Consider the following 142,768-nt stretch of genomic DNA (forward strand, 5'->3'; position numbering starts at 1 on the left):
TGGTGTAGTGGGTAAGAAGAAGAGTTTGGATTTATATCCCCCCTTTCTCTCCTGTATGGAGACACGAAGGGGCTTCTCCTTTCCCTCCCCCCCACAACAAACACCCTGTGAGGTAGGTGGGGCTGAGAGAGCCCTGAAGAACAGTGACTAGCCCAAGGTCACCCAGCTGGCATGTGTTGGGAGTGCACAAGCTAATCTGGTTCATCAGATAAGCCTCCACAGTTCAAAATGGCAGAGTGGGGAATCAAACCTGGTTCTGCAGATTAGAGACTCAAGCACCAGCAGAGACTCAAGCACCTAGCTCACCTGAGCCCACGTGTCAGCCAAGGCAGAGACAGAGGGAGTTGTTGTGTGTTAAACTTAGAAGCGCACACCTGCTAGCTCAGAGAAGGTACCTTCTGCAGCTGGGGGGAGCAGAGTCTTCGCAGGATGAAGCCTAACAGGCCAGAAGAGCCTATATCAAGCAGGTTAGCAGAATATCCCAGCCTGGGCACAACGAAGCTTGAGACTGCTGCAACGCTGCCTCTAACTTGTGGGTTCTGTGCAGAGGTGGGATCCAGCAGGTTCTCACAGGTTCCCGAGAGTAGGTTACTAATTATTTGTGTGTGCCGAGAGGGGGTTACTCATTGGTGATTTTGCCATGTGATTTTTGCCTTAGTTATGTCCCTCCTCTCAGCAGTAGCGCACAGAACTTGAAGCAGTCTAGCAGGAGGTGCACCGGCGTGCGTGGCAGCCTGGCCTGCGTGCATTCGTTTCCCGCCCAAGGACCGGCGCAGTGGCTGCGTCCTTGCCACAGCCCCGCCCAGGAATGCCCCGCCCCAGAATGCCCGGCCACCCCCCGGAATGCCCCGCCCAACCCCATTGGCGCTACGCCACAGTTTGAATCCCACCACCATGGGAACCTGTTACTAAAATTTTTGGATCCCACCACTGGTTCTGTGCATTCTGACCCTCGGACTGGACTTCTGATGCTGGAACCTGACTCTCGGACTGGACTCAGCTCCCTACGGTAACCCGGGCAGCTCAAGCCAGGACAGGACACCCCCAAGGAATACCAGAGGTGTGATGCAAAGGCAAGCAATGGCAAACCACCTCTAACATCTCTGGTGTTGAAAGGCTCATGGAGTGACCATCGGTCAGCTGTGACTTGACAGCCCCCCAAAAAAGTGTTTTCAAGTCACAGAGACTTATGGAGACGCCCTCCCACCCCCGGGTTTCCAAGGCAAGTATATTAAGCAGAGGTGGTTTGCCTTTTCCTCCATTCATAAAATCTTCCTTGTTGGTCTATCCTTCAAGAACTGACCCTGATTAGCTTTTGAAATCTGGGGAGATCGGCCTATACCAGGCTTCTGCAACCTGCGGCTCCGAGCCGCATGCGGCTCTTTCAGCCTTATACTGCAGCTCCACGTGGCCTGGAGGTCGGAGGGTAGAGTGGGCGTGTCCCTCTAGGAAAGGTGAGTGGAGGGGCCAAACTGGAGGCGGCTCCGTATGGAGCCACCCCTCCAGCTCGGTAGATCTGCGGGGCCATGGAAAATGGGTCCAAATGAACATAAGAACATAAGAACAAGCCAGCTGGATCAGACCAGAGTCCATCTAGTCCAGCTCTCTGCTACTCGCAGTGGCCCACCAGGTGCCTTTGGGAGCTCACCTGCAGGATGTGAAAGCAAGGGCCTTCTGCTGCTGCTGCTCCTGAGCACCTGGTCTGTTAAGGCATTTGCAATCTGAGATCAAGGAGGATCAAGATTGGTAGCCATAAATCGACTTCTCCTCCATAAATCTGTCCAAGCCCTTTTTAAAGCTATCCAGGTTAGTGGCCATCACCACCTCCTGTGGCAGCATATTCCAAACACCAATTACATGTTGCGTGAAGAAGTGTTTCCTTTTATTAGTCCTAATTCTTCCCCCCAGCATTTTCAATGGATGCCCCCTGGTTCTATGGGTGGTAAAGGTTGCTGACCCCTGTTCTATATTGTCCCATTCTATATCCCTTCCAATAAACACTCCATCCAATTTTCCCCAGGAATGCTTCTTACCAGGGTCTGATGGAAATTGTGGTTTTCGTGGCCTCCCCAGAAGGCTACGAAAACCACAAGTCCCGTCAACCACAGAAATCCTCTACGTTGAGAACAGCCCCCCCAAAATGGCTTACCAGTCAGTTACCCCCAAGACGACGAAGGCCGTCAGCTGCACAGAGGCAAACACGCTTCAAACGCTGCTAATTTTACATGGTGAACTAATGAGCAATCCAAGAACGCGGGACGGTTGAAAAAAGAGAAAATGGGCACCGTCAGCAGAACAAATTCGATTTTTGAGCATGTTCTTTGCAAGGACTGGAACGTCGTTAATGGGGAAGAAGGGGAAGCATTGATTCTTATACCTTATACCTTTAAAGAGTCTCAAAGGAGCTTACAATTATCTTCCCTTCCTCTCCCCACAACAGACACATTGCAAGGCAGGTGGGGCTGAGAGAGTCCTGGGAGAACTGTGACTAGGACGGGACCTCTTCTTTGGAGATAATCAATCACTTATCAATAGCTGCATATTCTGCATTCCAGCCAGTAGAAGTAAGTCTATATGGCAATGCAGTAGAAGTAAGTCTATATGGCAATGTGGTCTGAGCCAAGTCCGTCTATTCCAATATCCAACAATAAACAGGTCGCGCTACTGTAACCGTTTTCGATAGATTCTTCTTCAGATTATAATAAATTCTTCAGTCTTAATGGGGATCTGTGCAATATTTATATAAATATATTTTCAATAAATTATTTTAAAATACCATTTCATACATTATTTCTTATTAATATTTATACATAAGATCATGGTACTGTAAGAGTCTTGGCTCTGATGTTTTTGCACTTTTCACTAGTTGCACTTTATGTATTGCACTTTATGTGGGCTTAACACAATTGATAAAATAGCGGTTGATGCAGCGCGTTTGTTGTTTGTGGAGTTGTTAACGTTGTATCCATTGAGAAATTTAGAACTGTGACTAGCCCAAGGTCACTCAGCAGGAACGAAGGAGTGCAGAAACACATCTGGTTCACCAGATAAGCCTCCGCCACTCAGGTGGAGGAGCGGGGAATCAAACCTGGTTCTCCATATAATCCACTATGCCGCCACTACGTGTAGTCCGGCACGTGCATATTTTTCAGGTTTGTGCATTCTCACATCAGCCCAGAAGAGTCCCTGGGTGAATGAAGTGCCATCAAATTGCTCCCGACTCCTGGCGACCTGAAGAATCTGTGTCCCCTGAAACATCCCGTTATTAATAACTTTGCTCGGGTCTTGCAAATAATTTTGCACAGGTCTTGCTCAGGCCGTAGCTTCCTTTGTGGAGCCACCCCATCTCCTGCTTGGCTCTCCTCTTTTCCTTCTGCCTCCAACCCTTCCCAGTATTATTGTCTTGTCTTCTCATATTATGACCACAGTGCCCTAGCCTAGTAATGTTAGCTTCTAGGGACAGTTCAGGCTAGATTTGATCTAGAACCCACTTGTTTGGGGTTTTTTTTTAGCAATCCGCAATAGCCTCCTCCAAATTCGTCGCCACTCTGCGCTGCTCAACAGCCAATTATTTAAACGACAAGCGAACAAGCCAGTTATGAATACTGCTTTAAAAACCTTGCTATTTGGGGTTCGAGTCTGTGAAGAAGAAGAAGAAGAAGAAGAAGAAGAAGAAGAAGAAGAAGAAGAAGAAGAAGAAGAAGAAGAAGAAGAAGAAGAAGAAGAAGAAGAAGCAGCAGCAGAAGCAGCAGCAGCAGCAGCAGTAGTAGTAGTAGTTTGGATTTATATCCCCCTTTCTCCTGCAGGAGACTCAAAGGGACTTACAATCTCCTTGCCCTTCCTCCCTCACAACAAACACCCTGTGAGGTAGGTGGAGCTGAGAGAGCTCCGAAGAACTGTGACTAGCCCAAGGTCACCCAGCTGGCGTGTGTGGGAGTGCACAAGCTAATCTGGTTCACCAGATAAGCCTCCACAACTCAAGCGGCAGAGCAGGGAATCAAACCTGGTTCCCCCAGAAGAAGAAGACGATGAAGAGGAGGAGGAGGAGGAGGAGTTTGGATTTATATCCCACCTTTCTCTCCTCTAAGGAGACTCAAGGTGGCTTACAAGCTCCTTTCCTTTCCTCTCTCCACAACAGACACCTTGTGAGGTCAGTGGGGCTGAGAGAGTTCTGAGAGAATTGTGACTAGCCCAAGGTAACCTTGTAGGAATGCAGAAACATATCTGGTTCACCAGATAAGCCTGCACCACTCAGATGGAGGAGTGGGGAATTGAACCCGGTTCTCCAGATTAGAAGCCCCCTGCTCTTAACCACTACACCACGCTGGAGGGGACCAAGCAGCAGCGGTACACAATGAATTGGCAACAGGAGGGGGTTCTTGGTTTCTCTCCAGCCCTTTCCGCAAAGACCCGTTAAAACATTTTGGGGCAGGAAATAAATCGTTTCCTCTGCGGAGTTCTGCGCTGTTCTTTCCCCCCCCCCCCAAAATGTTTTGCAGCCTCAAGGTCACCCAGCCGGAATGTAGGAGTGCGGAAACACATCTGGTTCACCAGATAAGCCTCTGCCACTCAAGTGGAGGATTGGGGAATCAACCCTGGTTCTTCAGATTAGAATCCACTAGCTCTTAACCACTACACCACGATGAGGTTATCACACGCATGCACGTTTTCTCACAGACGTATGGGAATCCCAGTTCTCCCCTCCCCTTGCCTCGTTTTGTTTCTTGATACAAGCACCCGTGACCTCGGGGGAGGTCGATTTCGCCTACAACGCAGATGCAGGAAGGATCCCAAAGGGGGGAGGAAAGTGAAACTCCCAAGCTCCTCAACCGTTGTCCAGCTCAGATGACAGAAAGCCAAAGGCATCCAAAGCTCACCTTGCTAGGGACTACGGCTGTCGAAAATGGCATTGTCACAAACTGACGAAGGTCCTTGCGCTGCGGGACATATTTTTTAAAACGGCACAGCCAATTTCCAGGCACGATGTGCTGCTTCTTAAACTTACAATTGATTATACATACATTCAGGGAGACTGAAAGTCCACTGCCAGGTGTATTTGAAATTTCATTTCTAAATTTATTTAGGGATTTATACAATGAGAAAATTTAATTTCATTGGATAATTCCAATTTTTTCCCCTCCCAGATTTTAAATGTTTTGAAGATCCTAGGCGTTTGTGCAATTAGTATAGAAGACGGACTTACCAATCCTTATCTGTTGCACAACAGATGAATTCGGAGAGATTTCCCCCCTCTTTTTGGAGAAGAGTTTTGGATTTATATCCCCCTTTCTCTCCTGCAGGAGACTTGATTTCGAATACCTTTAATGGCATATAAATAGTTTCACATTAACATTGCAAGATAATAACAGCCTTTACAACTTCTGACGAGTTAAAATAACACCATTTAAAATTTTTGCCACCACTTCCAACAGCTCGTAGTTGAGGCTGTTTAAAAGATATATAACCTTCTGTTTATCTGTAATGCCTTCACTTCCATGCAGGAAGGGGATTATGTGCTTCTTCCTACCTATCTCATAAAAAGGACACTGTAGGAGACTCAAAGGGGCTGACAATCTCCTTGCCCTTCCCCCCTCACAACAAACACCCTGTGAGGTGGGTGGGGCTGAGAGAGCTCCCAGAAGCTGTGACTAGCCCAAGGTCACCCAGCTGGCGTGTGTGGGAGTGCACAGGCTAATCTGAATTCCCCAGATAAGCCTCCACAGCTCAAGCGGCAGAGCGGGGAATCAAACCTGGTTCCTCCCGATCAGTATGCACCTGCTCTTAACCTCCGATGCCACTGCTGCTCTTTTAACACGAAATCTCTTGCATTAAATGGAGACCGTGTATTACCGGTAATCATTATTATATTTTTTTCCCTCCCTTTTTGTTGAATTTTCAGAAAACAACTCTTGATTCGGATTTATACATCTATTGTTGAATGTGTGTTTTTAAAAACGTGCTCTCACTGGCCACTGAGGAAGGCTAGAAGGTCCAAAACGCGTATTAAAGTGTCGGTGGGCATTGCGACGCCCACGGGCACCACGTCCTCAATCCAAATAGCACCCCCACCCACTACATGTCTACATTTCAAGCTTTTAACAAATACATTAGGGAGAGTCAGATTTTTAATGTCACAAGCAGTCTGAGTCCTAGCCAATAGTCACTGAGCAACCTATGGCACTGAATTCCGTAACTTAACCACGGTAAGGAAGAACTACAATGGCTGTTGTGGGTTTGCCGGGCTGTGTGGCCGTGGTCTGGTAGTTTTTGTTCCTTATGTTTCACCTGCATCTATGGCTGGCATCTGCAGAGGCCGTTCATGGCGAGGCCCCTTCCGCACATGCAGAATAACGCACTTTCAATCCACTTCCACAATTGTTTGCAACTGGATTTTGCTATTTCGCGTAGTAAAATCCAGCTGCAAAGTGCACCGAAAGTGGATTGAAAGTGCATTATTCTGCATGTGCGGAAGGGGCCCCTGAGATGTGCGGAAGGGGCCCCTGAGAGCAGCAGTGGCAAGGGAGGTTAAGAGCTCGTGTATCTAATCTGGAGGAACCGGGTTTGATTCCCAGCTCTGCCGCCTGAGCTGTGGAGGCTTCTCTGGGGAATTCAGATTAGCCTGTACACTCCCACACACGCCAGCTGGGTGTTTGTTGTGAGGGGGGAAGGGCAAGGAGATTGTCAGCCCCTTTGAGTCTCCTGCAGGAGAGAAAGGGGGGATATAAATCCAAACTCTTCTTCTTCTCTTGCCATGACGTGCCTCTGAAGATGCCAGCCATCGATGCGGGGGGAAAGTTAAAAGCAAAAACAACCAGACCACAGCCACACAGCCCAGAAAACCAACAACAGCCATTGTAGTTCTTCCTTACCGTGGTTAAGTTACGGAATTCAGTGCCACAGGTTGCTCAGTGACCATTGGCTAGGGGTCAGACTGCTTGTGACATTAAAAATCTGATTCTCCCCAATGTATTTGTTAAAAGCTTGAAATGTTTCTGGTGGTATGAATATTTCATGTATGTGCTATGAGTTCAGGTCATGCTTCAAAATAAGAGGAATGAGGAGAATGTCTTTATCTGGGTTTCGTGCTCCAGAGATGGAAGATGGACCCATCGTTTCTTTCTTGTTCCAATTTTGTTCAAATAATCTTATAAAAATCTTCAATTTAAACTAAACAGGTTGAAAACATTGGATCATTTTACATGATAAATAGGTGTCAAACTCACGGGCCTCCAGATGTTATGGACTACAGTTCCCATCATCCCCTGGCAACATGCTGGCAGGGGATGATGGGAACTGTAGTCCATAACATCTGTCCATAACATCTGTAGGGCCGCGAGTTTGACACCTAGTAGCGCCTGCGCTCAGCTTCATGTCTGTACAGGAAAATCATCCAATTGCTCAGCAGGGCCATAATGGACAAAAATGTCCTTTCCCCCTCTGAATTTCCAAACATTCCAAAAACTCACCTTCCAGGTGAATTCTGCAATTGAATGAAACAAGCAGCCCATTCCCCATTGCAACTCCGACAGAGACCGAACAGATCGCGGACGTTGACATTAGCAGCCAAGATCCTACTGTTTCTGCAGCCACTTTACTCCAACAAAAATTAGAATCAACTTCCCACCCTTCCTCATTAATATCTAACACCCACTTAAAGGATCAAAAGGAAATACGGTGGTGCAATTAATTTCTATTTCTTTTTTGCATTTGCTGTTTTAATTACTACCTTCGCTGATTTTCAAACCTCTCTTGGCGTTAGCCGGTAGCGAAGATGTAAATTGATTTGGCTACTTATCCAGTAGAGTTAGAAAGCCACGGCTTTCTGTTTGTAGCCTGCAGTTCTTAAACTACCAGGTATTTGGTTAGCTTCCCTAGAAACCCCCTCTACAGCTGCTGGGTGGAGGTAGGGGAGTAGAGGTTATTTTAATGTTATTTTTATTGTCGTTTTGTTATATTTTATTTATGCTGTTTTGTAGTGGTTTTTATTTTAATGTTTTATTGTAATGTTATTTTATTGTTTATTATATTTATTTTTATTGTTGTTCTGTGATTATTATTATTATTATTATTATTATTATTATTATTATTATGATTATTAAAACATTGTTATTATTGTGTAATATGTGACAATATCAATAACAATATCAATTAATAATAATAATAATAATAATAATAATAATAATAATAATAATAATAATAATAATACACATAATAATAATAATAATAATAATAATAATAATAATAATAATAATAATAATTCGATTTGGTAAACTGCACTACCCCCAAAGGGCTCAGGGCGGTGCACAACAAACAACAATATAATAAAACAAATCGAATAACCCCAGTTAAAATACAAAGCCTTAAAACTATAAAACTACGGCAGCAGTAGTAGCCTTCAATAAATAATTGATTAATAATAGAAGATGTCTGGCACCCAACCCCAGTGTTCAAACCCTGGGAAGGGAGGGGATTGGCAGATGGTCCAATAGATAGCCAGTGTGCAGGACAACATGAGGGGCGGGCTCAGCGGCAGGCCCCATCATTTTATTTATGATGTTTTGTAGTGTTGTTTTTAGTGTTGTTTTGTCATATTTCATTCATGATGTTTTGTAGTGGTTTTTATTTTTAATGTTATTTTTATGTTTTCTCACAATACTAGAACATATTTTTATGTTTTCTCACAATACTAGAACATATTTTTATGTTTTCTCACAATACTAGAACCAGGGGGCATTCATTGAAAATGCTGGGGGGAAGAATTAAGACTAATAAAAAGGAAGCAGCACTTTCTTCACTTAAACGTGTGATTGGTGTTTGGAATATGCCGCCACAGGGAGGTGGTGATGGCCACTAACCTGGATAGCTTTAAACGGGCTTGGGACAGATTTATGGAGGAGAAGCTCGATCTATGGCTACTCAGTCTTGATCCTCCTTGATCTGAATTGCAAATGCCTTAGCAGACCAGGTGCTCAGGTGACAGCAGCAGCAGCAGAAGGCCATTGCTTTCATCCTGCATGTGAGCTCCCAAAGGCACCTGGTGGGCCACTGCGAGTAGCAGAGTGCTGGACTAGATGGACTCTAATAAAGGAAACACTTCTTCACGCAACGTGTGATTGGTGTTTGGAATATGCTGCCACAGGAGGTGGTGATGGCCACAAGTCTTTATAGCTTTAAAAGGGGCTTGGACAGATTTATGGAGGAGAAGTCGATTTATGGCTACCAAACTTGATCCTCTTTGATCTGTGATTGCAAATGCCTTAACAGACCAGGTGATCGGAGCAACAGCATGAAGGCCATTAAGGCTCACATCCTACATGTGAGCTCCCAAAGGCACCTGGTGGGCCACTGCGAGTAGCAGAGAGCTGGACTAGATGGACTTTGGTCTGATCCAGCTGGCTTGTTCTTATGTTCTTATGTTCTTATGGACTCTGGTCTGATCCAGCAGGCTAGTTCTTATGTTCTTATGCTATTCTTATGGTTGTTTTAATTGTTATATTTTATTTATGGTGTTTTGTTGTGGTTTTTACTTTTAATGTTATTTTAATGTTATTTTTATGGTCGTTTTAATTGTCATATTTTATTGATGATGTTTTGTTGTGGTTTTGTATTGTTTTTAAGCTGCCTAGTGAAACGGGCACGAGGCAGGGCGCAATTTTTTATAAATAAATAATAAAACAAAATAAAAAACACAAAATAAATTCGATTCTTGTTGTACAAAAGGTGCTTAAACTGGCTTTTACATCCTCTTGGTCCTTGATCTGTGACAGCAGACCCCGCACAGTTTAACCACAGTACGGTTATCCCTTCCACACTGTGACTTCCCCCATTGCAGTTTTGAGCCCCTCGGCAGAGTGTGTGGTTAAAATCCAAAAATAAAATAAATAAAATATATTGCGGGTGGGCATAAGAAATTACATGGGATTGGGGATTCTAAAGCCACAAACGTACACAAAGTCCAAAGCAGATCTAAAAGGAGAAAGTTCAGAGCCTCAGAAATGCATACAATATATGTATGGTGTTGTATAAGGAGGAACCGGGTTTGATTCCCAGCTCTGCCGCCTGAGCTGTGGAGGCTTATCTGAGGAATTAGGATTAGCCTGTGCACTCCCACACACGCCAGCTGGGTGACCTTGGGCTAGTCACAGCTTCTCGGAGCTCTCTCAGCCCCACCTACCTCACAGGGTGTTTGTTGTGAGGGGGGAAGGGCAAGGAGGTTGTAAGCTCCTTTGAGTCTCCTGCAGGAGAGAAAGGGGGGGATATAAAGCCAAACTCTTCTTCTTCTTCTATAACATCAACATATTTTATCTTTTAATATCATAAATATACACAATTTCTTTCTAACAGTTCAAAATAAAAGAAAAAGGAAAGAATTCAGACTTCTTCTCTGGTGTGTGAACAGAAAATAAACATTTACTTTTCCTGATCACGTACAGGCACTATGCCCCTAACCCCCGTGATGTGAAAGAGATCTGCATTTAATAGTATCCTTGTCAAGTATTATATACATTCTCCCAGTAACCCTGACACAGCACAGGAAGGGAAAGGAGCTTGTAAGCCACCTGAGAGCCAGCGTGATGTGGTTAACAGCGGGTAGATTCTAATCTAATTCCACATTTCTCCAACTGAGTGGCAGAGGCTTATCTGGTGAACCAGATGTGTTTCCACACTCCTATATTCCCAGGGGTGGAGCGGAGGTGGGACTCGAGGGCAATACACATCGCCATGCCCTGCTTAATGCCTCCATAGCCTCTGTACCGTGACAAATGGGGTGTCAAGACTTCTCTGTCCCATTGGTGCTACACCACTGTATATTCTCACTGGATGACCTTGGGCTAATCACAGTTCTCTCAGAACTCTCTCAGTTCCACCTGCCTCACAAGATGTCTGTTGTGGGGAGAGGAAGGGAGTTTGTAAGCCACCTTGAGTCTCCTTACAGGAGAGAAGGTGGCAATCAGACTCTTTCTAAACAAAGGCTGGTTCGGCTCTGAAATCTGCTCTACTATACACGGTAGCTTCCTACTTCAGCTGTTGGATGTCTCCACTGGGCCAGATCTAGGGTCCAACCAGCTCTTACAAGCTGCTCACAAGACACTTCCAGTAAGAGGGAGTGAAGGGAACACCTCCCCTCATTTTGGATCTGGTATTTGTATTTAGGGGTAGACTGCACCTGAACTTGGAAGTTCCACATATAGGCTTACCCTCTTCCATGAATTTGCCGACTGGTTTCTAAAGCTACTGAAGGCCTCAACCACACATTATGAGATATGGAACAATAGAATTAGAAGGGGTCATAGAGGTCATCTAGTTCAATCATAGAATTGGCTCCATAGAGGCCATCTAGTCCAACCCCTGCTCAATGCAGTAGCACCCCTAAAGCATCCCAGACAAATGTGAGTTCATTTAAAGGCCACCAGTTAGATCTATGATCAGAGCTGATAGATACAACCTTTAAAAAAAACCAAGCAATTTCGTGTGTGGCGGGGGAGAGATATTCAGATCGGGGCTACTGAAATCCTTTCCCCGTCCCATGCTTTCCTAATAGAACCTAATTGTTTTTTAATATTTTATAAGAGGGTGGTATGCTGCCCCAAGTCCGAAAGGGGAGGGACGGGATATTACGTTTAATAAATAAACCTCACCCAGCTGTTATTAGCCCCAATGGAGGAAAGAATGGGTACAAATATGGGTAGGGTTGAACTGTAATTGTAGATCCCCCAGCCCCGCCTGGAGGTTGGCAACACTGGGAGCTCCGAAGGCTTTCACGGCTGGAATCACTGGGGCTGCTAGGTTTCCGGCTGTATGGTTTGCATTTAAGAACATTCTCTCTCCTGACGTTTCGCCTGCATCTGTGGCTGGCATATATACCAACAGGTATATATATACTCCACTTGCTTTCCTACCATCAGATCCTCTGAAGAGGCCAGCCACAGATGTAGGCGAAACGTCAGGAGAGAATGCTGCTAGAACAGGGCCACACAGCGCCCCACTGGGAACTCCCTTTCATCTGGCCATGCCTGGGAATCGAACATGGCAATTTATACCCATATTCCAACCCCTGGTTTTCCATAATTGAAGAAAAAATGGCCTCTATTGGACTGTCAGTGGATTCACTTTGCCCCTTGTCCTATTCAGAAGCTTATAGGAAATTAAAAGGTCAACTATTGGATAGAGAGTTCTCTACCCTAATAACTGCAGCCAAGAAATGGTGCTCCCCCTGTATTTTTCTCTCCCACATTTCTCCAACTGAGCGGCAGAGGCTTATCTGGTGAACCAGATGTGTTTCCACACTCCTATATTCCCAGGGGTGGAGCGAGGGGGACTGCGCCCGGGGCACACATGCGCCATGCCCCTGCCACGCCCCCTCCATACACTCCATACACTTGGCACAATACCTGTATTGCTTAATAAACCCTGCTCAAAGGAGAGCCATAATGCTCGCCCAGGTTTAATGTTATGCCTTCTGCCTTGTTACATGGCAGATTCAATAAGCAAGAAAAGGCTAAAAGATTGTGCCCATGTACCCATGGCTCAGTTGGACCTCTGGCCCACCACTATTACATACTACAAATTAACTATGGCCCTCCATGGACTACAATTCCCATCAGCCCCTGCCAGCATGGCCAAGTGGTAGGGCACATGGGAATTGTAGTCTATGAACATCCGGAGGGCCATAGTTTGAAGACCCCAATTCCCATCAGCCCCTGCCAGCATGGCCAAGTGGTAGGGCTCATGGGAATTGTAGTCTATGAACATCTGGAGGGCCATGGTTTGAAGACCCCTGTTTACACTGTCTCAGATTCAAGGAAATCAGATCCAAGTACGTGAATCTTACTCCATTTACCCGTCTCTCGATTTAATTAGATTAGGCTACTTGTTGGACAACCCTGATCCTTCCCTCGGTATGATAGTGGCAGACTTTCTCCTGGAAATTACTAAACGCCAGTAGATTTCCTTCGGCCTGTATTGTATATGCTTTTTAATCTGTTTTTTTATTACTGTTGTACTGTTGAAAATTTATACCCAATAAGCAGAGGCTCTCTCTCGCCCCTTTCATCTGCGCACGCTCAGGGGTTCCTTCTGCACATGCACAATAATGCACTTTCAATCCACTTTGAACGCACTTTGCAGCTGGATTTCACCGTGCGGAAGAGCAAAACCCCTTTGCAAACAATGGTAAAAGTGGATTGAAAGCGCATCATTCCGCATGTGCGGAAGGGGCCTCGGCAGGCACCCTAATCCGGTTCCGATATAGATTCCGCCCTGCCGGGATTACCAAACCCCTCCAGCCGACCCTGCCTCGCACACAAGCCCCGAGGCGCAGCTCTCGCTCGGGGTTAATCCCTTTCGCCGGAAAGGCGCTTACAAAAGGGAAAAAAAATCAAATTAAAAAAGAAAAGAAAAGACTTCAAAAGAAGGCGCGTGGCGGCCGAGCCTTTGATCTCCCCCCTCCGCGCGCGCGCGCGCACGCGAACGCCCGGCCTGAACTTGTCGCACATCTGGAGAGCCGGCGGGAGATGCAATGCAGATGTGAGCCCGGGCGCGCGCCCTCCTGCTCCTTTGCAAAGCGGGGCGCCTCTCTCACTCTCTCTTTTTTTGCATGCACGCGTGCACGTGTGAAGGGGGGGGTCCGTGGGTTTTCCACGCGCAGACCCCCCCTCCCCACACACACATACACACCCGTTGCTCGGTGCTGCGCGGCGGCGGGGAGGGGAAGTGCAAAGCTGCGGTTGCTTTCGGAAGTCAATGGCTGGGGCCGGGGGGCGCGTGCGCAGTGGAGACCCTGCCAGCTAGAGCTGCTTCTTTTTTTTTCAACCTTGCTTCCCCCCCCCCCCTCCCCTCCTTCCTCCCTCCAACGGTGTCGATTCTGGAGCTTTAAAAAAAGCGGCGAGGAAGAGGAGGGAGGGGGAAGGCAGGCACGGATGCGCTCCTGCCGGCGGGGAGGCGGCGGGGGCCTCGCATGCACAAAACGTGAGTTAACCCCCCCCCCCTTTTATTTTTCTTTTCTTTTTGAAAAAAAAAAAAAAACCCCAAGCATTTGCAACTCTGTTTGCAAACGTGTTGGTGGGTGGGGGCGATCGGGCGCGGGAGGGGGGATAGGCACACCCGGGGGGGGGGGTCGGCGCGGGAAAGGGGATTTCCTGGAGGGGGGGAGGAAGGGAGGGGAAGAAGAGTCAACCTTGCAAGCCCCCCCTCCCTTCTCCCTTCCCCAGATCTTCTTCTTCCTGTCTGTCTCCTGCCTCCTTGCTTTGCAAAAAAAAAAAAAAAAACCCGACTCTGTTCCTTTCCGTGTTGGGGGGCGGGGGTGCAGAGGAGTGAATGGAAGGGGCTGGGGGGGGATCTCTCTTTGTGACGCCCCCCCCCTCCCCCGGCTTTGCAAATCTGGGCTTCCCCCGGCGGAGAGTTGGGAGCCTCTCCGCATGCATCAAGTGTGGAGCGACGAGGGTCGGGTTGCGATGGGGGGGGGGGGGGTCCGGGCGAGGGAGGGAAGGAGGGGCAGGGTCCGGAGCAAGGGGGGGGGATGCCGAAAGGGTGGGGGGCTTCCTTGGCATTGCCAGCCGAGCCTCCTGCGGGGAGGGGGGGTTGCATCTTGAATCGAAGCCATGTGCAAAGAGGCTGTGCGCGCGGTCGCTTGCAGTGAGCCCCGGAGATTGGGGGGGGGGGGGAATCTAACATTGGATCGCCTTGCGCGACTTGCACAGCCAAGATCTGGGGGGGGGGCGAAGCCTGGAGGCGCAACACCCGCCCCCCCCCCCCGGTCCTCCTTGACCCGGGGATTCTCCGGGCGGGTCGGGTGGCTTGACAATCCCGCACGAGTCCCCCAAAGCGAACAATATTTCAATTGCAAATTTTAAAAAATCCCCCCCCCCCTCCAAGGAGGGCGCACCCATATGCTCAGCTGCAGCGCTTTTCTGGGTGGCTCAGCAAACCGTTCGATGCATGCATTGCTTTTTTCCTTGCATTGCTGCAAAGCGGAGAATCTTCCCTTCCGAAAAGGGGGGGGGAGGGGAGACGTGGAGGGGCTTCCCCGAGCCACGGTCTAATGTCGGGGTTTCCCTTCCCCAGGATTTCAGGGATCCCCCACCCCTTGCTCCCTTTCCAAGGGCGGTCACCTCTGCCGGATGGAGGGAATCCCTCGTTTTTTATTAGCATGGCTGCTGTCAACAGATGCAACAAGAGGGCTGCATTTCCAAGCACAAATTAGGGGAGGGGGGAATTGGGGGATTTCCCTCCCCTTCCCCCAGCTTGGTGCTTCCTCGCCTGCACTGGAGCGCCTCTTCCTGCATTGCCTTGAAAACCCAGCGTGGTTGTGAGCATTTGTGCTCCAGCGCAGCAGCAGGTAGCCCGTGCGGAAAGCGGCTGGTGGAATCTGGGGCGTTTCTTTTCCACCTAAGTGGTCTTGGGGGGGATCCCCGTTGCAGCTGCTGGCACCAGATCGGGAACCCCCCTGGCCAAGATCACCAGTTGATCTGACCGGAGGCATAGGTTGGGGCAGCGTGTGGACCTGACGTGCCTTAATGTTTTTGAGAGGCAGGGTTTGGTTTCGCAACGGGCCTGCGAGGTAGGCCGTCATCGCTCGCCAGAGGCAGATTTTTTAGGGATCCCAAGGCCGTGCCTTCCGTAAGGCTTGGTGCGAAGGAAATTCTTGCAGAGTGACTAGAAGCATCTATGCCCTGGTCCTAAAACTGCCCCGTTGACTGGCAGCACGCATTTTATTGATTTGTCTTATTAGTTTTGGACGGCGCCCTTTCCTGACGGCTCAGGGCAACTTCCAGCAAATCCAATAAAGACATAACATGCAATAGTACGTAATTAATAAATCTGGAACCGAGTGGCAGCAGTATAACTGCTGTAACCCCAAAACAGGAGGGGAAAGAAGAGTTGCGTGGGGGGAGAGGGGCGGAGAGGCCAGGCTAATGGAAGCGGCCTTGCGTTGGATCAGACCGTCAGTCCATCAGGTTGAGAATTGCCTGCTCAGACTGGCAGCCGCTCTGCAGGATCTCAGCAGAGGAATTTTCCGTCACCTACTGCCTGGTCCTTTTAAGTGGTGATGCCGGGGGTTGAACCCAGCACTGTCGGCACGCCAAGTGGAGGCTCTTCCACCGAGCTGCCATCTACTCCCTGGTAGGATCAGTAATCCAGTCGAATTGGGCGCCTTGAAATTCTGCGCTTCAGTTTGTCTTCCTCAATGGATTTGGGGGAAGATCTCGAGTTCGGACTTTGTGGTCCTTAAACCCCAGAAACGTCCGAGTGTCAAATGGTGTCTGTTTCTCACCCATGTTTACACACCCTTGTTGGCTGGCTGGCTGGCTGGCTGCGATTTGTAAACACGACACTGTGTATTGGGAGCGTAATATACTCCCTTAAAAGCCAGTCTGTAAACATAGATTAAAATAAACTCTAGACGGCCTGGATCTCTCACGTGGGATTTGTTTCCTAAGCAAGCGGCAAACTTTTTGCCGTCTTAAGAACATAAGAACTAGCCTGCTGGATCAGACCAGAGTCCATCTAGTCCAGCACTCTGCTACTCGCAGTGGCCCACCAGGTGCCTTTGGGAGCTCACCTGCAGGATGTGAAAGCAATGGCCTTCTGCTGCTGCCGCTGCTCCCGAGCACCTGGTCTGCTAAGGCATTTGCAATTTGAGAATCAAGGAGGATCAAGATTGGTAGCCAGAGATCGACTTCTCCTCCATAAATCTGTCCAAGCCCCTTTTAAAGCTATCCAGGTTAGTGGCCATCACCACCTCCTGTGGCAGCATATTCCAAACACCAATCACAAGTTGCGTGAAGAAGTGCTTCCTTTTATTAGTCCTAATTCTTCCCCCCAGCATTTTCAATGGATGCCCCCTGGTTCTAGTATTGTGAGAAAGAGAGAAAAACTTCTCTCTGTCAACATTTTCTTTCCCTGTATGAATACAGAGGCTGGATGTGTAGGGTCTCCAGAGTCCTCTGTTTTGCCCTTCTTCCTTGGCAAGAAGAAGAGTTTGGATTTATACCCCCCCCCCCTTTCTCTCTTGTAAGGAGACTCAAAGGGGCTTACGAACTCCTTCCCCCTCCGCTCGCAACCCTCTGAGGTAGGTGGAGCTGAGAGAGCTCCGAAGAACTGTGACTAGCCCAAGGTCACCCAGCTGGCGTGTGTGGGAGTGCACAGGCTAATCTGGTTCACCAGATAAGCCTCCACAGCTCAAGTGGCAGAGCAGGGAATCAAACCTGGTTCTCCAGATTAGAATGCACCTGCTCTTAACCACTACACCATGTTGGCTGTCATGAGCATCCAGTGTGCCAGGCCTCAGAAGGAAGGGTTGCCAACTCTGGGTTGGAAATTCCTGGAGCTTTGGAGAGAGGATGGGCTTGTGGGGAGAGGGATCCGTGTGGAGTAAAATGCTGTAGAGTCAACCCTCCAAAGTAATGATTTTCCCCAGGGGAGCTCCTCTCCGTCATCTGGAGATCAGTTGTAATGCCCGGACATCTCCAGGCTGTGCCAGGAGGGTGGCAAGCGTGCAGTTGCCCCTCGGTTGAGCACCCTCTTTTAAAAACATTTTTAACGAAACTTTTTCAAGCGTTGGGGGCAGGACTGGGTTGATTCGCATCTTGGTCTGACTAGTAAACAGAAGCGAGAACAGGGCTGTTGTGGAATTGCCGGATTAAACTGTTCAGTCATTGAGAAAGGGGTATGGAAATGAAATGGTTGGGGTTTCCCTCCCATGAAGAAGAGTTTGGATTTATATCCCCCCTTTCTCTCCTGTAAGGAGACTCAGAGGGGCTGACAATCTCCTTGCCCTTCCCCCCTCACAACAAACACCCTGTGAGGTAGGCGGGGCTGAGAGAGCTCCGGAAAGCTGTGACTAGCCCAAGGTCACCCAGCTGGCGTGTGTTGGAGTGCACAAGCTAATCTGGTTCACCAGATAAGCCTCCACAGCTCAAGTGGCAGAGCAGGGAACCAGACCCGGTTCCTCCAGATTAGAGTTCACCTCTCAACCACCACACCACGCTGACGCCTTACTCTGGGCCTTCGTCCTGTTCCCGGTAGCGTTGCCAACCATCGGATGGGCCCGAACATCTTATTCATTCAATTGCCAAAGATCTGCAGCTAGCGGCTTAACCGGTTGAATGGCAGCCTGCATTCCACAAATTCTTTCAAGAAAGGTCAGGGCACCCAATGTAACATGAGCTCATGTCTGTATTTTTTTTGTTTGTTTCCAACTCATGTTTAAATGCAACCTCTGCTCGTGTGCTTAATCACAAGCGCACAATTGCCAATACGATGTTTGACTAAATATGACTCCGATATAGAAAAAGGTCACACAAGACTCTTGTATCCCACAATAAGGTACTTGGCTAGTCAACCCCGGGTTGTGGATCTATGTGGATGCCGCCAGAAGCGTACCAGAGGTAAATGGCGCCCTGCGACAAATTGTCTTCAGGACGCCCCCCACAGGCTCTGCCCCTGCCCTGCCCCATACCACCCTAGCTCCGCCCTCTGATGCCCCAGGCTCCACCCCCACTGAGGGTGGTTGGAGGCAGCAGGAAGTCCTGCTGCCTCGTCATTTTTGCAGTGCCTCGGATGGGGTCAAGGCACGGGAAAATGATGAGACAGCAGGACTTCCTGGTCACATGGGGGGCTGATTTTGCACCCCCCACGTGTCTGGAAGAGTGGCGCCCGGGGACAAGGGGTACCCCTTGTCCCTAGACAGATACGCCACTGGATGCCGCAAGGGTAGGCGCTTAGCGCCCAGCTTCCGAGAAAAGGGTAACGACACACAGATCGGTAGCTTCCGGCCTGCCGGAATCATGATCGGATCAGCGACGTGGTTCCAGAGGTGGGATCCAGCAGGTTCTCACAGGTTCCCGAGAGTAGGTTACTCATTATTTGTGTGTGCCGAGAGGGGGTTACTAAGGGGGGATTTTGCCCCGTGATTTTTGCCTTAGTTGCGCCCCTCCTCTCAGCAGTAGCGCGCAGAACTTGAAGCAGTCTAGCAGGAGGTGCACCGGCGTGCGTGGCAGCCTGCGCCTGCGTGCATTCGTTTCCCACCCAAGGACTGGCGCAGCGGCTGCGTCCTTGCCACAGCCCCGCCCAGGAACGCCCTACCCCCGGAATGCCCGGCCACGCCCCCTTCGTGCCCCACCATCCACCATGGGAACCTGTTACTAAAATTTTTGGATCCCACCACTGCGCGTTACCCTTTTCTCGGAAGCTGGGTGCTAAGCGCCTACCCTTGCGGCATCCACATAGATCCACAACCCATGCTGGCGTTGCACTGGTACATTCATGTGGCATGTCCGTCGGCTGGCTTTGAGCAAGATGTTGGATATGTGCGATCGCCCAGGGGCGAAGGCCTCGCCTGCCGACGTCCCGTAAAAATCAGGCCTTGTAAGAACATAAGAACTAGCCTGCTGGATCAGACCAGAGTCCATCTAGTCCAGCACTCTGCTACTCGCAGTGGCCCACCAGGTTGGACTACCGTAATATCCGCTATGATGGCCCGGCGCCTGAAGATGCAACCCCTCCAAAGAATCTGAAAAGCTAGAGCAGCCGTGTACGCACACGAGTAGGCCCATGATACTGCTTTGCACTGAATCGGAAAAGTCAGCGTGGTGTAGTGGTTAAGAGCGGGTGCGCTCTAACCTGGAGAACTGGGTTTGATTCCCTGGTCCGGTGGGTGGCCTTGGGGTAGTCACAGTTCTTCGGAGCTCTCTCAGCCCCACCCACCTCACCGGGTGTTTGTTGTGGGGGGATGGTAAGCCCCTTCAGGAGAGAAAGGGGGGGGATATAAATCCAAACTCCTCTTCTTCCTTCTCTTCTCAGCTGATTCTTTTTATTGGAGGCGCCAGGAATCGAACCTGGAGCCTCCTGCATGCCAAACAGATTCTGCACCGCTGAGCCACAGACCCATCAGGTAGCTTCGGGAGTCTGGTGGGCGGTTGGTTGGCTGAGAACGGGTAGCCTCTAGCTTCTAGCACGGACTGAAAACCCAAAATAGATCTCCTTGTCTCTGGGTGCTCCGGCTTACGTGAACTCTGCTGACCAGACGGTCTATTTGCGGAGTTTCCCCCTTTGAAATGTTGATGGCCGTAAAATGGCCCCCCTGCGTTGCTATACCAACGGTGATCTTGGCATTCACTGGTTCTCTAGCAAGGCCGCAGCCTGGCCAGGGCAATAAACTGGACACGTTATTGCAACGGCACATGTTATTGGCGGTGCTGGGTTTCCCAGGCTGCGTGGCCGTGGTCTGGTCGTTTTTGCTTCTTCCTTTCTGCCAGCACCTGTGGCTGTCATTTTCAGAGATCTGTCCCAGTAAGATGCGCTTCTCTCTGTGTCAACGGTGTGGAGTGATGGTGTGACGAGGGGATATATTTTGTCTACGTAGCCGTTGTGTGTGTATGTTTTGGGAGCAGCAGTGGCGTAGGAGCAGCAGCGGCGTAGGAGGTTAAGAGCTCGTGTATCTAACCTGGAGGAACCGGGTTTGATTCCCCGCTCTGCCGCCTGAGCTGTGGAGGCTGATCTGGGGAATTCAGGTTAGCCTGTGCACTCCCACACACGCCAGCTGGGTGACCTTGGGCTAGTCACAGCTTCTCGGAGCTCTCTCAGCCCCACCCACCTCACAGGGTGTTTGTTGTGAGGGGGGAAGGGCAAGGAGATTGTCAGCCCCTATGAGTCTCCTACAGGAGAGAAAGGGGGGATATAAATCCAAACTCCTCCTCCTCCTCCTCCTCCTCTTCTTCTTCTTCTTCTTCTTCTTCTTCTTCTTCTTCTTCTTCTTCTTCTTCTTCTTCTTCTTCTTCTTCTATGTATGGGCGAGGGGCGTTTGCATGTGTCCAGATATTTGCAAGTTGCATTTGTCACTACGGGCTTTTGGGGGCCGGGGGGGCGGGGTTGCAAAGGTCTAAAGGATTTTTTAAAATGCTTCTTGGCCTCTGAAAATTGTGCCCCTTTTACGAGGGAGTATCAGCTAGCAAGGAGGTGGGTTGTCTGTTTAGGCTGGGGTTTTTTTTTCTTCTAGGCGGCTTCCAAAAAAGTCATAAAAAAGCCAGCGAGAGGGATTTCCCTCGCCACTAACAGATGCCTTGGTTGCACGTCCAATTTTTTTTAAGCCATTAACAAAAGAAAAGAATTGGACAATAGCCAGAGATGTCTCCTTGCAACAAGAGTTTGCGGCTCACGAGATTCCTCGCTCTTTTATTTCAAGGTGGTTAGAACCTCCAGGTGCAGGAGCAGCGCGCTTCGAGATGCCGGACTCTTGCCCGAGGCGTCTGTTTCCCATGCAGCCTTATCGCATTAACGTGGTTGTCTGTTTTAATTAACGAAATACGTCGAGCGTGCTAAATCGTACTGACTTAACTGGATTGGGGAAAAAAAGGATTTCCCAGAAATCCGCTGTCACTGGTACGGTCTGATCTTTGCCTAGTACATTCGGTGGTTTGGAGGATGCATGGGGTGGCAGTGGTTTAGCAAACCCCCAAATCTCTCCCCCCCCCCCCACATTAGCTCTTATCTGAAGCAGCTTCTTATCAGTGCAACCGGGACATCCAAATAGGGGTACGTCCGTGGAATCGAACACAGTGCAAGGTTGCTTTTCATCCCTACTCCGCAGGGCCTGCAAGACTTGGCCGTTCCACCAAGCCTTTCCCAACTAGCTAGCCGGATTGATCAAATATATTAACACATCCTTCGGTCTCCGGGGGGGGGGGAGGGGGGCGGGGGATGTCAACTCAATGCATGGCAGCTGTGAAAAAGGCAAACTCTATGCTGGGGATCATTAGGAAAGGAATTGATAATAAAACTGCAAAGATTGTCATGCCCTTATATAAAGCCGTGGTGCGACCGCACTTGGAGTACTGTGCTCAGTTCTGGTCGCCACATCTCAAAAAGGATATTGAGGAGATAGAAAAAGTGCAGAGAAGGGCAACGAGGATGATTGAGGGACTGGAGCACCTTCCCTATGAGGAGAGGCTGCAGCGTTTGGGACTCTTTAGTTTGGAGAGGAGACGTCTGAGGGGGAATATGATTGAAGTCTATAAAATTATGCATGGGGTAGAAAATGTCGACAGAGAGAAATTTTTCTCTCTTTCTCACAGTACTAGAACCAGGGGGCATTCATTGAAAATGCTGGGGGGAAGAATTAGGACTAATAAAACAAATCCCAACTGTTCCAGGGCAATTCTGGGGCCCCTCCCGCACATGCAGAATAATGCACTTTCAATCCGCTTTCAGTGCACTTTGCAGCTGTGCGGAATAGCAAAATCCACTTGCAAACAGTTGTGAAAGTGGATTGAAAATGCGTTATTCTGCATGTGCAGATAGGGCCTGGATCTTGCTTTTCCAATTGTAGTGGTGTCTCTCTTGCTCACACACTGCAAGATCTTCAGATCTTCCTTTGTAATAATATCCCCCCCTGCCCTGCAGTTTGTGTTCTTTTGCCTGTAATAGAGATAATCTCCCGGTTGATAATAACAATATATCTTTGCTAAGTGCTAGTTGTTAACCTGCCTTTAGGGTCTTTGTTGTTTCAACTTCAAAGGGCGTGTTGTCGGTTTGAGCTCTTTATCTCCCCCTTCGCAGCTCCGTCCGTCTGTCCTGTTGGCTCCTTATTTATTTATTTCTATTTTTATCCAACCCCTTTCCCAGCCGGCCGAGGCTTGGGGTAGTTAACAAACAGAGAACGTAAATAAAATAGAACGATTTGGTATGTTGGTGCTATTTCAGGCTTTTGGGAGTTGTTCGCTGTTTTATTTCGACAACCGTTCTAAGCTGGCGAGGGCAGCATGAAAGTTGAATAAAATAAATATATGAGATCAGTCTGCTAAAGAGCAGTTGGCCTACTGGGTTTCTTAGCTGATCAGGAATGTGAACAGAGGTTTGCTCTGCCCTCTAACCACTGCACAGTGCTGCCTGTTGCATGTGTTTGTCCTTGCACGGTGAAGTCCTGAATCATGTAGTGTCGGGAGAGGCCGTGGCTCAGTGCAACAGTGTCTGCTTTGGGATTCAGGAGGATCCAGGTCCGATCCGTAACATTTCCAGCTAAAAGGGTCAGGTTGGAGTTGGCGGGAAAGACCTCTGCGGATACACCTGGAACATGGCTGCCGGCCTGAGTAGACAGTACTGACTTTGACGGACTGAGGGGATCTGGGAGCCTTAGTAGACCACAAACTGAACATGAGTCAGCAGTGTGATGCGGCGGCCAAGAAAGCCAATGCGATTCTGGACTGTATCAATAGGAGTATAGTGTCAAGATGGAGGGATGTAATTGAACCTCTCTATTCTGCATTGGTTAGACCTCACCTGGAATATTGTGTGCAGTTCTGGGCACCACAATTCAAGAAGGGTATTGACAAGCTGGAATGGGTCCAGAGGAGGGCAACCAAAATGGTAGAAGGTCTGGAATCCATGCCCTACGGGAAGAAACTTAGGGAGCTGGGGATGTTTAGTTTGGTGAAGAGGAGGTGAAGAGGTGACATGATAGCCATGTTTAGATATTTGAATGGATGTCATGTTGGTGAGGGAGCAAGCTTGTTTTCTGCTGCTCCAGAGAGACTAGGACCAGGAGTCATGGGTTCAAGGTGTAGGAAAAGAGATTCCACCTAAACATCAGGAAAAACTTTCTGACCGTCAGGGCTGTTCGACAGTGGAATGCACTGCCTCGGAGTGTGGTGGAGTCTCCTTCTTTGGAGGTTTTTAAAGAGAGGCTGGATTGTCTGACTCCATATGTCCCAAATAGGCCTCTGCGTTCTGCGGAGGCGAATTTTATGACAGTCCCCGGCCCCTCAATGATGCAGCTAGCCTCTCCCCGGGCCAGGGCTTTTACGGCCCTGGCCCCTGCCTGGTGGAACAGTCTCTGATCTGGAGGAACCGGGTTTGATTCCCAGCTCTGCCGCCTGAGCTGTGGAGGCTTATCTGGGGAATTCAGCCTGTGCACTCCCACACACGCCAGCTGGGTGACCTTGGGCTAGTCACAGCTTCTCGGAGCTCTCTCAGCCCCACCTACCTCACAGGGTGTTTGTTGTGAGGGGGGAAGGGAAAGGAGATTGTCAGCCCCTTTGAGTCTCCTACAGGAGAGAAAGGGGGGATATACATCCACACTCTTCTTCCTCTTCTTCTCCCTCCATCTGTTAGGACTCTGCGGGACCTTGGGGAGTTCCACAGAGCCTGTAAAACCGAGTTGTTCCACCGGGCCTTTTTGGAGGCTGGCCATGGATTTGCCACCCCTCGTGATGCCCCCCCCCCCTTTGATTCTGTCTATGTTGTTCTCGACCCTCTGCAGAGTCCCCTCCCAAGTCTGGGATCGGATGCCGCCAATAATTGTTATGTGTTGCTGCTACTGTATTTTAAACAGCTTTAATGTTTATATATTTATTTATTATTGTATTTTATATGTTGCCTCTTGGCCTTTGTTCACGGCTCAGAGCCCTCCGGGGATTGGACGGTATAAGAAAAGTAATAATAATAATAAATAGTGGCCATCTGACAGGAGTACTTTGATTGTGTGTTCCTGCATGGCATGGGGTGGGGCCTGATGACCTTTGGGAGTCTCTTCCAACTCTATGATTCTGGATCGCTGCAGAATGCTCCGGGAGCACAGTCACGTGGAGACAGTCATCCACGTCTTCTCACCTGGGAATTCCCACATTGCATGCACAAGTTCTTGCAACCGTCTTTCGGATAATTTCCTATCCGGCCTTTTCAGAATCCTAGCTGGAAAACACAGCAACTGAGGGCATTTCTTAAAGGACTTCTGCTTTCCTGGTCCTTTTGTGCGCAGTATTTTTTTGCAATGAATTCATGGGCTCTTTTCATTTGAGTGTTGATGTCTTCTGCGATGCATCCTCTGTTGGAGGAAAGTGCGTGTTTTTCCTTGCACTAAAACCACGGTATTTTGCTGCTAGGACAACTTACGTCTGATCACGTCCCACCCCAGAATGCTGTTTTTGCATTAGCATCTATTGGTCAATAAGAACATAAGAACATGACAGAGTTCCGCAGGGCCTGTAAGACGGAGCTGTTCCGCCGGGCCTTTGGAGGTACCAGCCGTTGATGGTGCCCCCCCCCCTCCCATGGCCGTACATCTGCGCCTCTCATCTTGGGATTTGCTGCTCTTCCCTCCCATAAGAGGGTTTGAAATTGGGATTGCGGATGCCATCTTATACATTAATTTATCTATTATAGTCAGTTTCTATTTTACCGCTGCTTTTAAAAGTTTTAGTTGTTTTTAACTGTACCTGATGGTCATTATGTTGTGCACCGCCCAGAGCCCCTAGGGGATGGGGCGGTCTAGAAGTCTGAAAATAAATAAAATAAATAAATAAGAACTAGCCTGCTGGATCAGACCAGAGTCCATCTAGTCTAGGTCTCTGCTACTCACAGTGGCCCACCAGGTGCCTTTGGGAGCTCACGTGCAGGAGGTGAAAGCAATGGCCTTCTGCGGCTGCTGCTCCCGATCACCTGGACTGTTAAGGCATTTGCAATCTGAGATCAAGGAGGATCAAGATTGGTAGCCATAGATCGACTTCTCCTCCATCAATCTGTCCAAGCCCTTTTTAAACCTATCCAGGTTAGTGGCCATCACCATCTCCTGTGGCAGCATATTCCAAACCCCAATCACACGTTGTGTGAAGAAGTGTTTCCTTTTATCAGTCCTAATTCTTCCCCCCAGCATTTTCAATGGATGCCCCCTGGTTCTAGTATTGTGAGACAGAGAGAAACATTTCTCTCTGTCAACATTTTCTACCCCATGCATGATTTTATCGACTTCAATCATATCCCCCCTCAGACGTCTCCTCTCCAAACTAAAGAGTCCCAAACGCTGCAACCTCTCCTCATAAGGAAGGTGCTCCAATCCTTCAATCATCCTCGTTGCCCTTCTCTGCACTTTTTCTATCTCTTCGATATCCTTTTTGAGATGTGGCGACCAGAACTGAACACAGGACTCCAAGTGCAGTCGCACCACTGCTTTATATAAGGGCATGACAATCCTTGCAGTTTTATTATCAACAGTTTTATTATCAACAATGTCTGTAACATCAGCAGAGACTGTGACTAGGGGTGGAGGAGCTCGTTAATTGGTCAGCGAAACAGTAACGTAGAGCTGGAAGGGACCTCGAGGGTCAACTAGTCCAACCCCCTGTACAATGCAGTAAATTCACAACCATCTGCCGCCCCGCCCCAGGGACCCCTTCTCTATGTCCAAAGGCAAAAAATGTCCAGGATGCCCGGCCAGTATGGCCTGGAAAGGAAAACACTGACTGGCGGAAATCCTCTATAAGGGCACACTTGCTACCTCCGGCATGCCTGCTAAATAGTGGGACAATTTGATCAGCACGGAGGGCCGTTTTTGTACCCGACCCAAGGAATTCCCCTTAGCGCTTGGAACTGCCTGAGCGTTTTCCTTCCAATATATTGGCACCATTCTTTTCTCTCCTTCCTTCCCCCCGACATTTCCACGGGTAGATCTGGATTGAAGTCCAGTAGCACTTCAAAAACCAGCAAGATTTGCAACGTGCATGCTTGTGAGAATCAAATCTCCCTTTCTCAAACACCCCTTCGAGAGCTTTTAACTCTCAAAAGCTTTAACTCTCAAGAGCTTTAACTCTTAAAAGGAGCAGCAGTGGCGTAGGAGGTTAAGAGCTCGTGTATCTAATCTGGAGGAACCGGGTTTGATTCCCAGCTCTGCCGCCTGAGCTGTGGAGGCTTATCTGGGGAATTCAGATTAGCCTGTACACTCCCACATACGCCAGCTGGGTGACCTTGGGCTAGTCACAGGTTCTCGGAGCTCTCTCAGCCCCACCTACCTCACAGGGTGTTTGTTGTGAGGGGGGAAGGGCAAGGAGATTGTCAGCCCCTTTGAGTTTCCTGCAGGAGAGAAAGGGGGGATATAAATCCAAACTCCTCCTCCTCCTCCTCCTCCTCCTCCTCTTCTTCTTCTTCTTCTTCTTATTATTATTATTCTTATTATTATTATCATCATCATCATCATCATCTCAAAATTCTTGGTCTCCAAGGGGCAGCTGGACTTGAATCTGGCTCTTCAATTGCTGACCAACATGGATACTCTCTGAAACTATTTTCGCAAGTAGGCCTATTTTATGCACTCAGGCCAAAAAGGTCCAACTCGTATTGGCCCTGTGTCATGTCGTCAAGCATCTCTGAATAGGAATGTAAAGAAGTACAGATACACCCAGTTACTCACTGTAACAACAACATGTTGTCAATGCACAAGTTCTGCGGCTTCCGCATGGCCATTGCTGGGGGAAGAACTTCTATCTGTCCTGTTTTGTGAAATTTCTCCGAGGGACCCAACCGTGCAATCTTCCAGGGAACATCTCGATTCGAGCCCAGTGGCACCCTTAGAGATCAACAAGATTTTTGGGGTGTGAGCTTTGGAGAATTCAATTCCCTTTATTGGCTTGGTCTCTCGAAAGATCATACCGTGAAAATCTTGTTGGTCGGGGGGGGGGGGGGGGGGGTACTGGGTTCGAATCTTGCTGTTTCATTGCAGACCAACACGGCTGCCCTGGGAAACCATATCAGGGACTTTTGTAATCCGCACAGTTTTTCATTACTGGTCTAGCAACACTTCAAATATGGGTTTTAGGACCATGTGAGAAGAAGAGAAGAAGAGTTTGGATTTATATCCCCCCTTTCTCTCCTGCAGGAGACTCAAAGGGGCTTACAATCTCCTTGCCCTTCCCCCCTCACAACAAACACCCTGTGAGGTAGGTGGGGCTGAGAGAGCTCCCAGAAGCTGTGACTAGCCCAAGGTCACCCAGCTGGCGTGTGTGGGAGTGTACAGGCTAATCTGAATTCCCCAGATAAGGCTCCACAGCTCAGGCGGCAGAGCTGGGAATCAAACCCGGTTCCTCCAGATTAGATACACGAGCTCTTAACCTCCTACGCCACTGCTGCTCCTTGTGGCTGCTCAGTCGGTTAAGAGGTGGGTGCATTGAGAAAGGCGTCAGACATGCTTTAAAATTAAAATTCAGCTGCCCACCATATTGGCAATTATAGTACTGCTTAGAAAGAAATATATTTATCCGGTGCTCCCTGCAGGGGTAATATACACATTCCCCTGTTCCCGAGATTTTATTCATTTTTTAAAAAATTAATGTTTAAAAGTGTAGAAGAAGCTTACTTTTGTCTGGCTGGGTGTTCCCAGAGTGTTTTGTTCACAGAGGCGAAAGAGCTCACCTGGGGGTAGCGATTGATGCTTTTAATATCAGCTAGAAATGTAACGTAGCTACCACCTCCCTCTGCCTTTCTAGGAACTGTCTGCTGGGTTTTAAATTGATTTTGTTCCGGTAAGATCTCACTGGCCAGGGCCTGCCGTGCGGTCCGGCGCTCTTCCAGGCCTGCCAAAAATAAAAGCTTTGAAAAGGAGAAGTTGCCGGTGGCCTCATGAGGGGAAACTCCAAACCAGGGTTAGGCTGCAGAAAATAAGAGATCCACAGAAATCGGGTCGAGTCTACTACGCTAGGGATACTCGAGAGCCAGCATGGTGTAGCACTTAGGCCCCTTCCGCACGTGCAGAATAGCGCACTTTCAATCCACTTCCACAATTGAAAGTTGCTTTTTTGTATATTTGAGGAGTTTAGTTTATTAGATTTGTATACCGCCCTACCCCCGAAGGGCTCAGGGTGGTGAACAACAGCTGCAGGATAACATCAACAATAATCATAACATTCAATAATAACCAACAAAGCATAACATCAATAAACAGGAAGTGAATAACATGGCATGAACAAATAAATAACATAGTATTTTAACCCAACATTCTAGCTATAAAACATACAGCTTTCCGACATTGGATTTATAATAGTACAGCATCCACATAATACATCACTACATCCCATAACATCGCATATAACCAACAATAGTCATAAAATAACATCACCAATTATAAACAATAATACTCATATAATGACATTCCTAGCAGCCTAAGATCAATAAAAAGAAGACGGCAACTTACATCTCAATAGCAGTGGCATAGGAGGTTAAGAGCTCATGTATCTAATCTGGAGGAACCGGGTTTGATTCCCAGCTCTGCCACCTGAGCTGTGGAGGCTTATCTGGGGAATTCAGATTAGCCTGTACACTCCCACACACGCCAGCTGGGTGACCTTGGGCTAGTCACAGCTTCTCGGGGAGCTCTCAATCAGTTACCCATCACCAGGGGTGTTTTTTTTTGTTGTGAGGGGGGAAGGGCAAGGAGATTGTCAGCCCCTTTGAGTCTCCTGCAGGAGAGAAAGGGGGGATATAAATCCAAACTCTTCTTCTTCTTCTTCTTCTTCTTCTTCTACCCTCCCATAGAATCACGTAAGACCCAAGAACTAACCTACACTCTCTACTACAGCTATGTTAGCACAAAACCTAGCTTAGCAACAGTCTACTGTAGTACAAAACCTAATTTAACAACAATCTAACTACTATAGCGTACCACTAAACTAAGTCTCCATCTAAGCCAGTGGTGGCAAACCTATGGCACTCCAGATGTTCATGAACTACGATTCCCATCAGCCCCTGCCAGCATGGCCAATTGGTCATGCTGGCAGGGGACTAGTGACTGGACCATTATCGTCGTGAACATCTTGGGATAGGATTCGCTCCTACATGGATCTAAGCTAAACTAACAAACTCCACCTAACGCTAGCTGAATAAACAATAGCCTAACAACACTACCTTGATAATTCTACCAGGATAACAACAGGAGCCATAATATCCAGAGTGGTGAAGTAGTTAGGGTAACTCACGTCTGGTAGAAAATGCGCACATCTGTTTATGTTACTAAGGACCAAGTGGCATAGTGTTTTTACAACTGATAGTTGAGGCAGATGAAATTGGAAGTCCTTATGATAAATGTGCATGTTTAGATCAGTAATCCCAGTAACTCTTTTTTTTTTTGCTGTCAGGGTGTTTTTAAGTGCGAGGTGTGCATATTTTCTTTGCGCTGAAACATTTCTATTCACATCTAAAAACACTTGGACAACTAAAGAAAAGAGTTACGGACAGTGGTGGGATTCAGCCGGTTCGCACCGCTTCGGCAGAACCGGTTGTTATAACGGTGCTTGTAAACAACCAGTTGTTAAATGTATTGTCGAAGGCTTTCACGGCTGGGATCACTGGGGTGCTGTGTGGTTTCCGGGCTGTATGGCGGTGTTCTACCGTGTTTCCCCGAATATAAGACAGTGTATTATATTAATTTTTGCTCCCAAAGATGTGCTATGTCTTATTTTCAGGGGATGTCTTATTTTTCCTGTGTTCTGTTCGTCAGGCATGCTTCCAAACAAAAACTTTGCTATGTCTTACTTTTGGGGGATGCCTTATATTTCGCACTTCAGCAAAACCTCTACTATGTCTTATTTTTCGGGGATGTCTTATATTAGGGGAAACAGGGTAGCAGCATTCTCTAGACACAGCACCCCAACCAGTTGTTAAATTATTTGAATCCCACCACTGGTTACAGAGATTGCAAATCTAGATTTGCAAAATGGACCTGCGTTGCTATTTAGTGGAACCAAAATATATGGATTTTTGTTTGGAAGGGGCAGTTTGGATCAGGGGAAAAATGATGTAAAAGGAAGGATTAAATTTTTTAAAAATAATTATTTATTGTATAGTTTGAAGTTTCATTACATTTATACATTATATACATTTTTGTTAACATATTCCAAAGCATAACTTTCCCCCCTTTTTTCCTCCCCCCCCCCCCCCACCAGTTTTCTATCCTGTTTATTTAAGTAAGCAGCAGTAAGTTCATTCTTTGTACTCTCTTCTGGAAGGATTTAATCTTTCATTGGCACTGCAACCTTGATCTGTATCCTTGCTTTGTCCCATACATCTGGTTTTTGCAAATATTTTTGCGCATCAGGGGGGTCATAAGAACATAAGAACGAGCCAGCTGGATCAGACCAGAGTCCATCTAGTCCAGCTCTCTGCTACTCGCAGTGGCCCACCAGGTGCCTTTGGGAGCTCACCTGCAGGATGGGAAAGCAGTGGCCTGCTGCTGCTGCTGCTGCTGCTGCTCCCGAGCACCTGGTCTGCTGAGGCATTTGCAATCTCAGATCAAGGTTCATTTAGTATTTCTGCATTGCCTTAAATAATACAACTTTTGGTGGTTGAGATGCCACTTTGTTAAGCAGCAGAAACCTTCAGAAACCTAGGCTCATTCCGCAGATACAGAATAATGCACTTTCAAACTGCTTTCAGTGCTCTTTGAAGCTGTGCAGAATGGCAAAATCCACTTGCAAACAGTTGTGAAAGTGGTTTGAAAACGCATTCTTTTGCGTGTGCGGAAGGGGCCCTTGAGAGATGTTTTGGGTGAGGCTTCTCTCAGCTGATCCTGATGCAGGAGCGTACCACCCACGGGGACCTGTGCGAGCAAATGTCCCCGGGCAGTCCACATTTAATCATGTGCTGGGACCCGTTCGATTTAACCAAAGGGGGAAAAATTTAATGAAGAAACCTGGAAGGGGTTCCAGCTGTCGGCCTGGAAACATTTTTTGGCATCCTGTGTAGGTAGATCTTCCTTGACAAGATTAGAAAGGAGGAGGGAAGCATTCCGGCTGAGAATGTGATTTTTGGGATGTGGTTCCGAGCTCTGCATATACTCCTCGGAAATATAGGTGCTGTGCCGAGATCGAGTTTGAGAATCCTGCAGGTTTGAGAAATCGGGGTCTTGAGAAGTAGGAAAGGAAAGCAGAAGTTGGACTTGCTGACGGGGACGCAGCGAGGTTTCAGGGTACGTGGGCGGCTGCCTTTTATCGATGTTATTGTCTCGCTCGGCTGTGTTAGTCACATCCCTTTCGAGCAGAGCTGCAGATAATGGAAGGAAGATGGTTTTGTTTTGAAAAGTGTGTATATTAATAAAGTACTGGAGGCCAATGAACACAATAATGAAAATAATAATAAGAAGAGTTTGGATCTATACCCCACCTTTCTCTCCTGCAAGGAGACTCAAGGCGGCTTACAAGCTCCTTTCCCTTCTTCTCCCCACAACAGACACCTTGTGAGGCGGGTGGGGCTGAGAGAGTTCAGAGAGAACTGTGACTAGCCCAAGGTCACCCAGCAGGAACGTAGGAGTGCGGAAACACAACTGGCTCACCAGATAAGCCTCTGCCACTCAGGTGGACAAGTGGGGAATCAAACCCGGTTCTCCAGATGAGAATCCACCTGCTCTTAACCACTACACCACAAGATTTTTTTTTTAAGAGCCTGCCGAAGTTGACGTAAGTTTAATGTTTGTGACCGAAGGGGTTGGTTCGCTGTCAAAACGGACGGTATTGCATTTGCTTGTTCCAGTATGTTGCACAAAAAATGAACCTTCTTTGATGGCCCTTTTCACTGCCGCACCAAATATCAGAAGCTCCTTTTTTATGTTTCGTGTTTCACATAAGAAAAGAAATAGGGTTCGCATTTGAGGAAATACTGTCAATAGCCAGTAAACATAGGCCCCTTCCACACACGCAAAATAATGCGTTTTCAAACCACTTTCACAACTTGGGTGCTGTGTGGCTTCCGGGCTGTATGGCCGTGTTCTAGCAGCATTCTCTCCTGACGTTTCGCCTGCATCTGTGGCTGGCATCTTCAGAGGATCTGATGGTAGGAATGGAAAGCAAGTGGAGTATATATACTGTGAGGTCAAAAGGTGAGGCCATCTGAATAGAAGTAGCCTGGCATGTGAGTCACAAAGAAGTCTGTAGCATGTGAGTAACAATGAAGATAGCAAGGTCAATAGGTGAATGCATCTGAATAGAATGCCTCTGAATGCCAGCCACAGATGCAGGCGAAAGGTCAGGAGAGAATGCTGCTAGAACACGGCCATACAGCCCGGAAGCCACACAGCACCCAAGTGATTCCGGCCGTGAAAGCCTTCGACAATACACTTTCACAACTGTTTGCAAGTGGATTTTGCTATTCCGCACAGCTTCAAAGAGCACTGAAAGCAGTTTGAAAGTGCATTATTCTGCATGTGTGGAATGAGCCTTATACTCTGTCTCAGATTAAAATGTCGGTACCGTCAGTTGAGGTGCTCGATGGCTAAAATGGTATGCTTCCGCATTAGAATATACTCTCAAACGAATATGAGAATTGTTCCTTTTTGTGAGCTGCCTTTGTCAAAACCATTATTTTGTGCATTATTGAGCATGGTACTTTGACACAAGAGCATTTATAGTTCATTGAACAACTACCATCAAACTTTCAGACAGATAGAAAGGCAGGCGCTAGGACCCAGGCAGAGCATTCTGCAAGAAAGAAGGTCCGGCATGTCGAGTTCTGTGGCGGAGGAATAAGCAATCTACTAACATCTTTTTGTGAGACAAGCATAGCTTGTTAAAACACCCACAACAGAAAACAGTTAAATCTACAAACTCCTAGAAGATTCTGGAATCCAGTCCTTTAGGCTGATTCCGCATGGGCCAAAAACAGCGGTGTGAAAATGGTGTAAAAAGGTTTAAAACGGTGTAAAAGGGTTTATACTGTTTTCACACTGTTTTCACACCGCTGGTTTTGGCCCATGCGGAATCAGCCTTATAAGAGCAAATGCAGTGATCCAAGAGTAGTTCTGACTGCCTGTAGCGTTGGCAGTTCTGGGTTAAAAAAATTCCGGAGATTTCCCCCAGAATCCAATGCAATGCTCCAACCACTACACCAACCTGTCTCACAAAAGAATAATTCCACGCAGATCTTTGAATTTGCTACAATATGGAATTTAAACCTAGCTTGATTGATTCCCCCTTGCTGCATCAGAAGTTTCAGAGAGCCAGCGTGGTGTAAAGCGACGGACTAAGATCTGGAAAACCCAGGTTCAAGGCATCGCTGTGGTGTGGAAACTGACTTGGGTCCATCTCACTCCTAGGTCTGACCCTGGCTAGTATTTGGATGGGGTATCTCTGGAGAATACCGGGCAAACGGCCTTTGAAAACTCTATGGGGTTGCCATAAGTCACCCGTGACTTGGGGGGGGGGGGGGGGTTTACAATAAAATAACATCAGATATTTTGGTTCAAGTATTTGTTGCTGTTGAAAAATAAAATTAATAAGGGTTTTTTTTAATAAAAAAAACCTTGTTTACTAGCTGCTAACCAAGATCAACGTGGTAAATCTGATTACATTCTATTTGCAGCATTGGATAATTTTCCGGAAAAGTTCCCTATTCTAATTTTTTCCAGGAATCTCATGTGGCTGGCCATTAAAAAGAGGCCTCGGCGCGTACCCCAGGGAAATCTCGGTTTCGTGGAACGTAGCCGTGCAGCGAAATCCATTAATTATTTTTGACCGATCGATGGAGCGGCATCCCATTTCGGGAATGTATTTCACGGAAAAATCCAAAGAGGTGTTATATTTATCCAAAGAGGTGTTATATTTATAGCACGCTCCTTTCGGGGTTGGGTTTTCACTGATTGCTTGCAAATTACAGCGTGGGTTCGTTGATACTGAACAACTTGTTGGCGATATTTTCGACCTCTGGGAGAACTCAGCCTTTACGTAATTCAACCTTCATTATGCTAACTTTAAAACAAAAGAAAGGGAATTGTTTGGGGCTGTGAAGTGGGAGGGAAAGCAGAAAGGTTTTTTTTGGGGCGGGGGGGACCCATTGAAGAGTTTTGAAAAATTCCAACAGGGAAATTAGAATTAGTTCTGGGAAATGAAACCCCTATGAAATATTTTCTCTTTTAGGCCCCTTCCGCTCATGAAAAATAATGTGTTTTCAAACCACTTTCACAACTGTTTGCAAGTGGATTTTGCTATTCCGCACAGCTTCAAAGAGCACTGAAAGCAGTTTGAAAGTGCATTATTCTGCATGTGCGGAATGAGTCTTAGAATGAGGCAAATCGTCTTAAAGCAAGGGTTTTCATGCTCAAGAAATATTGTGCGGAACAGTCCAAGGATTTTTGCAATGGAAAAATAGGGACCCTTTAGGGAGCACTAAACAAAACCTCCCATGAAATACTTTTTTTTTTTGAGTGAGAAAACCCTAATCTTGTCCTATAAGATGTTTCACTCATCCTAGACGTCTTGCTTAAAATCTTGTCTGAGGGCTTTGGTGAACTCTGAGAGGGGGGGCTGCAAACCCTTTTATACTATAGATCAGTGGTGGTGAACCTTTGGCACTCCAGATGTTATGGACTACAATTCCCATCAGCCCCTGCCAGCATGGCCAATTGGCCTTGCTGGCAGAGGCTTAAGGCTGATAGTCCATAATCCCTCTAAGGTATAAAGGTCCTCCTACTATACTAGAACTAAAGATGGCAATTTTTTTCAATGTTTGTTTACTTGTAAATAATTTGGGTAATAATAGACTTTAGTGTGTGTTATGATAATACCATGTTAAAGAGTCCAGTGTTTTCAGTGTTACGATTTACCTTGATAGCACAACATTACCTCCTGTGACTCCATGGGAAAGTTCTTGTCCAAATAATATACTTTTTAAATTAACTAAATAATTTGCTTTCTACCTTCTCCATTTATGTTTGTCTGAGAGGTAGGCTCTCAGATATCAGAAATTAAAGATGCTATGGTAGCATAAAGTGCATAGACTTACCACCGTTTCTTAAACATTTAGTATTTATTTATCTAAAACATTTTAATGCCGCATTTACCCCCGATCAGGCTCCACAAGGCAGCGAACATTAAAACCTTTAAACCATCAGATATATCATCTTGAGTGTTCTTTCAGCTTTTCTTACAGGAAATGAAGATTTCCACAGATATGCCAAATAGAACAACTTTTATATGCCAAGTTATAAACAATGTCTGTTGTCTGACCAGTCAGAGAAATGATCAGATTTTGTGTTGTCTGACCAGTCAGAGAAATTCAGGATTGATCAGAAAAGAAGTATTTGGGTTTTCTCTGCGGCACAGGATTTCTGGAGATGGGCCACATTTTGGTCTGCGCGACTTCTAGCCTTTGGGACTCTTGCATGTGGTTATTGCTGACCATGTCTCATTGTAGCTCTGGAATCTTCACACACACAAGCCTTTATTGGCATACAAAACAGGACAATATTTTAAAGCAAAACAAGTTTAAGAAATACAGTTAAAATCACTAATTTCCAGTATAAAATTTGCAACGAAAGTTTCACAAAAGAGCACATCAAGAGCTGTTGTTCAGGAGGTGGGTATCTTATAACACTCTTGCCACTGAGAACATTGCACGAAAATGGAATTCATGTATTTCATGCATATCTTATTGTATTTAGGGCACATACAAACAGAGAATGGTCAAGTGTTTTCAACCGTAATCGAGATCACATGAACAAAACTCTTTTTAGAACATTCCATTATTCTTGAATCTTCCCTCCAGCAGAGCCGATGGCACCACATTACATGTTGCAGTAGCCAAGGCTCTGCTTCTGGGTGGGATTAATCAACGAGCGCAGATATGCTGCCATAACTCTGCCTTTCGCATGGGATGTAATGTGGCAGAAGTCGGAGAACAGGTTGTCTTGGCTGCAAGAGTCAAATTATGAAAATCAAGAACCTATTCTTAACTAGTCTGAAGGCTTCCACCTTTGTGAGCATAAGGAGTGATTCCAAAGGGAAACCGATAGCTTCAACCTTTCTAAAGATCAAAGTATACCATTCTGAAATAAAGTGATCTGATAGCTCTGGAATCTTGTATTTCTCCTTTTTCTTCCTAGAGAGGTTTCTGCTATTGACGTCTATATGATGGTGGATGGTGAAATCCCATCTGAGATAAGAATGAACTGGACAGAAATGAGACAGTGAAATCCTGCCCATTGCTGGGCGTAGTTAAACCGTTGGGTAGGGGCTGTGGCTCAGTGCCAGGGCATCTGTTTGACATACAGAAGGCCCCACGTTCGATGCCCGGCGTCTCCAGTTAAAACGAGTGGGCAATACATGAGAGGAAATATCTATGGCTGAGCTCCTGGAGAACAGCTTCCACTGTGAGTGGACAATCAGAGGCGTGGGGGGGGGGGGGAATGACACCCAGGGCAACACCTGCTCCGGACGCCCCCTGCACCCTGATTCTCCACACACCCCATGTGACCAGCTGGCATGTGCCCGGGGACACATAGCCTTACATGCCCCCGTGAGCGCTCCGCCCCATGGACAATCCTGCCCTTGATGGCCTGATTTACTATAGGGCACCTTTATGTGCTCATATGCACGTATAACTGCTTGAATGGGACTTTAATAAGGCTCCGACTTTGGTCGAGGACAGCTGGACATCTTTTGGGCCAGGGATCTCCAGCAAGTTGTTGTGAAACAGGCATTATTTTGTTTGGGGAGCGTATTGGGTGAGGCTGTCCCACAGATATGGAGGTCCCAGACCATTTAGGGCTTTAAAAGTTAATACTGAAACCTTAAAAACATAAGAACTAGCCTGCTGGATCAGAACTGAATCCATCTAGTCCAGCCCTCTGCTACTCGCAGTGGCCCACCAGGTGCCTTGAACCTAATTATTATAATTATTATTTATTAGATTTAATGAACCTCCCACCCCCGAAGGGCTCTGGGCGGTGTACAACAAAACAACTAGAACAATAATACACAATAAATAATAAATTGATTAAATTAATTAAAGCTAAAATGCATAATTCTGGACGTTTATGATGTTAGGACAGTGATTCCTAACCTGGGGTGCGCCAGAGCGTTTGGGAGTGCGCAAAAAATATATATTACGTAATCTGTTCAGCAATACGGGGGTGCAATTTTTGGGAAATGGGTTGCCAAGGGGTATGCAGGTGAAAAAAGGTTGGGAAATGCTGAGTTAGGGCCTTGTATGGGATTGGGGGCAATTCGGAACACCTGTTTAGGAACAGAGGGGAACCAAATCCCCTTTCAGGACAAGAGCGTTCTCAGGCTTTGGTTGCGCAATGCAAAATCTGAACCAGAGTAGAGGGAAATTTCATATTTTGGTTGTGCATTGCAAAATCTGAACCAGAACAGAGAGAAATTTCGCATATAGATTCCCTCCCCTTTTTCACCTAAGGCACTGCGTTGCTCCAGAAACTGCACTTTCTCTGTTTTGCATGCTTGCTAAAGAGATGCAGAGGAGTTGTAATGCTGGGAGTTAACAGCTCATCGGGTAGTACAGCTATTTACCTGCTCATCCGTCACCAAGTAAGAAACAACTCTGGGTAAACAAGGAGGAGTGTAAATGGGAAGATTACAAGAATTTCCTCCCCCCCCCCCTTTTCATTTTTTAGATTCTTACCTTCCTCCAAATCAGGGTGGTGTAATCTTTCCCCTTATCTTTACAATACCTCTGCAAGATAGTTTAGACAGAGATAGAGTGGGTGCAGCTGGCCCAAGATCAGCTTCATGGTGGAGCGGAGATTCGAACCCGCGTCTCTAATCCCAGCCTGGTATTCTAACCGCTGCATCACCTTTTTCCAAGTATGTGTCTGAGCGTCTCTGGGCAAGCGTGACAGCTGTCGAGAACTGTTTTGTGGGTTAGCAGTTTCATTTGCGAAGTATAGCTCTAGATCCGTGGTGGCGAACCTTTGGCACTCCAGATGTTATGGACTACAATTCCCATCAGCCCCTTCCAGCATGGCCATGCTGGCAGGGGCGATAGAGTAATCCCATAACATCTGGAGTGCCAAGATCTCACCACTGCAGGCTCAACCAGGGGTGTCCAACTCTGGCGCTTCAGATGCTCATGGACTGCAATTCCCATCAGCCCCTGCTGGCACGCCATGCCAGCAGGGGCTGATGGGAATTGTAGTCCATGAACGTCTGAAGTGCCAGAGTTGGACACCCCTGGTCTAAACCTACCCAAGGCCTGCTGTAATCCTAATTCTTTAACCCACCCCTGGGGCATTCTTTTGGTCCTCTCTGCTCGTCTCCAATCTGTGTTTTGATTTAAAAAGGGGAAAAAATCTAGCTGCTGTCTAGGATCTTGGCCTGCATTCCCTCTTTTCCCATGTTCGCTATGTTTTTTTTTGTCTCTTTCTGACTAATCTACCTTGCAGGTTGGCTGTGAAGATAAAAAAGCTGCAGGGTTACTCTGCCCTGCTTCGAAGAAGAGCAGGATAAAAGTTGAGAGAACGACCCCCCCCCCCCAAAAAAAAAAGAAAGCAACCCTTCTCAATCTCTGGCAGTTTTGCAAATCCCTTTCCACCCACAATTTGATCAATCTAGCGCTCATTTTTGCTTTCTAGCAAGCGTTTGTGCAAAGGGTTGATACGGTTTATGTTCCTGCTGTTAAATCTAACATTTTCTCCTGCGCTGCATCTTTTAGGATGCCAAACGGAGAAAACGCCATTTCTGGAGCTGCGCGCCGCTTTAGGCGAAGCTGGGCGGGGAGAACCCTCATGGGAAAATTCTCAGTCCTCAGGTGTTTCCCAATACCTGTTGCCAAAAAACCTTTCAAAAACAAAGAGGCCAAGGGCTGGAAAAGGTGACCTTTTGTGTATCTCTGTGGAACGGAGTCCTTGCCACTTTCCCCGCGGGGCTGCCCGCGTCAGATATTTTATTTATTTGTTTGTTGGTTCCATTTGTGGCCCACCCTGCACTGAAGTCCCAAGGCGGCGTCCATAACAGGGGTCAGTGCTATCAGTCACAGACCAGGAAAGGGATTTGGGCGTCTTAGTGGATAGTTCCATGGGAATGTCAACTCAATGCATGGCAGCTGTGAAAAAGGCAAACTCTATGCTGGGGATAATTAGGAAAGGAGTTGATAATAAAACTGCAAGGATTGTCATGCCCTTATATAAAAGCATTGAATGCGACTGCACTTGGAGTCCCTGTGTTCAGTTCTGGTAGCCACATCTCAAAAGGATATCAAAGAGATAGAAAAGTGCAGAGAGCAACGGGGATGATTGAGGGACTGAAGCACCTTCCCTATGAGGAGAGGCTGCAGCGTTTGGGGCTCTTTAGTTTGGAGAGGAGACGTCTGAGGGGGGAGATGATTGAAATCTATAAAATTATGCCTGGGGTAGAAAATGTTGACAGAGAGACATTTTTCTCTCTTTCTCACAATACTAGAACCAGGGGGCATCCATTGAAAATGCTGGGGGCAAGAATTAGGACTAATAAAAGGAAACACTTCTTCACGCAACGTGTGATCGGTGTTTGGAAAATGCTGCCACAGGAGGTGGTGATGGCCACTAACCTGGATAGCTTTAAACGGGGCTTGGATAGATTTATGGAGGAGAAGTCGCTCTATGGCTCCCAATCTTGATCCTCCTTGATCTCAGATTGCAAATGCCTTCGCAGACCAGGTGCTCAGGAGCAGCAGCAGCAGCAGAAGGCCCTTGCTTTCACCTCCTGCCTGTGAGCTCCCAAAGGCACCTGGTGGGCCACTGCGAGTAGCAGAGTGCTGGACTAGATGGACTCTGGTCTGATCCAGCTGGCTTGTTCTTATGTTCTTATGTAGGACTCCTCGTGGACTATGGCTACCCCGCCACCCTGCTCCCCTAGTCTGGGCTGGGGCTACACCTGATAGCCTGGGGGGCAAAGCTGGGTCAGTTCTAACCCCCCACCCCCGGCTAATCTGCTTAGGTCTCTGTTGCACAAGCCACGTTGGCCCCCTCGTTCAGAATCAAATCCTGGATGAGGACTGGTCTTGTTCAGGGCCGACCTAGCACTCAAAAGCAGGACGAGTGCCTCTCTGTGGGCGGGGAGCAGAGCAGGAGGACGCCCCGTCACATAACACCCCTCGTTCGTAAGCACTGGGGTGGCCCCAGCCTCCCTGCCCTTCCCTTCACCCTGGCACATCCCCCCAGGTGACCCTGCCCCCGATTGATCTTCTAGGAGCAGCAGTGGCGTAGGAGGTTAAGAGCTCGTGTATCTAATCTGGAGGAACCGGGTTTGATTCCCAGCTCTGCCGCCTGAGCTGTGGAGGCTTATCTGGGGAATTCAGTTTAGCCTGTACACTCCCACACACGCCAGCTGGGTGACCTTGGGCTAGTCACAGCTTCTGGGAGCTCTCTCAGCCCCACCCACCTCACAGGGTGTTTGTTGTGAGGGGGGAAGGGCAAGGAGATTGTCAGCCCCTTTGAGTCTCCTTATAGGAGAGAAAGTGGGGATATAAATCCAAACTCCTCCTCCTCCTCCTCCTCCTCCTCCTCCTCCTCCTCCTCTTCTTCTTCTTCTTCTTCTTCTTCTTCTTCTTCTTCTTCTTCTTCTTCTTCTTCTAGGTCAGTGGTGGCGAACCTATGGCATGGGTGCCAGAGGTGGCACTCAGAGCCCTTTCTGTGGGCACACGTGCACAGAGTTCATCATGGGGGGGCGGAAAATCACCCCCCCCACACACAAACACACATCTAGGCTGGCCTGGGCACGATCCTTTACCTGGGAGTAAGTTCGGTTGCTGGCAATGGGGCTTGCTTCTGAGTAAACCCTCCTAGGGTCGTGATTCACCCATTCGAAGCGTCGCACGGTTGCTTCACCAAGCTTACTCCCGAGTAACGCGCGCCTCCGAGCCAACCGTTTTTCCTAAACTAAAACCTCAGTATTCATGTTAAATTGCCCTGTTGGCACTTTGCGATAAATAAGTGGGTTTTGGGTTGCAGTTTGGGCACTCGGTCTCGAAAAGGTTCGCCACCACTGTTCTAGGTCCTCTACTTTGCCCTTGGGAGTGGGCCCTTCGCCTTTCACTCGGAGGGCGGGCGACGGAAAGACCCTGTGAATGGGCTCTCACTCCAAATTGGGGCCTTCTGACCTCCAGAGTGAGAGAAGGCTGGTACAAAACGCCGAAAATTAAGTCTCGGGTTCCAGCGTCTGCTTTTTGAAGGATCTTTAGCAGCTCTCCCTAAGGGATATACAATGAGCCCTATTTTTAGAGATCTACATAATTCATATCGCATGCCGAATTTAGATTTCTTTTTTGGCATGTCGAGCATCTTGGCACGGGGGATCGACCGTCGCTCCCTCCTTCTCCCCCCCCCCGCCCCGCCCTTCCAAAGGACAAGCCCTTTGGCTCAGATTTTCTCCGCCTTTACAAGTCCCCGGGATTGAACGCGGAGGAACGTTTTTTTTAAAAGCGAGCCGGAATGAAACGCGGTCCATTTTGTCCCGGAGAAAACGCTGATTAAATAGCTATTGACTCTTTAAGCCGTCTTTTAGCAAGCTCTTAACCCGTGATTAATAGACGCTTATCTGACTGGGCATTGTGAGTCCCCTATCAAATATGTTATTTGGGCATCAGTGTTTGTCTGATTGAAATCTTCAGGATGAAGGAGGATTACCGGGGTTGCTTTCCCGGGAGGGGGAGGATAAATAACTTCAGAGACGAGTCTAGAATCGAAGCATTGACTCTGCAGCTTATGTTTCTTTAGCAGCTCTTTAGGTCAGCGGTTTGGTGGGAAGGGAAAGAAATGGAGAGTGTGTGTCCGGGCAAGGTAGAGAAATTCCCAGAAGCTAATTCCTCGTGTGACGTGTCTTCGTTTTTTATGCACGTGCTATTTACCCGGCGGCTGTTTGCTTTGCTGTGGGCTTTCCCTGCGGCTTTTTTGTTTACACGGTTGGATTCCACACGGCACACATGTAACGTCTTCAGGACATTATCTATAGCGTTTTGGGGAACAACGTCTCACAGGTCTCATCCCCAAAACCACTCAGACCCGCCATGTTTCTCCCAACCTGGGTTTTACAAAAATTGCTAAACCAGTGATCTTTTTGCAAAATCCCGAGCAAACACAACGGGCAGGAGACACTTCGTTTCCCTTCCTCCCAGCCTTCCACTTCCGCTTCAACCGCCGTCCGCCATTTTAGTTTGCCGGTTTGTACAGTTTGCCAAGCGTGCTGCAGGCCGATTCTCTGTGCACCTGCCAGTTCACAAGTCCCCCAAACACGGTCTCTCCCTGTAGCAGCAAGTATGACTGGCATTCGTTCGTAGATTGACAGCAATACATTCATTATTGCACTGTCATTGCAGGAAACTCTTTCTTTCTCTCTCTATTTATTTTGCGTGCTGAACACGTGAAGCTATGTACGTGCAGCTAATTGTATTGCCGGACCATCAGCATGACTGCGAGGTTTAATTTCTGTGCGCCTTCGCAGCTCCGTGTGTGTTGTACAAATTTTTTTTTAACTTGAGAAGCGTTTTCACGCTAAGGCGTGAAAACATAAGAACAAGCCAGCTGGATCAGACCAGAGTCCATCTAGTCCAGCTCTCTGCTACTCGCAGTGGCCCACCAGGTGCCTTTGGGAGCTCACATGCAGGAGGTGAAAGCAATGGCCTTAAGAACATAAGAACATAAGAACAAGCCAGCTGGATCAGACCAGAGTCCATCTAGTCCAGCTCTCTGCTACTCGCAGTGGCCCACCAGGTGCCTTTGGGAGTTCACATGTAGGATGTGAAAGCAATGGCCTTCTGCGGCTGTTGCTCCCTTGAGCGCACCTGGACTGTTAAGGCCTTCTGCGGCTGTTGCTCCCGAGCACCTGGACTGTTAAGGCATTTGCAATCTCAGATCAAAGAGGATCAAGATTGGTAGCCATAGATCGACTTCTCCTCCATAAATCTGTCCAAGCCCTTTTTAAAGCTATCCAGGTTAGTGGCCATCCCCACCTCCTGTGGCATCATATTCCAAACACCAATCACACGTTGCGTGAAGAAGTGTTTCCTTTTATTAGTCCTAATTCTTCCCCCTAGCATTTTCAATGAATGCCCCCTGGTTCTAGTATTGTGAGAAAGAGAGAAAAAATTCTTTCTGTCGACATTTTCTACCCCATGCATAATTTTATAGACTTCAATCCCTATCCCCTCAGGCGTCCTCCCTCTCCCAAGCGCAAAGAGTCCCAAACGCTGCAGCCTCTCCTCATAAGGAAGGTGCTCCAGTCCCTCAATCATCCTCGTTGCCCTTCTCTGCACTTTTTCTATCTCTTCAATATCCTTTTTGAGATGTGGCGACCAGAACTGAACACAGTACTCCAAGTGCGGTCGCACCACTGCTTTCAAGACAACCCGGATTGTTTTCATGGGCTCAGGTCGCTTCCTGAACATGTACACGGTACACACGCGAACGGAAAAAAGGGAAACAGGTTTGTTTATAATGACTGCGACACCTTATAAATACGCTGTGGGGGATCCACCAGGGGTTCTCCTCTTCCAAAGTATCCCTAGCCAACCCGAGCCGCCATTTTGCCTGCCCACGGCTTTCTTGTTCTTTCTATGAAACCTCCATTTGGGGACACTGCCTGTCACCTTTGTGTGTGTGTGTGTGTAGGCATGCTCTCTATGTCCAGCAAAAGACCGTGGGAAATTGATATGAAATTGCAGAGGCGGGGCTACCAGGGGGCCGGGGGTGCGCCATGCACCAAGCACACGGTTTTGGGTCACGTGGGGGGCGCAAAATTCCCCCTCTCCCTTCCCCAGCCTCCCCCCCCCCCCCCCGCGGCGCCCCCCCTTCCCACACTTACCTTAGTTCTTTTCCTAGAACTTTTTCAGGTTGGAAAAAAAGGCCTGTTCACAGTACAGGCTAAAAACGGCCTGAGGAACTACAGTTCCCAGGAGACCTTGGGGCTCACGAGGTCTCCTGGGAAGTATAGTTCCCATCAGACCGTTTTTAAAAATGGGACCAGTGGTACCCTGGAACTTTCCGTTCCTCTTCCTCACTGGTTTCCATTTGTACGACAACAATTCTAGTTTTGATGGGTCTTTACAGGCCGTCTAGAGAACAACTTAATTTGAAATCGTTCACATTAAAAAAAAGTTTTAAAATGTCTGCTTATGCATGCATTCCTGTGCCAGTCTTTTTATACCTCCCCCCCCCACACACACACACACACACACTTCTCTGGACTAGCAACGTGAGCTGTGGTGGAAAATAGCATCACCAGTTGGGTCATTCCTAACTTTAAAAGAAGCGAACGCTATAAAAGAAGCCGAAATGTCTTCGTCTCTTTGCCCCCCCCCCCCTCCTTTTATGGACTGTGCACATTTCGGAGTTCTGCCCATAATAGTCACGCTTTGCCCAGCTTCTTCTGAGTCCCTGCTCTTATACAAACATGGATGAATTCAGCAGAATTGACTGGCATCAACCTTGTGAACTTGGCATCGTTGGGTGAAGGTCAGGGCCTGCGCTGTGTTTTCTATCAAGTACCAGAACTTCAAAAACTGTCCAGTAAAAAGTACATTGCCTTGAGAAATGGTTAAGAAGAAGAAGAAGAAGAGTTTGGATTTATATCCCCCCTTTCTCTCCTGCAGGAGACTCAAAGGGGCTGACAATCTCCTTGCCCTTCCCCCCTCACAACAAACACCCTGGGAGGTAGGTGGGGCTGAGAGAGCTCCGAGAAGCTGTGACTAGCCCAAGGTCACCCAGCTGGCGTGTGTGGGAGTGTACAAGCTAATCTGAATTCCCCAGATAAGCCTCCACAGCTCAGGCGGCAGAGCTGGGAATCAAACCCGGTTCCTCCAGATCAGAGTGCACCTGCTCTTAACCTCCTACGCCGCTGCTGCTCCTGAAGCAGGCGGATTCTAATCTGGAGAACCGGGTTCGATTCCCCACTCCTCCACCCGAGCGGCTGAGGCTTATCTGGTGAACCGGATGTGTTTCCGCACTCCTGGCTTGCTTGATCGTGCCCTCCTCGCAGGGGTGTTGTGAACATAAACCCGAGGATGGCAGAAGGCCCCCCTCCCCGCTCTCCAGGGAGGAAGGGCAGGCTCAACACGGATGCCGTGCAGCGTCTCTTTCCTTGTCGTTGTGGCCTCTGGGGGGGCCCACCCCCTGCCCTCTTTTCTCTTCTCAACCGCTTCCTCCCTTTCTTATCCTGCCTCTAGGAAGCTTCACGAGAAGAAAGGGTTTTCTTGTTGGGGGTTTTCCCAAAAAAGGGCTTTGGCGTTGCGTTCGACTGTGCCACTTCCTTCGCCACACCCCTTTCCTGTTAAGTAAGAAGAAGTTACCTTCCCCTCTCCCTTTTTCCTCCACCCGTCGAGGCTGTGCCGTCGCCCTTTCGAAGGCCTTCGTGCCCTGTAAGTACGGGCGTCCGTCCATCGGCAGGCACCTCCGGGATGGCTAGATGGACACCTGCCGGTCACGGAACAGGTAACCCCCTCACTTGGCATTTTGGGTACTCGAGGCATGCCGATGCCCGTTGGAGACAGTGGCTCTGTGGTTCTGGGCCAGGAACCCCGACGGCACGATGCCACTTCCTCACGGAAACCTCGCAAACTGAACCCAGGGGTCCCAGCCCATAATAGTGAACCTCCTCCCCGTGTTCGCTGCTCAGGAGCAGCAGTGGCGTAGGAGGTTAAGAGCTCGTGTGTCTAATCTGGAGGGAACGGGTTTGATTCCCAGCTCTGCCGCCTGAGCTGTGGAGGCTTATCTGGGGGATTCAGATTAGCCTGTGCACTCCCACACACGGCAGCTGGGTGACCTTGGGCTAGTCACAGCTTCTCGGAGCTCTCTCAGCCCCAGCTACCTCACAGGGTGTTTGTTGTGAGGGGGGAAGGGCAAGGAGATTGTCAGCCCCTTTGAGTCTCCTGCAGGAGAGAAAGGAGGGATATAAATCCAAACTCTTCTTCTTCTTCAAACTCTTCAGGGCACGTTGATAGTTAAAAAGACAAGGTGGGAATAACAGCCATTAGAACAGCGGGTCCCGTTGCCCACACAGAGGGGAAGGCCGGCACCAGCAGAGGAACCCAGAGGGCAAATTGGGGTCCCGTTTGCCTAATTCTGAAAAGGCCACAAAACAATAGCCCGTCGCTCAGTGTAGTTAAACTTTTGCTAATGCTCGGCGCAGAAAACCTCAACGCTTAACTCCTTTCGCCGAGGTTCTGAAGTTTTGGCTGTTGTGGGTTTCCTGGGCTGTTGGCACCGTGATCTGGCCGGGCCATTTCTTAACGTTTCACCTCCGTCGACGGCTGGCATCTTCAGAGGTGGGTCACGGCCAGACGTGTTTCTGTCCGTGGCACAGTGAGTGAGTCTCGTTTTGGGGAGGGGGAAAATAGGCTGGAGTTACTTGCAGAGGGGTCCTAAAAATACCCCAGCTGGTTGAGAAGGAGATGCCAGGGTGGGGGTCTGCGAATCTCTGCTTTCAGGCGTTTCCGAGGAAATCTCGTTGGTCGCTGGCCCTATCTTTCTCCCTCGGGTGGGAGGATATCATTCTCTGTTTCTCTATTTTGTCCTCACAACAGCCCTGCAAGGTAGGTAAGGCTGGGACTGCTTCCAGGCCACAAGTTGGGCAAGATTCGAGCCTGGGTCTCCCTGGCACCAGTGTGACCCTTCCACTGCAGATCATTTCTTAGAAGGTCTCTGGATGAGGAGGGAAGTTGCCCTCCGGTCGTTTAGAAATGTGCGATTTTCCTGCCATCGTTGCTTCTTCCGGTTGGCAAGGCAGACATTTTTCTCCGGGTGAGCAGATCTGCGTCACCTGGGGATCAGCTGTTGGTGGCTGGAGATCTCCAGCCATCCCCTGGAGGTTGGAAACCCCCCGAGAAAGGGTTGAGTCTGCCTCTGAATTTGTGCGCAGCTCCCAGGAACGGAGAAAGCCGTACACCTCTGCTGTCCCCTTTGGTGCCCTGCAGGAAGGACTTGTGCGGAGGGGGGCGGAGGGCATTGTTTGTGGCCGCAAGACAGGCAGACAGAGCCGGCAGCCAGCATGTCACGGGGTCAAATGCAGCTGCTGCTTACTGAGTCAAGCCCTCCATCAGTTAAAACCGGTATTGCCTACTCTGACCGGCAGTCGCTCTATGGAGTATTAGGCAGCTGTCTTATACTTTACCTCGTCCTTGTGTCTTTTAATGGGAGATGCCAGAGATTGAAGCGGGGGCCCTCTGGAGAGCTGTGCCCCCCCCCCCGGCAGATGAGTGGGCGTCTTTAGGAAAGGAAGGCAGCAGTTCAACTCCTGCACCTAACTGGATTGAAGAAGAAGAAGAAGAAGAGGAGGAGGAGGAGGAGGAGGAGTTTGGATTTATATCCCCCCTTTCTCTCCTGCAGGAGACTCAAAGGGGCTTACAATCTCTTTGCCCTTCCCCTCTCACAACAAACACCCTGTGAGGTGGGTGGGGCTGAGAGAGCTCAGAAGAGCTGTGACTAGCCCAAGGTCACCCAGCTGGCGTGTGTGGGAGTGCACAGGCTAATCTGAATTCCCCAGGTAAGCCTCCACAGCTCAGGCGGCAGAGCTGGGAATCAAACCCGGTTCCTCCAGATTAGATACACGAGCTCTTAACCTCCTACGCCACTGCTGCTCCTCTACGCCACTGCTGCTCCTTGAGTCCCTTCTTCCATCCGTGAAATTTTGCCCAGCACTGCATATGGTCATCGATCCTTTAGCAGACTTCTTATAAGGGAAAGTGTGTGTTTTATTTGTTTATTTCCTTCGTCTGTGCCCTATCTTTCTCCCTCAGGCGGGAGAATATCATTCTCCATTTCTCTATTTTGTCCTCACAACAGCCCTGCAAGGTAGGTAAGGATATTTTGTCCTCTCAGCAGCCCTGCAAGGTAGGTAAGGCTGGGACTGCTTCCAGGCCACAAGTGGGCAAGATTTGAACCTGGGTCTCCCTGGCACCAGCGTGACGCTCTTAATTGCTACACACCGGCTGTTCTGGCTTCCATGAGGAACCCCAAGTTAAAACGCCTGGACTGTGGAGAGATTTCATCAGACCTTCCCGCGATTGTCAGCTGTCAACTTCATCTGCTATTGCTACTGCCTGTTTGCAAAGTCAGGGCAGCTTAACTGTGCTTGAAGCATCTGTCTTATCTCCTGCAGCTTTTTAAAAAGTAGGGAGTGGTGGTTTTGAGCCGTTGTTTGTGGCTCAGTGGTAGAGCTTCTGGGTTGGCCTTCAGAAGGCTCCAGGGTCTATCCCTGGCATGTCCAGTTAAAAGGATCGGGCAGTCAGTGATCGGAAAACCCTCAGTTTGCAACCCCGGAGAGCCCCTGCCAATCTGAGTGGGCAATATTGACCTTGAGGACCCCAGGATCTGATTTAGTGTGATGCAGCTTGAGGACTCCAGGATCTGATTTAGTGTGATGCAGCTTGAGGACCCCAGGATCTGATTTAGTGTGATGCAGCTTGAGGACCCCAGGATCTGATTTAGTGTGATGCAGCTTCATGTGTTCACGTGTGTATTCTGAATGCAGAAAGTCCCGCTTTCACTCTCTGACAGCTCCAGTTTTAAAAGAAACAGGCAGCATATGTTGCAGTTGGAAATCTATATAAAATAGTGCCTACGGCAAGCGACCCTGTGCATAGCATTGATGAAGGAGGAGTAGGAGGAATTTGGATTTATAACTCTCCCCCCCTTTCTCTCCTGTAAGGAGACTCAAAGGGGCTTACAAGTTCCTTTCCCTTCCCAAAACACCCTGTGAGGTAGGTGGGGCCGAGAGAGCTCCGAAGAACTGTGACTATCCCAAGGTCACCCAGCTGGCATGTGTTGGAGTGCACGGGCTAATCTAGTTCACCAGATAAGCCTCCACAGCTCAAGCGGCAGAGCGGGGAATCAAATCCGGTTCTTCAGATTAGAGCGCACATGCTCTTAACCACTACACCATACTGGCATGGTGCTTCCCTTGGGTACCTAGATCCAGGGGCCGGTCCCCGTACTGGCCAGTCATGCACCTTGTTTCTGGCCAAGGGTGGCAGGAGCCTCTCCCTGGATTTTAGGTTGGCACAGCCGGTGTCTGAATGGAGCGAGCAAAGCGCATAGATGGCACGGCTGGACAGGCAGGCAGGCAAAGATGACACCCCCCGTTCAAGTAGCGCCCAGGGCACGTGTCAGAGCTGCCATACTTTAGATACGCCACTAAGATGATGTCGCCTGACCTGGATGGCCCTGGCTAGTCTGTTGTCAAGAAATCTCAGAAGCTAAACGAAGTCCGCCCTGTTTAGTAGTTGGATAGGAGACCACCAAGGAAGACCACCTGTCGTGGCTCAGACGGGTCTTGAGGACAGAGGGGATTTCTCAAAGGAAGAAAGGCCCCATGGAGCCAGTTCTGAACCAGCTGATGGCAGATCGCCATGCAGCAAAGTACAGCCGGAGCTGGCCATTTCTCTCTTTCTCACAATACTAGAACCAGGGGGCATCCATTGAAAATGCTGGGGGGAAGAATTAGGACTAATACAAGGAAACACTTCTTCACACAACGTGCGATCGGTGTTTGGAATATGCTGCCACAGGAGGTGGTGATGGCCACTAACCTGGATAGCTTTAAAAGGGGCTTGGACAGATTGATGGAGGAGAAGTCGATCTATGGCTACCAATCTTGATCCTCCTTGATCTGAGATTGCAAATGCCTTAGCAGACCAGGTGCTCAGGAGCAGCAGCAGCAGCAGAAGGCCATTGCTTTCACATCCTGCAGGTGAGCTCCCAAAGGCACCTGGTGGGCCACTGCGAGTAGCAGAGTGCTGGACTAGATGGACTCTGGTCTGATCCAGCAGGCAAATTCTTATGTTCTTATGTTCTTATGAAGTTATGCCCCCACCCCAGCCTTAAGTTTGCAGGCAGATGCTTCCAGTCTTCCAAAATTCCCCAAACCAGGGATGTCCAACTTTGACCTTCCAGATGTTTGTGGACTGTGATTCCCATCAACCCCTGCCAGCATGTTCTTTTGGTTCAGTTGGCCATGCTGGCAGGGGCTGACGGGAATTGTAGTCCATGAACAGGGCCAGAGTTGGACACCCCTGCGCTACGCCTTTAGAGCAACGCCGAAAGCCGCCGTGAACAGAGCCGCAAGCGAGGAGACCCATGCGCGCCTCCTGGCCCAGAGTTGGCCGCCTGCAGATGGAATTGTTGCTGGACTGTGGGAGCTATAAAGGAGCAGCAGTGGCATAGGAGGTTAAGAGCTCGTGTATCTAATCTGGAGGAACTGGGTTTGATTCCCAGCTCTGCTGCCTGAGCTGTGGAGGCTTATCTGGGGAATTCAGATTAGCCTGCGCACTCCCACACACGCCAGCTTGGGCTAGTCACAGCTTCTCGGAGCTCTCTCAGCCCCTCCCACCCACCTTCCCCTCTTTTCTCTCCTGTAGGAGACTCAAAGGGGCTTACAAACTCCTTTCCTCTCCCCTCCCCCCCCCCCAAACAAACACCCTGTGAGGTAGATGGGGCTGAGAGAGCTCAGAAGAATTGTGACTAGCTCAAGGTCACCCAGCTGGCATGTGTTGGAGTGCACAGGCTAATCTGGTTCCCCAGATAAGCCTCCACAGCTCAGGCGGCAGAGCAGGGAATCAAACCCGGTTCCTCCAGATTAGAGTACACCTGCTGTTAACCTCCTACGCCACTGCTGCTCCTTTATAGCTCCCACAGTCCAGCAACAATCCAACAAGCAACAAAAGCACTCCTGACAGGTGGCCACCCAGCCTCTCTTTAAAAACCTCCAAAGAAGGAGACTCCACCACACTCCTAACCTCATAGATTAATGGCCTGACTTGTTATGAGGCACCTTTGCCTGTGTCCCCGTGCACAGAGTCTGCATTTTCAAGGTGACTTTGTCTCATGCCCATCTCTTCTTCCAGAAGATGAAGTTAAGGTTAAGTATGATTGCTGTTTGAATAACAGCCGTGTCGTGAGCCGCCTCGAGCCCTTCGGGGGTGAGGCGGCTTATAAGTCAAATAATAAATAAATCAATAATAAAAGTCACTTCCAGCAGACGACCTCGGCAAGTATGTTATACGTTTTTTTCCACAGTTTAGAGTCATTTGGTACAAAGAGACTGTAGCTTGGTTTGTACACACAGTAGAGTGCAGTGGCAGAATGTTGACCTCAGAAGAATAGACCCCACCACTTGAAGAAGACGACTTTGGATTTATACTCTGCTTTTGCTTCCTCCCTCCACACCTTGTGAGGTAGGTGGGGTTGAGAGAGGTCTGAATAAACCGTGACGTCCCAAGGTCACCCAGCAGGAATGTAGGAGTGCGGAAACAAATCCGGGTTCACTAGATAACCCTCTGCCACTCAGGTGGCAGAGTGGGGAATCAAACCCAGTTCTCCAGATTAGAATCCACCTGATCTTAACCACTATACCACTCTGGCTCTCCTGTTTTGGTGGCCCATGCACAGCTTACAGGGAACGTTGATAGCAATAGATCATTCTGATGCTGTAGTGCTGTAGTGTAGTGCTATAGCAATAATAGCTTTAAAAAGGGGCTTGGACAGATTGATGGAGGAGAAGTCGTTCTATGGCTCCCAATCTGGATCCTCCTTGATCTGAGATTGCAAATGCCTGAGCAGACCAGGTGCTCGGGAGCAGCAGCAGCAGCAGGAGGCCATTGCTTTGACATCCTGCAGGTGAGCTCCCCAAGGCACCTGGTGGGCCACTGCGAGTAGCAGAGTGCTGGACTAGATGGACTCTGGACTGATCCAGCAGGCTCGTTCTTATATTGGTTCGCCAGATAAGAGTCTGCCACTCGTATGGAGGAGTGGGGAATCAAATCCGGTTCTCTAGATTAGAGTCCTTCTGCTCTTAATCACTACACCCAGCTGGGACTACCAGAGGTAGATTCTACCTTTGAGCCTCCCTCTTCAGTCATAAGCGACGCGGCCCTTTCTACCAACTCTGGACTTTGCAGCCTCATATCCAGGAATGCAGATTCTCGGGCAGACGTTGCCAAAAGCATCCGATGCCCATTCCTGTTGAGTTGAAGGATACATTCGTCCAGAGTTGGGGATACCATTTCACAAGGGGGCCTCCCATCTTTCGTGTTTCAGACCAAGTGTGCTTCAAGTACGCTGCGCTTATTATCATAATTGAGTGGGAATGGAGTCAAAATACACATTTCTTGTGGCCCTTGAAAGACGTAACAGTGTTGACTTCTGAGATCATCGTGCTTTGTTAAAGTTTTGCTTTTTGTACCTCTCAGCTGCACTTCAATGACGGGACTGATCCATTGGCTGGTAGGGGGAGTTTTGCTTAACCTTGCCTCTCCCACATTTAAGAACATAAGAACTAGCCTGTTGGATCAGACCAGAGTCCATCTAGTCCAGCACTCTGCTACTCGCAGTGGCCCACCAGGTGCCTTTGGGAGCTCACCTGCAGGATGTGAAGGCAATGGCCTTCTGCTGTTGCTGCTCCCGAGCACCTGGTCTGCTAAGGCATTTGCAATCTCAGATCAAGGAGGATCAAGATTGGCAGCCATAGATCGACTTCTCCTCCATAAATCTGTCCAAGCCCTTTTTAAAGCTATCCAGGTGAGTGGCCATCACCACCTCCTGTGGCAGCAGATTCCAAACACCAATCACACGTTGCGTGAAGAAGTGTTTCCTTTTATTAGTCCTAATTCTTCCCCCCAGCATTTTCAATGTATGCCCCCTGGTTCTAGTATTGTGAGAAAGAGAGAAAAATTTCTCTCTGTCAACATTTTCTACCCCATGCATAATTTTATAGACTTCAATCGTATCCCCCCTCAGACGTCTCCTCTCCAAACTAAAGAGTCCCAAACGCTGCAGCCTCTCCTCATAAGGAAGGTGCTCCAGTCCCTCAATCATCCTCGTTGCCCTTCTCTGCACTTTTTCTATCTCTTTGATATCCTTTTTGAGATGTGGCAACCAGAACTGAACACAGTACTCCAAGTGCGGTCGCACCACGGCTTTATATAAGGGCATGACAATCCTTGCAGTTTTATTCTCAACTCCTTTCCTAATGATCCCCAGCATAGAGTTTGCCTTTTTCACAGCTGCCATGCATTGAGTGGACATTCCCATGGAACTATCCACTAAGACGCCCAAATCCCTTTCCTTTGACAAGTGGAGTTGTAGTACCCCTTGAAAAAAAGATCCACAACCCCCGAAACAATCAAGATCAGTGAGTGCTAGCAAGCGTAAACGCTGCCCTTCCCCAACTTTCTCATATTTCTTCTTTCGAAGAAGAGGGAAAATCTTATGAACCATTTTGAAACAACAAAGTAATTGTTAGTGAATTAAAAATTCTAAATACAGTGTTTTATGTGTGCCTTATGATTCTTGATTTTCATTTTCTATATTCTATTCCTGATCTTTTTCTGTATGTTGATATTTTATATCAATGAGAAAATAATTAAAAATATATATTTTGAAAAGAAAGACTTAACAGTATTTTATTCCGATAGTTATGTGGACTTTTATTCTAGTAGTTATCAGAGCGTGGTGTAGTGGCTAAGAGCAGGTGGGTTTTAATCTGGAGAACCGGGTTTGATTCCCCACTCCTGAGTGGCAGGGGCTTATCTGGTGAACCAGATGTGTTTCTGCACTCCTACATTCCTGCTGGGTGACCTTGGGGGAGTCACAGTTCTCTCGGAACTCTCTCAGCCCCACCTTCCTCACGAGGTGTCTGTTGTGGGGAGAGGAGGGGAAAGGAGCTTGTAAGCCACCTTGGGTTTCCTTGCAGGAGAGAAGGGTGGGGTATAAATCCAAACTCTTCTTCTTTAAACCGCTTCGCCTGTTCTTAAGATCTCCAATTTAGTCCGTGCACTCTATGCACTGCGGGCCAAATGGCAAATGTACCCGAATCAGGTATAAAAGGTAGATTCAAGTCCAGTCACAACAGAAGAGACCAAAAAGATTTTGAAGGTGTAAGTTTTTGAGAGTAGGATAATTCCCTTCATCAGATGCAAATCAGAATGGAGAATTCTGAGCCTTTATATCCCAGTCTGAAGGTGGAAGGCGACAACCTTGCAAAGAAAGGTGTCAAAATGTGAAGGTACGTTCAGATTGCAATGGGCATTGTACCTTTACACCCCGAGTCCTTTCTTTGCAACACCCCTCAAACGTTCAGAATGGGATATAAAGGTTCAGAGAGCTCCTCATAACTGAGGAAGAGAACTTCGACTCTCAGAAGCTCATACCCCTGAAATCTGGTTGGTGTCTGAGATGCCGCTGGGCTTGAATCTAGTTCTTCTCCAAACCGACACAACTACCTCCTTGAAACTTAAACCGGTAGGCACTGCTGACCCATGTATGCTGGTAACATTACGCCAAAGCAGATGTTTGCTAAAGCAGACTCACCCTCATCTTTTCCCTATTTCCTCCCTCCGCCCGCCCACCCCCCAAAAGTTGAGAACCACGTGGTGCGGAGGCCACGAAATGTGGCGTGTGATACGTCCGCTTTAACCAAAATGAAATTCCAGGGGGAGAACTGGAGCCAGCCGTGATCTCGCGTTGGGACGATATGCAGAGTTTGACCTGCGCTTGTTACCAGCAGTGACGTGGATCGCTGTCAGTGGTTTGTGTGGCACAGATCCCTTTTCTTTTCGAAGAGGAAACTGGAAAGCACGTGACTGAAGCAGATCACTATCTTGTATCGGTAGCGTTGTTACGAGCCGTAGAGAAATAATAAGATGTTCTTAAGTGGCGCTTGGGTTGATGTTTGATTTGTGGCTTGATCTAGAGATCGGGTTCCCTCGGCCAGCCCAACTTCTTCAGACTAAGGAACTAACAGTGCAATGCTAAGGAGAATTAAACCGATTCATTTCAGTGGGCGTAAACTGGAGTCACTCCTCGCAGGGTTGCACTTAAAATCTTTCTCTTCCTTTTTGCTGTCTCGCGGCAGCGTCGGGCATATTTCTGCGAGCCCAGTTTAGACCTCACGCGAAATGCGATCACCTGCCAGGTGCCCTCCGACCCACCCCGGTATGCAGAGGATCCGGCCGCACAGCGTCTGAACGAGGCCGCTGTGTTCTGTGCGGTGTAGGGTTAAGGAGGTTTCTCAGAACAAAGCACAGAGTCCCTTAAAAAAAAAAACACAAAAGGTCCTATTTTGTCATCTTGGGAAATTTCCGCATTTTCGGGTTGTTCCTCTTCAACGTTAGCACATACCGCCGTCTTCCTCTTTTTAAAGGGCGTATTGAGACAACCGCTGATGTTTTCAGCTACCCAAAGTGAACTTCCTGATTTGCTCTGCGCGCTTGGGCTGTCCAGTTTCATGAGCCAAACCTGCATTATCTGCAACTCACCAACCTGGAGTTAGCTCAGTTAGCAATGGCCCACTCCCCAAATTTCCTGCCTTCGATGCATTTAGATGTTTACATCCTGGTTTTTTCGCTAATGCAGCTGATAAGAAGAAGAGGAGGAGGAGGAGGAGTTTCGATTTATATCCCCCCTTTCTCTCCTGCAGGAGGCTCAAAGGGGCTTACAATCTCCTTGCTTTTCCCCCCTCACAACAAACACCCTGTGAGGTAGGTGGGGCTGAGAGAGCTCCGAGAAGCTGTGACTAGCCCAAGGTCACCCAGCTGGCGTGTGTGGGAGTGTACAGGCTAATCTGAATTCCCCAGATAAGCCTCCACAGCTCAGGCGGCAGAGCTGGGAATCAAACCCGGTTCCTCCAGATTAGATACACGAGCTCTTAACCTCCTACGCCACTGCTGCTCTCCCCTCCTCTGTTTTATCCTGCCCACAATGACCCTACGAGGTAGGACATTTCTGTCTCCTGCCTGGTATTGCCAGACCAATGAGACCATCTTCCACTTGGCAAGGCTTCTGGCTCTACTGAGTTTGGCATGGCCAGTCGTACGTTGCACAGCTTTTGATTATTATTGGGGGGGAACCCAAAGAGTTGTGGTCACAGTGAGAGCTTTGTGGTGGTAGGGACCTTCACGGATGATGTACATTACACATTTTTGTGTATCCTTCTCGTCTTCTAAGGATCTTCAGCGAGGCTTAGTGTTATCGTGGCAAAATTCTTGTGAGATAGGTTAAGAGTTCTTTGGGAGGGGAAACACATTTTTTTGTTAGCAAAGCATCAATGCCACAAGGACCGCCGAAAAGCATTCAGACAGTTTAAACTCAATAGGTGTTTTCTTTAATGCATCATCTGTCAAATCCCTTTAGCGTTCTTTTTCTCACCAATCTGTCTCTCTTCTGGATCTACACCACAAGTGTTAATTCTGCGTCCCCTTTTCTCTTTCCGCACTCCAAAGGTTTCTCTGCACATCTCTGCTTATCTGCCCTCTTTTATTCTTTCAGACTCGTGTGTTTTTCTTCCGTCTCTCCCCCTCTGCCAGCCAACATCTAGCTAGACTTTGATTTTAAAAAACCCACCTGGCATGCCCTTGGACTGTTCAGTAATGAGACTCTGCCTTCAGATGATACCTTTATTATGAATCAGCATTCAGCGCTTTTTGTTATATCCCACCACGTGAGTCAGCAGTGTGATACAGCAGCCAAGAAAGCCAATGCAATTCTGGGACGCATCAATAAGAGTAAAGTGTCTAGATCGTATGTTACCTCACAACCCTGTGAGGTAAGCAAGACAGAGCGTGTGTGTTTGGCCCCAGGCCGCACGGCGAGCTTTACCTCCAGGCCACGCGGAGCCGCAGTATAAGGCTGAAAGAGCCGCATGCGGCTCCGGAGCTGCAGGTGCCGACCCCTGGCGTAGAATATCAGACTGTCATGTGGAACACACATGCTCAGATCCCCCCACTGTTGGTAAAGCCCTCCGGGAGTTGGGTGATCTATCAAGTGAAAGAAAGAAAGAAAGAGAGAAAGAAAGAAAGAGAGAGAAAGAAAGAAAGAAAGAAAGAAAGAAAGAAAGAAAGAAAGAAAGAAAGAAAGAAAGAATGAGAGTGAGCAAGAAAAAGAAAGAAAGAAAGTGAGCGAGAAAGAAAGAAAGAAAGAAAGAATGAGAGTGAGCGAGAAAAAGAAAGAAAGAAAGTGAGCGAGAGAAAAAGAAAGAAAGAAAGAAAGAAAGAAAGAAAGAAAGAAAGAAAGAAAGAAAGAAAGAAAGAAAGAAAGAAAGAAAGAAAGAAAGAAAGAAAGAAAGAATGAGAGTGAGCAAGAGAAAGCAAGTAGCAAACCAAAGCAAAGCTAGGCAGCAAATGCTAGCCTCACTGGATGACCTGGCTCAGACCGAAACATCATCACACCCTGTCCTTGCTTAACCTCCACAGTGGGTTGTTGTGAAACTAGCATGGAGGAGAAGAAATCATGTGAGCTGCTTTGGGTTCTAATTAAGAAGCATAGGTAGGTAGGTAGGTAGGTAGGTAGGTAGGTAGGTAGGTAGGTAGGTAGGTAGGTAGGTAGGTAGGTAGGTAGGTAGGTAGGTAGGTAGGTAGGTCAAAAAAGGGAAGGGCTTTGGCTCAATTGGTAAAGCATCTGGTTTGCAAGCAGAGGGTGGCATCTCCAGTTGAAAAGAACTAGGCAGTAGGCAATGCCAAAGACCTACATTACCTATGATCCAGGAGAGCAACTGCCAGTCAGAGCAGACAATACCGACTTTGATGTCCTGACTCAGCCTAAGGCCGCTTCCTGTGTTCCTGTGGCTTTTGGGCTCAGCCAGCCTGTGATCCCCCTCTTCCACACTGGCTTGCTTAAAGGACAATACCAGCACGGGGCCTTCTTTTGGGGGGGTTACTGTGTGGGGTGGGGTTGCTTTACTGGAGATCCCGGAAGCAGCGTTTCTGCAGATGCTGGGGCTGTGCTTTTGCTATTGCTGGGGCTGGGAGAGTCTCGGATTTCATCTTGCTCGTGGCAGGAGGTCCTTTTCCTGGCTCTCAGTGGCCATAATTGGAAATGCCGTCTTCGGCGCACAGATCGCAAGATCGTCTTTGCATCTGCAGCTTACTTGGCAATTGCGGGTGCTCTTTATTCCCCACGACTGTCCCAAGGAGGTTGTTCCTGGGCTGCGCAGCCGGCTTCCCCTCGAAAATCCCTGACTGAAGTGTAATTGCCTGCATCTGCTGCTTCTGGTGTGGTCTTCATTCCTGGATGTAGAACAGGCTCAGTTTAGTGCTTTCTGTTTGTGAAGAGGGAAAGGTGGCTGCCGTCTCTGCTGGACGCACCTGGGTTTCTTTGGCGCCCCCGTTGCGAAATTAACAGGGCCGGGGAGGAAATCGTGGCAGGATTGCTTAACGGGAATTTGAGCTAAGCCGTTCGCGCTGGGGTTGGCTGGAACGGACCTTTTATTTCTTCCTCGTGTACAAGTCCACCCCTGACATTTTTTGTTTGTTTACTTATTTTTATTCTAGAAGAAAAAGAAGAGTTTGGATTTATATCCCCCCTTTCTCCCTTGTAAGGAGGCTCAAAGGTGTTTACGATCTCCTTGCCCTTCCTCCCCCGCAACAAACACACTATGAGGTGGGGGCGGGGCGACTGAGAGAGCTCTGAAGAACTGTGACTAGCCCAAGGTCACTCAGCTGGCACGTGTTAGAATGCACAAACTAATCTGGTTCCCCAGATAAGCCACAACTCAAGTGGCAGAGCAGGGAATCAAACTGATCTGGTGGAACCGGGTTTGGTGCACACTGATCTGGAGGAACCGGGTTTGATTCCTAGCTCTGCCGCTTGAGTTGGGGAGGCTTATCTGGGGAATTCAGACTAGCCTGTACACTCCCACACACACCAGCTGGGTGACCTTGGGCTAGTCACAGCTTCTTGGAGCTCTCTCAGCCCTACCCACCTCACAGGGTGTTTCTTGGGGGTGGGGAGGGAAAGGAGATTGTAAGCCCCTTTTGAGTCTCCTACAGGAGAGAAGGGGGGGATATAAATCCAAAAACAAACAAACCCGGTTCACCAGATTAGAGTGCACCTGCCTTTAACCACTACACCACATTGGCTCTTTTCCTTTTTTAATACCCTGCCTTTCTTCCCAGTGGTGACTTACATTGTTCTCTTCTCCTTGTTTTATTCTCGCAACCACCCTGTGAGGTGGGCTTAGGCTGAGAGTACGTGATTGACCTGAGGTCACCCACAAATTTCCCCAGGCAGAGTGGGATTCAAACCCAGTTCTTCCAGATCCTCGCTCAACTCTGTAACTATCTTCCCTAGCCCTTCCTGGGTGGACATTAGGGTGGAGTTCATAGTTCCCCAGTTTTTAACCGCAGCAGCCCTATAAGTTATGTTAAGCTAATAAAGAGCCAGGGAGTTTGTTTTGTCAAGCAGAGTTCTGAATTTGGGAGCAGCAGTGGCGTAGGAGGTTAAGAGCTTGTGTATCTAATCTGGAGGAACCGGGTTTGATTCCCCGCTCTGCCGCCTGAGCTGTGGAGGCTTATCTGGGGAATTCAGATTAGCCTGTACACCCCCACACACGCCAGCTGGGTGACCTTGGGCTAGTCACAGCTTCTCGGAGCTCTCTCAGCCCCACCTACCTCACAGGGTGTTTGTTGTGAGAGGGGAAGGGCAAGGAGATTGTGAGCCCCTTTGAGTCTCCTGCAGGAGAGAAAGGGGGATATAAATCCAAACTCCTCCTCCTCCTCCTCCTCCTCCTCTTCTTCATCTTCATCTTCTTCTTCATCTTCTTCTTCTTCTTCTTCTTCTTCTTCTTCTTCTTCTTCTTCTTCTTCTTCTTCTTCTTCTTCTTCTTCTTCTTCTTCTTCTTCTTCTTCTAAGCCAACACCTTGACTGCTCATACAAATCTGCTTTATGCTGAATCATTTTTAGAGTGAGTCAATCAATCAGTGTGTTTATTCAGTCTGCAACCCAGTATAAAAAGTTAGCCAAACAATAAATATGTGGCTTTGCCAAGAGGTGACATGATAGCCCTGTTTAGATATTTGAAGGAATGTCATGTTGGTGAGGGAGCAAGCTTGCTTTCTGCTGCTCCAGAGACTAGAGCCAGGAGTCATGGGTTCAAGGGGAAGGAAAAGAGATTCCTCCTAAACATCAGGAAAAATTTCCTGACTGTCAGGGCTGTTGGACAGTGGAGTGCACTACCTCGGAGTGTGGCGGAGTCTCCTTCTTTGCAGGTTTTTGAAGAGAGGCTGGATGGCCATCTGTCGGGAGTGCTTGGATTGTGTGCTCCTGCATGGCAGAGGATGGGACTGGATGGCCTTTGTGGTCTCTTCCAGCTTTATGATTCTACAACACTGCAAAAGTATAATGAATAAGGTTTGTTAAAAAAATGTGCAAAAATATACCATTGTAGAAGCCATGCCGAAGATAATAACACAAAATAACTATCCTAGAACAGTGATGGCGAACCTTTTCGAGACCGAGTGCCCAAACTGCAACCCAAAGCCCACTTATTTATTGCAAAGTGCCAACACTGCAATTTAAGCTGAATACTGAGGTTTTCATTTAGGAAAAACGATTAGCTCCGAGGCACACGTTACTCGGGAGTAAGCTTGGTGGTAGTCGGTGGCTTTGCTTTGAAGCAACCGTGCAATGCTTTGAAGCAACCGTGCAACGCTTCAAATGAATCATGACCCTAGGAGGGTTTACTCAGAAGCAAGCCCCCCCACATGACAAACTCTGTGCATGCGTGCCCACAGAGAGGGCTCTGAGTGCCACCTCTGGCACCCGTGCCATAGGTTCGCCACCACTATCCTAGAACATTTATTCTGACTTTAGTTCTCTGGCCCGGATGTTACCTGCTCAGGCCGAAGGCACAGTGTCCAGATAGAGATCCGGAATCCAAGAAGCAGGTAACCTAGTGCACAAGACCTAACCCTCAGCCAAAAAGGTGGCCAGTCAAAAGGCCCAAAGGGTCCAAACTAGCATGAACGGCCTTGCTTGATACCAGACTGCCCGCAGCTGTCCTGATCCGGTTTAGCCGGTCAGGTGTGTTTCTAAGACAGGTGACCACGTACTTCTTACCACCGACATGCATTTTCAGTTGAGCAATTCACCCGTATGGCCAGGTCCTTTGCGCTAATCAGATGGAATGCGATTTCGAAACGTTCTCTGGGTAGAGGGTTACCTGCTCCCACCGCTGGGCTGCCGGCAGGGGATGGGAAGGTACGGTTGGGAGGTCCAGGTTGGGACATTCCTGGAGATTCCCAATTTAGCCTAGGGAGGTTGGGGACCTCAGGGAAGTACAAAGCCATAGAGACCACCCTCCAAAACATCCATTTAATCCAGGGGAACTTAGTCTGGAGATAAGCTGTTATTCCAGGGCAGGGGTCTTCAACCTGCATCCTGTTCCAGGGGATGCCCAGATCCCACCTGGAGGCTGATAAGAACATAAGAACATAAGAATTTGCCTGCTGGATCAGACCAGAGTCCATCTAGTCCAGCACTCTGCTACTCGCAGTGGCCCACCAGGTGCCTTTGGGAGCTCACGTGCAGGAGGTGAAAGCAATGGCCTTCTGCTGCTGCTGCTCCTGAGCACCTGGTCTGCTAAGGCATTTGCAACCTCAGATCAAGGAGGATCAAGATTGGTAGCCAGAGATCGACGTCTCCTCCATAAATCTGTCCAAGCCCTTTTTAAAGCTATCCAGGTGAGTGGCCATCCCCACCTCCTGTGGCAGCATCTTCCAAACACCAATCACCCGTTGCGTGAAGAAGTGTTTCCTTTTATTAGTTCTAATTCTTCCCCCCAGCATTCTCAATGGATGCCCCCTGGTTCTAGTGTTGTGAGAAAGAGAGAAAAATTTCTCTCTGTCAACAAAATTTCTCTCTGGTAGTCCCACTTGGCCACACCCACTTTCTAAAAACGTTAGGTGGGCAACAGGGAACGTGTTGGCACTTCTGGTCTCAAGAGTCTCAGCTTTTGTTCTTAAAGGCAGAGCAAGTTGTTAGCTCCAACAGCGTTGCCAAGCCCGGCTTGAGAAATTCCTGGGGATTTGAGAAGGATGGGATTTGGGGAGGGGGGGGGCTTCAATGGGGTACGATGCCATATGAGCCCCCCCCTCCAAAGCAGCCCCTTTTTTCCCCAAAGAAACTGATCTTTAAGTCACTTGGCTCCACCCAGACAGCTTCCCAGTGACTATAATCAACTTTTTCTCCCACTTTTCCTCCAAGGAGTGGCAAAATCTTGACCCTCCTTGATCTGAGATTGCAAATGCCTCAGCAGACCAGGTGCTCGGCAGCAGCGGCAGCAGCAGAAGGCCGTTGCTTTCACATCCTGCACGTGAGCTCTCAAAGGCACCTGGTGGGCCACTGCGAGTAGCAGAGTGCTGGACTAGATGGACTCCGGTCTGATCCAGCAGGCTCATTCTTATGTTCTTAAAAGCTGCTCTCCTCTCCTTATAGCCTCACAACAAGTCTGCAAGGTAGGGTAGATTGAGTTTGATTGGGCCAAGACTCACTCTGGTGGATTTTGTACATGTTTAACAAGTTGCAGTCATTAGAAAGAACCCCGTTTTCCTTTTTCCTGTTCACACGTGTTCCCTTCACCCATTCAGGCAGAAGTTGGAGCCCATGGAAAAAATCCAGGCTGCTTTCGCACCTTCACATGGAGACTCTTATTTCTCTCTTTTTAAAATTTCCTACAATACATGCGTAGCTGCGCGGGCATGCAGAAACGAACCCCTGCAGCCACGCCAATCATCCCACAATATGATCGGCTGCACCTGCGTAGCTGCGCAGGTGCAACAGAGAAGAAAAGAAAAAGGGACTCCCTGCAACAGACGGGCGATAATGAGCATATTACTGTGGATCGATCATACTCGGCATCGCAGGGAGAAAACGTTCTTGGGGGACTTTGTACCCTTTTTGGGCGCTTAGAGAATCTGCACATAACCCACTGGGCAACCTGCGCAGAATGGCGGGCAGGCGGGCGGATTCTCCCTGACAGTGGACAGCGTGGAAACTAAAGCGAACGGATGGAAGTGAGGGGAAATAAAGTGTCTCCTACCTGCCGTGTTTGCACGGCAGCACCTCCAACCCGGGACTGTCCAGAAGGGACCGCATTACCCCATACGTCCCTACTTGGCCTCTGCGTTCAGCAGAGGCCAATCTAATGGTGGTCCCCGGCCCCTCAATGATGCGGCTGGCCTCCACACGGGCCAGGACTTTTACAGCCCTGGCCCCGGCCTGGTAGAACACCCTTCCTCCTACTGTCCGGGCCCTGCAGGACCTTGGTGAGTTCCGCAGGGCCTGTAAGACCCGTGTTGATTTCCAATCAGACGCTTTGGAAGTATCCAGTCCGCTGGATGCTTCAGGTGCCCCACTGCTCTTTGCCCTGGCACCCTTACATCAGAGCCCCTCATATTGAGGGGCCTACCGTCCCCCCCCCCCTTTTGGGGGGTAGGTTTTAATTGGGGTTTGGACGCCTCTTGTTTATTTGTTAACTGTTAGCCGCTGTTTATATGAATTTTAAGATGTTTTATTGATGGAGCCTATGTATTGTATTTATAGGATTTGCTCCTGTTAATGTTTTGAACTATGTTGTTCACCGCCCGGAGCCCTTCGGGGATCGGGCGGTATAGAAATTGAAGTAATAAAATAAAAAATAAGGGTCGCTGCATTAGTGATTTTGGAAAATCCCGGATTGAGGGGACTAAAATAGATCAAACTCATTTTTAGAATGGGACCTATGCGAAGTGTCCCCCCTCCCCCCCAGTTTATTTAATGTCCTTCACCTGTCATATTTGGCCTGTGCAGAATCCACCTTTGTTTTCTATACCACCCTGTGTCCCCTTCATACCGAGCTGTTCCACCGGTGAAGCTCTCGGTGGAGGCCGGCCGATGAGATTTAGCTGCCCCAAGTTAAGGAGCCCCTCCGCCTCTCTTACCATCCCTGATAATGGCGTGATCCTTTTGCCATCTTGGACGTCGTTCCCCTCCCAGCCTTAGGCCCAGGTGCCAGTATTATGAGTATTATGGGTCTTAACAGGTTGTTTTAGGATTTGATGTGCTGCTTCAGTTTTTTAATGGGGGTTTTAACTGTAAGAACATAAGAACAAGCCAGCTGGATCAGACCAGAGTCCATCTAGTCCAGCTCTCTGCTACTCGCAGTGGCCCACCAGGTGCCATTGGGAGCTCACGTGCAGGATGTGAAAGCAATGGCCTTCTGCTGCTGCTGCTGCTCCCAAGAACCTGGTCTGCTAAGGCATTTGCAATCTCAGATCAAGGAGGATCAAGATTGGCAGCCAGAGATCGACTTCTCCTCCATCAATCTGTCCAAGCCCCTTTTAAAGCTATCCAGGTGAGTGGCCATCATCACCTCCTGTGGCAGCCTATTCCAAACACCAATCACACGTTGTGTGAATAAGTGTTTCCTTTTATTAGTCCTAATTCTTCCCCCCAGCATTTTCAATGGATGCCCCCTGGTTCTAGTATTGTGAGAAAGAGAGAAAAAATTGCTCTCTGTCAACATTTTCTACCCCATGCATAATTTTATAGGCTTCAATCCTATCCCCCCTCAGCCGCCTCCTCTCCAAACTAAAGAGCCCCAAACGCTGCAGCCTCTCCTCATAAGGAAGGTGCTCCAGTCCCTCAATCATCCTCGTTGCCCTTCTCTGCACTTTTTCTATCTGATATTCTTTTTGAGATGTGGCGACCAGAACTGAACACAGGACTCCAAGTGCGGTCGCACCACTGCTTTATATAAGGGGATGACAATCCTTGCAGTTTTATTCTCAATTCCTTTCCTAATTATTAGAAGATCAGAACTGTATTTTAACTGTTGTAATTTATATTTGCTGTAAACCTCCCAGAGCCCTCCGGGGATTAGGCAATCTAAGAAATCTAAACAATAAATACTTTCTACCAGCAAATAATGCCATTCCTGCTTTCTTCCTTTCATTCTTTTCGGCCCGATAACGGCAGCAGGTTTTGCTAATCATAATTCCTGCTGTGGTTTTTTTATATCACCGGAATTGCGGCGTTAGACGTTAAACAATTCTTTACTATTGTGCCTCCGCCTGCATGCAGTTAGGAGGAAAGATATCAGATTAAGTAAAACGATTTCAGTCATTTGCAAAGTGCTCTGAAGGGCGGGACAAGACGTTGAAAGGGGCGCGAAGCTGCCGCTGAAAAGGGAATCCCCGCATCTCTGTTCTTTCACCTGCTGGTGATTGCCGGAGAATGGGGCGGTCCAATGTAATTCTCCGTGTCTGGCTGCAGATGGGGGACTCTTGTCTTTGAATGCAATTATTTGCCCCTTGGTTAGAGGTTCCCACGGTGGCTGACAAACTTTAAGGCCATCGGTTGAACCAGGAAAACTTAATTCCAGGAACATTAAACTGCAAAACATTCCTAAAATCTCATTGCAGGAGAATTCTGTAAAATAGGAAGTTACAGGTGAAAACTTAAAAGGGAATTGGGGTGGGTGGGGTGGGGGCATAACTAAAAGAAATGTGATAAATACCTAGAACAGGGCAGAACATATCCCGGGTGCTGGGCAGTGGTGGGATCCAAAAATTTTAGTAACAGGTTCCCTCGCCAGCCCCCCCTCAGCAAAGGGGGCAGAGGCGTACGTAGGCAAACTTGAGCCCTGGGCAAAACCTGAGTTGGATGCCCCCCCCATGGGCAGCCACCCCACCACGACCCCAAAAATTTTTTTTGCACCAAGTCATTTCTAAATCATCATCACATTATCGAAAATGCCCCAACTCACAAATCTGAACACAGCAATGGTGAAACACACAGGTTCTTTGATAGAGACTGGTGAGATAAAAGGTACGAAAGGCTGAGAATCAATGAATTGCAGTACCTGGAAGGGACTAACCCAGTTCAGGGAGTTACATTATCAGTCGCAATTGCTATATGGGACCTTCACGTTCAAAGGCAGGATGCCTCTCGGGGAGGCGAGGAAAAGCAGACCCAATTAGTAACCCCCTCTCAGCACACACAAATAATTAGTAACCCCCTCTCGGGAACTGGTGAGAACCTGGTGGATCCCACCTCTGGTGCTGGGTAACCACAGCATGTAGAAATTTCATTGTGGTCCTCAAATTTTCTACCGGTGATTGTTATGGTGTCTCTTGGGCCCCTTCCGCACATGCAGAATAAAGCACTTTCAATCCACTTTCAATGCACTTTGCAGCTGGATTTTACTGTGCAGAATAGCAAAATCCACTTGCAAACAATTGTGGAAGTGGATTGAAAGTGCGTTATTCTGCATGTGCGGAAGGGGCCTTGATATTCCTTGGCTGAAAGCATGGAGTTCGTTCATTTTGTATCCAAGTAGATTCTGTTGTATTGGCATAAAATAAACAGGCATGAGGTTTGTGTCATATTTATGTAATTTTTAATTGCTACCGTTTGGTAGCAATGGATGGATTCGTTTCAGATCCATCTGGTTCCAAGTGCTTTCTGCCGTATGCAGTTAGACGAAACTGCTTGTAAAGCAGTAATGAAATGATGAGAGATTGAGGCCAAGAAGTTAAATTAGGCTTCGAAGTCAGGTTTTGGTTTTGGAGGTGACTACCAGGAGTACATCCCCAAGTTGACATATATACAGCAAAAAATTAGTCATGCCATTAATAACAACTGCAAAAGCGGTTGAAGTTAGGTTTTGTGGTCACAGGCTGTAGAAAATGTGGTCACAAAACTAAAACCCTGAAAGCTGAAGAAGGAATCAAACTGAATTTTTTGAGTCTGACTCCCAGATCCAAAGAAAACTTGTCAAAGGCTTGAAACAGGAAACATATCCAATCGAAAGGTAAATGGAAACGTCTTCTCTTGGCACAGGAAACTTAATAGATTTGGTCCCAGTTGAATACCTTGTCTGTTAGATTTTTAACTTAATCTTTCTCCGGATTACTTTGGTGGCTGTTCGTGGTTGTCCCACCTCCAGCCCTGCGAGGAAGGCCAGGCTGAATGAATGGGAGGCCCAAAGTCAACCAGTAGGTTTCCTGACAATATATACCATATATACTCGTGTATAAGCCGAGGCACTTAATTTTACTACCAAAACCTGGGGAAACTTATTGACTCCCGTATAAGCCGAGGGTGGGAAGCCGGGAGGCAGAGGGAGCTCCTTATTTGGGCAGTGACTCTCCCTGATGTCACTGCCCAAATAAGGAACTGCCTCCCGGCTGAGTTTGAGAAAGCCCAGCCAGGCAGAGGGAGCTCCTTATTTGGGCAGTAACATCGGGGTTCCCCCTTCACCCTCGGACGAGGGCAGCAACAAGCCGCTTGTGCAGCTGCAGGGAGGTCGTCCTGGGCCACGCCCCCAGCCTCGGCAGAGGCCTGAAGAGCCGGCTGGTAAGCAGTGACTCGTGTAGAAGCCGAGGGGAGATTTTTCAGCCTTAAAACAGGGCTTATACCCGAGTATATACGGTAACCACTAAACATTCCCTTCTCACTGGACACAGTGTGTAACACACTTCTCTCTGTGATACACCTCTGAAGATGCCAGCCACAGATGCAGGTGAAACGTTAGGAACAAGATCCACCAGACCACGGCCACACAGCCCGGAAAGCCCACCACAACCAGTTGAATCTGGCCGTGAAAGCCTTCGACAATATATTATGGAATAAATTCCCCAGGGAGGCACGCCCGGCCCCCTTACCTTCCATCTTTAGGAGGCAGCAAACGACAGTTTCATTTAGGTCTGTGTTTGAGTAAAGAAGTCCTGCATTGCAATTTTAAATTTTGTTCTATGTATATTTCTATAACCTATTTTATGCATTCTCTTTTATTGTTAGCTGCCTTCAGCTCGATAGGGAAGAAAAGCAGCTAATACCGTGTTTCCCCGAATATAAGACAGTGTCTTATATTAATTTTTGCTCCCAAAGATGCGCTATGTCTTATTTTCAGGGGATGTCTTATTTTTCTGTGTTCTGTTCGTCGGGCATGCTTCCAAACAAAAACTTTGCTACGTCTTACTTTTGGGGGATGCCTTATATTTCGCACTTCAGCAAAACCTCTACTACGTCTTATTTTCCGGGGATGTCTTATATTCGGGGAAACAGGGTAAATGTTTTAAATATTGATGATGATAGTAATAAAAATGTCGCCATGCTTTCTCTCTGCAAAGGTGCCATCCCATAAGCCGCAGAGGCCCTAGGAAGGGCAGGTGTCAGCGAGACGTGTGGCCAAACCTTGGCCAGAAAAGACAGCCACGGTGGGCCAGGTGGGAAGAACAGATCTGTCCATGCCGACCGTTTATGAAGTGGGGAAGCAGGTGAGCGCTAAGCAGAGGCGTAGCTCCAAGGGGATAGTGGGGTGCACAACGCACCGGGCGCGTGCCCCTGTGGGGTTGTAGCGAGGGCATTCCAGGGGCGTAGCAGGGGCGTTCCAGGGCGGGACAGGGGCAGAAGGCGCTCCCCCCCTTGCTACGCCTCTGGCGCTAAGCCCTACAGGGGCCTTTTTGCCGGGATCACCCAGACGAGCAGGGAGCAGCAGTGGCACAGTGGTTAAGAGCAGGTGTACTCTGATCTGGAGGAACCGGGTTTGATTCCCTGCTCTGCCGCTTGAGCTGTGGAGGCTTATCTGGGGAACTAGATTAGCCTGTGCCCTCTCACACATGCCAGCTGGGTGACCTTGGGCTAGTCACAGTTCTTCTGAGCTCTCTCGTAGGGTGTTTGTTGTGACGGGGGAAGGGAAAGGAGATTGTAAGCCCCCTTGAGTCTCCTTACAGGAGAGAAAGGGGGGGATATAAATCCAAACTCTTCTTCTTCAGAAGAAGGAAGGAGATACGGATTCAGCCTTCGGTTATAAGTTGGGTGCTTGTGGTACTGGAGCATTGAATGAAATTTGATGCTGCACATGGTCAGGAATAAAACCAGCCATGAGATGGGATCTGAAGGGGACCACCTGCAAATCCTCATAATCTATTGCTTAGGTGTCAAACTCATGGCCCTCCAGATGTTATGGACTGCAGTTCCCGTCATCCCCTGCCAGCATGATGGAATGGGAACTGTAGTCCATAACATCTGGAGTGCCGCGAGTTTGACACCTGTGATCTATTGCATAGGTGTCAAACTCGGGCCATCCAGGTGTTCAAGGACAACGATTCCCATCAGCCCATGCCAGCAGGCCCAATTGGCCATGCTAGCAGGGGCTGCTGGGAATTGTAGTCCATGAACACCTGGAGGGCCTGAGTTGGACACCTATGATTTATTGGCTGAAAGAGTTTTAGGGAAGATTAAAGATTCTGGATCCTCGTATCTAGAAGAAAGGATAACAAATGCTTAGTTTTGCAGTTCTCAGAACTGAGTGTGTCTGCAGAGACCACGTGCCTCTTCTTCAAAGCAAAAGTGTTATAAAAATAAACATATAGAGTTGTAAAAAAGACCTTAGTCCCATTTTTCCTTTGTATCCCGTCTTCCTTTGCAGTACCCAGATCCAGAGTATCCGGAGAGACCCCTTCCAATGTCCCGGCATGAGACTACTCCGACAGCACTGCAACGGGCCGGCCCCAACCAACGCCCCACCCCCTGCTGTTTCTGCTGGTGCTGCTGCTGCAGCTGCTCGTGGTATGGGAAGAGGGGGTCCAAATCGTGGGTTAGGGGGTGGGCAGTGGTCAATATTTGTAGTTGGGTGTTCAGATGCAAGAGGAAACGTCAGGTGGAACTCATGTTCACACAACGTCTGCTGCAAGTTTGTTTTTGTTTCTGGGGTTGGGCAATATTTGATCCAGGGTGCACCTAAGGGTGGCACTGCTGCATCTTCAAACGGGGGTCTCTCCTAGGGGTCGGCCACATTTTCACCCTGGAAACCAAAACGCCTCGTCCCTCTGTGGAGATGTTTGTGTGCTGGCAAACCTACTTGGTGGGAGGGAGAAAGACAAGGTCATTAGTTGGATGGACACCTGCCAGAACTTTGTCACGGAGGTTCAGGGGATCACGGAGGTCCTGGAGATCACGCATGAAGCTCCCTTAAGCTGAATCGGACCCTTGGTTTATCAGAGTCAGTATTGTCTACTCCAGGGGTCTGCAACCTGCAGCTCTCCAGATGTTCATGGACTACAATTCCCATCAGCCCCTGCCAGCATGGCCAATCCATCACACATGGATTTGTAGTCCATGAACATCTGGAGAGCCGCAGGTTGCAGACCTCTGGTCTACTCAGATTGGTGGCAGCTCTCCAGAGTCCCAGTTGGAGGGTCTTTTACCTCAACTACTGACCAATCTGGAGGCACTGGGGATTGAACCTGTGGCTTTCTGTATGCCAAACAGAGGTTCTTCCACTGAGCCTGAGAAGCCATGCCCACTGCTTCTTTCCTATCCTGCCGGCGACTCAGGGGCCGCTCGTGTTACCCAAAATGCTGGGGTCTGTCCAGTGGTGGGACAGTAATGCTTCAACCACCGGTTTGCCCTCCCCACCCCTCCCCTGGGGCGCTGGGATTCTAGCCGGTTCGCCAAACTACACCATTAGCTACCGGTTCTGCTGAACCAGTGTGAACTGGCTGAATCCCACCTCTGGGTCTGTCCTTTTTAAAGTGGGGGAACTAGCGAAGGGCAGACTTGGCTTTATGAGAGGTTGGGCAAGCACGGGAACTTGGTTGCCAAAGTTGACCGAGAGTTGCTTTTGCAAGAAATCTGCAAGAGAATGAAGTAAAATCAACTATTTTATCAAAATGAAAATAATAAAAACACAAGCACACAATAACCAAAGCAGCAGAGCACACACGCAGTCCTAGGACGTATTTAGAGTTGAGTGCATAGGTTTGGGAAAATAAAGGCATTTGGGGATTAAATTACCTGTTCCTGAAGAAGGGGCCCAGAAAAGCGAGTCTAGGGTCTGTCTGGACTCCAAGGAAGCAGAAGAAGATCAAGAGTTTGGATTTATACCCAATCTTTCTCTCCTGTAAGGAGACTCAAGGTGGCTTACAAGCTCCTTTCCCTTCCTCTCCCCACAATAGACACCTTGTGAGGTAGTTGGGGCTGAGAGAGTTCAGAGAGAACTGTGACTAGCCCAAGGTCACCCAGCAGGAATGTAAGAGTGCGGAAACACACCTGGTTCACCAGATAAGCCTCAGCCACTCCGGAGTGGGGAATCAAACCCGCTTCTCCAGATTAGACCACTGTTCTTAACCACTACACTACATTGGCTCGCAGAGTAGAAAGCAGAGGCATACAGCAGCAACTGAACCAAAGACAGGCTCAGAAGTAGCGGGCACTGAGGGTTGCTCGAGGGGCTAATTTATAGGAAAGGTTGGGCCCTGAGGGCATGCTAATGGATCTGAGAGTCGGAGACAAAGGGCAAGGCTGGCTTTCTGAAGAAAGGACAAAGAGAAATATTCACTTAGGTGTTGTCTAATAGGCCAGGTGCTTGATGGGCCAAGGTAGGAGCGGCGGAATTAAATCGGTGTTTTAGGGGGTGGAGTTGATGAAATAACAACTTCAATTCAAAAAGCCAATCGGGGGCTGCGGTCTTAGGAGAGGTTAGTCCGGAAGCTGAAAATGAGATTAATATTTTAAGGCAAATAGGAGCAGCAGTGGCGTAGCGGTTAAGAGCAGGTGCGCTCTAATCTGGAGGAACCGGGTTTGATTCCCTGCTCTGCCACTTGAGCTGTGGAGGCTTATCTGGGGAACCAGATTAGCCTGTGCACTCCAACACATGCCAGCTGAGTGACCTTGGGCTAGTCACAGTTCTTCGGAGCTCTCTCAGCCCTACCCACCTGACAGGGTGTTTGTTGTTAGTGGGGGAAGGGCAAGGAGATTGTCAGCCCCTTTGAGTCCCCTTACAAGAAAGAAAGGGGGGATATAAATCCAAACTACTTCTCCTGCTCCTCTTCTTCGTCTTCTCTCACAAGGGAAGCTGTCGGTCACGGTTCAGTCCGGGAAAATGTTCCTGCTTTCTTGGCTGTTCAGTTTTCAGTTGTGCCCTGCTTGGTTTGTAGCTGGAGGCTAATTTCACAAAGCAAGCAGAAACACCGTCTTGAGCAGATGGCCTGGTTGTTGGGGCTTCAAATGTGGCAGAGATCTCTGGAAGCCCCATGTGTTTAGCTCTGTTTGGCTTGGTTTGAGGCTTTAAAAAAAAATTGGATGTTGCCTGTTGGGCAATTTCCTCACAATCTGTGCTAGAAAACACTGCCGTTTCTTAGCAGAAGCTGAAAGCCGTTATTTCCCCACTCCCAGTCTGCGTTTCGCTTCGTTTCCCTTACCGGCTCTCTCTCTTTTTTAAAAAAAACCTCCTTTGAGCAAAGCATGGTTGCCTTTTACAGATCCTGTTAACACAGTGGTTCTCATCCTTCCTAATGCCGCGGCCCTTTAATACAGTTCCTCATGTTGTGGTGACCCCCAACCCTAGCGTTTATCCGTTTTACAGAGGGAGAACCAGTGGTGGGATCCAAAAATTTTAGTAACAGGTTCCCATGGTGGTGGGATTCAAACTGTGGCATAGCGCCAATGGGGTTGGGCGGGGCACGACGGGGGTGTGGCTGGGCATTCCGGGGGTGGGGCATTCCTGGGCGGGGCTGTGGCAAGGACGCAGCCGCTGCGCCGGTCCTTGGGCGGGAAACGAACGTGCACAGGCTGCCACGCACGCCGGTGCACCTCCTGCTAGACTGCTTCAAGTTCTGTGCGCTACTGCTGAGAGGAGGGGCGTAACTAAGGCAAAAATCACGTGGCAAAATCACCAATTAGTAACCCCCTCTCGGCGCACACAAATAATTAGTAACCTACTCTCGGGAACCTGTGAGAACCTGCTGGATCCCACCTCTGGGGAGAACACTGATGCAGAGAGTCTTAGGCGACCCCCGTGAAAGGGTCGTTCGACCCCCAAAGCGGCTGCGATCCGCAGGTTGAGAACCGCTGTGTTGACACCTTGCATGTCCCGAATAGAAGGAGGGTATGATTTTTATGGCCCTGTGCTCAACAGCAAATGGCCACACAAAAACAGGAAGCTTGTCACTCATTGGGAGAGGACACGGCTTGCATGCAGAAGTTTCCTGATTTGCTCGTGGCCTGTCCAGTTGTAAAACTTTCTAGGGTTGTGGCAAATGCTGAAATGTCTCTTTGGGTAGACCGTAATGGGGCGGGGGGGGGGGGGGCATGGCTCAGTAATAGAGTATCTGCTTGCCATGCACAAGGTTCCAGATTCAGGGCAGCTAAAAGGACCAGGAAGTACATAGAATCATAGAGTCAGAAGAGACCCCAAGGGCCATCAAGTCCAACCCTTTGCAATGCAGGAACACACATGGCGTAGGAGCAGCAGTGGTGTAGGAGGTTAAGAGCTCGTGTATCTAATCTGGAGGAACCGGGTTTGATTCCCAGCTCTGCCGCCTGAGCTGTGGAGGCTTATCTGGGGAATTCAGATTAGCCTGTACACTCCCATGCACGCCAGCTGGGTGACCTTGGGCTAGTCACAGCTTCTCGGAGCTCTCTCAGCCCCACCTACCTCACAGGGTGTTTGTTGCGAGGGGGGAAGGGCAAGGAGATTGTCAGCCCCTTTGAGTCTCCTGCAGGAGAGAAAGGGGGGATATAAATCCAAACCTTCTTCTTCTTCACATTCAAAGCGCTCCTGACAGATGGCCATCCAGCCTCTCTTTAAAAACCTCCAAAGGAGGAGACTCCACCACATTCTGAGGTAGTGCATTCCACTGTCCTGACCGCCAGGAAGTTCTTCCTAACATTTAGGTGGAATCTCTTTTCCTGCACCTTGAATTCATTATCCCTGGTCCTAGTCTCTGGAGCAGCAGAAAACAAGCTTGCTCCCTCACCAACATGGCATCCAAATAATTACACATGGCTATAATTGTCACCCCTTTAACCTTCCCTTCACCAAACTAAACATCCCCAGCTCCCTAAGTCTCTCCTTGTAGGGCATGGTTTCCAGACCTTTTACCATTTTGGTTGCCCTCCTCTGGACCCGTTCCAGCTTGCCAATAGCCTTCTTGAATTGCGGTACCCAGAACTGTACACAATATTCCAGGTGAGGTCTAACCAATGCAGAATAGAGAGGTACAATTACATCCCTCAATCTAGACACTGTATGCCTATTGATACAGCCCAGAATCGCACTGGCTTTTTTGGCTGCCGCATCACACTGCTGGCTCATTTTGTGATCTACTAAGATCCCCGGATCCCTTTCGCCTGTAGTGTTGTCGAGCCAGGTGTCACGTGATGGGAAAGATCTTTGCCTGAGTCCGAGGATATAACACGGGGCAGACTCAGTGTAGGGGCGGGATTCGTGCAAAGTCCCGTCCCCCCGCCCCCGAAACAGGTTTTTTACTGTCTCTAACCTGGGTTTATTGGCCCATACGGGCCTTTGTTTTGGAATTTGGACTGAAGAGAGTGCCGGGTGGATGCGAGCTCAGCTCCATCCCAGCATGTGCTAAAAGAAAAACATGTTCGTCTCTAAGGTGCCGGAAGACTCCTGTTTGTTTCTGCTGCGACAGCTTGTCTGAATTTGTTTTCTCGTCTGGATTAAAATGTGCAATGTAATGTAGGCATGCCTGAAGGAAATGTATTCCTGTTGCCAAGACAAACACCTGTTATTTGGGATTTGAGAGGCAGATTTAACTGAGGATTACCTTCCTGTCCCTGTTCAGATTCCCGTTTTCTGTAAATTTGGATCTAAGCCAAGTTGGGGGAGATGCCACGGGGCACCCCTCTTTTGTAGGAAAAAGGTAGAGAAGAGGGACTATTGGTAGGCCCGGCTGTTTTCCAAGAGCTCTTTGCCAAGATTCCTTCTTTCCCACACAGCACAGGAGCGTCTCTTCCTTTGCGTCTGGTCGCTGCCGGAGCCAAGATAGTAGCAAAGGGTTCTCCCACAATCCTATTTCCTTAATTTCCCAGGGTTTTTATTTCCTTGCTGATTCAACTACCACATGTCAGCTTAATTTTGAGAGAACAGCGACCTCTACTGGTCAGTCTCGGTAAAGGTTGGCATTTCTTTTGCCTCGTTTGAGAAGTTCCAAAATGTGTAATGATCTTTCCAAAAAACAAAAATCAGGGAACATATAGCGTGCAGGCTTTTGAATTCCACTGAACTCTTCATCCACGTGGATGTTTAATAAGAAAAAAAGGCTGAGGGAAAACCCAAGGAGAAGACAGAAGGGCTTGCCAGGGTGGTGTGGTGGTAAAGAGCGGCGGACTCTGATCTGGAGAACCGAGTTCGATTCCCCACTCCTCCACACGAGCGGCGGGCTCTGATCTGGTGGACTGGATTTGTTTCCCTGCTCCTACACATGAAGCCTGCTGGGTGGCCTTGGGCCAATCTCAGTCCTCTCAGAACTCTCTCAGCCCCACCTACCTCACAAGGTGTCTGTTGTGGGGAGAGGACAGAAAAGAGTTGGTGAGCTGCCTTGATTCTCTCTACAGAAGGCAAAGGAGAGGTGTAAATCCAAATTATTCTTCTTCAGAAAAAGAAGTAAAAATGGGATCAGGCTGCTAAATTCTTTCTCCCTCCTTCTGTTTTTCAGCTCAGAATTTTCCCCCTTGCCAATATTACACACACACACACACACACAAATGTGGATTTGCAAGCCAGAACCTGATAAAAAGTGTCTAAGAACATAAGAACAGGCCAGATGGATCAGACCAAAGTCCATCTAGTCCAGCTCTCTGCTACTCGCAGTGGCCCACCAGGTGCCATTGGGAGCTCACATGCAGGATGGGAAAGCAATGGCCTTCTGCTGCTGCTGCTGCTGCTCCCGAGCACCTGGACTGTTAAGGCATTTGCAATCTCAGATCAAAGAGGATCAAGATTGGTAGCCAGAGATCGACTTCTCCTCCATAAATCGGTCCAAGCCCCTTTTAAAGCTATCCAGGTTAGTGGCCATCACCACCTCCTGTGGCAGCATATTCTTCACGTTGCATGAAGAAGTGTTTCCTTTTATTAGTCCTAATTCTTCCCCCCAGCATTTTCAATGGATGCCCTCTGGTTCTAGTATTGTGAGAAAGAGAGAAAAATGTCTCTCTGTCAACATTTTCTCTGTCAACATTGTCTACTTTTGCCCTGCCAACCTTCAAAGGTGTACCATCTTTCCTGAATATCTTGTCAGGCAGCTGTAAACACGATGCTGAAAAGCCCGCCCGCTCCTCGTCCTTGACCAGAGCTTGCTGAGTCCAGCTCGTTTACCTTCCCTCTCATATTTGCTTTCCAGGAACGAAGATCGTGAACGAGCATGGCGGGCATCCCGAGAGACCAAACTGGAGACCATCCCGAACTGTGAAGCTTGGTGAGTTCCATCTTTGGCAGCGCTGGGAGCCACAGTTTTGCGTTTGGGCCTCCTTCCTGTGTGAGCGGGTCCTTCCTCTGGTGGGCTTTGTCCTGAAGTCCAGCCTCAAGCCTCCCGATGCCCCCACCAAGTGTCTTTAAAAAGTGGGTGAAGCTAAGTAGGGATCTTGCCCAGCAGGGTTTCTAATTGACCGTGACATTACAGTCATCATGGACAAGAGAGTGAGCATCATCGGCATAGCACAGTGATGGCAAACCTTTTCGAGATCGAGTGCCCAAATTGCAACCCAAAACCCACTTATTTATTGCAAAGTGCCAACATGGCAAGTTAACCTGAATACTGAGGTTTTCGTTTAGAAAAAACAGTTGGCTCTGAGACGTGCATTACTCGGAAGTAAGATTGGAGGTAGTCGGTGGCTTTGCTTTGAAGCAACCGTGCAACTCTTCCAATGGGTGAATCATGACCCTAGGAAGGTTTACTCAAAAGCAAGCCCCATTGCCAGCAACTGAGCTTACTGCCAGGTAAAGGATCATGCTTTAGTTCTTCACATGAATTATCAGTGGGGTTTAACAGCGCTGAACAGGGTTACCTACACTGCTTCCCCAAAACTAGGTCTTAGGTTTAATGCTAATAATTGAGCCCAGCGGCCCAGGCCAGCCTAGATGGGGGGGGGGGTGGATTCTGTTTGCGCGTGCCCACAGAGAGGGCTCTGAGTGCCACCTCTGGCACCTGTGCCATAGGTTCGCCACCACTGGCATAGCAGTACCCGCTGACAGCAGGGTCATTGAAAAAGAACACGAGAAGGTCACTAGATACCGCGATTTGAAAATCAAGCTTCAGCGTCTATGGCACAAACCATCTGAGGTCGTCCCAGTGGTAATTGGCACGCTGGGTGCCATCCCAAAAACACTAGGGCAGCACTTGAAACATCTTCGAATTGACAAAATTAACATCTGTCAAATTCAGAAGGCAGCCCTGCTGGGATCCGCACGAATACTACGCCGATACATTACAACTTCCTAGGCCTCTGGGTGAGGCTCGAATTGTAATGAAGGCCAACAACCAGCTAAAGACCTGGCAGCTGTGAAATCTGCAATAATAATAATAATGTCAAATTCAGAAGGCAGCCCTGCTGGGATCCGCACGAATACTACGCCGATACATTACAACTTCCTAGGCCTCTGGATGAGGCTCGAATTGTAATGAAGGCCAACAACCAGCTAAAGATCTGGCAGCTGTGATGTTAAACAAAATGAAATAATAATGATTTTGGAATACGTCAACAAATCCTAGAATGTAGCCCTTTTTAAATTCGGCCAGGAGTTTCAGGGCTGTTTGGGGTGTACCTATCTTAAATAGGCCCAATTATGCGAAACTCATTGCATCAAAACCAACTAATTCATTTCTTCCGAGCATGGAATGTACATTTATTTTAATTAATTAATTAATTAATTATGATTGAAATTGGCTTAGAAGTAGTGTTCTCCCAGAAATGTTACGAATTGAAGATCTGCTCATTCTTCACATTTTATTCTGGGTATGCATCCAATGAGTCATTGTTATCTTTCCGATGGTGTAACATAAGAACATAAGAACAAGCCTGCTGGATCAGACCAGAGTCCATCTAGTCCAGCTCTCTGCTACTCGCAGTGGCCCACCAGGTGCCTTTGGGAGCTGACATGCAGGGTGTGAAAGCAATGGCCTTCTGCTGCTGCTGCTCCTGAGCACCTGGTCTGCTAAGGCATTTGCAATCTGAGATCAAGGAGGATCAAGATTGGTAGCCAAAGATCGACTTCTCCTCCATAAATCTGTCCAAGGCCTATTCCAAACACCAATCACACGTTGCGTGAAAAAATGTTTCCTTTTGTTAGTCCTAATTCTTCCCCCCAGCATTTTCAGTGTATGCCCCTTGGTTCTAGTATTGTGAGAAAGAGAGAAAAAATTACCTCTGTCAATATTTTCTACCCCATGCATAATTTTATTTTCTACCCCATGCATAACAGTAAGAGTGTCGCTGAAATGGTGAAAGTAAATCCCCAAATCGACATTATTCAGTCATATACCGCTGACAATCCGAGTCTGTGGCAGTAGAGAGCCAACGTAGTGTAGTGGTTAAGGTTGGTGCACTCTAATCTGGAGAACCGAGTTTGATTCTCTGCTCTGCCACTTGAGCTGGTGTAGGCTTATCTGGTGAACCAGAGTAGCTTGTGCACTCCAACACCTGCCAGCTGGGTGACCATGGGCTAGTCACAGTTCTTCAGAGCTCTCTCGGCGCAACCCACGTCACAGGATGTTTGTTGTTAAGGGGGGGAAGGAAAGAAGTTTGTAAGTCCCTTTGAGTCTCCTTACAGGAGAGAAAGGGAGGATATAAATCCAACTCTTCTTTTTCTTCTAGTTTTTGGTCAGCTATATTTCCTGATGAGAAATAGCAGATTGTCGAACCCAAGCTCTGTATGGGAGACCAGTCTCATTTGGCGGTCTTAATATTTACTTTTCCTACCCTAAATTTTGGGCATAAAGCGTAAGAGCCCCAACCAGGCAGCTTAGAGCAGGGAAAAACTGATGGCGTCTCCCTCACCTAACTTTGCCGTCTTCCCCCTTTTGTGTCTCTTACGGTTCCCTCCATGTGGGTTTATCTCCGCTGGGTGGGGGGTCCCCGTTTCCAGCACCAAACCGACCACTGATGAGATCAAGGGCTGGGCCCAGTCGTTCGACAAGTTGATGAAGAACCCGGCCGGCAGGAACGTGTTCCGGGAATTCTTACGGACTGAGTACAGCGAAGAGAACATGCTGTTTTGGTTAGCCTGCGAGGAGCTCAAAAGCGAATGTAACAAGCAGTCCATCGAGGAGAAAGCGCGGGTGATATACGAGGATTACATCTCCATTCTCTCGCCGAAGGAGGTATGTTTACGTGTTTATTTCACCTTTATGGGCACAAGTCGAATCACGCGCCTCAGAAGCAGAAGGGAAAAGATTCGTGTTAGATATATTGGACTTCAAAATAACGTGAATAGTTTTAAAAGTTCATAAAACAATGTCCGGATTGGGACATGTGATCGTTCTTCGCTTTATCACTGACGCTAGAGACTTAGGTGCAGCTGAAGTGATGCTCAGACATCAAAAAGTTTGACCCTGCTTAATTCTTTCTCAGAGCAGTTATCGGTGACGGTAGAAACTTGGCTACAGCTAAAGTGATATCTGGATTCTGGTCAGACATCAGAAACGGGAGAAGTTTGACTCTGCTTAAGTTTTTCTCAGGGCAGTTATCGATCTTACTACCCTGTTTCCCCTAATATAAGACATCCCCGAAAAATAAGACATAGTAGAGGTTTTGCTGAAGTGTGAAATATAAGGCATCCCCCGAAAGTAAGACATAGCACAGTTTTTGTTTGGAAGCATGCCTGATGAACAGAACACAGAACAATAAGACATCTCCTGAAAATAAGACATAGCGCATCTTTGGGAGCAAAAATTAATATAAGACATTGTCTTATTTTCGGGGAAACACGGTAGCAGCAAAGCCCATTGTGGGGGAAATGTAATGGGCCCTAGCAATGGGGGGGGGGGCGGGCAATCATTTCCCCCTGCAATAAGCTTTACGGGTCATCACACCCCCTGAATGAAAAGCCCATGATAGATGCTTCAAGGATATTGACAAGCAGGGATGGGTCCAGAGGAGGGCAACCAAAATGGTAAAAGATCTGGAATCCATGTCCTACAAGGAGAAACTTAGGGAGCTGGGGATGTTTAGTCTGGAGAAGAGAAGGTTAAGAGGTGACATGATAGCCATGTTTAGATATTTGAAGGGATGTCACGTTGAATAGGGAGCAATCTTGTGTTCTGCTTCTCCAGATACTAGAACAAGGAGTAATGGACTCAAGGTAGAGACTCCACCTAAATATTAAAATATACAGTAAGGGCTGTTCGACAGTGGAATAGGCTGCCTCGGAGAGTGGTGGAGTCTCCTTCTTTGGAGGTTTTTAAAGAGAGGCTGGATGGCCATCTGGCAGGAGTGCTTTGATTGTATATTCCTGCATTGCAGGGCGTTGGACTTGATGGCCCTTCTGGTCTCTCCCAACTCTATGATTGCGAGTTGGAACAAATTTATCACCGGCAACAAACAGGCCTCCACCATGTTGTATTAGCTCAGGGGTCTTCAAACTATGGCCCTCCAGATGTTCATGGACTACAGTTCCCATCAGCCCCTGCCAGCATGGCCAAGTGGTAGGGCTCATGGGAATTGTAGTCTATGAATATCTGGAGGGCCATAGTTTGAAGGCCCCTGTATTAGCTGAAGCTTCCAGGATGTCTTCAAGGGCCGCCCCACCTACATCATATTACAGCAGTCCAGCCTGGAGGTTGTGAATTCAAGAAAGTGGGTCTTCTCCCTGAGATTCAGCACCTCCCCAACCCTAATTGCTTGTGTGTCTGTGTGTTTGTCGCCTCATCCAGGTCAGCCTGGACTCCCGCGTGCGCGAAGGCATCAACCGCAAGATGCAGGAGCCGTCCCCGCACACGTTTGACGACGCGCAGCTACAGATCTACACCCTCATGCACAGAGACTCCTACCCTCGTTTTCTGAACTCAGCCATATACAAATCGTTAGCCCAGAGCGTCTCACGGTCGTCTTCGGAGTCCTAAGCCCCTCACCTTTCCCAGTAGTTCTAGACATCATGGGACAGCTATCCTTCTACACAGGACGGGGGCGATTGAGAAAAAGGACCTCGCCCACGTGGCCTCCCGCCACGGAACAAACTAAGAGGGCGCCCCGAGTCCCATGACCCACCTGAGTTTTTTTAACTTCTGCCTACTTGTCCGGCCACGGGAAAGCTCACGCCGTGTGGGCACACCCCACCTTGGCCCACAGAAAGGTGGGCCACGGCTCCTGCTGTCATGTGAACGATAAACTCAGGCCTCTGCTTTTACTACTGAATCCATGCTGGCCCGTGCCGAAGAAGAAGAGGACAGAAGGTTGTGGAGGACGGAGAGGGACGAGAGGGCGGGGTAGGGGGGCGGGAGGCCAAGGTCCCAATCCTCGAATGGCGTTCTGTTTCTTTACTCTGTTGTTCCTTTGCTGTGCAAAAATGCCGGTTGCGTGGTAAGCCCAAAGAAAAGACCGCCGACGGGTCAGGTGGCAACTTGAGTCGAATCACTTTGCGTGTCGTATCGGAAGGGGCTGAATTGCACAGAACTCTTTGTGGCAATACTTCGTGTCCGTCTAAGACAGTGACGGCGAACCTTTTCGAGGCCGAGTGCCCAAACTGCAACCCAAAACCCACTTATTTATCGCAAAGTGCCAACACGGCAGTTTAACCTGAATACTGAGGTTTTGGTTTAGAAAAAACGGTTGGCGCCGAGGCGTGCGTTACTCGGGAGTAAGCTTGGTGGTAGTCGGTGGCTTTGCTTTGAAGCAATCATGCAACTCTTCCAACGGGTGAATCACGACCCTAGGAGGGTTTACTCAGAAGCAAGCCCCTTTGCCAGCAACCGAGCTTACTCCCAGGTAAAGGATCGCGCTTTAGTTCTTTGCATGAAAATCAGTGGGGTTTAACTGCGCTTAACAGGGTTACCTACACTGCTTCCCCAAAACTGGGTCTTAGGTTTAATGCTAATAATCAAGCCCAGCGGCCCAGGCCAGCCTAGATGTGGGGGGGGGATTTCCCCCCCCCCACATGATGAACTCTGTGAGTGCCCACAGAGAGGGCTCTGAGTGCCACCTCTGGCACCCGTGCCATAGGTTCGCCATCACTGGTCTAAGACTTCTGTGCAGCTCACAGCCTTGCTCTTCCGCCCAGGGTCGTTGGTTCCATAAAGGGGGCAGGCCGCAGAAGACCGCCACATTTCATCCCTACATGATAGAAACAAGGGGGGAGGGGACCGGCACCTCCTAAGAGATGCTGTGCTGATTGGGTCGCTGATGCAGAGTTCCGCCTCTCCAAAGAACCAATAGCGGTAGACCAAGCGAGAAACAACCCCGAACTTCCTGATATTTGTGGGACTTGCCGGGGCATTTCATATTTGGGCACGTTTGTCGATCCAGGGAAAGAGACGGGATCGGGATGTGAACCGCCAGCCGTTGAGAGTTCATGAGCTTTTTGCAGGCCAGGCCAACCCCCTGTTGAATTTCCTCTCAGCTCATCAATAAGGTGGGCCCACCCCGAGTTGTCGCCCATAAGCATAAGCATTTTATTGTCATTGTGCACGCACAACAAAATTCACAGCAGCATTCCTCGATGCACGCAATTTCAGACTCATACCCCACCCTCACTTTCCCCTTCCTCCGCCCATCCCTACACAGCCCCAAACACATCAACACGAAGCCGCGGAGCTCAGCATCGCCACAGCTCTACAGTAGAAGCTGTCTCTAAGCCTCTTGGTCCTAGTTTTGATAGACCTGTGTCGTCTGCCGGATGGTAATAGTTCAAAAAGAGAGTGTGCTGGATGAGACGGGTCTCTCAGAATATTTTGGGCTTTCTTTAGGCTTCGGGAATTATAGAGTTCTTCCAAGGAGGGGAGAGGGCAGCCGATAATCCTCTGTGCAGTAGTGATCACCCTTTGGAGCGCCTTCCTATCTGCCACTGTGCAACTGGAGAACCATACACAGGTGCAGTAGGTTAAGACACACACACATGCACACCTTTCTTCCCAAATTCTCCTCCTGCAGCAGTTGGAGGGGAGGGGAAAAGGTTACTCCTCCTCAGGTGATTACTAGACCATAGAGCTCTACCAGGAGAAAGTTCTCAGCACAAAGTTCTTGGGAGAGTAGAGTTCACGAGGACTTCCGATTCCTCGGAAACCTGGAATGGCTGGTAAGAGGTGGTTATTGGAGAGACCCACCCCGGAAACCCCTTTCGATATGTCGGAAAATTCACGCGAACAGCAAATTCACGCTCAGCCGTAAAGGGCATTCCTCCCCATCTGGAGTTTTGCTAGGATGGGGTTCCTGATGCATTCCTTACGAGCAGCAGTGGCGTAGGAGGTTAAGAGCTCGTGTATCTAATCTGGAGGAACCGGGTTTGATTCCCAGCTCTGCCGCCTGAGCTGTGGAGGCTTATCTGGGGAACCAGATTAGCTTGTGCACTCCCACATATGCCAGCTGGGTGACCTTGGGCTAGTCACAGCTTCTCGGAGCTCTCTCAGCCCCACCCACCTCACAGGGTGTTTGTTGTGAGGGGGGAAGGGCAAGGAGATTGTAAGCCCCTTTGAGTCTCCTGCAGGAGAGAAAGGGGGGATATAAATCCAAACTCTTCTTCTTCTTCTGTATTTCTAGCAGAATCTCACCTAGCACCTACACCAGTGGCATATCTGCAATGGGGACAGGGGGGATCAAATGACCCCGGGCGCAATGGCGGGGGGGGCAAAGCTGCCCCCCTTCCTCCTCCCCTGCGCAGGTCCGGCTCAGGAGACCCGGGGAGGTGCCTAAAGACAGTCGGCCTGCTCTGTTTTTAGACGTCCGAGGGCCTGGGGAGGGCAGAAGGTGGCCTGCAGGGAGGCCAGGGGGCAGGCAGCTCTGATGGTTGCCATGGCAGCAGGTCGGCCCAGGAGCCGGCCTGCTGCTGTGGTGCCCATCCGAGCCGCCCCCATGCCCCGAGCGCGGGGACGAGGAGGGGAACCCGGAGGAGGCATTGCCCCCAGGCGCCATTTCCCCCTGATGCGCTTCTGGCATACACAGATCCATGCCACACAGCTGCGTGGCTTTGTGGTGTTGTGGAAGACTCCTGAACTCTCATACTGGTAAACCACCTCACAGGGTGTTGGTTGTGAGGGGGGAAGGGCAAGGAGATTGTAAGCCCCTTTGAGTCTCCTAACAGGAGAGAAAGGTGGAATATAAATCCAAACTCCTCCTCTTCTTCTTCTTCTAAACTGGAGCGGAGGGCTGAGATTGGGCTTTGGATGAGATCGGGGTGTTTTTTTTCTACAGATGGGAGGAATCAAAAACGAGGGCAAGAATACAAGAAATGAAACAAGAACCGGGTAGGCCAAATCCCCAAATTACTTGCCACAACACAAGGAAGCGTAACAAATAGATGTACTGTTTTAACTATCGCGCTTTGACTTGTTCTCTCAATGGACTATGAATGAGCAGAAACGGACTGTGTAATAGAAGTATTTCATGGACATTCGATATGACTTCTGTTCATTGATTGCTGACTAGTATATGAGTGATAGTCAATACAGTACATCTATTTGTCACGCTTCCTTGTGTTGTGGCAAGTAATTTGGGGATTCGGCCTATCTGGTTCTTGTTTCATTTCTACAGATGGGAGACCTGGGACGGGCGTCCGCAGTGTTTTCCGCCAGACCTGTTTTGAGAGCGTAGCTGGGGAAATGGAGACCCGATCCTCGTAGCAATAGGATCACTCCGCTGGGCTTTCCAGCTTGATTTAACCATGCCGCTGGGAGAGGCCAAAACATTCGCCTGCAGGACTCCGTGCTTGCACAGAGGCGTACGTAACTGCTTTGAGCAGGTAGCAGCCGCTTGATGCCATGGTGATGGGAAGTCCCGCGTGTGGCCGCTTTTACCTCTCCTGGAATCATGATTAAATCACACCCTGGAGCAACAATTGGAGTCCATCAGCAGTGCCTCGGGAGGGAGGGTTTCTTTCCCCGGAGAGCTTGACGTTCCAGTGTTGTTTTCCCCGTGGTACCTTCAAAGCAAAGGTGTGGAAGAACCGACTTTCCAGGGGACGGAGGCCCTGCCCCGCCCGGAAAGCGCCCAGCCGCCTACCTCTCGCTCTGCTCGCAACGTGATCGGAATCACGTTCTCACCCGAATCCGGGCCGAGGGGTCCCCCCGAGAACTGCTCCGGGCTCAAATCCACGGCTGTTTTGTGCGTCCTGTTTCCATCCAAGATCTGGCAACGTTACTTTTCTTTTTCTCCCTTCCTAATATTGAAGGCTTCTCTGTGGGTTTTATTGGTGGCACTGAGGTCGTGGCGAGCGTTGGGCACGGCTTGCGAGGAGCGGTTTTGTCTTCTGCTCGGAACCAAAGGAAAGTCCCCAAACGGCAATCTGTTTAGGCACTGTTTCTTGCAAAACGTGTCTGTGTATACACACACACACCGAAAGCTGTTCTGTTTGTGATGTTTAGGTCCGCCCTGGAACACGTAGGCCCAGACGGGTATTCGGTTCCACAAGCAAATCCAATATACGCACTCCTGTACCTCTCTTCTAGAAGAGAGCTTAGTTGTGCAACTGGTAAATTACAGATTCTCCATTTCACGTCTTTCTTCTTATTCCTTCTTCCTGTGAACTTTCAGAGAACGCCCCCCAAGTTCTGTCATTTTTCAGACAAAACCAGAGGATGTGTGTCCACACAAGCAGATTTCAGCGAGAAGAGGTTTTGACCTGTGGAACTTTCTTCCACCAGAAGTAATAAAAGCTAATTGCATAATTAAGGTGTCTTTTTGAAGCAGCAAACCTGCGGGAGGTGAGAATAGCGCACGTCTGGAAGCGAAGGAAGTCGTTCATGGTAGAGATACAAAGCTTATGTATTCTGTGAGGATCCGAATTCCTGTTACGCTCATTTGATCTGCGTGTGCTATCAAGGACAGCCCTCACAACAAACCTGTGACGTAGGTCATTCTAATATATAAACAGAGAAATCAGACTGCTTCTAAAGCTGTGTTGGAAAAGGAATTGCAACCCCGGCCCACTCAGAGGCTATCCTTCTGGTTTTTCTGTACAGTTGTGAAACAGAAGCACACGTACACTCTGCCTCAGAAAAAGGATGTTAGTAGATGGTATATTCCTCCGCCACAGAACTAAAAAAATCAGACCTTCTTTGGCTCCCCCTGGGGCAGCAGTGGCGTAGTGGTTAAGAGCAGGTGCACTCTAATCTGGAGGAACCGGGTTTGATTCCCCACTCTGCTGCCTGAGCTGTGGAGGTTTATCTGGGGAATTCAGATCAGCCTGTGCACTCCCAACATTGGGTGACCTTGGGCTAGTTACAGATCTTCGGAGTTCTCTCAGCCCCACCTACCTCACAGGGTGTTTGTTGTGAGGGGGGGAGAAGAGAAAGGAGTTTGTAAGCCCCTTTGAGTCTCCTATAGGAGAGAAAGGGGGGATATAAATCCAACTCTCCTTCGTAGTGCCTACCTAGTCTTGTACCCCCCCCCCCAGCCGTTTGAAAACAGCTGTTCAATGAACTACAAATGCTTTGGGATCAAAGTACCATGTCCAGTAACATACAAAATAATGGTTTTGACAAAGGCAATGCGTAAAAACGAACAACTCTCATATTTCTGCTGGACTATTCTAATGCGAAAGCATACAATTTTCTCTATAGGAGCAGCAGTGGCATAGGAGGTTAAGAGCTCATGTATCTAATCTGGAGGAACCGGGTTTGATTCCCCGCTCTGCCGCCTGAGCTGTGGAGGCTTATCTGGGGAATTCAGATTAGCCTGTACACTCCCACACACGCCAGCTGGGGGACCTTGGGCTAGTCACAGCTTCTCGGAGCTCTCTCAGCCCCACCTACTTCACAGGGTGTTTGTTGTGAGGGGGGAAGGGCAAGGAGATTGTAAGCCCCTTTGAGTCTCCTACAGGAGAGAATGGGGGAATATAAATCCAAACTCTTCTTCTTCTTCTTCTTCTTCTTCTTCTTCTTCTTCTTCTTCTTCTTCTTCTTCTTCTTCTTCTTCTTCTTCTTCTTCTTCTTCTTCTTCTATACCTCAACTGACCATACTAACATCTCTGTCTGGGGCAGAGTACAGTAATTCATGTCTAACATTGGCATGCACCTTGGAGCTCATTTGTTCTCAGCGACCATGACCTGTGTGTAGGGTTGCCAACTCTAACTTGATTAATTCCTGGAGATGCACAAGTGGGGCCTGGGAACCGTTCAGCAAGGATGTGAGCTCACTCCCAGCGAGGTCACATCCTGGTCAAAAATCAGTTTTCCCCAACTCCTTTCCGTGAGGCCACGTCCATCAAAATGTAATCCCTCAACCTTAATTTACTTCCGCGACCACCAGCTTAGTGTAGTGGTTAAGAGCAGGTGGCACTCTAATCTGGAGAACCGGGTTTGATTCCCCGCTCTGCCACTTGAGCTGTGGAGGCTTATCTGGTGAATCAGATTAGCCTGTGCACTCCCACACACGCCAGCTAGGTGACCTTGGGCTAGTCACAGCTTTTGTTCTTTGCATAAAAATCAGTGGGATTTAACAGCGCTGATCAGGGTCACCTACACTGCTTCCCCAAAACTAGGTCTTAGGTTTAATGCTAATAATCGAGCCCAGCTGCCCAGGCCAGCCTAGATGTGTGTGTGTGGGGGACACTCTGTTTGCGCGTGCCCACAGAGAGGGCTCTGAGTGCCATCTCTGGCAACCGTGCCATAAGTTCGCCACCACTGGTCTATGTGAACAGGACTCCAAAATCAGGCAAACGAAGGAGGGCCAGTTTAGCTTTACATCAGCTAAAAAGCAAGCTAACAACTGAGCAAACAAAAAATGTTTTCCTCTGGCTGTCTGGCTGTGCAAACCTCCAGGCGAGCCAAGATTGCATTGGAACGGCGCCCCAGCTTCGCACATATTTCTACCCGTCGCCATGTGATTTGCAGTGACTGGATGCCTCCCAGTTTGAGGAATTTTAACTCTGCCATAATACCAAGCCTTCCAGTTTGAGCTCCAGTAACGTAGGCTGAAACTCATCTGTAGCTACTGGACTCTGAAGGTTTATCAGTAGCCGTCTGCTGTCACAATGCAAATCCACAAACGTTTGCTTCTGTTATGGCAGGAAGCTAGACATCACAGGAGAGGGAGTTGGGGATATTCCGCACATGCAGAATAATACAGTTTCAATCCACTTTCGACGCACTTTGAGGCTGGATTTTACTGTGCGGAAGAGCAAAATCCACTTTAAAACAATTGTGAAAGTGGATCGGATGTGCATTATTCTGAATGTACGGAAGGGGCCTTCGTTCCCCATCACTGGAAGTGGTTGTGGCTCAGTGATAAGAGCATCCACTTGGCCTGCTGCAGGCAATCCGTCCGCACGTGCAGAATAATGCACTTTCAATCCACCTTGAAGCCGGATTTTACTGTGTGGAAGAGCACAATCCACTTGCAAACAATTGTGAAAGCGATTTGAAGGTGCATTATTCTGCATGTGCGGAAGGGGCCTAAAAGGATCCGGTACGCTGACTTTGATGGACTGGGGGTCTACTTCACGGCAAGACGGCTTTGTGTGTCCTCTGGCGCATTTAAACTGATAGGCAACCAAACAGCTCCCTGCATTGCTGGGGACCCACTTGTGGGGGGGGGGAGGGGGGGATCTGCACATCAATCCTCTAGTCTTTGGTGAGTGTCTTTCCAATTGCCCTTTTTTTATTTTTTGGCAGAGCGGGCGCTTGTGTGTTTTGTTTTGTTTTTTGCTGACGGGCCAGGAAAAAGATCATGGGATCGGGCTGGATAGCTCAACAAAAATATCTACTCTGCAGCAGTGGTGAACGATGCAGATTTCTTGCTAGGGATTTTTCTTCTAAGACGACAACAGTGTCCCTAGTCAAGATGTTCCTACATTAATCTGACTGCTTAGGACAGTGACGGCGAACCTTTTCGAGACCGAGTGCCCAAATTGCAACCCAAAACCCACTTACTTATCGCAAAGCGCCAACACGGCCATTTAACCTGAATACTGAGGTTTTCGTTTAGACAAAACAATTGGCTCCAAGGCGTTCATTACTCACGAGTAAGCTTGGTGGTTGTGCTGGCTTTGCTTTGAAGCAACCATGCAACTCTTCCAACGGGTGAATCATGACCCTAAGAGGGTTTACTCAGAAGTAAGCCCCATTGCCAGCAACTGAGCTTACTACCAAGTAAAGGATCGCGCTTTAGTTCTTCGCATGAAAATCAGTGGGGTTTAACACTGCTTAACAGGGTTACCTACACTGCTTCCCCAAACCTAGGTTTTAGGTTTAATGCTAATAATCAAGCCCAGAGGCCCAGGCCAGCCTAGATGTGTGGGGGTGGGAGGGCTACTCTGTTTGCACGTGCCCACAGAAAGGGCTCTGAGTGCCACCTCTGGCACCTGTGCCATAGGTTCGCCACCACTGGCTTAGTAGAACCTACATGTGCTAGGGTAGTGTATCCCTGAATAGCAAAGGCTGGGGGGGACGGGGAGAAAGTCTAGGAAATAGTTAGACTCAAATCCAGTAGCACTTTAGGTGCTAAAATATCTGATGATTCTCAATTATACCGGAGAATTTTCGTTGGAGTGTACAGTGCTTCTGGACTTGAACCCAGGTCTTCTGCAAACCAGCACGGCTCTAGAAACTACCCTCTGAAACTGCCTGTGTGTAAGCCAAAGGCCTTTGGCTAGAGAGTGGTAACAATGGAGTTATGGAGCAGCAGTCTGATACATTAGGGGAGTTGCTTGGTTCTCTCAGGGTCTCGTATACTAAATCTGGAAGTAGCTTTGGGTATGGCGTACAGAGGAGCAGATGCAGAGAGACGCCCGTTTTTGCAGAGGGTTGAATCTTGAAGTCCACCCATCTCTGCAGCTAAGAGGGCCAGCATTGTATCGTGGTTAAGAGCAGGTGCACTCTAATCTGGAGAACCGGGTTTGATTCCCCGCTCTACCACTTGAGCGGTGGAGGTTTATCTGGGGAACCAGATTAGCTTGTGTGCTCCAAGATATGCCAACTGGGTGACCTTGGGCTAGTCACAGTTCTTCGGAGCTTTCTCAGCCTCACCTGTTCTCACAGGGTGTTGTTTTTTTGGGGTGGGGGAAGGAGATTGTAAGCCCCTTTGAGTCTCCTTACAGGAGAGAAAGGGGAAATATAAATCCAAACTACTACTACTACTCTTCTAACACACAGGTGTCAAACTCGCCGCCCTCCAGAAGTTATGGACTACAGTTCCCACCATCCCCTGCCAGCACTGGCAGGGGATGATGGGAACTGTAGTCCATAACATCTGGAGGGCCACGAGTTTGACACCTATGTTCTAACAGGAGAGCTGGAGGGTTCAGCACCAGTTGGTTCTGTTTCACCTCTTGTTAAAACAGAGCTTTCCTGGAACATGGATTTTTTTTCAGAAGCTGTTCAAAAGAGCAAAATTAAAAACGATATTTAAAAGAGTCAGGCGCTGCTGTTCTACTGTAGTTCATTTCCTGAGATCTTTCTTTGTTTGGGGGGCGTACCCAGTGGCGGGATTCAGCCGGTTCGCACCACTTCGGCAGGACCGGTTGTTAAAATGGTGCTTGTAAACAACCAGTTGTTAGATGATTTGAATCCCACCACTGGAACCGGTTATTAAATTATTTGAATCCCACCACTGGGTGTATCCACCCCCACCCCCTGAAAAAAACAGCCTTTGTAACCCCAACACTAGCTTCCAGTAAGTGAAGGGATGACATAGTAATGGGGGCAATTAATTAGCTGAAAGTATCTTGTTCAGATGAAGCGGCTGCAGCTGGAATGGAATTGCTTCAGACTGGGAAATAAATAAGGTGTGGGTTATTTTGCAAACCACGAAAGGCCGGCTTTGCAAATAGGTTGCAGAGCTGTCTGTTGCGTTGGCCATATTTAGCCAGTTTTCAAACTGTCACGGGCATTGGTGGGATCCAAAAAGTTTAGTAACAGGTTCCCATGGTGGTGGGATTCAAACTGTGGCGTAGCGCCAATGGGGCTGGGCGGGGCACGACGGGGGCGTGGCCAGGCATTCCAGGGGCGGGGCATTCCTGGTTGGGCTGTGGCAAAGACGCAGCCGCTGCGCCGGTCCTGGGGCGGGAAACGAATGCACGCAGGCGCAGGCTGCCACGCACGCCGGTGCACCTCCTGCTAGGCTGCTTCAAGTTCTGCGCGCTACTGCTGAGAGGAGGGGCGTAACTAAGGCAAAAGTCACGTGGCAAAATCACCCATTAGTCACCCCCTCTCGGCACACACAAATAATTAGTAACTGACTCTTGGGAACCTGTGAGAACCTGCTGGATCCCACCTCTGGTCACAGGCATAAAGCAGTTGTGGAGTCCAGGCACGAAACATGCACGGCGGAGGCCCAAAACATTTTCGGATTGTGATGTCAACGCCTTTCCCTACAGCTGACCCACCGGCGATCCTGCCCCCCACCCCATCTACAGTTTTTTTTAAAAAAAAGTCTCACCCAAAGTAGGGGTAAACATGGATTCTTTTTTTCTGGCCAGACTCTGAAAAGAAAGGGGAAGAACCATTTCTTGCGTCTTTATTTTTAGTGATGTTTGTCACTCCAGCTACAGGGAGGGGAGGGAGAGAGAAATGCTTCAGTAAATTTATAACCCAAAGCTGACAACTCAGAGGCACAGAGTTTTCTCACTGGGCAGATAGACTAGAAGAGCAGGAGGAGGAGTTTGGATTTATAGCCACCCTTTCTCTCCTGAAAGGAGACTCAAAGGGGCTTACCATCTCCTTTCCCTTCTTTCCCTGTGAGGTGGGTGGGGCTGAGAGAGTCCTGAGAGAACTGTGACTAGTCCAAGGTCACCCAATTGATGTGTGTTGGAGTGCACAAGCTAATTTGGTTCACCAGGTAAGCCTCCACAGCTCAAGTGGCAGAGCGGGGAATCAAACTCGGTTGTTCAGATTAGAGTGCACCAATCTTAACCACTACACCACGCTAGAAAGGAGCTATAAACTCAGCCCTGTGTCTCAGACAAAAGTTGATCTCTAGTTTTCAAACATTGCACAGGGAGTGGCCACAGCTCAGAAGGTCTCCGGTTCTATCCCCTGGCCCCGCTGTTATCACATATTGTGCCTGTGTGTACAAAGTGCTGTCACCAACTTACGGAGACCCCCAGGAAGGGGTCTTTCAAGGCAAGTAAAAAGCAGAGGTGGTTTGCCATTACCTGCCTCTGCAAAGTTTCCCCCGAGATGCAGGCATACTGGATGGGTAATTTCTGGGTGTGAATAAGATCTAGCGGGACAGGTGGACTGTAAATTGGATATGAGCAGTTAGTGTGATGCAGCAGCAAAATAGGCTAATGCGATCTTGGGTGTCTCGACGGGCATAACATCCAAATCACAACAAGTCATAGTCCTGTTGTCGGTCAAGCCGCACCTGGAGTCCTTGTGTGCAGTTCTGGAGGCCTCGTTTCAAAAAGGATGCAGAGAGAATGGAGCGGGTGCAGAGGAGAGCAACGAGGATGATCACGGCCCTGAAGGCCAAGCCCTATAAAGAGAAACTGAGGGAATTGGGAATGTGGACTCCGGATAAGAGGAGGGTGTGTGGGGGAGGGGGGGGACACGATTGCTCTTTGGCTCCTTCCGCACACGCAGAATAATGCACTTTCAATCCGCTTTCAATGCACTTTGCAGCTGGATTTTACTGGGCAGAATTGCAAAATCCACTTGCAAACAATTGTGGGATTGAAAATGCACCATTCGCAGAAGGAGCCTTTGAGTGTTTAAAGAGCTTACAAGGGGGCGGGGATCTCTTCCTGTTGGGAGCAGAGGACAGGACTCACAGTGATGGGTATCAATTACAGGAAGGTAGAAGAAGAAGAAGAGTTTGGATTTATATTCCCCCCTTTCTCTCCTGCAGGAGACTCAAAGGGGCTGACAATCTCCTTGCCCTTCCCCCCTCACAACAAACACCCTGTGAGGTAGGTGGGGCTGAGAGAGCTCCGAGAAGCTGTGACTAGCCCAAGGTCACCCAGCTGCCGTGTGTGGGAGTGCACAGGCTAATCTGAATTCCCCAGAGAAGCCTCCACAGCTCAGGCGGCAGAGCTGGGAATCAAACCCGGTTCCTCCAGATTAGATACACGAGCTCTTAACCTCCTATGCCACTGCTGCTGGTATTTGGACAAAATATTTCACAGTAGGAATAGTTCAGCAGTGGAATCGGCCGTCCAGGGAGGTGGTGAGCCCTCCTTGCTAGCCATCTTCAAGCAGCTGCTGGGACTTAGCCATTTTTTAAATATGAAAACCTGTGTTCTGTTTTCAGTTCTTCCTTTAGCTTCCGCATGCTGCGGTGTGAAGGTTTGGATTTATATCCCCCCTTTTCTCTCCTGCAGGAGACTCAAAGGGGCTTACAAACCCCTTTCCTTTCCCTCCTCACAACAAACACCCTGTGAGGTAGGTGGAGCCGAGAGAGCTCAGAAGAACTGTGACTAGCCCAAGGTCACCCAGCTGGCGTGTGTGGGAGTGAACAGGCTAATCTGGTTCACCAGATAAGCCTCCACAGCTCAGGCAGCAGAGCTGGGAATCAAACCCGGTTCCTCTACATTAGAGTACACCTGGTCTTAACCACTATGCCACTGCTGCTCTTTTTTTTTTAATGGCACACTGTTTTTCAGCCTTCTTTTGGAAAACATCCCAAGATTAGTGCTATAGCGCTATAGCATCACAGCAACCCAATGCATCCAAATGAGGACGATATAGCAATTCATTGCTGTATCATCACCACCCAGTGCATTTGGCTTGTTCTGGTGCTATAGTGCTATCATGCTACAGCGCTAACCATAGAATATGGATGAGGGGGAGCCCCGAAAGAACATGCTGTGAAAAAAGGCGGGAAAAGCATAGAGTTGGAATGGCCAGAATGCTCTAGAGACGGCCTATGAATGGACTGAAATCAGATGCATGAAATGCCTGTCCCTGGATAGCATCAATGGTGGGATCCAAAAATTTTAGTAACAGGTTCCCATGGTGGTGGGATTCAAACTGTGGCGTAGCGCCAATGGGGCTGGGTGGGGCACGATGGGGGCGTGGCCAGGCATTCCAGGGGCGTGGCATTCCGGGGAGGGGCTGTGGCAAGGACGCAGCCGCTGCGCCGGTCCTTGGGCGGGAAACGAATGCACGCAGGCGCAGGCTGCAACGCACGCCGGTGCACCTGCTAGACTGCTTCAAGTTCTGCGCGCTGCTGCTGAGAGGAGGGGCGTCACTAAGGCAAAAATCACGTGGCAAAATCACCCATTAGTAACCCCTCTCAGCACACACAAATAATTAGTAACCTACTCTCGGGAACCTGTGAGAACCTGCTGGATCCCACTTCTGGATAGAATCCAGTTTAGAAGGGTAAACTGGTGGGGGTCTTCAGGAATGCCTTCAGAGCTCCTGCCAGCTAGTCAGGGTTGGCAATGCTGTTTCCGGCTGCAATGTCAGCAGCTCCTGGGGCTCCTTATCCGTGCAGCACAGAACTTTTCACCTGAGAGCCAGTGGGGTGTAGTGGTTAAGAGCAAGAGGATTCTTAACTGGAGAACCGGGTTTGATTTCCCCACTCTTCCACCTGAGTGGTGAAGGCTTATCTGGTACATCGGATGTGTTTCCGCACTCCTGCATTCCTGCTGGGCGACCTTGGGCTAGTCACAGTTCTCTCAGGACTCTCTGAGCCCCACCTGCCTCACAAGGTGTCTGTTGTGGGGAGAGGAAGGGAAAGGAGCTTGTAAACTACCTTGAGTCTCCTTACAGGACAGAAAGGCGGGATATAAACCCAAACTCCCCGTCCTCTTCTCCTCCTCCTCCAGGATGGATTCTCTTCTTTGAGAAGTGGCGTAGTGGTTAAGAGCAGATGCATTCTAATCTGGAGGAACCAGGTTTGATTCCCCGCTCTGCTGCTAGAGCTGTGGAGGCTTATCTAAGAATATAAGAACAAGCCAGCTGGATCAGACCAGAGTCCATCTAGTCCAGCTCTCTGCTACTCGCAGTGGCTCACCAGCTGCCTTTGGGAGCTCACCTGCAGGATGTGAAAGCAATGGCCTTCTGCGGCTGTTGCTCCCGAGTACCTGGACTGTTAAGGCATTTGCAATCTCAGATCAAAGAGGATCAAGATTGGTAGCCATAAATCAACTTCTCCTCCATAAATCTGTCCAAGCCCCTTTTAAAGTTATCCAAGTTAGCGGCCATCACCTGGGGAATTCAGATTAGCCTGTGCACTCCCACACACGCCAGCTGGGTGACCTTGGGCTAGTCACAGCTTTTCCGAGCTCTCTCAGCCCCACCCACCTCACAGGGTGTTTGTTGTGAGGGGGGAAGGGCAAGGAGGTTGTCAGCCCCTTTGAGTCTCCTACAGGAGAGATAGCGGGGATATAAATCCCAACTCTTTTTTGATACCACACCAATGCATCTCCAACTAACAGATGTGTCTGACTCTGGCTAGATGTCTGAAGCCTCGGTAATTCTTATGTGGTTTCCTATTTACCCCCTCCAGTCAAAGAGGAACCGTAGTTCTGTGGAAACAACACAGTGGAAGTGTGCGTCTATTGCGTTCCTTGCAGCACGATATTTCCTGTCTGGGGTGGGGAAAAACGAATAAGCCGGTTTCCATCAGTTGCGTTAAGATGCACCGTCGGGCACCGGAAACATCTCTGCCTTCAGACGGAGGGTAGAAATGTTCAAGCGAACCTTCAGTACCCTTTCAGAATTCAACAGAGAGGCAGCCAGGCAATTAAAGAGCCATGAACTGGGGGCCCCGACCTTTTTGAGTCTGTGGGCACCTTTTGGCAGAGGCGTAGCTGGGTCATACTGCGCCCGGTGCGCATTCTGCGTTTTCCACCACACACCCCCTCCCCCACGGCGCACCCCCTCCCCCACACTTACCTTAGTTCAACCTGAAATTGCAGGCCGGAAAAGTGGCCTGTTCACTTGAGGCTGAAAACGGGCCTGGTAGGAACTACACTTCCCAGAAGACCTTGGGGCTGGCAAGGGAAGTTCCCACCAGGCCGTTTTCAGCCTCAAGTGAACAGGCCGCTTTTCCAGCCTACACTTTCAGGCTGAACTAAGGTAAGTGTGTGTGGGGGGGTGCCGATTTTCCGACCCCCCCCCCAAGGCGTGCGGCCGGTGTTGTGCACACCCACCCCACCCCCTGGTAGCTCTGCCTCTGCCTTTTTGGATTCTGAAACAGGATGGTGGGGACAACCACGCGGTTTCCGCAGGATGCAGAGCCGGCCACAAAATGTCGGCGAGCGAGGTTGCGCACAGCCTTCGTATGAACTCTCCGAAGTTTCAGGCAGAAGGTTTGATTGACAGGATGCCATTTGATCTTCCCGCCTACTTCCTGAAAAATGCTCGGCGGATGCCAGGTGGGTATTGACGGTCACCACTGCGCCCCTGGGCACCACGTTGGGGATCCCAGGTATATTTGGTGGACTGCTTCTAGTCATAGACTGGGAAAAGAGGCTCTCATGGAAAAGCTATTTCTACAACTGGATAATGAATGGTGTTCCAGATGTGCCTTGTAGAAGGCCAGCCCTCATTCCCCCCCCCACCCCCGGTCCCTTCTCCCTTGACAGAAGAAGAAGAAGAAGAAGAAGAAGAAGAAGAAGAAGAAGAAGAAGAAGAAGAAGAAGAAGAAGAAGAAGAAGAAGAAGAAGAAGAAGAAGAAGAAGAAGAGGAGGAGGAGGAGGAGGAGGAGGAGGAGGAGGAGGAGGACGAGGAGTTTGGATTTATATCCCCCCTTTCTCTCCTGCAGGAGACTCAAAGGGGCTGACAATCTCCTTGCCCTTCCCCCCTCACAACAAACACCCTGTGAGGTGGGTGGGGCTGAGAGAGCTCCCAGAAGCTGTGACTAGCCCAAGGTCACCCAGCTGGCGTGTGTGGGAGTGCACAGGCTAATCTGAATTCCCCAGAGAAGCCTCCACAGCTCAGGCGGCAGAGCGGGGAATCAAACCCGGTTCCTCCAGATTAGATACACGAGCTCTTAACCTCCTACGCCACTGCTGCTCCCTGCAAATCCCTTTCTGTGTCACTGATAGCCCAGCCCAAGGGAAGTATTTACACTATACGTCTAAACTGGCTTGCAACTGGTCACCCAGGCGGATTTATGAACTGCATCTTGCAGGCAAAGGCGCCTTGAGGTCTAGCTAAAGGTTCATTTGATTTTTTGTGTGTGCATTTTTAAGGGTTTTGTCCCCGTTTTTGGCCTGTAGGAGGGGGGAGTGGCAAGCAGGGGGAGGGGAGGGAAAGCAGCATTGACAGCCGCGTTGTTCGCCTAAATTCGACATGGATTGGGGGGGATTTAAAGGGAGAGCTCCGTTTAAATCTACCCCCCCCCCCAATTCACACCGAATTTAGGCAAATAAAACAATGCTGTTTTTCAGTGTTGTTTAAAGGGAGCCCATGAAGCTTCCACTCCCCCCCCCCCCTTCAAAAGGAGTAGCAGGAAGCTGCAGGCGCCAGGTAGGGTATATACCAGTGGTGGCGAACCTTTGGCACTCCAGATGTTATGGACTACAATTCCCAATTGGCCATGCTGGCAGGGGCTGATGGGAATTGTAGTCCATTTCGTCTGGAGTGCCAAAGGTTCGCCACCATGGCGCCTAGTGATTCCAGCCGTGAAAGCCTTCGACAATTAATTCATTTATGACTTTTGCAACTCGATATGAATCTGCCGTGCAGTATCCGCCTTTGATGAACCTTTTTTTTAAAAAAAGAAGGAGCGACAGAAACGAGGAAAGTTGCGAGACTTGATGCCCGGTCCCTTTTTTTTTTTCTTTAAAAAAATGTTTAATACTGTTCCAAACTCTTGACAATACCAATTAAGATGAGAAACTATGAAGGCAGTCCAGTCGTGAGCTTTCCAGGTGTCGCCGACCCAACGTCCGTCCCCGGCCGCCGCTTTCTGCCGGGCGCTCGAATGGGCAGCCGGGTCACCCTCCCTTGGTCCATGAAAAGATCGCAAAACAAACTCGGTGATGAGAACGGTACAAAAGTTGCCAGCGGTGTCGAGGAATGCACATCGGAGATCGGGCCCGGGATTGGCTGTCGCTGGTCTCGTCGGAGACATCTCAGCAGAACTGCAAGAGGTTGGTGAGGAAAGACGTAGAATCACAGATTTGGAGGAGACCCCAAAGGCCATCAAGTCCAACCCCCTGCAGTGCAGGAACACACAGTCAAAGCATTCCCGACATATGTTCATCCAGCCTCTGTTTAAAAACCTCCAAAGGAGGAGACTCCACCACTCTCTGGGGCAGTGAATTAAGAACATAAGAACTAGCCTGCTGGATCAGACCAGAGTCCATCTAGTCCAGCACTCTGCTACTCGCAGTGGCCCACCAGGTGCCTTTGGGAGCTCACGTGCAGGATGTGAAAGCAAGGGCCTTCTGCTGCTGCTGCTGCTCCCGAGCATCTGGTCTGCTAAGGCATTTGCAATCTGAGATCAAGGAGGATCAAGATTGGGAGCCATAGATCGACTTCTCCTCCATAAATCTGTCCAAGCCCCTTTTTAAAGCTATCCAGGTTAGTGGCCATCACCACCTCCTGTGGCAGCATATTCCAAACACCAATCACACGTTGCATGAAGAAGTGTTTCCTTTTATTAGTCCTAATTCTTCCCCCCAGCATTTTCAATGAATGCCCCCTGGTTCTAGTATTGTGAGAGAGAGAGAGAAATTTCTCTCTGTCAACATTTTCTACCCCATGCATCATTTTATAGGCTTCAATCCTATCCCCCCTCAGACGCCTCCTCTCCAAACTAAAGAGTCCCAAACGCTGCAGCCTCTCCTCATAAGGAAGGTGCTCCAATCCTTCCACTGTCAAACAGCCCTGACAGTCAGGAAGTTTTTCCTGATGTTTAAGTGGAATCTCTTTTCCTGCACCTTGAACCCATGACTCCTGGTCCTAGACTCTGAGGCAGCAGAAAACAAGCTTGCTCCCTCACCAACATGACATCCCTTCAAATATCTAAACAGGGCTATTATGCCTACCACCTTTTGCTTCTCCAAACTAAACATCCCCAGCTTCCTAAGCCTCTCTTTGTAGGGCATGGACTCCAGACCTTTTACCATTTTAGTTGCCCTCCTCTGGACCCGTTCCAGCTTGGGTTTAGAGAAACAAGGCACAGGAAACCTAGATTTCCAGAAGGTAACTGGGCAAAGACCCTAAGAAGTAGAGGTCTTTCAAACCATTCAATTTGCGAATCCATGTTTTATTCTCACAATACTAGAACCAGGGGGCATTCATTGAAAATGCTGGGGGGAAGAATTAGGACTAATAAAAGGAAACACTTCTTCACGCAACTTGTGATTAGTGTTTGGAATATGCTGCCACAGGAGGTGGTGATGGCCACTCACCTGGATAGCTTTAAAAAGGGCTTGGACAGATTTATGGAGGAGAAGTCGAATTATGGCTACCAATCTTGATCCTCTTTGATCTGAGACTGCAAATGCCTTAACAGTCCAGGTGCTCGGGAGCAGCAGCAGCAGAAGGCCATTGCTTTCACCTCCTGCCTGTGAGCTCCCAAAGGCACCTGGTGGGCCACTGCGAGTAGCAGAGAGCTGGACTAGATGGACTCTGGTCTGATCCAGCTGGCTTGTTCTTATGTTCTTATGTTCTTATTCCATGGGGATTTGGGGAGAGGTAGAATCTTTGAAGCCAAAGAGGAACGGGCCGGGCCAGGGGTGGGGACTGTGAAATCAGAAACTCACAACAGTGCTGGACTTCATGGCCAGGGTTACACTTATCACTCTGTAATCCAATTATTCATTCATTGAAAAATTCTGCCCTTCAGGTTTTTCATGGTTGCTTGCAACAAATACGGCAAAATAAATAACTATCATCTATCATCAGCAATATCTAATTCTCAACATGGGGGGATACCTAAATCCAGAGATTGGGGCAGTATCTCAGACAAATGTTTAGTATTTATATTGGCGATGGGGGGGGGGGGGTTGTCAGCCCTTTGGGGTTGGGGCTGCCTCAGCCCGCAGCTTAAGCCTTTCCCCTCCCACAAAATGTCCCCTGAAAATGTCCTTCCCAAACAGCATTGTTCCCTGCAACAAAAAGAGAGAAGGGATCGCAAGTCTTAATTCATGCAGCGAGAATGGTAGGTGGGAAAATATGTTTTTGGGCAAAGGGAGCTGTCTGCCACACAAAAATGTGTCACCAGGCCTTAGAACGAAACGCAAGGTGCTTCCCTTACCTTCCAGCGGTTTCCGCACTCGTTGCACACAACAAAAGTGGTCATTGGCTCATCCGAACTGCGGGTTTGTACCTGCGTGAAAGAAACAACCAATGGCAACTGAGAATGAGTACAGCCACCTGGACTACCACGTAGCAATCTGTCTGTATATTGTCGAAGGCTTTCACGGCTGGAATCACTGGGGTGCTGTGTGGTTTCCGGGCTGTATAGCCGTGTTCTAGCAGCATTCTCTCCTGATGTTTCGCCTGCATCTGTGGCTGGCATCTTTAGAGGATCTGCGTCTGAATAGAGTAGCCTGGCATGTGAGTCACAGAGAAGTCTGTAACACTGGCAGCCAAATTCTGTTCATTTTCATGGTTTCTTCCTTCAAGAGTCAAAACAGTGACTGATCAGCTCCACACAAACACAGGACAACTATAGACTATAGCACTCAAAGGGAACAAAGACCAGGATACTTCTATTCAGATCCATTCACCTATTGACCTTGCTAGCTTCATTGTTACTCCCATGCTACAGACTTCTCTGTGACTCACATGCCAGGCTACTCTATTCAGATGGCCTCACCTTTTCACCTCACAGTACATATACTCCACTTGCTTTTCTTTCCTACTATCAGATCCTCTGAAGATGCCAGCCACAGATGCAGGCAAAACGTCAGGAGAGAATGCTGCTAGAACACGGCCATGCAGCCCGGAAACTACACAGCACCCCAATCTGTCTGTGTTCCGGATTAAAAATACCCGAACCCAACATTTACTGATTCTTTTGTATCGGTGCTCAAGCGTCCACATCAAACATTAGGGAATGGCCACCCATTCCAAGAAAGTCCTGCCCTCCAAGAAAGTCCTGCCCAGTGGTGGGATCCAAAAATTTTAATAACAGGTTCCGATGGTGGTGGGATTCAAACAGTGGCGCTGCCGCACACACGCCCCTCCAGTCCCTATTGGGCAGGGAGGTTGCTTTTGTAACCCCTTCTTGGCACTCAGAAAAAAATTAGTAACCACTTCTAGAGAAGGGGTGAGAACTGGTTGGATCCCACCTCTGGGCATGGTAGAAAATAGGGTTGCCATTCTCCAGGTGGTCGTGGCACTGGAAAAATTCCCAATGGTCTCTCAGTAATACAGAGATATGTGGACGGGTTCAATGAAGCTGAGAAGCTTTTATTGCAATAATAGTGGGACCATGTGCTGTAAATCAGCCAAAAACAAAGGTCCAAAATATACATTTCCATAAGCAATATTTATACAGTTTTCCAAGCAAGCAGCTAACTTTGCAAATACGCAATTGGTTACATTTTGCCACCACCCAATTGTCTGCTAGAGATTGATCTGGTGCCAGCATTGACCACCGCCCGGGCCAACAGCAGGGTGGAACCCCTTACCTCTTATAGAGTAAAGGGTCTCTCTTCAGCTAGTTATCAGTGGACCCAGGCATGACTCAGCAGACCTGGCAAAGCTGCAAAGTCCTGGTAAAGAACATGTTACACACTCCCTGTGGTGGGATTCAAACAGTGGCGCCGTCGCACACACGCCCCTCCAGTCTCTATTGGGCAGGGAGGTTGCTTTAGTAACCCCTTCTCGGCACTCAGAGAAAACTAGTAACCACTTCTAGAGAAGTGGTGATAACTGGTTGGATCCCACAGCTGGTCCTGCCCGCCACCCGCCCCCTCTTTTGTTTTCATGAGCAGCAAATGAACAATGTGTCGTTCTTTCTCTCCACTGCTCTGTTGCAAAATCTGGTGTGGACTTAATCCTGACGGTGCCTCAGCGGAGAAACTGAACACCATTGTCTCTCAGCAGAAAGGAGGAACGTTCAGAGGTGTGGTGAGCTAACCAGCAGGCCTCTTAGGCTGAGCAGGGAAAGCGCCAAGCCTCACCTGGGTGTAGGTACAGTTCTTTTTCTTACACTTCCCACAGGTGAAGAGGTCGGTCTGCGTCCCTCCTGTTTTTGCCATCTGATGCTCCCGAATAGCCTCCTTGGTCATGGCTTTCCGAATCTCTTTCAGCTCGTTGCTGGCCATTTCCTGCCAACGCAAGAATGCAGGGGAGTTTAAGATTTATTTACAAATGTAGAAGAAGAAGAACAAGAACAAGAACAACAAGAAGAAGAACAACAAGAACAACAAGAAGAAGAACAAGAAGAACAAGAAGAACAAGAAGAAGAAGAAGAAGAAGATGATGATGATGATGATGATGATGATGATGATGATGATGATGATGATGATGATGATGATGATGATGATGGAGGAAGAGTTTGGATTTATACCCCACCTTTCTCTCCTGTAAGGAGACTCAAGGTGGCTTACAAGCTCCTTTCCCTTCCCTCCCCCCACAACAGACACCTTGTGAGGTTGATGGGGCTGAGAGAGTTCAGAGATAACTGTGACTAGTCCAAGGTCACCCAGCCGGCTCCATGTGTAGTTCACCAGATAAAGAAGAAGAAGAGGAGGAGCAGGAGCAGGAGGAGGAGGAGTTTGGATTTATATCCCCCCTTTCTCTCCTGCAGGAGACTCAAAGGGGCTGACAATCTCCTGGCCCTTCCCCCCTCACAATAAACACCCTGTGAGGTAGGTGGGGCTGAGAGAGCTCCGAGAAGCTGTGACTAGACCAAGGTCACCCAGCTGGCGTGTGTGGGAGTGTACAGGCTAATCTGAATTCCCCAGATAAGCCTCCACAGCTCAGGCGGCAGAGCTGGGATTCAAACCCGGTTCCTCCAGATTAGATACACGAGCTCTTAACCTCCTACGCCGCTGCTGCTCCTGTAACAGTCATCCACTCATGTGGAGGAGTGGGGAGTCACTCCAGCTCAGAGTCCACCTGCTCTAATCCACTGCACCACACTAGCTCTGAGAATGGCAAACAACTTCTGCTTCTCATTTGCCCCTTGCTGGGATCCCCATCAGTCGGCAGCAACTGGGTGGCCCTTTACACACGAACAAGTGTGTTATAAGCATCCAAAGTAGCTGAATTTTGTCCCATACTGACCATCAGAAATCCTGAAGCGAACAAGCAACCGGAGCTCTGCTCTTGGACAAGCTTGGAAGCCTTCATGCTAGCAGGTCAAGCAGCCCTCTACCCAGGGGTGGAATTCAAAGAATTTAACAACTGGTTGTTTACAAGAACAATTTTAACCACCGGTTCTGCCGAAGTGGTGCGAACCGGCTGAATCCCACCACTGCCTCTACCCCAGTGTAGAGTGTCCAGAGTGTCCCCTGATTGGTAGGAAAAGAGAGTTGTTTGGATCCCAATGTTCACTTCCCAGTTCCTGCCTGGGAATGTGAATTCTTACAGACCTGGTCCATAATGAAACAAACAAATTTTCAGTCCAATAGCAGCTCTTCATCCCTTCCCCTTGCTAGACAATGCCCTAGAGCAGTGGTGGCAAACCTTTGGCACTCCAGATGTTATGGACTACAATCCCCATCAGCCCCTGCCAGCATGGCCAACCATGCTGGAAGGGGCTGATGGGGATTGTAGTCCATAACATCTGGAGTGCCAAAGGTTCGCCACCACGGCCCTAGAGTGACATAGCAATCTTCCTCTGTGGGAGGCAGGAGCTACCAACACATACAGCAGTGGTGGCGAATCAGAGCCCTCTCTGTGGGCACGCATAAACAGAGTCGCCCTCACCCCACCCCCCCCACCCCCCCACACACATCTAGGCTGGCCTGGACCGCTGGGCTCGATTATTAGCATTAAACCTAAGACCTAGTTTTGGGGAAGCAGTGTAGGTAACCCTGTTAAGCGCTGTTAAACCGTTTTTTTAAACTAAAATCTCAGGATTCAGGTTCAATTGCCGCGTTGGCACTTTGCGATAAATAGGTGGGTTTTGGGTTGCAATTTGGGCACTCGGTCTCGAAAAGGTTCGCCACCACTGCCCTAGAGTAGTGATGGTGAACCTTTTCGAGACTGAGTGCCCAAACTGCAACCCAAAACCCACTTATTTGTCGCAAACTGCCGACACGGCAATTTAACCTGAATACTGAGGTTTTGGTTTAGAAAAATCAGTTGGCTCCAAGGTGCGCATTACTCGGGAGTAAGCTTGGTGGTAGTCGGTGGCTTGGCTTTGAAGCAACTGTGCAATGCTTCGAATGGGTGAATCACGAACCTAGGAGGTTTTAGAAGCTAGCCCCATTGTCAGCAACCGAGCCGACTCCCAGGTGAAGGAACGTGCTTTAGTTCTTCCCATGAAAATCAGTGGGGTTTAACAGTGCTTAACAGGGTTACCTACACATCATGCCCAGTGGCCCAGGTCAGCCTAGATGTTGGGGGGGGGGCGATTTTCCACCCCCCACCATGACAAACTCTGTGCATGTGTGCCCACAGAGAGGGCTCTGAGTGCCACCTCTGGCACCCGTGCCATAGGTTCGCCACCACTGCCCTAGAGTGACATAGCAATCTTCCTTTGTGGGAGGAAGGAGCTACCAACACATACAGCAGTGGTGGCGAACCTATGGTACAGGTGTCAGAGGTGGCACTCAGAGCCCTCTCTGTGGGCATGCGTAAACAGAGTTGCCCTCACCCCCCCCCCCCACACACACACACATCTAGGCTGGCCTGGACCACTGGGCTCGATTATTAGCATTAAACCTAAGACCTAGTTTTGGGGAAGCAGTGGAGGTAACCCTGTTAAGCGCTGTTAAACCCCACTGATGTTCATGGGAAGAACTAAAGCGCGATCCTTTACCTGGGAGTGAGCTCGGTTGCTGGCAATGGGGCTTGCTTCTGAGTAAACCCTCCTAGGGTCGTGATTCACCCATTGGAAGAGTTTCATGGTTGCTTCAAAGCCAAGCCACCGACTACCACCAAGCTTACTCCCGAGTAATGCACGCCTCGGAGCCAACCGTTTTTTCTAAACTAAAACCTCAGTATTCAGGTTAATTTGCTGTGTCGGCACTTTGCGATTAAAAAGTGTGTTTTGGGTTGCAATTTGGGCACTCGGTGTCGAAAAGGTTAGCTATCACTGACATACGGTGTGCGAATTACACATTTGTTCAGTGCAAAACAAGGGTGTATTCACACTACATACACTGTAGTAGGCAAGGTTTCCATACTGTTTCCACATCTCCTGTTGTGTGCATGTCACAACTGTGCCCGTTATTGTGTACATGCCACACATGTGACAGGTGGAACCACAGTTCTGTTCCGCAACAGCGCCATCTGCTGGCCGTCAAAGCAACACCCTCTAATACAAGGGAAACAACCACGCCTTCCTTGAAAACCTCTGCCATCTGGAGTGAAACCTTCCTTGAAAACCTCCACCATCTGGACATGGCCCACCCACCCTAGCGGAGGAATGGGAAGGTGAGGTAGGGTCCAGGTGTTTGCTGGACCAAACGCTCTGAAATTTGAACACAACGTAGCTCATGCCTCCCAGGGTGTTGTCAGCTAGGTAATTCGCCTGCAAAGGAAGGGAGTGAAAGGGACAGGTCCAGCCACCTGGACATGGCCCACCCACACTAGCAGAGGAAGGAGAACGTTAGGGAGGGACGGTGCTGGTTGCCATGCAAGGGAACCAGAGAGGGGGAGGGGAGCGAGGGGCCCCTTGCCCCTCCCCCCTTGCAAGCATTGTGCAATGCCACATATTCGAACCGTTCGCTTCCCCTTTTCTTTCTTTTCCACTTCACCAGACTGAGCCACAGCAATGCGTGGCCGGGCCCGCTAGTTAATAAATATATTTTAATGGGCCATCGATCCCCCAGAAATGCCCACAAGGAGTGGGGATGGGGGGATGGAGGACTGGAAGAAGTGGAAACCCTGAAGCCAGGGAAAACACTGGGGTTTGCCCACTCCCAGGAACCACACAGCTTCTGGGATCTGCAGCGTCGTACATGTGAGTATGTCTGCTACCAACACTCTGCTCAAAAGGAGACATACTATCATTGCGGGGCAGACCACCACCCGACTATCATCGGCCTCAGTGTAGCTGCATTCATATTTATATTCATTTATCCCAGTCTGTTTGCAGTTATTGGCCATTCTGCTGGCAGAGGCTGTGAGAGTATGGATCCAATGAAAACTGAGAACTGGACCTCCAGACTGATTTAATTCCACCCCATCCCCCCCATCCACCGGGCCTTTGGAGAGACTGGCCGCTGAGGGGACCCCTGCCCCCTCCTCTTTACCCCCATGGGCCCTAATACCATCAGGACCCATTATGATAATGATGATAATGATAACAATAATGATAATGATAATAATGATGATAATGATGATAATGATAATAATAATAATAATAATAATAATAATAATAATAAGAAGAAGAAGAAGAAGAAGAAGAAGAAGAAGAAGAAGAAGAAGAAGAAGAAGAAGAAGAAGAAGAAGAAGAAGACACGAATCGAAAAGTCCTACAATGACCCAAAGTGCCGTCTCTGCAAAGAGGGTGATGAGACCGTGGAGCACATCATCTGCTGTTGTAAGAAAATAGCCCAAACTGACTATCTTGAACGTCACAATAGGCTAGCAGCAATGGTGCACTGGAACCTTTGCAAAAAGTACGGCCTGCCCTGTAGCAAGACCTGGTACGAGCACAAGCCAGAGAAGACCACAGAAAATGAAGAAGCAAAAATACTCTGGGACTTTAGAATACAAACAGACAGACACCTGGCACACAACACCCCAGACATAACAGTGATAGAGAAAAAACATGTTTGGATCATAGATGTTGCTGTGCCAGTTGACAGCAGGGTAGAGGACAAAGAGCTGGAAAAGATCACAAAATACAAGGACCTACAAATTGAAGTTGAACTATTGTGGCAGAAAAGAACAACAGTAATCCCACTAGTAGTCGGTGCTCTAGGAGGAATCCCAAGAAATCTTGAAAAAACATCTGGAAAGCCTAAACTTGGACAGAACATCAGTCCACATGCTGCAGAAAGCAGCACTTCTAGGAACTGCACACATTCTACGCAAATACCTCTAATATCCTAGGTCCTTGGGAAGGACTCGATATTCAGAGATGAATTCCAGACACTTGTGCTGTGTTGTTATGTGTATAATAATAATAATAATAATAATAATAATAATAATAATAATAATAATAATAATAATCTCACCTCTGAGGTCATCACTGCAATTTGCTCCGGAGTGATCACCCCACACAAGACATTCTTACGGAGGTCGGGGTTCTTAGAGTCCTTCAAATTGGAGATACGGCTCCTAACGCGGTTTTTGTACTTCAAGTCTGTGTTCTTGACATCCTGGTATATGAGTGCAAAGACCATTAAGGAGCATTCCGCATTAGAGGTTTTTGCTTCCAGCCCTAAAACAGTCGCAAACGCAGCTCTGGACACAGGTGGCCCAAGAATATTTCTGAGTCAGCACAGAAACCTCAGGACCTCTCAGTGGGACAGGGAGAACTTCTCCCTAGGAAGAACCTTGCCAGACCAGCCCCTCTTCTGGAGATCCCTACTGATGAGAAATTCCAAGGGACCTTGTTGTCCCTTGACAGCGGTGTCCTTGCCCACAATTTCCTGATTAGAGCAGTTTTTCAGCGGAACCGGCTTCCACAGGAGGTGGTAGGCTCACCTTCTTTGGAGGCTAGATGGCCACCTGGCAGCCAGGTTGATCATGATGGGAGGACAGGAAGGGATGAGTCACTGCTCAGTTCTTGTGGCCCTTCCTTATATTCCCAGGGGCGTGTAAAAATACACAGAAAATCACCCTAGGAAGACGTTCTGCCACTTGACTGACACGGCAAGAACCAGATCCTCCACTTCTCATGAGATCATCACAAGAAGACTTCGTCACTTGGCAGACCACATTTTGGCATGCGACAGGCCTCCCCTATTCCAGAAGACCAGCAACACCTTAATGCAGGGGTCTTCAAACTATGGCCTCCAGATGTTCATGGACTACAATTCCCATCAGCCCCTGCCAGCATGGCCAAGTGGCAGGGCTGATGGGAATTGTAGTCCATGGACATCTAGAGGGCCATAGTTTGAAGACCTCTGCCTTAATGCCTGACAAAATTTGCCCCAGTGTGAGTTTTTGTGAGTCAGAACTCACTTCCTCAGGGGCTATGTGAAAGAAATTATTTCAGAGATTTTTTTAATAAGAAAAATGATGGGGAAAGGGGCGCTGGAGGCCTGTCGCATGTGGGGGAAGGAGGTTTGGCAAGTTTGATCTAAACCAATGGTGGTGGAGAGAGAGCACAAAATACAAGGACCAGGTGCTTGCGGGAGAAATAACGGTCACTCATAAACACCCTTTCCCGACACTACAGACAAGTCAAGGATATATTCTTCAATCTGGCCAGCCAGGTGATCGCAGTCGGCACCAATGGCAACGTAGTCATCTAGAGAGAAACAAAAACAGGGTTACCAGAAAGCATCCTAGCGGGGCAATGCGAGGGATTGCCGTTTTCACCCGAAGGAACCGAATGCAAGCTTTGCTTCGAAGATTCAACATCAGGTCCCGCTGCACTGTTGGAGCCAAACTAAAAGCTGCTGAAGCCACGGGTCAGATCTGTGGCTGCCCGTGCCATTTTAGAGAAGAATTCGTTCGTTTAAAAAAGCACTGCGGGGGCCGCATATATATAGCAAGCCTTTATTGAGGAGAGGCTGCGGCGTTCGGGACTTTTTAGTTTGGAGAGGAGACGTCTGAGGGGGGATATGATTGAAGTCTATAAAATTATGCATGGGGTAGAAAATGTTGACAGAGAGAAATGTTTCTCTCTTTCTCACAATACTGGAACCAGGGGGCATTCATTGAAAATGCTGGGGGGAAGAATTAGGACTAATAAAAGGAAACACTTCTTCACGCAACGTGTGATTGGTGTTTGGAATATGCTGCCACAGGAGGTGGTGATGGCCACTAACCTGGAAAGCTTTAAAAAGGGCTTGGACAGATTTATGGAGGAGAAGTCGATCTATGGCTACCAATCTTGATCCTCCTTGATCTCAGATTGCAAATGCCTTAGCAGACCAGGGGCTCAGGAGAAGCAGCAGCAGCAGAAGGCCATTGCTCTCACATCCTGCATGTGAGCTCCCAAAGGCACCTGGTGGGCCATTGCGAGTAGCAGAATGCTGGACTAGATAGACTCTGGTCTGATCCAGCAGGCTAGTTCTTATGTTCTTATTGACATATACAATAGTACAACAATAATAAAAAACGGATTTAAAAGCATATACAATACAGGAAATAAATGTTAGGTCGAAGGAAATCTACTGGTGTTTAGTAATTTCCAGGAGAAAGTCTGCCACTATCATACAGAGAGAAGGATCAGGGTTGTCCAACAAGTAGTGTAATCTAATTAAATCAGGGAGATCGGGTAAATGTAAAGGAGTAAGATTCACATACTTGGATCTGATTTCCTTGAATCTGAGACAGTCTAGTAATTGGTGGGCCAGAGATTCAACTGAGCCATCGTTACATGGGCACAATCTTTTAGCCTTTTCTTGCTTATTAAATCTGCCATGTAACAAGACAGAAGGCATAACATTAAACCTGGCGAGCATTATGGCTCCCCTTTGAGCAGGGTTTATTAAGCAATACAGGTAATGTGCCAAGTGGCCCCATTCAAATGGGAGAGAAAAGTACAGGGGGGAGCACGTTTTCTTGGCTGCGGTGATTAGGGTAGAGAACTCTCTATCCAATAGTTGACCTTTTAATTTCCTATAAGGGCAGGGGCCACAGCAGTGGGACCAGATGATCTTAACCCCCCCCCCCCCGCTCCCCCACCCACAAGACATGTCAAATGCTGACGCAGCTGCGTGGGAAGGAAGCTGTGTTGGCGCTTGAAAAGGTGCACGGGCTCCATCGCTTTAAAAAACAATTACATTAATCTTTGCAATGGTGTTGGCAGCAACGAGACTCATTTTTTACTTGTTATTTTTCTATCCCACCTTTCCTCCCGAGGAGCTTCATTGTAAGTCACAACAGTCTCAGTCTATCTTCGACTGAGAGATGCCGGCAGGCCCCAAAGTCACCCAGATGTGTAGCTGGGCAGAGATGGAGCCTGAGTTTTATTTACAGACGTACAAACGATTGAGATATTCTTGCAGGCTTTCATGGGCTGAATCAACTGGCTGTTGTGGATTGTCTGGGCTGTGTGGCCGCGGACTGGTAGTTTAGTGAATGTTTTGTTCACCCCGTAGGAGGGTGAGAGACGTTTGCATGTGCCTGGGTGGCGTCCTTGACTGTCGCTGTGATTGCATTTGTGGCTGCATCTGCAAAAGTACATTTGCAGCTGCATTAACATGTGTGGGTGGAGTTCATCTGCAGTTGCATTTTAATGTCTCTGGTTTTTGATTTTGGTTTTTTTTAGTACCAGTAACCAGGTTTTGTTGATTTTCAGACTCTCTTCCTTTTTGTTGAAACTGTCCCTGTGTTTGTAGATTTCAATGGCTTCCCTGTGCAGCCTAACACAACAGCTGTCAGAATTGTCATGAAAGTTAGGAGCAAAAACTACCAGACCACGGCCACACGGCCTGGAAAACCCACAACAGCCATACAAACGTTTCCCCCTCAGCTAATGAACCACTTCATTAAAGGAAGGTCCTCTTAAAACCACTTCAAGAGACATATAGCCAGAGCTTCTCTGGATCCACTATCACTGAACTAACCCTGTGACTCAGGGCCACATACTGGGAAGGGGGAATCCAAATTCCCATTCAGCTATGAAGCTTACTGCATGACTTGGGACGGTTGCTCTCTTGCAGGAATATTTTCTTCATCTACAGTATGTACTTGCGTATAAGCCAAGTTTTTCAGCCCTGTTTTAAGGCTGAAAAATGCCCCCTCGGCTTTTACACGAGTCACTGCTTACCAGCCGGCTCGTCAGGCCTCTGCCTAGGCTGGGGGCGTGGCCGGGATGACCTCCCTGCGGCTGCAGAAGCCACTTGTTGCTGCCCTCCTCGGATAATTTTTTTTTTTTCAATTTATATACCGCCCGATCCCCGGGCGAAGGGGAACCCTGGCTAGCTGGGCTTCCTCAAACCCTGGGAGGCAGAGGGAGCTCCTTATTTGGGCAGTGACTCCCCCGGATGTCATTGCCCAAATAAGGAGCTCCCTCCACCTCCTGGTTGCCTGGGCTTCCTCAAACCCAGCCAGGAGGTGGAGGGAGCTCCTTATTTGGACAATGGCATCCGGGGGAGTCACTGCCCAAATAAGGTGCTCCCTCTGCCTCCCGGCTTCCCACCTTCAGCTTATACGCGAGTTAATACATTTTCCCAGGTTTTGGTAGTAAAATTAGGTGCCTTGGCTTATACACGAGTCGGCTTATACGGTATACCTTGCCTTTTTCACCAATGCAGATCCAAAACGGCTCTCATCATTCTCCTGTCCTCCATTTTATCCTCACAACAACCTTGCAAGGTAGGTGGAGTTCAGAGCACGCACCTGGCCCAGCTCACATCGTTGTGAAGAGAAAATGGAGGACAGACAGGCAAGCTGCCCTGAATCCTCGGGGAAAGGTCAAGATAAAAAGATGATTGATAGATCATATTCTGCACCAGCTTTGGATTGTTTTTTTTAATTTCTTTCAAAGCACAGGGTATAGATAAGCAGTGCACCCGCTCTTTCATATCATAGGAGGCTCCACGCAGAGCAAAAAACGCTGAAATCATATTTGCAGAATCAACTGCCTCTTATATTATTCATGAAGAATATTTATATCCCACTTTGCGACTCACGGCAATATGCGGAACAGCTCAGCCAAGATAAGAGGAACTGAAATAATTAAATGAGCTAGAAATAATAATCTGGCTCCTAATAATAGCTGCAAATCGGCATGGTCTGTGGCCACCTTCTGAAACATTTTCAGGGGTAGATGAGTGATGTATCAAACAAGAAGGCTGGGAGCTGTCTCTGACAATTGCAAACATTTATTAAGGAAGGTTCCTTTGCAGCATCCAGATGCAGAGATGTCGCACGTGAACACACATGAACCTGCCTTATATTGAATCAGACCCTTGGTCCATCCAGGTCAGCATTGTCTACTCAGACAGGCAGATGCTGTCTCAGGTCTCAGGCAGAGGTCTTTCCTATCACCTACTGCTTGGTCCTTTGAGTCCATCAGGTTGAGAATTTCTTACAATACTAGAACCAGGGAGCATCCATTGAAACTGCTGGGGGGAAGAATTAGGACTAATAAAAGGAAACACTTCTTCACGCAACGTGTGATTGGTGTTTGGAATATGCTGCCACAGGAGGTGGTGATGGCCACTAACCTGGATAGCTTTAAAAGGGGCTTGGACAGATTGATGGAGGAGAAGTCGATTTATGGCTCCCAATCTTGATCCTCTTTGATCTGAGATTGCAAATGCCTTAGCAGACCAGGTGCTCGGGAGCAGTAGCAGCAGCAGAAGGCCCTTGCTTTCACATCCTGCATGTGAGCTCCCATAGGGACCTGGTGGGCCACTGCGAGTAGCAGAGAGCTGGACTAGATGGACTCTGGTCTGATCCAGCTGGCTTGTTCTTATGTTCTTAATTGCCTGCTCAGACTGGCAGCCACAAGTATTTCCTATCACCTACTGCTTGGCTTTTTTAGTCCATCGGGTTGAGAATTGCCTGCTCAGGCTGCCAGCCGCTCCCCAGGACCTCAGGCAGAGGTCTTTCCAATCACCTACTGCCTTGTCTTTTTTTAATTGGAGATACCCGGGATTAAGAACCTTCGGCCTGCAAATCAGAGGCTCTTCCAGCCAGCCACAGCCCCTCCCTTAACACAAGTGGGGGTGGGGGGAGGAAAAGGGGGGCGAAGGGCTGCCCCACCATCATTTTCCTGGCTACTTACTGTCTGTCTGCAGAGCGGAGGTCAGCATTTCTCGGCACTTGTTGCGCACGGTGTCACACGTGACAGGCACCGGTGGGAAGGTGGTGATTTTGGGGGTGGTCGGGGTCTTCGGAGGGTCCTGCCTTCTGTGGGAGCTACGAGAGAAACCGAACTGGTCAGAGGAATTCCTCAGCCTGCCTTACAGGCGTCAAATCAGGATGGTCTATAATGGGAGTGTGAGAGCTGAATTAATGCCTGGGTGGCGGGGAGGGGGTGGTTCAAGAGTTTAGGTCTTCCCTGTACCAACTGAGATAAGCTTCATGAAAATCGATAGGCAGTCGGTATGGAACACATAACATAAAATGCTTCTTATGGTGCTCGCTGCCCCAGGATATGCTGAGGTCTACTAGCTTAGATACCTTTAAAAACAGACAAATTCATCTAAAAATTCATGGAGGAAAGTATATCCAACACTATTACTCAGGATAGCTAAATGAGACTTCTGTATGTGGAGGCAGTTTATCTCCAAATGCCACTTTTGGGAGAGAAACTGTCATGTGGACAAATACTTAATTAGCAGAGTTAATGCAATAATGAGGCAGAGACCAGTTGCTTTACTGAAATATAGTTTACTTACTACAGAGAAGGGAAACTTAGAAGGAAAACAATAAACATCTTTCTTACTAGCTAGCACCAACAGCCAGCTTGCTGCTTAGACTATTACATGGCTACTAAGCTATGGATAGAGTGAACTGACGGAACTGAACTGAACACGTGCAGAGTGCAACACAAAGATATATCTAAAGCAGGGGTCTTCAAACTATGGCCCTCCAGATGATCATAGACTACAATTCCCATGAGTCCTACCACTTGGCCATGCTGGCAGGGGCTGATGGGAATTGTAGTCCATGAACATCCGGAGGGCCATAGTTTGAAGACCCCTGATCTAAAGCCTACGTGCAGACCTGCATGTAGCCCACCCAACCAATAGGTATCAATTACCTGGTCACTGACTTTTGACCTCACTAACTAATTAGCATGCAACAATTAACTCCTTCATTACTGGATTGTGTGACTGGCACTTGTCAAATCCCATCAAACCCCTTCTCAAGTGACAGTTTCACAATCGTTAATCAAACATAAACATTCACGAAGATGCTTGAATGTCATCTTGTTCAGCGGCTTGGCAAAGATGCCAGCCACCATCTCTTCTGAACGACAGTACTAATTAGCATGCGACAATTAACTCCTTCATTACTGGATTGTGTGACTGGCACTTGCCAAATCCCACCAGAAACGCCTCTTTTAGGCCTTCTAGGACCTCTGGTTAGCCACCATGAAAAACAGGAAGCGGACCTAGATGGACCACTGGTCTGATCAAGCAAGGCTCTTCTTCTGTAAACTACCAGACCCCGCAAAGAAACAAGACAAATGCCAGATATTTACAGACAGTACAAGCTAAAATGATTGTCCTTCGCATCAGCCTTGTAAGAGGTTGTATATAGATGTTAAATGCATGTTCAGTTTGCACGCACGTGGATGCATGTTCAGCCTGTGCGCTTCCGGCTGCACTGGTTTCAGGTGGAGCACCGAACCAGGTTCAAGGTCCTTGTACTAACGGACAAAGCCCTAAGTGGTCTGGGACTGGTGTACCTACGGGACCGTCTCTCCTGGTACGTGCTCCAAAGGTTTGAGGAAGCAGCCTTTCCTCTCTGTCCCGTTCGTGCCCACCCTTCTGCTGCAAAGCCTTCACAGCTCAAGTGGCAGAGGAGGAGGAGGAGGAGGAGGAGGAGGAGAAGGAGAAGAAGAGCAGGAGGAGGAGGAGTTTAGATGTATATCCCCCCTTTCTCTCCTGCAGGAGACTCAAAGGGGCTGACAATCTCCTTGCCCTTCCCCCCTCACAACAAACACCCTGTGAGGTAGGTGGGGCTGAGAGAGCTCCGAGAAGCTGTGACTAGCCCAAGGTCACCCAGCTGGCGTGTGTGGGAGTGCACAGGCTACTCTGAATTCCCCAGATAAGCCTCCACAGCTCAGGCGGCACAGCTGGGATTCAAACCCGGTTCCTCCAGATTAGATGCACGAGCTCTTAACCTCCTACGCCACTGCTGCTCCGGAGCAGGGACTCAAACCTGGTTCTCCAGATTAGAGTGCACCTGCTCTTAACCCTTACACCACGCCGGCTCTCAACACATACGACTGTTTCAAGGAGTGTGTTTTCGTCTTGTTTAAATGTGAATGATTTTGGTACCTTGCTATTGTGAGTCAACGATACAGAATTATGGGCAGCCAATCCAGAGCCCCTGGCAGCGGGACTCAGTGCCATTTTGGAGTCGCCCCACAGCCTCCAAGCAGGCTTCTCAAGAACACAGGGAGGGAAAATAAATAAGACTTCCCTCCTGCCGAAAATCCCTCCATTGGGCTTTATGGACCTACACCATCCAGAAGCCCCCGGCACGAGCGTTCCCCTCTCTGGATTGGCCTGTGAAGAACTCCATGTTTTCAATGCTATAAAGTTTTGCTTACAGGAAGAAGAGTTTGGATTTGTGCCCCCCGACACACTTTCTCTCCTGTAAGGAGACTCAAAGGGATTTACAATCTCCCTTTCCTCCCCACCCGAAACAAACACCCTGCGAGGTGGGTGGGGCTGGGAGAGCTCCGAAGAGCTGTGACTCGCCCAAGGTCACCCATCTGGCACGTGTTGGAGTGCACAGGCTAATCAAGGTCACCAGATAATCTCCACAGTTCAAGTGGCAGTGTGGGGAATCAAACCCGGTTCTCCAGATTAGAGTGCACCTGCTCTTAACCACTACTGCTTTCTAGCCAAGCATGCTGATAGTCTTCCTAACTGTAACTGAGTCTGTCCAAATAGTATACCTTCCTATCCAAATAATACAAAGATGAATTTCTACGGATTTTGCTTTCTACCTTCAACTTTCCATTTTTTCCCCGCCTCTCAGGTGGCAAAAAATTAAACTTGCACGTGCTATAGTAGCCCAGGGTACAGCGAGTTGCAACTCTTTCTCAAGTATTGGGTATATTTGCAGTTTTTCTTGTAGAAAATGAAGGTATTTATACATTTAAATTCCACAAATACACCAAATAGTAACAGTTTTTTCTGAGCCTAGCAGGGACAGGGCAGGCTAAAAATCGAAAAATGAATGAATAAATAAAATCTGCCAGGTTATAAATGAATAATTTGATGTTGGTTCATTAGAGGAAGTTTGGGTTTGAAAGGAAGTATTGTTATGTCTTTCAATTTTCTCCAAAATTTCCATTTTTAATGGCAGAAAAGCCAAACAAATTTGATCAATCGGACAACAGAGCAGCAGTGAGCAAAGCTAGCTGGAAAAAAGATAAACTGACTACGCATAAAGAGAAAAAGAGAAACCTACTACGCCAGTGATGGCGAACCTTTTCAATACCGAGTGCCCAAACTGCAACCCAAAACCCACTTATTTATCGCCAAGTGCCAACACGGCAATTTAACCTGAATACTGAGGTTTTAGTTTAGAAAAAATGGTTGGCTCGTAGGCGCACGTTACTCGGGAGTAAGCTTGGTGAAGCAACCATGCAACGCTTCGAATGGGTGAATCACGACCCTAGGAGGGTTTACTCAGAAGCAAGCCCCATTGCGAACAACCGAGCTTACTCCCAGGTAAAGGATCATGCCCAGGCTAGCCTAGATGTGTGTTTGTGGTGGTGGGGGGGTGATTTTCCGCCTCCCCCATGATGAACTCTGTGCACGTGTGCCCACAGAAAGGGCTCTGAGTGCCACCTCTGGCACCCGTGCCATAGGTTTGCCACCGCTGTACTACACTGAGGATATTGCTTTGTGCTCTGAAACGGGTGGAATACCCAGAATTCCTGTCCATTCATTCTGACCTGAACACATCAAGACTTACCTGATCATTTCGTGACAAATAGGCCTTGATTACATTACCTCTTGCACGCAGCAGGATTTCTCCTGCCTTTTGTAGAAGAAGAGTTTGGATTTATATCTCCCCTTTCTCTCCTGTAAGCAGACTCAAAAGGGGCTTACAAACTCCTTTCCCTTCTCCTCCCCTCCAACAAACACCCTGTGAGGTGGGTGGGGCTGAGAGAGCTCCAAAGAACTGTGACTAGCCCAAGGTCACCCAGCTGGCGTGTGTGGGAGTGCGCAAGCTAATCTGGTTCCCCAGATAAGCCTCCACAGCTCAGGCGGCAGAGCGGGGAATCAAACCTGGTTCTCCAGATTAGAGTGCACCTGCTCTTAACCACACCACGCTGGCTCTCTCAGTGTTTATTATCTTGTATGTTGCTCTGTCTTGAGATGTTCGTTTCTATGTTCCCCTATTTGCTCTAGAGCACACAGCACACATATTAAATTTGCACCCCGCATTTGGTTGGTTTCAGGTTCAGTGTCGTGCCTATGAGTAATAGGTTTCTCTTTTTTGAACTAAAAAAAAAAAACCAAAACAAAACCAGGAGGAGGGGGTCCCCCGTGGCTTTAACATTTTTGGAAATTTTACATGTCTATTCCCAGCATTCCGTGACCTAGTTGGCCCAGGCTAGCTTATCCCATCAGATCTTGGGAACTAAGCAGGGTCGGCCCTAGTTACAACACAGATGGGAGACCTCCGAGGAAGGTCAGGATGGCGACAAAGAAGCACCCAATGCACACCAGCTCAGTGTATTGTCGAAGGCTTTCACGGCCGGATTCAACTGGTTCTGGTGGGTTTTCTGGGCTGCGTGGCCATGGTCTGGTGGATCTTGTTCCTAACATTTCGCCTGCCTCTGTGGCTGGCATCTTCAGAGGTGTATCACAGAGGGAACTCTGTTACACAGTGTGTCCAGTGGATGGGGAAAGGACACACAGTGTGCAACACGCTTCTCTCTGTGATACACCTCTGAAGACGCCGGCCACAGATTGCAGGCGAAACGTTAGGAACAAGATCCACCAGACCATAGCCACACAGCCCGGAAAGCCCACAACAATCACACCGGCTCAGTTTCTCTCTGGGCTTTCAGTCTTGTAAGTTGGATGCCACTGGGTAGGCACTCAACACATGGACACACAAGCACAGCACCCTCGCCAAACCAGTTCCCTGAGGAAATGTCACAACAATTAAAAGAGGCACAAACCAATATAGAATTCCAGTATGGACCTGCCCTATGATTTCTTCACCACCCAGTTCTGACGTTTCTTTCTGTGGGTTTATCCCCATGAAAGTGGTGGTGTGGACAGAGGGTGGCCCCTATTTGCCAGCCTGGCACAGGCATATTCAAATGTACTACGTCTCAGTTTTCTATCAAATGATTACAGGGGTCTTGTCCTCCCACTTTCACGGCTTCAGAGACAAGAGGCTGTATGTCCTTCCCCCGCCACTCAACTGACTGCTGGGCTTTCCTAAAGCAGGGAGCCTTCTGCCAGCGCAAAAGAGGTTGGTTGTTGTGGGCTTTCCAGGCTGTGTGGCCGTGGTCTGGCAGATCTTGTTGCAGGCGAAACATTAGGAACAAGATAAGAACATAAGAACTAGCCTGCTGGATCAGACCAGAGTCCATCTAGTCCAGCACTCTGTTACTCGCAGTGGCCCACCAGGTGCCTTTGGGAGCTCACCTGCAGGAGGTGAAAGCAATGGCCTTCTGCGGCTGTTGCTCCCGATCACCTGGTCTGTTAAGGCATTTGCAATCTCAGATCAAAGAGGATCAAGATTGGTAGCCATAAATCGACTTCTCCTCCATAAATCTGTCCAAGCCACTTTTAAAGCTATCCAGGTGAGTGGCCATCACCACCTCCTGTGGCAGCATATTCCAAACACCGATCACACGTTGCGTGAAGAAGTGTTTCCTTTTATTAGCCTAATTCTTCCCCCCAGCATTTTCAATGTATGCCCCCTGGTTCTAGTATTGTGAGAAAGAGAGAAAAATTTCTCTCCACATTTTCTACCCCATGCATAATTTTATAAACCTCAATCATATCCCCCCTGAGACGTCTCCTCTCCAAACTAAAGAGTCCCAAACGCTGCAGCCTCTCCTCATAGGGAAGGTGCTCCAGTCCCTCAATCATCCTCGTTGCCCTTCTCTGCACTTTTTCTATCTCTATAAGGTCTATATTTTCTATCTCTATAAGATCTACCAGACCACAGCCACGCAGCCCGGAAAGCCCACAACCACCAGTTGAATCAGGCCGTGAAAGACTTCCAACAATGCAAAAGAGGTTCTTGCACTGGAGAAAGTTAGCAGAGCTGATACGTGGCAGGATGCCTGGATATCACGATTTCTTCATGCATTCAAGCTTACATAGCAGTTGTCATTCAAAGTTTTTTTGTTTTTCTCACTGTAAAGCAGTGACGTACACACATTCACCAGCCACGGTGGCCTCCGGCAAAGTGTGCTGCTCTACGTAGGACACAGGTGTCAAACTTGCAGCCCTCCAGATGTTCATGAACCACAATTCCCATCAGTCCCTGCCAGTATAGCCAATGCTCATGTTGGGAGGGACTGATGGGAATTATAGTTCATGAACATCTGGAGGGCCGCGAGTTTGACACGCCTGACGTAGGAGCACACCTGCCGTGGAGACAGAGAGGACACCTGCATGTGCCAGCCCACAGCAACAGGAAGTGGAGAAAGCTGGGGAAAGCAATGGGCCTGGTCAGTCAATGCTGGTCACCATCATACTTTTCCTCTTTAAGAAGAAGAGTTTGGATTCATACCCCACCTTTCACTCCTGTAAGGAGACTCAGGGTGGCTTACAAGCTCCTTTTCCTTCCTCTCCCCACAAAAGACACTTTGTGAGGTAGGTGGGGCTGAGAGAGTTCAGAGAGAACTGTGACCAGCCCAAGGTCACCCAGCAGGAATGTAGAAGTGTGGAAACGCATCTGGTTCACCAGATAAGCCTCTGCCACTCAGGTGGCGGAGTGGGGAATCAAAGCCGGTTCTCCAGATAAGAATCCACCTGCTTTTAACCACTACACCATGCTAGCTTATCGGCTTTCCTAGTCAAGCCATAAGGACCCTGTTTGGGTCCTTCACATGAGAATGCTTGACTTGGACTTTTAGTACCAGGACTTGTTGCATTCCCCTCATATTGTTCTGTGCTTGCCAGTTGACTAAGCATATGTGTTTGTTGTCTTCTTGTCCTATATGTCTGGTGTCACTGTTTCATGATTGCACTTCGCTGGTACACTATACGGCAGTGATGGCGAACCTATGGCACGGGTGCCACAGGTGGCACTCGGAGCCCTCTCTGTGGGCACTCACACACAGAGTTTGTCATGTGGAGGGTGGAAAATCACCCCCACACACACACACACCTAGGCTGGCCTGGGCCACTGATGTGTGCACACCGTGGTGAGCAGGAAGGACTTGGCTGGCAGGCCTGGTGCCTGTGCTCTGGGTGGCTGCTGCCTGGGGGGTGGGGCAGAGGAGGCAGAGATGCTAGAGAGGCACAGAGCGGTGCATGCGGGACTTGCTGGAGGCTAGAGCAGGCTGGCCCCTGCTCGAGCAGGTGGGGCGGAGGAAGAGGGAGCGAACCGTTTTTTTTCTAAACTTAAACCTCAGCATTCAGGTTAAATTGCCGGGTTGGCACTCTGCGATAAATAAGTGGGGTTTGGGTGGCAATTTGGGCGCTCAGTCACAAAAAGGTTCGCCAACACTGCTATACGGGCACTATTAAACTGAGCACTTTTTGGTATTTAGGCGTTTGGCGTTTGTATAGCCAGCAGGTAGGGTGCAGCAGGCTTTTGATACGGTTTCTGCCATTCTGCTGTTTCAGCACGGATGCTACATGGGGCAAATGGCTGTACAAAGCTCAACTGCGTGGGGCAAATGGTTTGGACCACCAGAATGGAAGGCAAAACAGGGATACTGACATAATTGAGCTTCTTGTAGTTCGGTAAGGAGCCACGTTGTACAAATGCTACTTAAATGACCTCAGCTTATCTTACGAAGAGCCTCAGCGTTCAGGCCTGTTTCCTACTTCCCAATGTTATGTGCTAAGAAATCGAGTTGAGAAATGGGAATCCCGGCAACTTTCCGTCCCTGTGGTTGGGGAGAAAAGCTCAAATTGCATAAGCTGTCTCAAAACAGCAAGGTTTAAGGGAAGAAGAAGAGTTTGGATTTATACCCCCACTCCACCCTTTCTCTCCTGTAAGGGGTGGAGAAGGGAGCGAAAGGGCTGTGGAGCTGGCGTGACCGTGATGCTGGTATCACTAAGAGCCAGTATGGTATAGTGGAAAGGAGACTCAAGGGGGCTTACAAGCTCCTTTCCCTTCCTCTCCCCACAACAGACGCGTGAGGTAGGTGGGGCTGAGAGAGTCCCAAGAGAACTGTGACTAGCCCCAGGTCACTCAGCAGGAATGTAGGAGTGCACAGGCTAATCTAGTTCCCCAGATAAGCCTTCACGTTCAAGTGGCAGAGCGGGGGAATCAAACCCGGTTCTCCAGATTAGAGTGCACCTGCTCTGAACCACTACGCCGCTGCTGCTCCCTAGGGAGGCACCCTGGGATGAATCTGGAATGGCAGGTTGCACCTGGCTGACCACATACCCCACCATCTCCTCATCTCTGAGGGCCGAGGGTAGAATCCCGTAACCATTTAGCTCACGGGGGCTGCTTCCACGTGGAGCAGCAGCAGCAGCAAGACCATTGCTTTCACCTCCTGCAGGTGAGCTCCCCAAGGCACCTGGTGGGCCGCTGCGAGTAGCAGAGTGCTAGGACTGGATGGACTCTGGTCTGGTCCAGCAGGCTCGTTCTTATGAGACCATTTCTCACGGGGCGCGCTCACTGGTGCCGTGGACAAGCAGCACTTGCAGCAGCCACGGAGAATCAATACAGGGGAGGTTCTCCCCCCCCCCCGTCCCTCTAAGCCACAGGTGTCAAACTCGCGCCCCTCCAGATGTTATGGACTACAGTTCCCATCATCCCCTGCCAGCATGATGCTGCAGGGGATGATGGGAACTGTAGTCCATGACATCTGGAGGGGCGCGAGTTTGACACCTGTGCTCTAAGCTGAGGGAGAGTTTTTTTACCTTTAAACAATATATTATTTGCAATATCATCATAGTGGTAGAAGGTGATTATAATATAGCCGCCACTTAAAAAAACGAGCCCGTGCAATTTGCCCTCCCGAGGGGCATACCTGCTAGAGCAGTGGTTCTCAACCTTCCTAGTGCCGCGGCCCTTTAATATAGTTCCTCGTGCTGTGGTGATCCCCAACCCTAACATTTATCCATTTTACAGATGGAGAACACTGATGCAGAGAGTCTTAGGCAACCCCTGGGAAAGGGCCGTTCGACCCCCAAAAGGGTCGCAACGCACAGGTTGAGAACCGCTGTGCTAGAGGGACATGGGGGAACCCATGTCTCCGGGCGCCACCTATCTGGTCATGTGGGGGGCGCGAAATGGCCCCCCGCAGACCGAAGCCTTTTGTGGGCCGGGCACCCCTCGGCCCGGCCCCGCAAGAGGCCAAAGACAAGGCAGAAGGCCAGGACCACCGCTGAGGGTTGAGCGGGGAGGGGGAGGGGGGGCGGCAGCAACCACTGGGTTGCAGCAAGCTGCAGGCCTGCCAGCTGCTGCTGCCGCCCTCCAACTGTGTGCCCCCCTGGCTCAAGTGGACCACGGGGAGGGACGTGGGGGGGCGCCCAGAGCAGGCGTTGCCCCCGGCACCATTACCCCCCAATACGCCTCTGGCCCTCCCCATATTTGAGGGGGAAATGGGGACTGCTGGCCAGGTAGTTGCTCCATCTGTACGCCTGGCGGGACTCTTTTTAGCTTTAAAAAGGGCTTGGACAGATTGATGGAGGAGAAGTCGATCTCTGGCTACCAATCTTGATCCTCCTTGATCTCAGATGGCAAATGCCTCAGCAGACCAGGTGCTCAGGAGCAGCAGCCGCAGAAGGCCATTGCTTTCACCTCCTGCAGGTGAGCTCCCAAAGGCACCTGGTGGGCCACCGCGAGTAGCAGAGAGCTGGACTAGATGGACTCTGGTCTGATCCAGCAGGCTAGTTTTTATGTTCTTAAAGTAGCAATTGATAACGCTGACGTGCCCCATCACTGCTGCAGTCAGGATGGTTGGTATACAGCCATTCTTCCCGCCTCTCTAAGCGGAACACCTGGTGTAAATACAGTTTTACTCTCGAAAATCTGACCTCCCTGCCTGTCCCTAAAATACGCTCTGTGTACATAGTGGAAGGAGAAGGGGGTGGGGTGGGGGGAGGGGAGGGGTAGAACATGTTAATAATAAAGAAAAAAAAGAATGAAACAACAAAGTAAATCAACAAAACCAGAAGGGATATTTTTTATTAATAAAGAAAAGACAAGCATGACACAGAATCAAGAACTCGTGAACGTGAAATAAACCATAAACAAAGGTAACCAAAAATAAACGCACAGAAGTCGCAGGGTTTTGTAGGCATTTATTATTTTTCCAACTTACATCCGTTACTTTAAAATAAAAAAGAAGAGGACGCTAAAGTGACAGATCTATCTGAGCCCACCCTCTCCTATCTCCCCTCCCCTTCCTTTAAGGTGGCCTTCACTAGTGCTTGGTCTGATTAGAAATCCCATTCCAATCCAGAAAGGAAGGACAACATATGGATACCTCAAAAAATGAAGAGCAAGCAACTCCAGGCGGAGGGGTGGGAAGGGATAACAGAGCGCCACCTCTGGCTAGAGGGGAACATTACCTTTGGTCTCTTGAATCACTGCTCTCCCTGGAGGAGGAAGTGGGCAGGGAGGAATTCTTTTTCTTCTCGTCGTTCTTCTCTTCTGAGGCATCTTAATGTGGTACAGGAGGGCAGGGAAGGACACAAGCAAAAAAAAAAAGAATTCAGTTGTCATACGGAGCTATAATTCTCTCTTTCTGCTTCGCAGACGTTGGATATCCTTCGAGAAGGAGGTGGACAAGCTGGAACGGGTCCAGAGGAGGGCAACCAAAATGGTCAAAGGTCTGGAATCCATTTCACCTCTGAGGGAGAGACTTAGGGAGCTGGGGATGTTTAGTTTGGTGAAGAGAAGGTGAAGAGGTGACATGATAGCCATGTTTAGGTATCTGAAGGGATGTCCTGTTGGTGAGGGAGCAAGCTTGTTTTCTGCTATAAAATCTATAAAATTATGGAATTATTATGGAATTATGGAAGTCTATAAAATTATGCATGGGGTTGAAAATGTTGACAGAGAGAAATTTTTCTTTCTCACAATACTAGAACCAGGGGCTATCATTGAAAATGCCTGGGGGAAGAACCAGGACTAATAAAAGGAAACACTTCTTTCACACAACGTGTGATTTGGTGTTTGGAATATGCTACCCCTCAGGAGGTGGTGAGGAGACCACTAACCTGGATATTAGCTTTTAAGGAGCTTGGACAGATTCTATGGAGAAGCTTGATCTATGGCATACCAATCTTGAGTCTCCAGTCCTCAGATCTCATCAGAATGCCTTTTAGCAGACCAGGTGCTCAGGAGCAGCAGCAGAAGGCCATTGCTTTCACCTCCTGCATGTGAGCTCCCAAAGGCACCTGGTGGGCCACTGCGAGTAGCAGAATGCTGGACTAGATGGACCCTGGTCTGATCCAGCAGACTAGTTCTTATGTTCTTATGCTGCTCCAGAGACTAGGACAATGAGTAATGGATTCAAGGGGAAGGAAAAGAGATTCCACCCAAACATTAGGAAGAACTTTCTGATGGTCAGGGCTGTTCGACAGTGGAATGCACTACCTAGAGTGTGTGCGGAGTCTCCTTCCTTTGGAGGTTTTAAAGAGAGACTGGATGGGCCATCTAGCCGGGGGGAGTGCTTTGATTGTCTGCGTTCCTGCATGGCAGGGGTTGGACTTGGTGCTGCTTTCTGCACGGCGGCACAAACGGCTGTTCACTGGCAACATTAATGCCAGTGGAGCTTTGGACCGCTTGCATAGTACCGCGGGGGTGGCCCCGAAGCTGCAAACCGCAGTTCGTCCCATTCATCTACCTCTCCTCCCTGCTTGCCCAGTTTCTGGGCCGGCTGGAGGGACAGCATGCACGCTTCGCCCCTCCAACCTCCGCCGGAGTCGGAGGGGCATCATTAGACATGTTCCTCCAGACGTCCAGAACTGTGCACAGAGGAGAGGTAGGTAGGAAATGGGGCTCTCAGAAAGGAGTCAAAAGCGGCGATCCCACACACCAGTCTTGCTGCGCTTATTATTCACGCCAGCAGGAAGACGCCAGGGTGCCTTTAAAAAAACTCGCTTAGGGAGCGAGTTTCAAAAGCGGCGTTTTCCTGCTGTTTTGGGGGGGGGTTGGCATGGCAACAGCTGTCTGGGAACTAGCTTCCAGGATGTTTTTACTGGCATCAACCTAGGGTGCTGTTTTTGGGCCGGGCAGAAGAGGCCATAGAGTTGGAAGAGACCTCAAGGGCCATCAAGTCCGACCCCCTGCCATGCAGGAACACATGATCAAAGCACTCCTGATAGATATTTTTAAGACTCTGACGCTCCTGACAGATGAATACCACCTGAGTCACAATCTGGAATCTGAAGGACTACTGATTTTGATACGGCCATGACCCGGTTCCGCACTGTATGCCAGATGCAGGCTTTAAGACATAGGTGTCAAACTCGCGGCCCTCCAGATGTTATGGACTACAGTTCCCATCATCCCCTGCCAGCATGATGCTGGCAGGGGGTGATGGGAACTGCTCGAGTTATAATCCATGCCTGGAAGAACAGCGAAGCTTTGACACCTGTGCTTTAGGACAAACAAAGAGCAGATGTGAGTGGATGAAAGAGGTACCTGATAAGGTGCATCTCTACGTATACCTCTGAATATCAGACGGAGGAACAAGCCACAGGGGAAAGTTTCGTTTACATGCCCAGCCAACTGGCATCTGGCAAGCCTCTGCTGGAAACAGACATCTGGAGAAAAGGGATGTTTGGTTCAATCTGGGGAGGCTCCTCTCTTGGATCCACTCAAGCAGGTTCATTCCCTTACCTAGGAGTTTTTTCCAGGCCTTGATAAGCGATTTGGCGAGGGCGATCACTTCTTCGTCTGTGCTCTGCTTCCGGAGGGCATTCACAGACATCCCGATGCGAGTGGACTGCAAACCGACAGGCAATAAGAAGAAGAAAAAGAAGAGTTTGGATTTATATCCCCCCTTTCTCTGCTGCAGGAGACTCAAAGGGGCTTACAATCTCCTTGCCCTTCCCCCCTCACAACAAACACGCTGCGAGGTAGGTGGGGCTGAGAGAGCTCAGAAGAACTGTGACTAGCCCAAGGTCACCCAGCTGGCATGTGTCGGAGTGTATAGGCTAATCTGAATTCCCCAGATAAGCCTCCACAACTCAAGCAGCAGAGCGGGGATCAAACCCTGTTCCTCCAGATCAGAGTGCAACTGCTCTTAGCCACTGCTCTTAGCCACTACGCCACTGCTGCTCTTATCTGCCACTTATCGCCACTGCTGCTATTATCTGAAATAAATTAGCAGATCGTGATGTGGCCGGCAAGGCAAAAATGCCGACAAGAAAAATCGCAAAAAACCTCAGTAGCGATCAAGGCCGCTGAACAATCCCTTGGCGACTTGACGCTATTCCACTAAGAAGTACTACTTTTACTGTAGCGAGAAATCAATCAATCGATCGATCGATCGATCGATCGATAGATGATAGATAGATGATCGATCGATAGATAGATGATAGATCGATCGAGTCAAATTCGATGGAATCGATCGATCGGCCAGATCAGATAGGTAAAATCGATTAGATAGATCGATAGATGTGCCGCAAGAAAATCGCATAGACCTCAGTATCGATCAAGATCGATCGATCGATCGCGTCGGTTACGAAATCGCATCGATATTCCATAAGAAGTAGATGGGTACTGATAGATAGATGATAGATAGATAGATAGGATAGATAGATAGATAGATAGATAGATAGATAGATGATAGATGGATATACAAAAAAAAACTATCGAAGCAATCTCTGGGGGGGGTGGAGAGAGGCGAGCTTGAAGGGCTGTGGAGCTGGAGTGACCCTGATGCTGGTGTCACTAAGAGCCAGCATGGTATAGTGCAGGGGTAGGGAACGCTTGCGGCTCTTCTGCCCTTGCACTGCGGCTCCATAAAGCCGAAGTCACTGGGTCTCCATCTCCTTACCCATGCAGTGGCAGAGCTGAGCAGGCTGCTGCACCAACCGGCCTGCAGCTGGCTGCACGGCTGGCTTCACCTTCGCCTGCTCCGGCAGGAGCCGGGTGGGAGCTTTCCTGGCCGGCCGGCGAGGCCGGCTGCCGAGCCGCTGGTCTCTATTCTTGCCCGCTCTGCAAGGCAAGCAGGGGCGAGGCGCATCCATGTGCTTCTCGGGGGAATGAGCAGAGTAAAAGGTAAAAAAAAACCCCCCCATATATAGCAGTGTTATCTTTTATTTTAAAATGTCAAAAATTACCATTTGCAGCTCCAAGTGTTTTCTTTTCCCATGGAAAACGGGTCCAAATGGCTCTTTGAGTGTTAAAGGTTCCCTACCCCTGGTATAGTGGAAAGGAGACTCAAGGTGGCTTACAAGCTCCCCTTTCCCTTCCCTCTCCTGGCACAACAGGCACCTTGTGAGGTAGGTGGGGCTGAGAGGATTCAGAGAACTAATGACTAGCCTGAGGAGTCACCCAGCAGGGAACGTAGGGAGTCAGGAAACACATCTGGTTCACTCAGGGTGAAGCCTCTGTCTCCTCAGGGGGGGAGGAGTGGGAAATCAAACCTGCTTCTCCAGATCAGAATCCACCTGATCTTAACCACTATAGCACGCTGGCTCTCAAGGGCGTTAGTGAAATCCATCAGCAGCTACAAGCCATGGAAACTAAAGAAAACTTCCATATTCAAAGACTGAAAACCTCCAGAACTATGACGTAATGTCAGCAGAAGGCATTTGCTTCTATGCCACGCTCACCAACTTTCCAGGGCCGCAGTATGAAACAGACTAGATCAGACCTGGGCATTGCTATAATGCTCATGGGCCACATCCAAACCCGGCGGGATGACCCTGACTGGCCCCCCCTGCTGTGCTGGGGGGAGGCGGCGTCTTTGAAAGCCATTCCGCAGAAGCCGGGTCTGCCTGGCTGGCCGGCTTCTCTGCGAGGGCTTCAAGCGCTCTCATCCTCGCCAGCACGGCCCGGCCCTCCACAATATTTTCTGTTTCTTATGCGGCCCCATGGAAAAAATAATTGCCCACCCCTGAACTAGATGGATCCACTGATCCGCTCCATCTTGTGTTCTTTGCCAAAACATCCCAAACGAGTGAAAATTTCAATGCTGAAGCCACAATATATACTTCAGGGAAGCAATAATTTGCTTTGATTGATTATACAAACAAAATTGGGGTTTCCCAGTGGCGGAGCTACAAAGAGGGGACCCAGGGGGGTCTTGGCGTGCATCTGAGGCTTGACGCCTGGGGGAATGCTTGAGGAAATTAAGCCCTCAGGCTCTACCCACTTCCCTCACGATGCCCCCCCCACCCCCCTTCCCACACCTCTTACAGGTTCCTTTCCTTTTCCTAATTTGAAACTTTCTCTACAAGTTTGAAAAAAGCCTGTTCACAGCAATACGGGCTAAGAAACAGCCCTAGAGGAACTACAGTTCCCAGGAGACCTTAAGGGCTCACAAGGTCTCCTAGGAAATATAGTTCCCATCAGATAATTTTAAGCCCTGAACTGGAGTCCTTTTCAGCCTGAAAAGTTCTAGGAAGAACAAAATGGAAGAAGGTAAGGCACTCTGAAGGGGGGGGGGGGTTTACAGGGGGGGGCGCCTGCAGGGGCATGAGGCAGAAAATATAGACTGCGCGCGACCGGCGCGGTTTGGCCAACTAAGCTACTCTGAATGCGTTTCCTTGTCACAGGAATTTGGACTGACCGAGGAAGGGTGTGCCACAAACCCTCATCACATTCTGATATCTTAGGAGTTGCAATATACATATTTATCACATTCAGGGTGATCAGGCGTGCACAGACCACGAAACAAGGCTACTTTACAACACCTACATGAAATGGCAGTGGGGAGGGTTCAGAAGCTGGCACCTGGACAGAAGGCGGAGGAGGATACTCGGCAGCACAGCTTACCTGCAGCAAGCCCAGGGTTATTGGCATACTTTTCAGCTCCTTCAGCAAATCCATTGCCCCTTCCTGGAAAAGGAAACAAAAACAAAAGGAAACAAATCTTATAAAATGGCAAATTGAAGTTAATCTGAACAGCTCCTATGAGATCTTCTGAAAATAGGTCCAGCAAATATTGAGTTAACTGGTTGTTGTGGGCTTTCCGAGCTGTATGACCGTGGTCTGGTTGATGCTAACATTTTGCCTGCATTAGTGGCTGGAATCTTCAGAGGTGTATCACAGAGAGGAGTGTGCTACACACTGTGTCCAGTGAGAAGGGGATGTTTAGTGGTATGTGTCTTTTGTGTCCTTCTCCCTGGACACAGTGTGTAACAGACTTCTCTGTGATACACTCCTGAATACCGCTCCCTGAATCACAGATGTGCTTAAGCGATGAGATCCATGAGACCATGGCCACACAGCCCAAGAAGCCCACAACAACCAGTTGAGTCCGGTCGTGAAAGCCTTTGACAAAATATTGAGTTAATTCACAAGATCGATGAGGCACAGACATGCTTTCGGAAAATTCCTCTGGAGCAGCTGCAGTTCTAAATCGTCTAAAATTCAGGAGGACTCCAGATTCTGGCAACAGGAGAGAATCTGCAAGCATTCCTCTCTGAAGCAAGATCGATATGTGAATAAAACTTATCGTGGAGTGGCGCTTAGGAGAAATTTCCCAGTGTGCAGGGGAGCTAGAGGGGTGAGCCCCAAAGAGCCAGTGCAGGATCCAGCCGCAGGGTCTGGACAATGGGCCTTGTGAAACCACTGCCTCTTCCCCCAGAAGTGCGGAAGATATAATGGGCATGTCCTTCCCAGTTTCTGACAGACAGATCAAAGCTAAACATCTGCTATGGCACTTCCTGGATCCACCCGACCCGGTAGGCTCCCGGAAACTGTCCCAAAGGAAAAAGGAGAATTTTGCAAAAAGAGAATTTTGATCACGGCACCTAAATCTGTTACATACCAACAATTGGGAGACTATCCGCCCTTTCCCTCCCTTTCACCCCTTCAATGAGCTAGTTTCCAAATCAAAACGTCTCTGCGCCACAGCCCGGATAAGCAGAAAACTAAGCTTCTACCCAGCTCCGCTTTCCCTCGTTCACGTCTATATTTGCACACAGAAGTGAAAGCCCATTGCCTACCAGACAGCAACGACAACAAACGACAGCAGGGTGGGAAAGTCAGCCCAGGGATGCAAGAGGAAAGTGATTTGCTGCACCTAAAAAAAATCACACATTTAATGTAAACTTTAAAGCTCCCATGTAGTTTTTTGGCCTTGGGTGTCAAGCTACATGACCCCTCAGATGTTATGGACTACAGTTCTCATCATCCCTGCCAGCATCGTGGCTGGTAGGGGTGATAGGGAAAACTCAGTCCATAACATGCTGGCAGTGGGCCGCTGAAGTTTGATTACCTGTAGTCATGTTTTAGCACATCAGCAGATGTGTTCAAAGTCGATAAATCTGATTCGTGCTTCAACCCATGAATTCACCCTCCCTCCCTTTCGTCCAGGCCTCCGTGTGATGAAAACACATTTATGCCAGCCAACTTTCTACAGCGCTAACCAAGCTCATGTCCGCCTGGGATATGTTGTGACTGTCCGGCCGTTTCTCCGCCCCCCTTTCCGTCAGTCAGGGCTTTCAGCTCAATAAATGTACTGGAGTTTTTTTTCTAAACGCGTGCTCTGCGGAGGCTAACCACACAGGCGGGAAGAGGTCCGAACTGACAGGGTTGCTGGCTGGCTATGGATGACTCCCTCTCCATCAAGCGGTTGTGTCTCTGAGTCACCCCCAGTCCACAGTGCAATCCCACAGGGCGGTGGACGGATCAATCAGGCGCTGAGGACAGATCAATCGGAGGGTGGAAGCTGGAAGGACAACAGTTTCGGCTGCATCTGGAGAGCGCAATTTTCCGTCCAGCACATCTCAGTCCCGTTCAACTTCGTGAAAGTCGGAAGCAGCAGGCTCCAACCCCAGCCGAGCCTCTCAAAAAGCTCGATGTGTAGGGCTAGTTTGGATCACTTCTTTTGACAGGCAGCAGTGGTTTTCGGCAGGGGTCAGAGCCAGAGTGGCGTAGTGGTTAAGAGCAGATGCACTCTAATCTGGAGGAACCGGGTTTGATTCCCCGCTCTGCCACTCGAGCTGTGGAGGCTTCTCTGGGGAACCAGATTAGCTTGTGCACTCCCACACATGCCAGCTGGGTGACCTCGGGCTAGTCACGGTTCTTTGGAGCTCTCTCAGCCCCGCCCCCCTCACAGGGTGTTTGTTGTGGGGGTGGGTAGAAGGGAAAGGAGTTTGTCAGCCCCTTTGAGTCTCCTTACAGGAGAGAAAGGGAGGAGTATAAATCCAGACTCTTCCTCTTCTTCTTCTTCCTCCACCCTTTTCAAGCCTGCATGCAGGCTCTGGAATGCTGGCAGTGAGACGGGCCCAGCCTCATAGTGACTGATTCACCTTATCTTCAGCAACAGAGTGAAGATTCCCCGTTGTGGGGCACCTTTTTTAAACCTTTGTTTAAACATCTGCACAGCCAGTCAAACCTTCAATGGCCAATCAAAAGCATTACTGGGTAAAAGCTCACTTGCCCCCCAGCCTCTTTCTAAAAACAATTCCCAGGTGCCAGGAAAAGGGTTGGCAGGTGCCACGGTGTCCACATGGGGCACCCTGGTTTATTGCATGGGATATTTAAGAATTGTGAGGCACTTAAGAATGTAACAATACTATTGAAGTTGATCAAAGAACTTATCCATTAAGGAAGGATTAATGAATAATCAAAGGAAAACTACTCCTTTGTACAGCAAGGAAGTCTTTTAATTTTGTTGTATAAAATGAGAGTTATAATGTTAGATAACTCTCATTTTATACAACAAAATTAAAAGACTTCCTTTTTGTGTGGTATTGTAACCAAATATGGTATAAGTTTTTGTTACATATCTGTGTAAACCACCTCTTCTTTTTAACATTTCAATAAATTTTATTTTTTAAAAAAAGAATTGTGAAGAGTTTGGATTTATATCCCGTTTTCTCACCCATAAGGAGTCTCAAAGCGGCTTACAAACACCTTCCCTTCCTCTCCTCACACCTCGTGAGATAGGTGGGGCTGAGAGAGTTCAGAGAGAACCGTGACCGGCCCCTGCGAGGAGAGACTAGGGAACTGGGGATGTTCAGTGGATAGCTTTAAAAAGGGCTTGGACAGATTTATGGAGAAGTCGATCAATGGCTACCAATCTTGATCCTCCTTGATCTGAGATTGCAAATGCCTTAGCAGACCAGGTGCTCAGGAGCAGCAGCAGCAGAAGGCCATTGCTTTCACCTCCTGCCATTGCTTTCACCTCCTGCACGTGAACTCCCAAAGGCATCTGGTGGGCCACTGCGAGTAGCAGAGAGCTGGACTAGATGGACTCTGGTCTGATCCAGCTGGCTTGTTCTTATATTCTTATGGAATGGATGGCCCTTGCGGTCTCTTCCAACTCTATGGTTCGATGATTCTAGGTCACCCAGCAGGCTTCACGTATAAGAGTAGGGAAACAAATCCAGTTCACCAGATAAGCGTCTGCCAGCCATGTGGAGGAGTGGGGAATCAAACCTGGTTCTCCAGATTAGAGTTGAGTGCTCTTAACCACTACGCCATGCTGGCTCGTTTTACTTTATCCATTTGCCGCAGTGCCATTCTGGTGCCCCCGAAGACGACCCAAACAACAACAACAGCTCGGTGCGGCAAAAAATAAGGGCTTGGTCAGTTTGTGGAACTGGTGTGCAATTTACAAGCCTTGTGGGGGTAAGAAAAACTAACGTTTTGAAAGGAAATTCCACACAGCATCATGGGCATGGGATCAAATTCCCTGACCGTGCAACGCCATTCCGAATTCCCATGCACAATGCTGCCAACGCAGAGGCAGGCCAAACTGAACTTCTCAGCCTGTTGCTGCCAAGCGAGCCGGAGGCTCTCTCTGCTGCTCTCATTTCCAGAAAGAGAGAACGACAACAAAAGACTGGCTTCAATTATTACTGGGACCGTTTTTTTAAAAAAAATCTCTTTTGTTTCTCCTCTTTCTGGCCGAAGGGAGCCCACCAGGAGAAAGGAGCAGCTGGGCCCTCAACAGACAGCCCCTGCAAATAAGAGGCTAATTTCTGGGGAGCGTAATACATTTTTGATGTTCAAAGCTTATGTCTGCATATAATAGTAAATACTGCAATTCAAGAAGGACATTGACAAGCTGGAACGGGTCCAAAGGAGGGCAACCAAAATGATCAAAGGTCTGGAATCCACGCCCTACGAAGAGAGACTCGGGGAGCTGGGGATGTTTAGTTTGGCAAAGAGAAGGTTAAGAGGTGACATGATAGCTCTGTTTAGATATTTGAAGGGATGTCATGTCAGTGAGGGAGCAAACTTGTCTTCTGCTGCTCCAGAGTCAAGGATCAGGAGTCATGGGGTCAAGGTGAAGAAACAGAGGTTCCACCTAAACGTTAGGAAGAACTTCTTGACTGTCAGGGCTGTTCGACAGTGGAATGCACTGCCTCAGAGTGTGGTGGAGTCTCCTTCTTTGGAGGTTTTTAAAGAGAGGCTGGATGGCCATCTGTCAGGAGTGCTTTGACTGTGTGTTCCTGCATGGCAGGGGGTTGGAGTTGATGGCCCCTTATGGTCTCTTCCAACTACGATTCTAGGGTTGAACTCAGGTTGTGAGCAGAATTCTACGATTCTAGGTGGGAGCAAAGACTACTGGGAAAATAGAGTTGCCAACCACCAGGCGGTGACGAGATCTCCTGGGATAACAATTGATCTCCAGGAAACAGAGATCAGTTCTCCCGGACAAAATGGCCACTTTGGAAGGCAGACTATACAGTATTATACCCCATTATAGTCCCACCCCTCCCTGACCCCTGCCCTCTTCTGGCTCCACCCCCAGAGTTTCCAGGTTATTTCCTAACCTGGAGCTGGCCACCCTATAGGGCCGTGGTGGCGAACCTTTGGCACTCCAGACGTTATGAACTACAATTCCCTCCAGCCTGAAGTCCAGTTAGCCATGTGGCAGGGGCTGATCAAGGAGGCTATGAAGAGATCCATAACAACTAAGGATGCAAAGGTCACTCCCTACTCTAGGAAATGATTGGAATCACTTTGAGACATACAAGTAGCTTTCGCTTGAGTGGTTGGTTGGACCCCTTTTTTCAGACTATATTTGGCAAGTTTCTCCTTTGGCATTCGGGAGGAGCTGAATTGTCCTTTTGCTCTGAACGGCTGGCGGGCAACATGTCCCCGGTAGCCCGTTTTTCTTATCATTTTTCTCTTCCAGCCAGAAAAATCTCTCTTTGCCAGACTGACAGGAAAATCCTAAAACGTCAGGGTTCCTTTCGGAGGAACGGGTTGAGGTGAGAAGTATGTGGAATAAGGCACGGCAGGAGGTGGGGAGAAAAGGGCATGTCTGTAGCAAAAGGAAGAAAAAGAATATGATAGGATCACTGCGTGGAGAAGATGGTGAAATTCTAATGGGACAGAGAAAAGGCAGAACTACTCAACACCATCTTTGGCTCAGTCGTCTCTCAAAAAGGAAACGGTGCTCAATTGGGGGGAAATGGAACAGAAGATACAATAAGGAAAATTCAGCACAGAATAAATAAAGAGCTAGTATAGGAATACCTGAATACTTTAAATGAATTCAAATCTCCAGGGCCTGATGAACTACATCCCAGGGTATTAAAGGAACTGGCAGAAATAATCTCAGAACTGCTTGCTGTAATCTTTGAGGACTCCTGGAGGACAGGAGAAGCCCCAGCAGACTGGAGGAGAGCTAATGTTGTCCCCATCTTCAAACAGGGGGAAAAAGAGGACCCAAACAACTACCGCCCAGTCAGCCTGACATCGATACCAGGAAAGATTCTAGAGCAGATAATTAAGGAGACAGTCTGTAAGCACTTGGAAGGGAATAATGTGATCACTGAAAATCAACGTGGGTTTCTCAAAAACAAGTCATGCCAGACTAACCGTATCTCTTTTTTTTTGATAGAGTGACAAACTTGGTAGGTGAAGGGAATGCTGTGGATGTAGAATATCTTGATTTTAGTAAGGTCTTTGACAAGGTGCCCCATGATATTCTTGCAAGTAAGTTGGAAAGATGTGGACTAGACAATATATTTGTTAGATGGATTTGTAATTGGTTGACTGGCTGAACACAAAGAGTGCTCATCAATGGCTCATCTTCATCCTGGAGAGAAGTGGGTAGTGGAGTGCCACAAGGTTATGTCCTGGGCCCAGTGCTATTCAATATTTTTATCAAAGACTTGGATAGTGAAATAGCAGGAAAAGAGATTCCACCTAAACTTTAGGAAGAACTTCCTGACTGTCAGGGCTGTTTGACAGTGGAATTCACTCAGTGGTGGGATCCAAAAATTTTAGTAACAGGTTCCCATGGTGGTGGGATTCAAACTGGTAGGCGTTAAGCCATAGTAGGGGCTGGTGAGGGCATGACAGGGGAGGCATGGCCGGGCATTTCAGGGGTAGGGCATTCCTAGGTGAGGCTGTGGCAAGGATGCAGCAGCTGCTGCTGAGATCCTTGGGTGGGGAAGCAGTGCATGCAGGCGCGGGCACCTTGCCATACACACCGGTGCACCTCCTGCTAGACTGCTTCAAATTCTGGGCGCTACTGCTGAGAGGAGGGGCGTAACTAAGGCAAAAATCATGTGGCAAAATCACCAATTAGTAACCCCCACTCGGCACACACAAATAATTAGTAACCTACTCTCGGGAACCTGTGAGAACCTGCTGGATCCCACCTCTGAATTCACTGCCTCGGAGAGTGGTAGAGTCTCCTTCTTTGGAGGTTTCTAAAGAGAGGCTGGATGGTCATCTGACAGGGATGCTTTGATTGTGTTTTCCTGCATAGCAGGGGGTTGGACTTGGTGGCCTTTGTGATCTCTTCCAACTCTATGATCCTCTGTGTGAACGAGGGTAACCTTCCTCAGTCATATCCTCTAAAGCTTTTATTTCATACCCTCTCGTCACGTCGGTTGGCACCTTTTTTTAAAAAAACAAGTCTCTGTTTCAAAACATGTACTGGCCTGGAAAAGAGAGACTCATGCATTCTTTCTCACATTACGAGGACTATTTTTACTCTGGACCAAACAAAGCAAATCAAATTATCTGTTGTCTTTAGCAGCTGCTCAGCAAAGTTAACCAAATGCTATTCCACGAAGAGCTGAACGCAGCAACCTGTATTACTAATGCAAGTTAAATGGATGTTTGTTTTTATTTATCTTGCATGGCGGATTCTGCTGGAAGGAACAGCCGCACAATATGCTTAGCCCTCTGCAGCCAAGATTTTAGCTTGGCACCTTGAAGCCTCCAGATATGATATTTTAAATAAATAAAGTGAAATCAGACGGTCCTCTTTGAACGCTCCTTTCAAGGCTATTAACCAACGGGATTTTGATGGCCACGTTGTTCAGGTCTTTCTTAAATCTTTATCCTACCTTTGCTCTAAGTTTGGGACACCTTGCAACATTCTTTCGATCCTTACAACAACCATATGAAGTAGGTTAGATTGGCTGACCGGGCGTCGTCCAATGAGTGTCAGGGTAGAATTAGGATAGCCAGCTCCAGGATGGGACTTTGGGGGTGGAGGTTGGGGAAGGGGAGGTTGGGGAAGGGGAGGGACCTCAGCAGCAGGGCCGGAGCGAGGGGAAACTGCGCCCAGTGCATTGCGCATGTGCGCCCCCCTGATACATCATGCCCCCTGTCCCCTTGGCGATACGCCACTGCTCAGCAGGGTACAGTGCCATAGAGTCCACCCTACAAAGCAGTGGATTCTTTTCTCCAAAGGAACAGATATTTGTCATTGGGATATAAGTTGTAATTCTGCAAGATCTTTAGGCCCTGGCCGGAGGTAGGCAACCCTAAGGCAGAGTGAGGATCTGAACCCCAAACTCTCAGCACTGTAAGCACTGAACCTTTGGCAAGTTGGCACTGAAGGGTCAATTTCATAGATGCCAGTTGTGGAGAATGCCAACATGGGGGCATCTCTTTGGTACGATCTTCTTTTCTGTCAATGCCATCATTCAGATGCTGGTTAATCACCTCAATGAACACCACGTCATCACTCTGTCTTCCACACAGGGTTGTTGTGAGAAGAAATGTAAGGAACTTCAGAAAAAGAGCCAAAGGCTAATCTCAAGGGGACAAAATTAACATTATGCCAATGAATTACGCCATTACAGCCAACATGTGGGACATTTTTGTCCAGGCTAAGGCAAAAGGTGGAAGGAGTGGGGGGAAAGGCAGGAAAAGAAAGCATGAGGCAGTGGGCGGAGCTTGCCACATGAGGGGCACCAATCAGGCTGTGAGAAACATAGATAGCGGGGCCAATGACATACAGTTGATGCAAAAGGGAAGATGGCCCAAGGAGGTGGACAGAGCTTACCACATGAGGGGAACCAATGAGATTGTGAGAAGGTTAAACACATACAGGCATTGCTGAAGCCGAAGGCGGGAAAGGAAAGAAGTCATGAAAGTCAAAAAAGGAGGAGGAAGTGGGTGGAGCTTGGACTGTGAGAAAGGTAGACAGGCAGGGTAAAGACATACCAATGAGGCTAATGGCGGGAAAGGAAAGAAAGCACGAGGTGGTGGGCGGGGCTAGCTCCTTGCAAGACGAGACAAGGAGGAAAGAAGAGGCGGGGCTGTTTCCCAATGGAGGGCGGGGCTTATCTTCCAAACGACGGGGGTCTGCAAGGGCGGGGCTAAAAGGTGTGAAGCTTGAAAATGTTGCGAGCTGGCAGTGGGCGGGGCTACGTTCCAGAGGACGGTTGTAGTGGGCGGGACTAATCCTTCAAGAGGAGCGCGGAGGGCGGCGTGGGGGGGGGGGGAAGGGGCGGAAGCCTCCAAGAGTGACGGGCGAAGAGCCGCAGATCCCCTCAGGAGGCAGCGGCGGGGGGCGGGGCCTCCGAGCGGGCCGGCGCGCGCGCTGCCAAGGGGCGGGGCTCCCAGGCGGCGAAGGGGAGGCGGCCAGTCAGCCAACTCACCGCGCTTTTCTTAGCCACCATCTTGTCCAGCCGCTTGGCGATGCGCACAATCTCTTCCTCCCCGCCCATGGCGGCGGCACCCCCTTTGCTGCGACGATGCGGCTGGGCGCTGCCGTGCGAGCCGTGCCGCAGTCCGGCCGGCCGCGATGAAGAACAGACGCTCCCTCACAGCCCCAGACTCCGTTGATGCGCAGGCGCGAGGCACGCTGGGAGTTGTAGTCCCGCCTCCCCTCGCGACGCCTTCGTCAGCTAGCGCAGAGTCACAGCCCTGGACTACAGCTCCCATAAAGCAGTGCGCTGTGATGGGTGCGGCGCCGCGAGGAACTATGGGAGATGTAGTTCAACGGTGCAAAGGCTGGACTACAAGTGTAGTCAGTTCAGTGAAGCTGGGTGGCATGGTAGATTTTTCTCCAGACAACGGAGACGGCTTCTGATGGGATTGCTGGAAATTCTGCACAGAGGAAGATGGTAGAACAGTTTGCAATGGAGAGAAACGAAGAGCAAAATCAAATGGCTGGAAAGACTGGAAAGGGGAACGGAGTGGAGGAGAACCTGCATATGTAAAAATAGTACAGCTCAAAAATGCCCCGGTGGGACAGCAGTCTGCAACCTGTGGCTCTCCAGATGTTCATGGACTACAATTCCCATCAGCCAATTGGCCATGCTGGCAGGGGCTGATGGGAACTGTAGTCCCATGAACATCTGGAGAGCCACAGGTTGCAGACCCCTGGACCAAAGTATGATGGAACTTCACGAAGTCGTGGCCCGAGCAATGGGAATGCAAGGAAATAAAAAGCTGTTGATGCAGTAGGGTTGGATCCATGCAAGGCTTAGTGTTTTAAAGAAGGGTACTGGGACTCTTGGTTGGCCTTTGAATAACAAGAAAATGTATTGCTGAAGGCATTCACAGCCAGAATCAACTGGCTGTTGTGAATTTTCCAGGTTGTGGGGTCGCGGCCTGGTAGTTTGTGCTCCTAACGTTTTGCCCGCTCACATGGCTGGCATCTTCAGAGGGGCATGTCACAGCAAGATGTGTTTCTTTCCACGGCACCGTATGGAGCTAAAACCACCGGACCATGGCCACACAGCCCAGAAAACCCACAACAGCCAATAACAAGAAGCCTGCTTTCTAAACTGAGCTGCAGCTTTGCCCGCACCTGTTGTCAGTCTTTTAACATTCTGTCGCAGATGCTTCCTCCTCGGTAGCTAAAATGGGTCTGGACTTTTACACATTTGCAGGCTGTTCAGAAAAAACATCAAACAAAACCAAAAGTCCTATTTGCCAGCGTGGTGTAGAGATTAAGAGCAGGTGGATTCTAATCTGGAGAACCGGGTTTAATTCCCCACTCCTCCACCCGAGTGGCAGAGGCTTATCTGGTGAACCAGATGTGTTTCCACACTCCTACGTTCCTGCTGGGTGACCTAGGGCCAGTCACAGTTCTCTCTGAACTCTCTCAACCCCACCCTCAACCTCACAAGGTGGGGAGAGGAAAGGAAAGGAGCTTGTAGGCCACCTTGAGTCTCCTTACAAGAGAGAAAGGTGGGGCATAAATCCAAACTCTTTTTGTTGTTGTTTATTTAGTTCAAAGAACCAAAGGATTCCAATATAGTCAAGTATAACTAATATAATGTTTTACTAGATATGCTTCAATCTCAGGTGGTCTGTATCTAAATCAGCAATGAATGGACACAGCACAAATGCATATCAGTGGTTTAGGATTGCCAACCAGAATACCTCAGAATTACAGGTGATGTCCAGAGTATAGAAATCCATTTTCCTGGAGGAAATGATTGGAGGGAGGACTAGATGGCAAGTTTGTGCGGCAGACTTGCCCCGTGTTAGTAGCCCACTCTCGGGAACTGGTGAGAACCTGCTGGATCCCACCTCTGCCTAGGAGGAACTGGATTTCAAAATGAAATGCTGACATTTAGTATGATTACTTTATATGCAGTGGGGCTTTGAACTTTGGGTAGCAGATTTCTTATACTAGAGATCAAATTATAAAACTGTAAATGAAAAAAAAACAGCACGAAAGCATCAAAAGAGTTACAAGTAGAGAATTCTCTCTCCGTTGTGCAGAAGGTGAGAACTTTGAAAGCCCCTTGGTGGGGTTGTTGTAAATCAGTTGTGACTTGCATTGTCAAAGGCTTTCACGGCCGGAATCACTACGGTGTTGTGGGTTTTCCGGGTTGTATGGCTGTGTTCCAGTAGCATTTTTCTCCTGTCGTTTCGCCTGCATCTGTGGCTGGCATCTTCAGAGAATCCTCTACTGCAGTGGTTCTCAACCTTCCTAATGCCGCGACCCTTTAATACAGTTCCTCATGTTGTGGTGACCCCCAACCCTAACATTTATCCATTTTACAGATGGAGAACACTGATGCAGAGAGTCTTAGGCGACCCCTGTGAAAGGGTCGTTCGGCCCCCAAAGGGGTCCCGACCCACAGGTTGAGAACCACTGCTCTACTGGAACACGGCCACGCAACCCGGAAAAACCCACAACACCCCAGTTTTGACTTCATGGCACATCAGTACTCTAAAAGTTCCTGTAGATGGCGCTGTTGAACTGTGGGATAAGGCATCGGTGTCTTGCTAGCATTTTGGTCCATTTCAAGAATCAGCCTTTTTCAATAACCACTCAAAGGCTTGGATGGCCGGAGTTAGCCTTATCTCATGAGATCTTGGAAGCCACGCTGGGTTTGCCCTGGTTGGCACTAGAATGGGAGAACAGCAAAGAATACTCAGGTCGCTACAGAAAACCAGGCCGTGGCAAACCATCTCTATTTATCCCTTGTCTTGAAAACGATGGGGTTTCCATAAGTCGCCTGCGACAGGACAACACTTTCTACCACCACCAATTGAAGGGTGCCCCACAGTATTTTGTCCATTTGCCCGATGCTCCCATGTGACCCTTTTCAAAGAAAATATTGATTGATTGATTGATTGATTGATTGATTGATTAGATTTGTAGACCGCCCCATCCCCAAGGGGCTCTGGGCGGTGCCCAACAACGTCAACGTATATACAGTTTATAACAAAAGATCACAATAGTGACCACATAAACAATTATTACATTTACTAAAATCCATTAAAACAGCGGTCAGTACAATAATAACAGGCGTCCCATAACCCAATTTATTAAAAAGCCTCCCCAAAAGGAGGGAACGGCCGGACTCCTCCCTAGGAGGGTAACGTAGATGTAGACAAAAATAGAATGGTAAAAGTAAGTGAGTAAGCACTTGAAATAGTGAGTAAGCACTTGAAATAGTGAGTAAGCACTTGAATAGTGAGTAGGCACTTGAATAGTGAGTAGGCACTTGAAAAGTGAATAGCACAATGCCCTTACGGTTTGCAACGAACAGCAGCATGTCTGTACTAAACTTCATGCTTTATTGAAGCATGCTTTGTGATCTTCGTATTTTTGTGAAATTCTGGTACTACAAGTATGTTTTTCGTACAAAAAAATGAGAACGAGGGAGCGGCCGGGCATTCCCCCGAGAGCCTGTTTCAGGGACTGGGAGTGACTCAGGCTCTTGGGGGAAATGCACGGCCGCCCGCTTGCTCTCAAGTCGGCTTTTCGTGGTTTTTCTTTGTTGGGAGAATGGAATAGCTGGTTGGATGTGAGGCGGAAGTGCTAAAATCTGTGTCCGGGCATAAGAACACTATCAACAGGAACCGTTTCCCCCCCCCCCCCCCCCCCCCCCCCCCCCCCCCCCCCCGCCTCCCCCCCCCCCCTCCCCCCTCCCCCCCCCCCCCCCCCCCCTCCCTCCCCCCCCCCTCCCCCTCCTCCTCCCCCCCCCCTCCCCCCTTCCCCCCCCTCCCCCCCCCCCCCCCCCCCCCCCCCCCCCCCCCCCCCCCCCCCCCCCCCCCCCCCCCCCCCACCCCCCCCCCCCCCCACCCCCCCCCCCCCCCACCCCCCCCCCCCCCCACCCCCCCCCCCCCCCACCCCCCCCCCCCCCCACCCCCCCCCCCCCCCACCCCCCCCCCCCCCCACCCCCCCCCCCCCCCACCCCCCCCCCCCCCCACCCCCCCCCCCCCCCACCCCCCCCCCCCCCCACCCCCCCCCCCCCCCACCCCCCCCCCCCCCCACCCCCCCCCCCCCCCACCCCCCCCCCCCCCCACCCCCCCCCCCCCCCACCCCCCCCCCCCCCCACCCCCCCCCCCCCCCACCCCCCCCCCCCCCCACCCCCCCCCCCCCCCACCCCCCCCCCCCCCCACCCCCCCCCCCCCCCACCCCCCCCCCCCCCCACCCCCCCCCCCCCCCACCCCCCCCCCCCCCCACCCCCCCCCCCCCCCACCCCCCCCCCCCCCCACCCCCCCCCCCCCCCACCCCCCCCCCCCCCCACCCCCCCCCCCCCCCACCCCCCCCCCCCCCCACCCCCCCCCCCCCCCACCCCCCCCCCCCCCCACCCCCCCCCCCCCCCACCCCCCCCCCCCCCCACCCCCCCCCCCCCCCACCCCCCCCCCCCCCCACCCCCCCCCCCCCCCACCCCCCCCCCCCCCCACCCCCCCCCCCCCCCACCCCCCCCCCCCCCCACCCCCCCCCCCCCCCACCCCCCCCCCCCCCCACCCCCCCCCCCCCCCACCCCCCCCCCCCCCCACCCCCCCCCCCCCCCACCCCCCCCCCCCCCCACCCCCCCCCCCCCCCACCCCC

General features: G+C 49.1%; 2 protein-coding genes across 2 annotated transcripts; one reads left to right on the forward strand and one right to left on the reverse strand.

Moving 5' to 3' along the window:
* The first annotated feature begins 13,818 nt into the window (after nt 1-13,818).
* RGS19 (regulator of G protein signaling 19) lies at nt 13,819-81,257 on the forward strand. Its single transcript, XM_048498918.1, has 6 exons — nt 13,819-13,968; nt 68,392-68,538; nt 69,693-69,832; nt 76,411-76,485; nt 79,152-79,386; nt 80,938-81,257. The coding sequence occupies exons 2-6, from the start codon at nt 68,509-68,511 to the stop codon at nt 81,124-81,126; spliced, it is 669 nt and encodes a 222-aa protein (XP_048354875.1). The 5' UTR covers nt 13,819-13,968; nt 68,392-68,508; the 3' UTR covers nt 81,127-81,257.
* A 16,617-nt stretch (nt 81,258-97,874) lies between these two features.
* TCEA2 (transcription elongation factor A2) lies at nt 97,875-138,308 on the reverse strand. Its single transcript, XM_048498986.1, has 10 exons — nt 138,117-138,308; nt 129,076-129,138; nt 125,968-126,073; nt 123,690-123,780; nt 113,045-113,178; nt 108,551-108,607; nt 107,367-107,521; nt 102,189-102,335; nt 100,313-100,384; nt 97,875-98,189 (listed from the first exon to the last, which is right to left on the reverse strand). Exons 1-10 carry the CDS (start codon nt 138,183-138,185, stop codon nt 98,181-98,183), a joined length of 903 nt encoding a protein of 300 aa, XP_048354943.1. The 5' UTR covers nt 138,186-138,308; the 3' UTR covers nt 97,875-98,180.
* Between the last annotated feature and the right edge of the window lie 4,460 nt (nt 138,309-142,768).

This window comes from Sphaerodactylus townsendi, linkage group LG05 (assembly GCF_021028975.2).
Source record: "Sphaerodactylus townsendi isolate TG3544 linkage group LG05, MPM_Stown_v2.3, whole genome shotgun sequence".
Taxonomy (NCBI): domain Eukaryota; kingdom Metazoa; phylum Chordata; class Lepidosauria; order Squamata; family Sphaerodactylidae; genus Sphaerodactylus; species Sphaerodactylus townsendi.

Bases quoted from the DNA above. Each gene is read 5' to 3' on its own strand.
- RGS19 (XM_048498918.1), top strand. From the start codon at position 68,509: ATGCCGACCGTTTATGAAGTGGGGAAGCAG. The intron at 76,486-79,151 runs GTGAGTTCCATC...CCCCGTTTCCAG, and splicing joins ATCCCGAACTGTGAAGCTTG to CACCAAACCGACCACTGATG. The intron at 79,387-80,937 runs GTATGTTTACGT...CGCCTCATCCAG, and splicing joins CCATTCTCTCGCCGAAGGAG to GTCAGCCTGGACTCCCGCGT.
- TCEA2 (XM_048498986.1), bottom strand. From the start codon at position 138,185: ATGGGCGGGGAGGAAGAGATTGTGCGCATCGCCAAGCGGCTGGACAAG. The intron at 123,781-125,967 runs GTAAGGGAATGA...TACCACATTAAG, and splicing joins GGCCTGGAAAAAACTCCTAG to ATGCCTCAGAAGAGAAGAAC. The intron at 113,179-123,689 runs GTAATGTTCCCC...TTTCTCTCGTAG, and splicing joins AGTGATTCAAGAGACCAAAG to CTCCCACAGAAGGCAGGACC.